The sequence below is a fragment of the Phyllostomus discolor genome, chromosome 1 (genome assembly GCF_004126475.2).
Source record: "Phyllostomus discolor isolate MPI-MPIP mPhyDis1 chromosome 1, mPhyDis1.pri.v3, whole genome shotgun sequence".
Lineage (NCBI taxonomy): Eukaryota > Metazoa > Chordata > Mammalia > Chiroptera > Phyllostomidae > Phyllostomus > Phyllostomus discolor.
In genome coordinates this window covers 38,491,038-38,635,216 of record NC_040903.2, presented here as the reverse complement: position 1 = coordinate 38,635,216, position 144,179 = coordinate 38,491,038, and the positions used below count along the sequence as shown (strand labels likewise).

At 33.8% G+C, this 144,179-nt stretch overlaps 1 pseudogene; it reads right to left on the bottom strand.

Annotated features, from left to right (window-relative positions):
- Positions 1 to 80,974: 80,974 nt before the first annotated feature.
- LOC114493013 lies at positions 80,975 to 81,397 on the bottom strand (annotated as a pseudogene).
- Positions 81,398 to 144,179: the final 62,782 nt, after the last annotated feature.

Here is a 144,179-nt window from a genome sequence, read left to right as displayed (position 1 = left end):
ATGAATAGTTCCCCTCATTATCCAAGTCCCCACCAGATTGGTGTCTTTGTTACAATTGATGAATATACAATGATAGTTTATCATCACCCTGAGTCTGTAGTTTACATTAAGGTTCTCTCTTGGTGTTGTACATTCTAAAGGTAAAAAGGGATGTTTTGTAAATTTCAAAACGTTGATCTATCAGAAGATTGTAGCAATGATTAAGGTATATACATCTAAAAACAAAGTCTCAAAATAAATGATGCAAAAGCTAAAATAGAATGGATAAATAATTAAGCACTGGTAGCTGCAGAGATCAGTGCCACATTTTCAGTAGTGGATAGATAAACTAGGCTCCATGCCAAAAATTATATAAAAGACTTGAACAAAGCTGTAGATTCATTAGAGCTAAAAGACATTTTTCAAACACTGCACCCAACAAAAGCAAAACAAATTTTTCAAAGGCATGTGAAACATTTTCCAGGGAGACCATATGCTAGGCCATAAACAAGTATCAATACATTTAAAATGACTGAAACCATGAAAGTATTTGCTAAAACAGGGTTAGGGAAAGTGTCTTGTAATATATAATGTGTGTTAAACTAAGAAAACTCAATATTTTTGTAACATATATTTGATATATTATTTAAGAGTATTCAATCCTACTATAAAAAATGAGACACTATGAATAGAATTAAGCAGCTTATAAGATATTTTAAAACCAGGTATGAATGAATCATATGAATGCTGAACACAGGGAAGAATACAAGTACAGGGTACACAGCAAACACTCATGAAACGCATGAAGCTCCAAGTATTCACAAAGTGTCAAATTAACCATTCATTTGCAATGCCTATTTTTGTCACGTGGACCTTGTGTGCCAGGTGTGCAGAAAAAAGCAACAGTTGCTTAGCAGATGATGTATGAGTTGTGATTACTAACCAGGAGTATTCTCCCTGCTTGTATCTTCTGCTTTAACACTATTTCTCTTTACTCATGGATTGCACAAGTACAGGTCTTCTATTGCTATCTTGTTGCCTTCTCTTTGTGAATTTTAGCTTCTTTATCCACTACAAATTAAGTAAATGACTAACCTATACCTTGTTTTTCCACTCAAGAGAAGAAAATCTAACTGATTCCATTAATCACAATTATTATTTGAGAAGCTCAGTCTGAATTGGTAACACAAATAAGTCAATAATCTTCCTTTCTTTGTCCAAACCATTGTGAATAGGGCACGAAAACACGCAGACTGGAAAGACCTTTAACTGTCGTACAACCATTGAACAAAGACATCCCATTATAAGGTCCCCAGTGTGTACACTATACCAATATCTTTTATTCCATCTCCTCATTGTAAAGCCTTTCTGATCCCAGGTGATGTACTAACATCAGGGGCAAAATTAGACCACTAAAAAGAGAATATCACACACAAATGTGTGAGAAATAAATGCGTAAAGTTGACCCCCCACATCACCTCATCACAAATAAAAGCATGTTTTATTGTTACTGATATGATATAGCTCTATATATTCAAGAGATAAAGTTATGTTTGACACACTAAATATCTAATACCACTCATTCTAAAGAGTACTCTCCAAATATTCTAAAATCATCTAGCATTAAATTTTTATTTTGTTTTTCATTTATTACGATTGTTGCTCAGTTGCAGTTGTTCTACCTTTCTCCCCATGCTCTCCCTTGCCCACCCTACCCACCCCCACCACTCCCACAGTCAATCCCCACCCCATTGTCCATGAGTCCTTTATTCATGTTCTTTTAGAGTTAAAATTTAAAACCAAATAAAACTGTCTAAAGAAAAGTATCTCCTCTAGTTTTTCTTTGGGTTTAAGAACTGGCAAGATTGACTTGAGAGCACAAAAAGCTTTATTTTTACAATAAAAATTTAGAAAAATTTAATATTTCTGTGTATTTGAATATGAAAAGAAAGAAATAATTTTAATAGAAGTTTTGAAAAAAATTCTTAGAACCTAATTCATGAAAACAAATTTAAATTAAGATACAACATGAGCCAAGATGAATGGTAATGCCTACTAGGCTTATAACCTTAATAGTCAAAAAAAAATAGCTACAAAACTTTCCCGTAATGAGTGTAAATTAAAGAATGGTTGTGGGTATTAAAATAAAGAGACAATTAATAGTTACATTTATTTAATGGCAGAATTTGGTAATGTGACAATTGAATTATACCTTATGATTAAATGGGAACTGTTAATTTTAATGTGATTTTGATATTTAATACTTATAATTACCTAACCAATTTTGTGTTTCATCAACATTGTGTAGTTTCTTGCTCTACAACCTATTAAATTGAGGAAAATAAATACAGCAATACTTACTGTGTCTTTAAGCAAATCATGACTCATAAGCATTATACATTGTCTTTTTAAAAATGTCTATTGCCAAAACGAGGAATGTCCCAGGCTACCATAAGCTGGGAAAGGAAAGGAAAAACTCTCCCCTGGAAGCTTCAGAGGGAACATGGCCCTGCCAACACTTCAATCTCAAACTTGTAGCTTCCATATCTGCAAGGGGGAAAAATCTCTTTTTTTAAGCTATCTAGTCTTGTGGTATTTTGTTACAGCATCCCAGGGTAGTTAATACAGTGCATATGAAGTTATTATTAGCTTGGTAAATGACTAATAGTCAGTAGTCTTAAAGAACATAATCATTTATATTATTTATGCCTATAGTTTTATGATTTAGAAATGATAGGATTATGCCACAATAAAGTAGAATTGAATTCTAGCATGCATCTTAACCTAGTAATGAGCTAAGATGTCCATGCTTAGAAGGTGGGTATTATCAATTACAGTTTGTAACTAAACAAAGAAATTTATGCAGAGAGAAAGAGAGAATGAGAAAGAGAGAATGAGAGAGAGAGAGAGACTAAAATTAAGCACATACATTTTTTATATCAAAGCTTTCTGTTGTTTCATTCTGCTTCTGTATTTCCAAAAACTGTGTCTGAACATATCGTTGGTGTGTATTCAAAGTGTGAATTATTCACAGTCTTTCTATTCTATACATTTCAGAGTTGTTGGTCAGACAAATCACACATACATGAATCAATTGAGAAATAACAAAAGGCAATATATGAATAAGTAGCAAAATGAAATATTTTTTGAGAGTAATTGGACAATGCATCATTATTTTCACACTGGGGCACAGTAATACCTATTATATAATTGAGCCCATTGACTTAGTGAAGGTTTTTATATGAGATATTTACTGTGAAATATTGTATAACTTGAAAATAATGCTGCTTGCTTAATGGCATTTTAATTACAAATAGATACAAATTGCCACTGTGTGACAAAAATGTTGAAAAAATCTAATAAAAATGTCTTGTTTGCTCTATTGCCTGGCATTAACAAGAAGTACCTAAAGAGGGTACACAGCATGAGCATTAGGCATTCCATTCTATCATTTATGCCATTAAGGGCATTTTCTATTTTCTTAACTAAATTGCTTTTTTTCCCCTATGACCTCTACTTTAACACTAACTCTATTCTGATATTTCCCATATAAAATTTAATTTGTTTGTTGTGTGTGTATCATTTTAATTTAAAATCCATTTAGTATTTAAGGCTCTGTATTTCAACAATAAATATATTGAGAGTACTGCTATACTACAAAGTCACCTTAACTACACCTACTTGTGAAGTAATTTTTCTATAAAGCAATTATCCAAAGAAAGTCAGCCTATTAAGTACAAAAATATAATATAGTGACTAGGCTATTCCTAATTAATCATTTTTAATGTCTAAGTAAAGTTTCATTAAAGATTTTTTTGTGTGTGTATTCCCCAGGTACCTGTTAGGCTCGGTTCATTTTGAAAGCGTTCGCCAGCCTTAATAGCTTTCTGTGCCCCTACACCATTCATGTGTGGATCTTGCCTACCTCAGCAGGCAGAATTGTTTTCTTCATTTCTTTCTACCCTAAGGTCTTTCTACATAGAGATGCTATTTATTCTAGTCAATTCAAATCCTTGTATCTCTCAGCCTAAGCAGTCTTCCTCAAAAGAACCCTCCCTGGTAGGTTCTTTAGGACCACTCTGAGCTGCCACATTTACCAGGCAAGCAGGAGCCTGACTGCTCTGCTCCTATTTTTGTTGCCATGCCCCAGAGTGTTCCAGGTACCCACATACACTCTGAATTATCTGATGAGACATGCACAGCTAAATGAAATTCTTGACATAAGCAGTTTCTATTCTACGGAAGCACTCACGTTGAGTCTTATTCTAACCCCTCCACCACACTTATCTCCCTAACATTTCCCCAATACCTGCCAGTGGTAACATCACCCATCCTGCTAATCAAGACAAAGCTCCGAGAGCCACACTTGGTCTCTCATGTTTTCTCACCCTTTCCCCAAGTCCTGTTTTTTCAACAAATAGAATCAATTTTATTTACAAAACATGTCTCAAATCTGCCTACTAATCCAAAACATCATCATCTCTCATGATTTCAGCAGTCTCCTAAATGATCTTGGAACTTAACTACCTATCATTTATTCCCCGTATAAAGCTGTGGTGATTTTGTTTTATCTTTCTCAAAATAGCATTTGAATAGGCAGTTTCATTTAGATAGGTTAAAATGAAAATTTTCAAAGTTGAATTCAGCAAAAATTCTCCCAACATTCACCTGTCTCCTAGTCACCTTGAGGAGACCAACAAAAGCAACAAACCAGAAGTTTTCTTTATATCTGAGACATATTGAATATATATAAGCAAAAAATGTATATGCTTCCATAATATAAATAATCAGCATCATGTCTGGTTTTAGTTTAATACTACATTATAAAGAAAATTTCATATCAGACCTTAACAAAATCTTTAATGTATTTTCAGCAGAATATTCCATTAAATGGATGTAGCATATTTGTTAACTGGGTTCCTCATTAATGAAAATTAAGAATCCTCTAATCTATGATATTACAAACCATGCTGCAATCTTGTATGTGTGTATATTACCACAGGGAGATTGTATTTATAGAAGAGACTCCTGGAAGTTAAAATGTAGGATCAGAGGGTATATGTATTTATAATTTTAATAGATGTTGTCAAATTCAGAAAGCTGTGGCAATTTTCATTAAGAATGTATGAAAAGGTGCATCTCTGACATTCTAAGCATTGGAGGAAGAGTGTAAATGCTGCTAAGTAAAGGATGTGTTATTAACAGACATGCTTAGGCTGCCTTCTATGTTTATTTAATGTTATATGATTCTTAACCATGCCAACAGCTGCTGAATCAACCAGGGATAATACCTTCAACAAGGAACAGGCAATGGAGACATTGCCCCATAAATTATGGTATATCTTGACTCAAAAATATAACCTAAGAAATTTAGTCATAGCTCTCTAATCTGAACTAAGAAGTCCTGAGAATGTGAAGCAGGAAGTGTTGAAAGCAGTATTTAAGAGTTTATGGCTTGGAATGAGACACACTGTGGGAAAAATAAAAAGCAAAGTTACAATGGAAGAAAGAGAACATGAGGAGCAAAAGGAGTTTGTAGAAAAAATGCAACTGAGCAGATTCACAGAAAGACATTAAAAGTGGCTGATATACGGCAGGCTATGCATGCTGGATTGCAGAACAGCCTCAGAGAAGAATTTTGCAATCCCAGATCTACTGTATATGTAATCTCAAAAAAGTATCTTGTTTTAAAATCAAACTAAGTACAGTTAACCCTTGAACAGTGTGGGGGTTAGAGGTGCCAGCCACCTGAGCTCAGTGGAAAATCCTCGTAAACATGTTCCCAACTTCTGTTTGAAAATATTTTATAATGAATTGAGTCATTGCCTTATTTCACTGACAAAACACAGAGTCAAGAATATATGGCTTGCCAAGATCACATAGCTCTTCTGTCGTATTTGTAGAGTCAAGTATATACCAAGATGAATAGAATTTTCATTATTTAACAAGTTGCCATGTTGTGACTGTTTCCTTATTTCTTCCTTTTCCCTTCTTTGTTTTTTGTTACAAAATAGTTTGATGTTTTAATTCTGGCTTAATCTAACACCGTGAACTCTCTCTAATTCATTTGTGGTGCAGTTCCATCCAGCATCCTAATGGTAGTCATTTGCTGGATTTGTCATTTGGAGTTCCATTATTTTTAATTATGCAGGGGTTTAATTTGTTAGGTCCTGTCCTTTGTTGTTTTCAATGATCTATAGGAAGAAAAGCAGAATATGCTGCCTTCATCACTATTTCTAAACCAGAGGTGGAGTTCTCTTTTTAAAATATAGAGCATGCCATCTCTCAGCTTCAAAGCCTCTAAGAGCTTTCCCAAACCCATAAAATAAAGCACACATTTCTAAACATTGCCACTCCCTTGGAATTAGCAAACTCCTGATGGCATCTTCAACTTTATCTTATAAACTAGGGTATAGCAGCATTGAATATTGTGTTCAAGGAACACCATGTCATTCTTTACCTGAGGTCCTAAGGCTTTGTTCTTCCTTTTCCTAAAGCACAGACTCCCAGCTACTTCTCTAACATGCAGAACTTTCAAATGCCGCTTTCTAGAAGAGTTTCTTGATAATGAACTTCTCTGACACCAAAAGCCAACTTGTAAAACATTATGCCCACTCGTTTATTTTCTGGTAATTTTCATTCTCATGTGTTTTCTTGTTTCCAGATTTTCTAGTTATGCAGGATTAGAATGTAATCTCCATAGGTTTGAGTCTTTTTACTGCCTTACTCACCACCTACTGAGAGTGCAGTGAAGGCACTCAATAAACATAGTAAATTGAAGAGCATAATACCTTGAAGAATTTTTAGCTGAAAACAAAAAATTACCAATTGGCATATTAACTTCATTATAAAGTTTTACACTGAAAAGAATCCAATATTCAAAGATTCTATACCTCATCATCCTCTTTTGGAGAACCCATATTCAGACATAGATAAAACCATGTAGTAAAACAAATGAGAAGAAAGTTATTTTTACTACATATATAATTTTTATCTTGGGGGTTATTGACATTAATTAACATTAACTATATTTTTGAAAAGGAAGCAAGGAATCTAGTAAATGCCGTGTGTCAGCAGCAGAACAATGAGGATGGGATGCAAAACATGGGGGAAATAACATTTCTATGATGGCACCCTAGGATGTAGTTGTTGTTACCAGTTGAATTGTGCCCTCCCAAAATGAAATGTTGAAATCCTAACCATCAGTAAGTCAGAATCTGACATTATCTGAAAATAGGTCATTTGCAGATGTAGTCATGTTAATATGAAGACATTAAATTAACCCTAATTCACTATTACTGGTACCGTTCTAAAAAGAAGAAACTTGGACACAGACTCAGATGTTTAGAGAGTGAGGGTTATGCAAAGAGACTTCAGGATGCCATATGAAAATTGAGGTTATGCTGCCTCAAACCAAAGAAAATCTGAGGATACCAGACACTAGGAAGAGACAAGGAAGGATTTACCTACAGGTTTCTGAGAAGGGCATTACTGAAACAGTGATTTTGGAGTTTTAGCCAGATTGCAATGCAATACATTTCTAAGCCACCTAGTCTGTGGCAATCAATTTGTTATGGTCACCCAAGGAAACAAATACAAGTGCTAAGAAAAATCACATTAAAATTAATTTACACATTTCCAAATGGTCATCACAAAATCCTAGCAAATATCAACCACTTGGGACTTTCAAAAAAATCACCAGCAATCAGAAACAAAATTGCTTGCTCAAAAAAAAAAAAAAAAAAAAAAGAGAGAGATACCCTAGAGTTGTCTTCATTAATGTATAGTGAAATGTACTTTCAGAATTTTTCTCATTCTGTAACATAACACACCAGTATAATGCTCACTGCCAAATCCATCTAATATTTAGTATTACCAACGTGCTTAAGAAATGCAGAAGAAATGCAGAGTGTTTTCATATTTTACATTTCTTTTGCTGTCATAAGGATTGGTATATTTCTACATTTCTACATTTCTTAAGAAGTACCGTGCACTCATATCTTTGAATTTCATGAAATACAGCTCAATATTCATATTTATCACTTTATTTCCAGAAATAATATGCTTAGTAATCTGAACAAAGAAGGGATTTGTTTGGTATAAATTATTAGGATTTAGTAAGGACATTGCAAAGAATAGCATTTTGATGTTGAGAATCATAACAAGATACTAACAAAAGAAAAAGTATTAGAAGAATAAAATGAGTGCTTTGATCTTATAATTTGACAGTCAATAGAAATAAGTAATTAAACTGCTTGCCAATCCGGTTGCTAAAAACACAATAATTTATGTAAACCTAATTTGAAAAACATTTTAAAATACTTAATGTAAACTAAACAAAGTGCAGATTTTCTGATGAAGGTGAATATCTCTCCTAACCTCACTTCTCATCGAAAACTCCAAAGTGAATCAGTACTTTTAGAATATATTCAAAAATAATAATGTTGAGTCATTAAATAAAATTCTTTTTGCAAGTTAACTTAATATATTATTGGTGTATAGGAAGGCTAAAACTACACATAATTAGTTTAAAAGCAAAACAAATTTTTCTTAAATATTTACAGGTTGGCTTTTTATCAAACAGTATATTTTGTTTTCATCTTAAAAAGTTTCTTTGAAATGTTCATTATAATGATTTAACCTAATAGTTCAAATGTGTCCAAAACAACAGGAATAAATTTATGTTCCAAGAAAACACATAATTTGCATACTTAACATAAGTCTTAATATTGGGTGGCAATTGAGAATGAAATACCAATGCATTCCAACTCCAAACCCAATTAATTTGAACTTCATTATGTTTTTGCAATATATCTTCCCTTCTTTTCCATCCTTCATTCTAATTTTTGTTATCATCCTGTAGTATATATACCTGGCACAAACCTCAAAATCTATGAATGAAATTACTATAACAATTTTGGTTTTTGTAGAACAAACATGAATACCAGCCACAGAATTAACTGAATTACATGACACTTAGTAAATGTTCTGCATTTACTAAGTGTGTTGGGGTGTGGTTATGAAAGAAATAAATGAATAGAAGCTTTTTTGAAAAAGTGATTGTTTTGCAATGGAGAGAGAATACGGTAATGATAAAAAAAATCTGTTCAACTTTACTAATAACACCACTACCACATAGTAATTAATGTCACTACAATAATTCCCTGCCATTTCACAGGTGCATCTTCCAACCTATCTGCCCAGCCATCTATCCATAAACATACATACCCGTGCAGAACATTGATCACAATCTTGGAAGAGTATAAAGCTAGCATAGCTATCTTTTTGCTTAACATTGAATTTCTCAATCAAAAGTTTACTATACATGTCCTCTTTGGGGGCACAAGAGCATGACCTCACTATTAAAATTCAAAAACATAGATTGGCAAATTTAGCTTAAAATTAACTATTTACCTATTTTAATAAGGCAGATCATTCTATTCAGCATCAGAATATTTATTTCCTATTTCTTACTAAAATATTTTCTTTATTAAGATTGTATTTATTTATTTTTTTATAGAGGGAAGGGAGGGAGACAGAGAGAGAGAGAAACATTAATGTGCGGTTGCTGGGGGTCATGGCCTGCAACCCAGGCATATACCCCGGTTGGGAATCAAACCTCTGACACTTTGGTTCACAGCCTGCACCCAATCCACTGATCTATACCAGCCAGGGCTTAAAATATTTTCAAAATTTCATAAAAGAAACATTTTGACTTGAAAGAGTTTTTTTAAATTAATTTTAGAGAGAGAGATGAAAAATAGAGTTAAATACCAATATGTTACTCCACCTATTTATGAATCCACTGGTTGCTTCTTGTATGTCCCTGACCAGGGATATGAACCCACAACCTTGGCATATTGGAACAATGCTTCAATCAACTGAGCTACCTGTCCAGGGTTTTAAAGAGATTTTTATTTAAAATTTCTGTTAATACTTTTCCATTTTTCTTATTAATTGGTTATTTTTCCTCTCAGATGTTTACATGTTGTTAAGATCTGATACAGTCTCACCCTATCCAGGCCCTAGCAGTAAATATTTATTCAAGAATTAGAAATAATGATGATACATATTAATATGTATATAACATATTGATACATATGAAAATGTTAATATTATTAAATGATTATTAGTCACCAGATATGTGTTTATCAATTAGTACTATGTAAGGAAGACAGTTTTGGAAACTAATTATAAAGAACTAGAATTTAAATAAAGAACAAGGGAAAAAGTCCAACAACAAGTACCAAAAGGAAACTAAATACAATGTGTATCTGTAACTCCTAATTTTTGAACTATTTACTTATATTTTATTCATATATTAATGTGTCACTTTCTAAATCCACTATATACATTTATGATAACAAACATTGGTGTTGCTATACTTCGTACTTCATAAGAAAATCTAATTCTTATATATGTGTGTGAACTAATGTAGCAAAATCAAGTGCAATATTGAATTCCTTAAAAATATCAGTATTAAATGGTATAACTGTATTTACAAAGACTTAATTACTAGTTGATAAGTACTAATAAGGCGAAATGGAATAATGAATATCTACAAAATAATGAAGTGATGTGTGCAAGGTAAAGCCTTCTACTTTGTTAACAGGAAAGTATGGCTATTATTTTAGTTACATTAAAACAACTAAGTCAAAGATTTATCTAAAATAATGATAAGCCTTTTGAGAAGACCTTAAATAGCACTGTTTAAAAACTTTAAAATCTATCATTTTCTTTAACAAACTTTCTCTAAGTATTTTAATAAAACACTATTTGTAATTAGAATTGAAACCTACAATTTGCTAGGGCTAATATTGTTTAATCAATTGTTCATAAACCTAAAGTTTTTTTGTAGTTATTTAGAGAGTTATTGTCTTTCCTCTTGTCTTTGGAATGTCTTATTATTGAAATTTTAATTCCATATTGTGAATGAAGTGTCAAATATCTAAATAATTATTGCCAAAGGAAATCACCAAAGCCCCGTTTATTATTGTAAGTTATATAGACAGTTGTTAAAGTAACAACCTTTGAAATATAAGTCAATTTTTAGCAATCACATCATGAATTGTTGAGAGTAATTTTGGGAAATGACTTAAGAAACATTTTTAAATCTTTTAAACTGATGATGAAAAGCAATGTTGTGTTGTGACTCAAAATTCCTTGGTTCTGATATGTAATATTGACATGATTATGGAAAAATTCCATTTGTATTCTAGCTTTTAGTTTCCTTAAATTTAAAATGTGAATAACAGAATTTATGCTGGTTATGCTAAAACAAATAACCCAGTTCCAAGGACAAGGCCAGAAGCCTGGTGCCTGGTACATTCTAAATATGTCAATAGTATAAGTTAGAAATATCTCTTTAAAAAGGGAAAAATGGTCACCAATTTACCATAAATTAAAGAAGTTTAGTCAATTTTGAGCACATGATATATTCATGGAACGTAGTTGATAAAAGAATACATACTTTAATTAGATAGACTTATATGAAAGAGAAGTATCAACAATGTATACAAAGATAGTATGTGACACTTGAACAGCAGTAAAAAAGATGGTATGTGATATCTAAATAGGGTGTTATTATAAAATATGCATAAAGGCAATTATATAATCTATTCATTTAATTTAATACATTACTGATTTGGGCTGAAAAATATGTATTTTAATTTCAGTATATGTAGAGAATAAGTTAAATAATATTTAACAGGTATCGATGAAAAAATATAAACTAGAAATGAAAGAAAACTTTTTAACTCAAAAGACATATTTATCAACAGTTTACAAATATCAAACATTATACAGCTTAGTGGAACATTTGAGCCTTTACTTTAAGATTAGAAACAGAACTATACTTGCTGTCACCAACTTGATGCCAACAGTGAGCTCCAGTGCTATTTAGATAAATTTTTAAGAAGAACATAATGAAAGAAAATATTAAAATTGAATATGAAGTAAAGATAAAATATTCATAGTCCAAAATGTATGATTGTTGACATAGAAAATACAAAACACAAATCTCCCCAGATAAATGATTAGATTAATGAGAGTCACACTATTTGGATTACTATTAACAAAAAGATATATTTCTATATAACAGAGAGAATTCTAGAAACATAATTTAAATTAAAGAATAATATAGCTATTATTATAATTAATAATAGCAACCAAATTACAAAGTACATAACATGGTTGTAACAAAATATTTGCAATACCCATATATAGATAATCATAAAAAATTTTGAAATATTTTAAAAAGAAGTAAATAGAGAATCTATTCCATTAATCATTAATTAATTTTGGAGTTCATTCATTCAATTATTAAAATGTCATCTCTATGCCAGTTTCTTCCTCAATAGAATTAAAATTGTGAATCAAATGATATAGTGGGTGCTCTCTTGACTTTCAATTGTTTAAAACCCTTTAAACTTTAAAAGGTTATGAAGGGATTAAGTGGTAATAGAAGAAATACAATAAAGATTTTTTTTAAGTTACAGAAAGAAAAACATAATGAATTCAACTTGCTTATAGAGCTGCCTTAAAAAAATAGAGTCAGATAAATACTGCTAACAGAACTCTTTGCAATGTTTCAAAATAAATAAAACCTTAAAAATTAAATTTAAAAATGTACACATTATGCTCTGTTTGGTGTGGCTCAGTGGATCAAGTGCCAGTATGCAAACTGAAAGGTCACAGGTTCAATTCCCAGTCAGGGCACATGCCTGGGATGTGGGTCAGGTCCCCAGTTGGGGTGAGAGGCAACCATACATTGATGTTTCTCTCCCTCACATTCTCTCTCCTTTCCCCTCTCTCTAAAGATAAGTAAATTTTTAAAAATCTGAATAAAAAAGTGCACATTATCATTTAAAAATGTTTTTCATGTGCTTTCACAATTTCAGGTTACATTATTACACTGAGCTATAAAGCAAAAAACATAAAATCATGGACTATTTTAAATTAAATTTACAGATAAATAATCATTGAAATAAAAATAAGGAAGATCATAATTAACATTTAAGACTGTATCTTCAACAAATATGAGTATTTGAAATAATGTAGCACACAAAATAAAATTTAAAGTTTTTGTTTCCATTGAACCATTGGTAGAACTCCATTTATGTATTCATTTTTGAAATTATTATTTTATTATCCTTAATTGTTACTTTAGAGTATTTAGAGTATATTACTTAATTTGCTTCTTACAATCTTATGATGCCAACCTACTAATACTAGGTTAATTTTTAACATAAATGTTATGCTAATATTATATCATATTACATTTTTTAAATTTTTTTATTGTTGTTCACTTGCACTTGCCACTATTTACCCCCATTATTCTCCCCTACATTGCCCACTCCCCACCTTCCAGTTTCAATCCTCCCCCCATCCATTGTCTTTGTCCTTGGGTCCTATATATGTGTTCTTTGACTTGACCCTGCTGCTTCTTTCCCCCATTAAACTCCTTCCCCTTCCCCTCTGCTCTGGTCACTGTAAATTTGTTCTTTATTTCCATGGCTCTTTCTATTTTGCATGCTTATTTGTTTTGTTGATTAGGTTCACTTAGAGGTGAGATAACATGGCATTTGTCTTTTATTACCTGACTTATTTCACTTAGCATAATGCTCTCCAGTTCCATCCATGCTGTTAAGAAGGGTAGGAGCTCCTTCTTCCTTTCTGTTGCATAGAATTCCATTGTGTAAATGTACCACAGATTTTTGTTCCAGTTATTTACTGATGGGAACTTAGGTTGCTTCCAGCACTTGGCTATTGTAAATTGTGTTGCTATGAACATTGGGGTGCATAGGTTCCTTTGAATTGATGTTTCAGGATTCTTGGGGTATAATCCCAGCACTGGAATTGCTGGGTTAAAAGGCAGTTCCATTTTTAGTTTTCTGCATAAATTCCACACTGTTTACCACAGTGGCTACACCAGTCTGCATTCCCACCCACAGTGCACTAGGGTTCCTTTTTCTCTACAACTTTGCCAGCACTTGTTATTTATTGATTTAAATTTAAGGAAACTGTGGTCCCCAAAGAAGGAATGATGAGGCCAGGATCACCTAGCTAGTGAAATAATAATTTACTATTACTTTCCATTAATATATAATATCATCGTCAAGTCTGGACTCTAAAACTATGAAAGGATTTGTCATAGTCAATCAGTAAACATCTTTCTTTTTTAAAAAGATTTTGTTTATCTATTTTTAGACAGAGGGAAAGGAAGAGAGAAAGAGAGGGAGAGAAGCATCAATGTGTGATTGCCTTTCCCACACTCCCTACTGGGCACCTGGCCTGCAACCCAGGCATGTGCCCTGATTGGAAATTGAATGGTGACCCTTTGGTTCTCAGGCTGGAGTTCAATCCACTGAGCCACACCAGCCAGGACCACAGTAAACATATTTCAACAAAAGGAGTTTTGTCTTTGTCTGAAACTCACAGTTTATTCTCTTTTAGTTCATATGGAAGCATTCCAAAGGACCTTTACCAAATTAATTTAATCCATGTTTTCTCTTTTCATGAATATTTTCTTGTCATACTTATGTTTCTACACTTTCACTGCATCGTAATCTCCTTTAGGACAGGTTTTAGGCGATATTCATCTCTGTCTTTCTTCACTGTATTTCTGTCTGTCAAAAATATTTATTATAATTATTTATTAAATTGAATATTTATAATTTACATGAAAGAAAAATGCTTAGTGGATTAGTGATGTTTCTTTTCCTCTCCACTCCCTTCCCTATCGTCCCAGCTTCATTGACATATAATCGGCATAAAACATTGTTTAAAGTTTAAGAAGTAATGATTTGAACAGTTACATATTACACAATGATTAACAAACAAGGTTAGTTAACACCTTCATTACCTAACAAAATTACCTTTAACATTTGAGATTTACTCTCTTAAAAACTTTTAAGTACTTAATACGATATTGTTAATTATAGTAACCACGTTGTACCTCAGATCCTCAGAACATATTCATCTTATACTTGAAAGTTTGTATCCCTTTACCAATGTCTCCAACTGTGAGTTGTTGCTCTGAGTTACTATGGGGCTTACATAAAACATCTTATAGATATAATGGTCTATTTTACACTGATGACAACTCAGTGTTAATTGCATGCATTCTACCCCTTTACTCCATCAACTCTTAGGTTTTTGATGCCAAAATGTACCTCTGTTTATGCTTTATTATTAACATGTTATCATAGCTAAAGGAATTTTAATACTTTTGTCCTTTAACCATTTTTAATGGAGTTGAGTAATTAATACACTAATATATTACATTATTAGTGCAATAGTGTATTAGAGTATTCTGAGTTTGACTCTACTTATCTCTGCAGCATGTTGTAGATTTTCAAGTTACTAGTGTCCTTTGATTTCTGCTGGAAAAACTCTTTTCAGCATTTTGTTTAAGTCAAGTCTAGTGATGCTGAAGTCCCTCAGTTTTGGTTTGTCTGGGATGTCTTTACTGGCCTTCATTTCTAAAGAAAAATGTTGCCAGATAACATGTTCTTGGTTAGCTTTTGTTTTTGTGTGTGTGTGTGTGTGTTTTCCTTTGTGTGTGTGTGTTTGTGTGTTTCCTTTGAGAGAGTTTCTCACTCTCTCTTGGCTTGAATTGTTTCTGCTGAGAAATCTACTGATAGCCTCAAAGGGGCAGGGGGAGGTTCCTTGTAAGTAACTAACTTCTCTTGCTGCTTTTAAGATTATCTCTTTATTTTTGATTTTTGAAAGTTTTATTATAAGGTGACCTGGAGAAGATCTTTTTAAACTGAATTTATTTGAAGACCTTGAATGTCCAAATCTCTCCCAAGATTTGGGAAGTTCTCAGCTATTAATTCTTTAAATAAGCTTTCTGTTTTGTTTTCTCTTGTTCTTCTGTTGCTCCAAAAATTTGTATATTGTTTCTCTTGATGGCTTGTCATTGTTCACATAGGCTTTCTGCATGATTTTTCACTCTTTTGTTTGTCCGTTATCCTTTTATTGAATAATTTCAACAGTCTCTTTACTTCACAGATTCTTCTGCTTGGTCCATCAGATGCTAAGTATTCTATTGCAGTTTTCATTCACTGGATTCTTCGTTTTCAAAATTTATTCTTTTTTAAATATATAGTTCTATCTCTGTTAGACTTCACATTATGTTAAAATATTGTTTTCCTGATTTTGTTAAATTGTCTTTCTGTGTTTTCTCATAGCTCACATGCAGATCTCAGCTGTTTGGGGTTATTTATCAGAAGTGATTTTGATCCTTTGGCAAGTGACATGTTTCTTTGAATTTTCATGTTCCTTGAAGTCTTACATTGCTGTCTTCATCACTGAAGTTATAGTCACCTCCTCAGACTTTGGGACAGAATTACCTTTATCATCTGTACTCAGAATTCTTAGCTTTCACAGACTTTCTGTGGATAAGTGTGTTTCACTCCTTTTGCTCTCTCTGTGGCAAAATTCTTAACATTGTGTGCTTTCTTGATCCTGCCACACAGTCCAAGTGCCGACACTCTGCTTTTTGCTTTCTCAAGGAGAGTGCTAAGTGTTCAAATGGGTCATCTTTTCTTGATCTGGGGATTTGTCTGGCTTTCTTTGTCTGCTCATTAGCCATATGCCAAAGCCTCCTCTAGCAGACATTGGGAGTGGGCACTAGGAATAAGCTATGGTCTTAATAAGAATAGAAAAGCAAATACAAACATATCAGATACCCAAGCAACTTCCCAGAAAAACAAGCATGCTTATCTGTATTTACTTCATTAAAATGTAGAAAAAATAAAGCATTTCAGATAAATTGTGTAGTGTTACTCACTTTTTCTGTCCCATTAATGTATTATTTGACTTAAAATATTTTAAATGTTTTATTTCCTCTCTCTTACCCAGGAGAAGACATTAATCTACTAAATTTTGTTTTGAAATGAATTCCTAAAGTCTACATAACAAAATAAACAATTTTATATGACAAGTATGCAAAATGACAATATTTGTTTTTCCAATTTTAATCAAGAGCTTAGGAAGACAATAAGCAATATTTTAAGTGAATTAAAATGGAATATGCTTTTTACCATGTCTCATAACTGCCAAACAATGAAATGATGCAGTTTTCAAAGTTATTATGTCCCAATTGATCTTCCAGGCAACAGACTTATTATCTAATTATGAAGAAATGCACATTTATCAAAAGTTAGAACCATCTGTCTCAATTCTGTTTAATTTCATTACATATTCATCATTTAGACAGTCAGCTTATGACATAAGCCTCTACCAACGAGTAATTCTATACTGATTACCACTTAAGAATGTGCGCAAGCAGACATCAGTCAACTCTTATTAGCCTAATTTAAAAATAAAATTCTACTAATAATAAGCCGCTGACTAGCCAGTCATCACTGATGTATGCAAGAAAAGTCTCTGGCATTCCTCTAAAGACACCTAAAATTGTAGATTCCTTTTATTCAGGAAGTCATATAAACTTAGAATTCATAAATTCTTCTTGAATTGAGAAGCAAATACATTTATACTATTCATATTTTTCTATTTAAATTACACTACTAAAATATTTTATTTTTAGATAAAAGGATACCAGATGACAATAATTACAATTTAAGATAATTTTGGTTAAATATATTTGTAACAGTTATGTAATTTTATAATTCTGGGAATATATATCTTATAATCCTGGTTAGTGAGTTCAGGTCAGGACACCTGATTAGATATTAAATACAATCTGTTTTCTTATTATTTACAGAGATGAGTGAGAATATGGGGAATTATTTGCTTATAATACTTTGCTTCTTTGTGTATACTTAAAATAAATATTAAAATTATCTAAAATTTTATTGTAGAACTGCTTAATCTCATTAGAAAAATATCTTATATCATCTCATTAGTATAAGAATACTGCAAGTCACTGCCCTGGCTGGTTTGGCTCAGTGGATTGAGTGCTGGCCTATGAACCAAAGGGTCACTGGTTTGATTCCCAGTCAGGGTACATGCTTGGGTTTTGGACCAGGTCCCTGCTGGAGGGCATCTGAGAGGCAACCACATGCCAGTGCTTCTTCCTTCTCTTTCTCCCTTTCCCTCTGTCTAAAATTAAGTAAAAGTCTTTTAAAAAAAGGAATGTAGCAAGTTACTACAAAAAATGTATGTGTCTTATATATGCACATCTCTTGTCATTATGACCACAAGTAACACAAAGAACAGGCTCAAAAATTGTCTAAAAAGTCGATTCCCTCCAATTAAATTATATCCAATAATTTTGTATGCACAACATATGAACATATATTAAAATACATAAATATGCAAATACATTAAAATATGTAAAACATACATAAAAAGTAAAATATATGATAAATTATTTTATCATATTTTCTATCATATTCCTATTTTTATTATATTCCTATTTTATTTCATAGCAATTTACATAAAATGTATACGAGAAACTCCTTGTTTCCCAACAAAGATACATTTTGTATACTAAATGGGAATCTAGTTTTCCCAATTTATATTTATCTGGAAGATTGACTGTCAAAATGATTGCAATTCCTACCAAGAGTTTTGCTGGGTAGACAGAAGCCAGGGCCAGTGAAAGTGGGAGAAACTTAGACCAGGCACACATGGGACTGAAAATAGCTATAGATTTAACCTTTGCAAGCAGGAGCAAGCACTGTGTTAGTTGGCAACCAAAGGGTGTGATGCACTCAGAAATGATGTTAGCTAATTTCAGTATTTGAGAAGTAACAATATGTTGCATAGGATATCACTATAAGCAAAAATGGAATTTGAAAAAAAAAGATTTGTCAGAAGTTTCTTTGAAATCCTTTTTTAGAATAGGTTTCTAGCTAGCAGCTGAACTTATTAGTAACCAGGGCAATTTCTCCAGTGAAAAAAGAGAGATGAAAACAGTATATTAGAACCCCAACCACTTAGACTGTGGCTTCAAATCCATAGTGGTACTGTAATGCTTACCAGGACAACCAAAACAAGAAGTAAAAGGTACATAAAGACTGTAAATCATTTCATGTGATATATATGTATTCAGGATAAACCCCAAACACCATGGATATGAACAGTCAAGTGATATAAGAGCAATTGTACCATCTTGTGTCATAAAAGCTCAACTCTTTGTGTTTTTCAAAATTGATAAAAAGAAAGATCTAGGCTATTGTTAAGTTGAAGTCTTTGGAACAGAATGAGGGAATGTGTTATCTGAGACCAAAGGTACTACAAATTTAGTATACATAAGAATTACTTGGAAAGTTATAATCAATGCATATTTCTACATCTTTCTCCAAAAGAATTTAAACATCCTGATATAGGTGATAAGTGGTGCATGCTTTTTGAGAGTTACAATTCTAGGCAGAAAAAAAGTCATCCTGATTCTTGAAAGATATTATTTTCTCACAGAATTCTGACTCCTTAAATCAGATTTCATGCACAATTGAAGAGGTGGTGTTGTCATTTAGCAAAGTAGAGAGGCTTATGAAGGTAGCAATGAGTGTACTTCATCTCACAGTTTTATTTATCTCTAAAAGAACAGACATTAGAGGAAAGTTTTCTACTTCATCTGTATTTGTGTGAACCATCCTTAGTCAATAAACCAAAAAGACTTATTACCTTAACATCCAGGTAAACTAGCTATCCAGAATCAAAACAACTTTAGAAAAAGAAATGCACAATTAAATTGAAATTCAGATGAAGATATGGGCAATCAAGTTCTTTGATGAGGAATCTTCCCTTTGAAACATTTAATTGTTAGAAAATTATTAATTTGGGGGAAAAATACCCATATTGAAATACACCCTGATAGTTCATCATAAAACTGCCCATTCTCTGCGTAAAAATACCTTGTCAGATCCTTATCACATGTAAGCTAAGGGCATTTCTCTGAATTCAGCATCCTCTATTGTTTTCACCAAAGCTGAAAACAAAACAAACAAACAAACAAAAAAAAGTTATGATGCGTGTGAAGATAACAACCCTAAGATACCAGCCTTAGACAAGCCCAACTAAAACATTGAAGTTTGATCATAAAATTATAAAATATTTTCCTTCCCACATAACTTAGCACTATGCTACCAGGGTTCTACTATAATAACAGTGTTTTACTGATGAAATAGCAGTGAGACACAGAAACTATTTAATAAGGAGTCATTATAGAAGCCAGAACACAACAGAGAAGCTAAAATCCAGGACAGCAAAAGATTTGAAACCTCTGGCACACATGCCTACAATAATCAATAAACATTGTGAAGTCCTAGAAAGATTGATATAAAATATCACACCTTTTTTATTACCTGATAGCTTTCAACAAAAATTACAGAGGAAGCTAAGAGTCAGAATTTGAACAAAGTAGGTATCAGAACCGTACTTTTATATGCATAACAGTTTTTTAATTGTCAAACAAGGAATATAAACTAACTATGGTTAGTATGTTAAGGTCTCTGAAGCAAAAAAATAGTAGCATGTAAGTACAGATGTGTCAGCAGAGAGATGGAATCACTTTGAGAAAATCAAAAGAATGCTTTACTCCAAAATGTCTTTAATGGGCTACACAGAAATAAGGAAAGCATGGTGAGTTTGTAGACCTGTCAACACAAGATGTAACATACAAATATTTGGTATACCAGAAGGAGAAGAAAAAAAGGAGCAAAATATATGAGTAAATAGTTGAAATTCTTCCAAAATTAACTTGTGTGGTAGAGTTGGCCATGACTCATACAAGCACAGCTGGGTAGCTTTTCACTCACTGCCTTCCAGGCCCTATTTCTAACCAGGCAGTTGCACTGAAGGGTGGGGAGCTCGACATCATGTCTTGGGAAGCATGGTTTTTTAGGGGTGTCTTTTTATTCCTTTTATTTTACTACTGATTGTTTCCAAGTGTATAGTTAGGAGGAATAAAGATAATCTGATGTTTTCAGGTGAAACCCAGAGAAGAGGAAGGCAGGGATTTTTCTTAAGGTAGAAATATCTTCAATCAATTGTTTCATTTAGCTTACATCTTAAAACACAAACCCTTTATTTATTTTGGAAATCAAACCCTTGTCCCAGGTATCATTGGAAAATATGCTTTCCCATACAATTAGTTCTCTTTTCATTTTAATGCTGTTTTCTTCAGCCGTGCAGAAGCTTTTTATTTTGATGAGATCCCATTTGTTTTTCTTTCCTTTATGTCCCTTGCTCTAGGGACATATTGGTGAAAATATAGACCTGTTGTAGAGTGTCTGTAGTTAACAGTATGGTATCATGCACTCAAAAAATTGTTAAGAGGGTAGATAAACTGCTAGTACCACAAAAATAAATAACCAAAACAAATCAGGACACACACACAAAACACAAACCCTTTGGTTGCTTTCACTTAATGAACACATCTTTGCCAGTGAAAGGTTGGTACAGTATCCCCGTTGTACATTTCTATTATGTAATACCCACAGCAGAGTGTTTTAGGGTTGTGGGTTTGGTTTTTTCCCCACTTTGTTATTGCCCTATTCAAAACCAAGTGCCCTGTCATTGCAGGGCTCCTCATATTGAACCTGTTTCCTGTCAGTCTTGGAGGATCATTTGTATTTTAATTGTGCAGTCTGTGGGTCTGCAGTAATTTTCCATCCACTGACCTTCTCACCCTGTTCCTTGGCTATAACCAACACCCCCCCATTATTTTTTTTTGTATTTAGAGCTGAATCTGTTTTTCTTCTTATTCTCTTTTCTTGCCATTCTCTTATTGCAATAGAAATTTTTTAAAAACTCTTTCTTAGCATTTTAACAAGAGAATAATTTTTAACAGGTTCACATAACTGAGAGATTCCAAAATGTAATATCATAGGGCAGCCATGTGATTGGTACTTCTATTTATGTGAGTGAGGAGGAGAATGAATTTTGGTGCAGAGATGCCTATTAGTCACATGCTTAATACATGGAATAAAAATTCATACTAGTCTAACTGTCACAATATTGGATGAATATCAAACAATATGTGAATATTTCTGTAACAGTGTCACTGGAGAAGGCAGGGGGCAAGGAAAAAACACCCAAAGCAGAATTGCATATTAAAGGCAGCTCACTCTTTTTGGGAAGGGAGAGGCCTCAAAGGAAGGCAATTGCCCAGGACAGACAACCAGCTCTTTACTCAGCAGAAGGAAGATTTTACAAACATGCATGGTTCCAGACTTTGCCTCCTTGCAAAACATGTTGACTGGAAGAAGGGTAAATATGGCTGACACTGGCCCTCATTGGTTGAAAAGCTGGACATTCCCAGGTTCTGGAGTACATGGGATTCTGGGATCCTGGACTGCTTCCACTCTCTCTCCCTAAAAGCAGCACACATTGAAACATGAGCTGGGAAGTTCCCTGCAAATGCAGCTTCCCCTGCATGGCCATCTGGATTGATCTGGCAGTGTACCACAGACACCTGGAGAGAGAGAGCAGAGATAGAGCTGCTGTGAGGTGATGGTGACTCTGGCACCAGAGGGACATAGAGAGATGGAGACTCATTCAAGTAACAACCTTGGGCTACAGATAAGATATAATGGGGATCTTCTAGAGTTGGATTTGGACTTCAGTCTTTCTAGAGGTGACTGGCTTTCTATGCTTTGAGGGAGAGGTCAACTCAGTCAGTTCAGCAGGTGTGTTCTCAGCTCCCTCATATCAGGAACCTTGTTAATAAAAACTTATTTTCTTTCATACATATCTCTGTGGTATGCCTATGAATGGTGACAAGGGCCCAATCCCATGCTACCCAGCTACATTTCCACTTTAGTACCAGTATTTACTTCCCATTTTAGATAAATTATAAACTGACTACTTATTTAAAATAGTTCACTAGAATTCCCTAGAATACATTTATAACTTTTACTTATAAAATAATTATTATATAAAACAAAGTCTAAGTTTAAATAGTAGGTAAAAATGTAAAGGAAATATAGGAAAAAATAAAGTTATATCCTTTAGGTATTTTAATTTAATGTTCCATTTGCTTCTTAAATGTAGAAAACTTATTTTATAGCACAAATATACAAGGTCTGCCTGGAAAAAAGTTTTCCCCTCGTTAATATGACAAGAATAGTTTGTGTGACATTTATATAACCTGGCAGCCAAGAAGAGTGGACTGGAATGCTTATGCAAGAACAAAAAAACTTCACTGTGCTAGTCAATAGGGGCAGTAGACACTGCTGAGTGAGCACGTGGCCATCACATTCAAAATGACTGAGCGAGTAGAGCAGTGGATCTGCATTATATTTTGCATTAAGCTTGAACATTTTTCTTTGGAAACTATTTAAATGATTCAGAAGGCTGTGGCTATAAGCAACTGATGATTGGCAGGTTCATCATGACAATTCACCATTCATGAATCACATGTGCAGTTTTTGGTGAGGTATCAAGTACCCCAGGTAACCTAGTCTCCTTATAGCCCAGATTTGATACCCTGTGACTCTCAGGGTGATTTATCTCAGTTATGATTTATCATAACTAAAATCACCTTTGAGAGGGAAGAGATTTCAGATCATTGATGATATTCAGGAATACATGACAAGGCAGTTGATAGTGAGCAAGAGAACTTGTGAGGTCCCAATGTGCCTACTTTGAAGGGGACTAAGGTCTCATTGTCTTATGTACAATGTTTCTGGTCTCTTGTCTCTTCTTCAAAAAATGTCCTTTCTTTTTTCATATCCCATGATTGGATATTTTCTGGACAGGCTTTGTATTTAAGTTATTAAGTAGTTCTCAGCTCTATTGATTTTCCACAATTTCCTTTTCCCTTGATTTTTATTAATATTAGCTAACTAATAAATTTTAGTCTACAGTTGTGATCTCTCTCTATATATGTGTGTGTGTGTATATATACATTTATATATACATATATATGCGTATTTATATATACATATATATGTGTATACACACACACACACACACACACAGACATATACACATATGGAGCCAGAGAATGAAAGAGAGAGGGAGAAAGAGAGAGAAGCATTTAAAAATAGGTATCTAAAGGACTTTTGCAGATGAAAAAGCGACCAAAAACAAAACCTGACAAACACAGGGAAAGACTGCATGGTGAGCTTCACAAACTCAGGGACCTAAAGTAACCACAAAGGACGATCTGAAATTAAAACCTTCAAACTAAAAGCAGGTAATGACAAGCAGTCATATCCTGGCCCAGTTTCTTCACCGACAAAGGTCATTCCTTAACTGAGCCTGTCTGTTGTCTTTTCGAATCTTTGATAACAAACCTTTGGAATGTCAGAGTAATTTACTTTTTCCAAACCCCTGAGGGCACAATTTCTCCCAGAGCAGGATATCATAGAGCTCCTTATTGTTATTGTGATTGCATTAATTGTCTGCTGTTAAGTAATCTGTGCCTGCCTATTTAAAAGAATAATGTGTTTATTCATTTTACTTTTTATACAATCCCATAGGTTTTCCTGCTTTGTTTTCTCCCACCTCTCTAAAATCTGTAACCAGTGAATTTCATGTAAACCCCTTAAGCTTCCTCCATTAATTGTAATATATAAAATAAGTAGTAAAACTTCCATCCTCTAGAGCATTTTCTAAATCTTTTGAGATTTTGCTTCCCACAAATTATTGTAACTTTGGCTCAAAAAGACTCATAAAAGTTCTCATAGATTTGGATGTTTCTTATATTAATACTTTAATAATAAATTTAAATAAGAATTCTAAAGTGCAAAGAAATACATATTGATTTTAAAGTGCATATTAAATACATATTGTGAGTATTAATTCATATTCAAATATTTTATCTTTAGTAACTTCGAAACAAACAAAAAGTGATTTGAACAGATGTGATCTTAGTAGGAGTCCACCTTTTAAAAAACATCATGTTGAGCTACTGCAGGCCTAAAACTCAAGGAGAAGAATAGAGAATGAGTTTTATGAAGTCCCAGAGGATGCTGAAAGCTGATTTTTCATGAGGCATGCCTGGGCACCTCAAGCAGAATGATAAAAGGAAATGTTTCATGTGACTGAAAAACACTGAAAAACAAATAATAAAGTGCTCCTTTCACTGAATAAAAATGTGCCTTTCTCTGAATTTAGATCTACAATAAATAAGGGAAACCTATATAATGCTATAAAATAAAACTGAGAACATTAATTATACATTAAGTTGCAATCATGTATTTGTGTTATATTTTTCAAACATATATTTTATTCTTTCTTCCTCATGTATTTTTCTTTCTTTCCTTTTCTCTTTCCTTCCCTTCCCTTCACTTCTTCTCTTTCTTCTTTCTCCTCCTTCGTCTTCTTCCTCCTCCTGTTCTTCTTCTCCTTCTCTTTCTTCTTCTTCTTCTTCTTCTCCTTCTCCTCTTCCTCTTCTTCTTCCTCTTTTTCAATTTACTGTTGGTCTGAGTCACTTTCTTGGTACAAACACCCTTTCTCACATTCTCATAAATAATAAAACCAAAATTAGAAAAGTTGACATTCATGCTGCCTGCCACTACTAGATCCAATAATTAGGACTGAATTTATATGAGCACTTTATTCAGACACTGGTGATAAGGGTTTTATACCTTTAAAAACCCTCTAACGTCTCATCTCAAACTGTCCTTTTTATAAAGAGAAGGAACTGTGGGTAAGGGGTTTGAAAAACAGGTTAATAGTATAAGATTTGCAGTCCGGTGCAGCCACCAGACATTCTTACCCTGGAACACAATGGCTCAGATACCATTTCCATCACTTGCAGACCTCCTGGGGCACAAAGGTTGAATTGCCTGTGAACCTTTGGAGTCATGTAGGTCATGCATTCCAGCCCCTGGAACAACAGCTTTCCACATGCCTGCATGTATCTCTGCATATTTCATAAGCCTATAAATATGATTGAAGCTAAAATCTTTAATTCTTGAGTTCCCCTACCAAAACTACTGAACATACATTGCTCCTTGCATTGGCTGAGAGTTCAGGCCCTGAAGTCAGATTGCCTAGTTCCCATTCAAGCTCTGTCACTTATTGCGTGTGTGATCTTGAGCAAGCCACTTAATTTCTCTCTTCCTCAGTTTCTTCATCTATAAATGGTAATAATAGTAAAAATCACATCTTATAATGGGGTCATAAAATACATATTTGTGATCTATTGACTATCTATCTATCATCTATCTATCATCCATCTATCTATCATCTTTGTAGAATATTCTGCTTCTGGTACATAGTAATATAGTTGGCTAGCTTTATTTATCCAGCACATATATTTTGAACATAAACTCAGATGGCCACTGAGTACACCACAGTGCACGAATACAAAGCCACTTCACTCGTGGATCTTTTGGGTTGGTGGAGAAGTGTAACTTCAAATAAGTAATTGAGTAGTGTAATTGAGAAGTGTAACTTCAAATAAATACTTCAAGTAAGTAACTTCAAATAAGATGAAGCTGTGGTTGGGTATGGTACTGTGTAGTGGGAGGATGCAGAGTACATAGAGCAAATACATTTGTCTTCAGTAAGACAAAAGAAGGCCTCCTTAATCAAAAGGCTTTTTACTGTTGACTTGAAAGATGATAGAGTTGGCCAGGTGAAATTATTTACTTGGAATTGAAACCTAAGTAAAGATGGAGCATGTTTTAGAAAGATTATATATCATATAATTATATATATATATAATTTTTCCTCAGAACAAGTCTGGATGAGAGGCATGCCAGACTGTTTAGCCATCTAAAAAGTGTCTATTTCATGTGCATTTCTCATTTCTAAAGTTCCATAAATTTCCATTTAAACAATTTTTGCTAAGGGTTAGACTAAAAGACAGGTGGGAGGTCATGTAGGATGAAATTCATATAGATCAAACAGACATTATCACTTATAATGACAGATTGTACATATATAATACAATTCAATCTTAAGTACAAATTATATGTGCTCTTCCAGGACTTAAGGTTTCAAAGATGCCCCCAGACTAAAACATTCTGGATGAGACTATAAATTGACAGATCTTTATGGGGAGAAATTGAAAACTATCAAAATTAAAAATGCATATTCACTTTTACCTAATAATTCTATTGTTGGATGTTTATCATAGTTATACACTTAGTGTACAAAATGTGGTTTGTATAACTATATTCATTGCAACCTGACTTATAATAACAAAAGGAGGGAAGCAAACTAACTGTGCACCAATAGAATATTTAGTATGTTAAACACAATACACCCACATAAAGAAAAGGCATGTATCCATTGAAAAGAATGAAGTAGCTCTATGTGTAACAATAGAGAAAAATATTTCATAAATAATATGGCAAAGAAAAGACAAAAGAATATATAAAAATTATATGCATGTATGTAATTTCTCTGTGAAGAAACATAAGAAATAAATAACAGTAGTAACCTCTGACTGTGTAGGAAAAGGGAAGTTTGATAGTTCTTTTCTCCCTTACATACCTTTCAAAAATTTTCACAATTTATAACACAATCGTACATTACCAACTCAAAATAAATAGGTATGTAATTTTAAAACATTCACTAACACATCCCTAATACACACAAAACTTGAAACACTTTTATTCATTCTTAATAAATAACCACTCTTTTCTACTAAGCAAGTATTATCACTATTGGAAAATTATTCAATTTCCTTTCATATCATGCTTCTTTGCTTTTCTTTTTCCCTTTCAGTAATCTGTCATAAATGTAATCTCAATTAACATTTCTGCAGGCCAGAATAATACCTAATTGAGTTATAGAAATATAATCTATTGATAACCATGAACAATTAAATGTTTTTTAAATGTTTTCATTTTCATAAGATAAGGATTTTACTGTCTATCGATATCTGTGAATACTTTTGTGTATACATGCGTTTGTGTATCAAGAATCATCATTAACATTTACAAAGAAACTAAGAAAAAGTTTCAATAGTTTATCAGATAACACAGTATATAATAGTCCAGGGTTTAGAGTATGTATACTACTCTGTCATATCCATTCTCAAACTTCTTAACAATTACAAGTTCTATGTTTACCTCTTAGCTCATTCTCTCATATAGAAAAATAATTATATTTTTACATATCTTTAAAATTTTCTTGGGAATATCTCACTAGTACAGTTTTTATATAGCAGTCTGAATATTTTTATCTTCATTAAACTTTTCATTACTCTTAAAATTTAGGTTAATAAAAAGACATTAGAAATTTGATTTAATCTTTTTAATAATATGAAATAATATAGTTATTGTAGTTAAGCCACGGTAAGCATTAATCTTAAACATGTATCATGCATGGTTAACATAAAAATAAATTTATACATGTGAAATGGAATCTATTGTTGAAGATGAGATTACAGATGAATAAAAACCCTATTTTTAATAAATATGGTTGCTAACCCATATTCTTAAGGGTGAACTATAATTTATTAATTCAACTATTTAATAGATCAGCAGACCTAGACATTATTCTCTGACATTTAGTTTCCAATTATAAATTATGAGATTACTTGTATTTATATGTAGATGTGTTGAAATACAAGAACCCAAATGAGATAGGAATTGTATTAAAGTAGTTACATGTTAGTTGAACTTTTCTGTATCCCTGATGAATTTTTAACACCAACAACAATGCTGGCCAGATGTTAGTAGCTTCATTTCAAAGGGAGAAGAGGGAACCAGAACCTATATTGCTATTGGCTTTCTGAGTTGAAACCACAATTATTTCTGCTTCCTCTACTGCATTATTGTACAGAAGACTGAAGGAATCTAGTTGAAATAGTTTTATCACTATCCTAATAGAGCGATATACACAATAAAAAAATTCCATGCACACCGGGCTTTCCATCTTCAGCTTGTAGCTGTGTGATTTAAGGCAATTCAATTTATCCCTTCCGTTGTCTGTCCCTCTGCTAAATGAGCAGAACAATAATAACAAACCCAAGGAGTTATTCAATGAAGTGAAAGTGAAAAGGCTGAACTACTCCACAGTAATTACAAAAATGTACGTTACTGTCAGAAACCAAAATGCCCTTGGCGGGTAATCAGAGCTCTGTGTGTGTTGAATCTCTTTTGTCTTTGTCCCTCTCTCAAATCTATTTTTAAAAGAAAAAGAAAAAATAAATAAACTATGATCCATCCTTGTAGCTGAACTCACACTTCAATTTGCCTTCTCCTCTTCCTTATATAGTACTGCCAGGCATCAAACCTTTTGTCTGCCTTCCTCTCTGGTATGTGTAGGCATGCAAAGTGCCACTCTGGGAGGGTCTCATAGGGCAGGGGGAGGGGCAGCAAAGGGATCCTGAGAACTTGCAATTATGATCTCATGGGACGAATTCTGGATAACTCATAACTGCCTGGAGGAACAACCACCCTGAGGGTAATTATTTTGCACAATCAATAGTTACAGCCTTGGACTTTGGCATCTGTACAATTTTACCCTCCATCTCTAATGTATGAGGGTTTCAGTTTCTCTATATCCCAGTCCTGTTTTTGACCAACTTTTTAATTAAATTTAACTGGTTGTATATCATTGTTTTTGGTTTTCATTTCTCTAATGACTAATGATGTTGAACATTTCTTCTTCTGCAAAATTCACCATTTTCATATCACTTTGGAACAATATTGAAATTCTATTTTCATGTTCTAATGGTATCATGTATTTGTATTGTTGAATTGCAAGATTTCTTTATATTTTCTAGATATATTTTGATATTTCCTTATCTGATATGTATTTTGTAAATATTTTCTCTCAGGGATTACCTCTTCAAACTATTGATAATGTCTGTTATAGACTCAATGTTTGTCATGCTGAACAGAAGTTTATATGTTGAAATCTAATTCACAGTATGATGGTATTTGGAGGTGGGGCCTTTGGGGGTTAATTAGGTCACAATTAATCTGGATATGTGGAGGATCTGTGAATGGGATTAATGCCTTTATAAGAAGAGATCAAAGAAATAGCTCACTCTTGTTTCACCATGTGAGAACTCACAAAGAAGAGGACTTTTTCATATACTGGGAAAAGGACATTCACCAAAAACTCAACCAAGCTGACACCCTGATCTCAGACTTCCAGCCTCCAGAACTGTGAAGAACTGTGTTTGCTGTTCAAGCCATCTAGTTTATGGAAATTTTTTTACAGTAGAACAAAGTAACTAAAATACTGTCCTTCGAGCCATGTTTAATTTTTATGAAGACTAGTTTACATATTTTTATTTTATTGCTACTGCTTTTGCTGTTGTAATCTAAGAAATCATTACCTCATTTAAATTCATGAAGGTTTATAACTATGTTTTCTTCTAAGAGTTTTATACAATTTAACACTTATATTTAGATTTTTTGATCCATTCTCAGCTGATTTTTTCACAGGATGTAAAATAGATGTCCCACAATTCTTTTGTATCAAAATTCATTTTTCAAAGAATAGTTTTTCAGGGCAATTTACACATAGTTTTTGATATGTGAATATCAATAAAAGAATACTGGTTTTGCTATGCTTCCTTCAGTGGGAAGGAATGTAACCATTTATTTTACATTTATCAAAGCCCAAATATGATATGCATATATTTATATATATAATTTATTTTCTATTGTTTTCATATAATTTAATTTAGAGAAGGAGTATCCATAGAAAAGTTTTAAGCTAAAAATTTTTATCCTGAAAATGAAACTCCATATGGCACTGTTGGTGTTCAGCTAGAAAGGAAGCAAAGGGATTAGAATTGAACTTAATAAAAAGGGAAGCAGGAGCCTATTTGTTTCCCCAGGAAGCTACAGCTTCACACTCCAGGGCATCATAGCATTGCTCTGCCAAGAGAATTAACACCCTGCCTGCCCTCCCCATAAGATTGCCAGGTGGGAAAAGGGGAAGGCAAGCACAGGCAAAACAGAGTCAAAATGGTACAGGGGGTGGTTCTTGACCAAAGAGGCCTGTCAGTCTCCACTGGGGAGAAGGGATTGTATGGGAGGTAAACCCATCGAAAGACTACAAATAGCTAGAAAATTAATTGATCATTTTGAGAAAGCACTTGGTCTGTCCCAGATTCAAGCTGGTATAGTTCCAAGGGATAGAGAAGCAGCTCTCTCTCTAGTTCACCTGGTAACACGCTCACCATGTGCACTCCTACATTCTCTCCCCATAGCCACTGGCCAACAACCATGTGAACTCCACCACCAAAGAGCCAGGAACAAGCTAAGCAACCTGATGAGGACTGAGACCACTTAGCAGCTGCCTTCAAGCTCTAAAAGACTAAACTTTAATATGAAGTAAAAACTCTAGACACTGGCTTTTGTCTTGGCCTTGCTGAGGGCATGACTGGACTTTTTCCATTGCAGGACAGATGGAGATGGGCCATTGGAGACCCAGGGGGTGGTCTCTATTTCCACACAAATAAACCATGCCCCACTTCAACCTTCTATCTGTGGGTCCTTAGAATGATTTCCTCATGACCCTGTGGAAAAGCCTAATTTCCACCAACAAAACATGAAGGTCAATCTCATAAAAAATAAAATCTGAATGAAAAACTTTCTGAGTTTTTATCTAATAAAATATACACTAATAGTTTCTAGGAGCAGGAGGGATAGAAAACATAAGGATAATATGTCAGTGTTGTAATTTAAATTTTTTTTTACAAAAATTATCTAAATTACTTATATTCCAAGAATGACAACAGATGTGACCTTTAAGAACTAAGAGCTCATGATGAAACACATTGTCTCATTTGTTTCCATAATTTCAGTGTCTTCTATATGCTCTATATTATTTTTATTAAATTCATGTATGTAGAATTGATATAACTAAAAACTTTTCATTTCTATAGAAATGTCTCAAATGACAACATTGGAATAGTAACAAAATCTTGTTTACAAATTTGGAATTAGAGTTGAAATGAAAGGAATATCTTTAGGTATATTGATAGCACATTCTAGACTGCAGAGATGAGAGGTAGTATTGTAAGTATAGTGTTTAGGGCAGATAAGCAGAAAATTGGTTGCTGATCTGCCTAATTATTTGATGGTTTATTAAGCTTTAAGCATTCAGTAGCATTTATCTCTGAGCTATCCCATGCATCTTTAAAAAATAAAGATTCCTAATATACCTAGAGCTGTATGTGGTTATCCTGGCTGTCTTTTAATAGCATCAGCATGCTATTTAATATCTACACAATTTGAAAGAGAAAACTAGAAACTGAATTTATAAAATAATTTATGTAATAAAATTTAATGAATTCTAGCTCTTTATCAGATCATTTAAATCCTCAAAATTGCTAAGCTTTAAAAAATGGTATCAGTACAATGTAAATACTAGCAAAATAAAATAATACATTTTAGAAGTTTTTATATAAAGAACATGTATTAAAAACATTGCTCACTTTTCTCCTCCTAACTGATTTCTTATTGTCCTTCAATCATACAAAATACATTACAAATAATGCTTCCAGAATATTGACTTTTACTAAGAAAATCTACAGATTTTATGGTTGTTTTACTTAATCTTTTAACCTATAATCAACTTTGGCATCATCTAATTAATATTATTTCATTCATTTGTCCAGCAAAAAATTAGAGTCTGATCTGGAATGATTATTTTGATGACTGTTGGAGGTGTGTTTGTTAAAGTAGAATATATATCCCAAAAGACACGTTTTTGATATGGGGTGGTGATGTAAGTTTAATACTACAAAGATCGCATCTTGGTGGCTCTATGTCAGTAATTCCCCAAGGAAGAGAAGATTAATACCATTAGTTCATTTAGGAAATTAAAATCCTTTCAAGCTATTTAATATGGTAACCTATTCTTAACTGAAAAGGCATGTATGTCTTCTACATCTATTAGAAATCTTTGTTGGGAACCGCCCTGACTGGTATCAGAAGCTGAAACCACCACCCAGGCTAAGGCTAAGGGAATGCCCTTGGAACCATAAGCCAGCAAGGAGACAAAAGCTTATCTCCCTGGCAGGAATGCTGCTTCTGCTGCTCTATTCATAACTGAACCCCAAAAAGCTTGATCGGTTAGCCAAAGATGGGTAAGATTCCCCACGGGGGGAACGACCTAAGCCAGGCACGATCACTTTGGGAGGCCCCCCAAAAGAAGGACTTGGGGGGCTGCAGCAAAAGAGGGTGATGGACCCTCGCTCCTCAGCTTTGACATAGCCTGAGTTCTCCTCGTCTGGGAGAAAATCTCCTTATCTCTTGGTTGCCTTAGTGCCCTTGCTCCACCTAAGCCTGAAACAATGACAGGGTGGTGCAGCTCTGTGCTGAAAAGAGCGGATTCCCCGGGTGATCAGGCCTAAGAAAGAATATGTAAATTACTGTGAAACCTTCTTTGTTTAGAATGCTCTCAGTTGAATGAGAGGGGTCCAAGGAGGAAGTTAGTTTGTTCCTCAAAGTCTTACAGCTCTTTGACCCCAACTCAAAATAGACTGGCAGAGTTCCTTGTTTTCTATGGTTCCTTACTTCCCCCTAATGAGTCCTGTACTTTACCTGAATTATTATGCAAAATGAGCCCAATAAAAGCAGGTATGGATGGTAAATCGGCGTACTCCCCACTAGGGGGGGTGGCCATTTCGTCCCTACTTCCCCACAGAAACTAGTTTGTCTCTGTGCATGTTTTTTCTCGCGTGTTTTCGGCGAGCCATCCGCAGTGTTTCGTGGTCACTGCTGGCCGGTGACCCACGCAACAAATCTTACCTTTAGTATTTCTAGAAAAAGAGTTGTTCTTATTTATGCTTCTTTACACTTTTTATTTAGTCTTAATATAAGATTATTTTTAAGCTTATTATCTATTTTAAATTTTCAGATAACGGTTTGTGCTCTATACTTTTAACACTATTTTTATTAATATTGTTTTTAAAGTGCCATATACTGTATCATTCTTAATGTATAGTTTACAATTTTTACTGTTACACTTAGTCATTTCAGGCAGCCACAGTAAAAATACCATAGACTGGTGCCTTAAACAATAAATATTCATTTCTGCCTTAAACAATAAACATTCATTTCTGACTGAATTGAAAGCTAGAAAGTCCAAGATCCAGGCATAAGCAGATCTGGTGTCTTGTGAGGACACTATTCCTAATGGGCAGATGTCTATTTTCTTATTGTGTCCTCACAAAGTGGGGAGCAGAGAAAAGAGGCACGCTTTCTGGTGGTACTCTAATTCATGAAGGCTCCACCCTCATAACCTTGGTAAATTATTTATCAAAGGCCCCACCTCCTCATTCCATCATCTTGGGAATTAGAACTTCAGCCTATAAATTCAGGGGAGATACAAACATTCAGTCAATAATAAGTAGAGAAAAAAGAGTTCATTTATAACTTCAGAATCTTTAGTTACTGGGGTCATAGATATGCCAGTATTAATAACCATATAAAACTAATTTTTCTTTAAATTGTAGTTAAAAATGGTGGGGAGGGCTTTAAAATATTCATCAGAATTAAGTGCATCCCAAGACAACTTGTTTAAAATTTTGTCCTGTCTCACAATTTCTGCTGAAAGAACGTTTAACCAATTTGAAGGTCATAGATAATCCCCCTATAAAAGAAGGGAGTTAGTTCTTTATGCAATTGTCAAGTGATGACTTTTTGTCAGAACTAAATTCAAATAAAAAAGCATTACTTTTTCAGTATATGTTTGCATTCTTTGAATAAATATTGGAAATTTATATATCATTCAACCTGCTCCTACACTGTCCAGCTCTCATATTACCACCCCGATTCTTTTGTTTGTTTTGTTTTAGATTAGATACATGACAAATTTGTGCCTTCACCTCAAAAAGCATGCAGTAAATTTCACCAAAAGCTGAATTTTATGTTTTATATTGGTCTTGAGCCTGGTCTGAATGTCTGTGCAGTGGACATGTATATTGGTGTCTTCTGTGTGTCAGAAATACCCTATGCCAAGAAGCTGGCTCTCAAACTCAGAATTTACACTTTTAAATATTCTTAGGTCAAATTTCTTTTTAAAGTGAATAGGTCTATCCATTTCTAGTCCTTTGAAAAAATGTGTATTTTATTATTTCCTAAAAAAACACAGAGATATTTTCTTAAAAAGAAAAAGACAATTCAATTTCAGCTATTTTTGTCAATGCCTATAAAATATGCACAATTGATAATACATTTTATTTCCTATTTTCTGATGTTGTGACATCTGTGGGTCTTGATGACCTTAAAAGGGCTGTCTCTTTATGGGTTAGCTAAGTCTTAGAGATGGTAAACAACTGCCTTTTGGAGTATGCCTTTGGTATGCAAACCAACCAATCCAGACCCATATCTGGGCTACTATCCACCTGACCTACTCAGCCCAAGGCCAAGTCCTAAACAAGTAAGGACAGTCCTAATGCTAATTTGAAACTATTCAAATTAGCAAATTTCTAAACCTACATAGACTTCTTATTCTGTTCTTTACTCCAGAAACCACAGTAAAGTCCCTTGCCCAATGTTTCCCCTGTCTCCCCTGACTGATCATCCTACCTCCTCATTCTGGGCTACCCATGCCAGCTGTTTATAGGAAACCATGAGTAAAAGCTTTCCCTTCATGACATTTTCATGTCTACATGCTTCACCATGCCTTATTGAAACAAATCCAGAAAACTTTAAGACACACGCTGTCTTTCTTTTGTTTCTGTACAGATTTTATGTCTTGTGTTATCTGATTTGGGTATCAGGGTTATACTGGCTTCATACAAAAGTTGGAAAGTATTTTTATTATTTGCTTCTTTTTTTTCCCCTGGTCTCTTCATATATGATTTTTGTTGTTGTCATTGGTGGCGGTAGTGTTGTTTGGAGGGAAAAGGGAAACTATCTTGTTTTTTTAAAATTATAAACTATAAATTAAATTTATTTAACATAAATACAGTTATATGTCATTAATTTCTTCTTGGGTCAGTTTTGTTTGTTTTTTCAAGGTATTTATTCATTAGCATCTAACTGGCTGTATTTATTAGTCAACATTGTTCATAATATTTATTATTATTTTCATCACAGCAGCTATTTTTTATTTTATTATTTTATTAAATCCATTGACTACCACAAACATCTAAGAACCCATAGTACTGGAATGATAAAGTTTCTTCTAGGCACATTTCTTTTTTGCTATCGAACTGTATCAGAACTCTCTTATAATGTCACTTACTATGTCTACCTTCATCTTGTTTCACTATTATACTTAATACTAAAATTATAAGGAAATTGTCTGACAAGAAATACATTTAAGTGATAGCAAGTAATCATTCACATACTTAATTTAGGAGGTGATCCACATAAATGCTGGGGTAGGGCTGTAATAGAGACAGGAAATGAAAAGAAGCCAGCAAGTGCTTACTCCCATTTCCCCTACAAGTAACGGGCTCAGTTCCAGAGCACATTGCTGATCACGTAAAACAAGCAATGGAACCCTGAGAAACCATGGATATTTTGTATATTAATTTCTGCCTACTTTACTTGTGGGCTACCACCAGGGGCATTATTATCCCATCAGTTTTGGACAGCCAGCAAAAATAAGCAGAATGGACATTGACATTCAGAGAAAAACTCCCCAGTGATGAAATTTAGATGCTGCCAGTAAGATGTCAGGTCAGCAAATACAGAAATAATAAGGGCTGAGAGAATATAGTGAGACATTGAAAGGCTCTGTGAAAGCTGAAATCTTTTATTATTTAAACTCCCATTCTCCCATCCCTCCATAACTCACCTCTTTGGTGACAAAGGTGAATGAGGTTAGGAGGGATAAACTTCCAGTTATAAAATAAATCATAGGGATGCAGTGCACAGCCTGGGGAGGATAACCAATGATATTACCATAACTTTGTATAGTAGCTGATGATCACTAGACTTACTGGGTGATTACTTCATAAAGTATATAAATGTTGAGCCACTATGTTGTATACCTAATATTAACATAATATTGCATATAAACTATAATTTTTAAGTAAATCAATTAATTAAAATAAAATCCCATTATCAGGTAAAATTGGGTGCCTACAGTCAGGAGTAGATTAAATAGTCCTCCATTTATATACCATTCCTCTGGAGCAACCAGTTGTGATCTTGCATGCTCTCCTCACCCACACCTACTGGAAGTGTGCTTGCATATATGGAGTTTCATTCTCAGATGCCTACAGTCTGACTTTCTCCTCAAAGCCCCCTTTACAGAAGAAACAATGTGATAGTGGAATAGGAGGATAGGGTGGTCCTATATATGAATACCTGCCTTCATAAGTTAGATAGAAACTATAGTGTTGCTTGAAAAGCGTGGTCCTATCTCCCTAGATCAACCAAAAGATATGTAACTATTCTTTTGTTGGCAGTGGGAAGTGGGAAAGGGAGGGAAACTAGACAAAACCACACTAATTGCACCTCAGCAGAGGATGAAAAGGGTAAGACCACCAGCAAATTTCAAGATCCTGCTGATTGGCAGATTACCATAAACATTCTTGAATATGACTAAAAATGAAGAAAGTTGATTAGAATATGAACATACAACATGTAAAATCATAATTTCTGTGTTTAGTGCCTTTTCCAGTTAGTAAGGCAGCCTTACTTTTTATTAGATGTGAATGGTGCTAATGTCCAAAATACATACCATGTGTATTCTAAAAACATGAAATAAATAAAGGACAGGTTATATATGTATATATATATATATATATATATATATATATGATATGTATCTGTGATCTGTCTCTCTCTATATATATTTATATATATATATATATATATATATCATGATGTATATAAATAGTGTGAATAATGTTTTGATTTTTCAACATGTTTGAATATAAAGAGCTCAGGAGGTTATCTAAAGTTTTCTAACACAAAGCTAATAATTTAGTGCTCTGTTAACTTTAAAGCTAAAACATTGCTCTCTCTTCTATTAATTAGGCCCTTTGAAATGTTTTGCTTGTAAGCAAACAGCTTGTTTACCTCCATCATATCCTGCAAACTAAATGTTTCTTGTTGCAATAAAGCTTTAAAGTTACATGGCTTTAGGCAATATTGTTAAATAAGATTTGGAAAAAAAAAACCCAAACCTGAAGCAAAAATGAAAAATAATTCAGTAAACATTGCTGAAAACAAAACTCTAGTGTTCATAAAAACTAATATGAAATGAATTCATATTATTATATTTTGAGGAAGTTAGCTTTACATTTAATTACAGTATAGGTTATTTTTACCTAAACTCAGAGCTTTAGTCATCTGAAACTTATTTTTTTAATATAGTAGCAATTTCTTGAGCTATTTTCCTGATAAGATGTGATAGTTCATATAACACACCATTTAGAGAAGAAAAAAAAAATGGCACTATTCCTATTGATGTGTTTTCACTAGATTTGTCAATTTTATTGGGGAACTATTACTACAATGTAATGGGGTGCATAGTGTATCCCCCACAACCCTTGACTGGGGGAAGAGGACAGTGAATAATAATGGTGTTTAAGATACAATGCATAACAATGGCAAATTAATAGCTATGCTTCCTGCAGGGAAGAGAGCTACCTGCCACCTTGGGGGAATTGTGTACTTGATTGAGAGAATTCAGGGACTCGAGACAGAGCTAAGATATAGCACCTGTGAGAGAGACGGGGGTGGATGCCCACCCCAGATGTCCAGGCAATGCTGGGAACTTTTACCCTGACTAAAGATGGCAGCCAAACAAAGGTCAAAATATGAAGGAACTGGCAAAAATTGTGGACATTAAAATATCATAGGAAGGGCTGGATATGAGATCACACTGGAAGTTCCCAGCTGAGCATTTAAATGAGGCCAGCCTGAATGAGAAAGGAAGAAGCCATGTGGTCTAGAGTAAGAAAGAGGTCTGAAAGTCAGAAGTCCAATGAGTCACTGGAGCTGGCAGTGTGGCAGTGGGGTGCCCTGCCCAGCCACCTACATTCAAGTCTACATGGAGAAGACAGCAGCAGAGCCAATGGAACTACCGGGGACCAGCCTAGCCACCTGGATTAGTGAGGGGTGCTTGGAGCTGAACCGTGACCAGTAACATTGATCTGCGGACTTCTGTTTTTTCTAAAAGACAGGACCTCTGGCTGCTATATTCTGAAACTGGCCTGGTTTGGCAAAGTGAGGCAGGACTATGATTTGGGGTGGTTTCAAAAGGAGTGGCAATTAATGGCAGAAATCTGCCATTATTCTAGCTCTGTATAACCTGTAAATAAACAATCCCTTTCCTTTTTTCACCAGTCTCTTGCATTGGGAGTCACACTTCTTGGCAGTGAGCAATAGAACCCCACAGCTGTTGCAGAACAGCATTGACGGGGTTCTGTAACAATAACCCTAAAATATATTCAAAGGGCTGTGGATAATACTTATAAACATGCTCACTAAGGAACAGAAATATAGAAAACATATTCTAAAACTAGATAAATGCAAATATATGTTCTAATATTTACACTAACAATGGCTTATCTTAACTTACATAGAGAGGCGGGCAAAAGTAGTTTTATAGTTGTGAGTATGTGAAACAGTTTATTATTGTATTATTATTATTTAACTATTGTTTTATTTTCTATACAAACAACTGTAACTTATGTAATGTAGCATACATCATCTATTAACTTTGAACAATTATTAAATTTGCTGAATTTTATAATTTTAAAAAATTTAATCACCAATATGATGTCAAATAAGTTTTTGGATTTTTTTTTTGGTTGTTTGTTTTGTTCCTTTTGTCTTTCTTATGTGAATTTGTATGCTTTACAAAAGTCATTTGACTTAATACTAAGCATGTTTAAAAAACAAAATCCAGGCCCAGGCTGGCGTAGCTCAGTGGATTGAGCGCGGGCTGGGAACCAAAGTGTCCCAGGTTCGATTCCCAGCCAGGGTACATTCCTGGGTTGCAGGCCATAACCCCCAGCAACCGCACATTGATGTTTCTCTCTCTCTCCCTCTCTCTCTCACTCTCTCTCTCCCCCTCCCTCCCTTCCCTCTAAAAAAAAAAAAAAAAAATCCAGTAAGTCACCTTTCATTGTACAGCTGGCAAAGGTGCACTGTTGTATAAAAGAAAAAAAAATCTAATCCTGTGTATATTAAATAAATATACACCATAAATTCTAATATTTCAAATAATAATATGCCTAAAATAATGTTACAATTAACAAATATCCTCAATATGGCACCAAAATTGCAAAATACAATATATATGTCTAGGTCTTCCAAAATAATATGAAAAAATTCAATAAAATATGAAATGATTCTGAAGGAAGTGTGGATAAAGTAATTGATAGGACAAACATAACTGGGGTGAAATCAAGAAATTGTATTTTTTATCCACCCTGTTCAGTAAAGGAATTAGAAACATTAAATCTTCCTTTATATTTAGACAACAAATGCAGAAAATGGATTTTTTTTCCTTAGTTAGGATAACTACTCTAGAAAAGGAAATTCTGTTATTAATTATATTGATTAATTATAATTGTCAAGTTGGCTGGGCTACAGTGCCCGGATGTGTGGTCAGACATTATTGTGAATGTTTCTGTGAGGGTGGTATTTAGATGTGATTAATAGTTAAGTGGGTAGACTTCCAGTAAACAGATGACCCTCTGTTAAGTCATTGGGCTGCATGCAAGCAGTGAAGGGCCTTAAAAGAACCGAAACAGCCCTCTTCCTGAACAAGAAGTCCTGCCTGCAGTTTGCCCCTGGAATTGAAGTGTGGCATCACCTTTCCCCTGCGTCTCCTGCCTGCCTGCCTAACCTGCAGATGACGGACTTGCCAGCCTCCATAACCGTTTGAGCAAATTTCTTAAAAAACATTCCTATATATTCACATACATATCCTATTTGTTCTGTTTCTCTAGAATACTCTTACATGTTAATATTTTAATGACATAGCAAGAATTGATCACAGAATATGTGCCACCCAATTTTTAAAGAGCTTTAACTATGTTAACCTAATAAATTACCTCATTTATTCTATGAAATTGGCAGTTATTACATCCCTTTTTACTAATGAAGAAAAGAGTGCTCATAACAATTAGTAACTTGCCCATATTTCCAGCAAATGATAGAAATGAGATTCAAATATAGGCCTTTTGTTTCCAGAGTAGATGCACATAACCAATATGCAAATCTGAATTATCTACAATAAAATCTGCATTTTAATCTACATTAAAATGTAATCTGACTTTAGACCCATATGAGAATTTTTTGCAATATTTGGAGAACATTAAAAGGTAAAAATAGAATTGATATTTTGAGTGTACTTTTAAACTTCTGTCTGGTGATTCCCTCTTCATATAATTGTAAATTAAATTAAAATATAATTATCATAACTAATCATAACAGTAATATTAACTGCACCTATTTCTATACCAAAATTATACTTTTATATGTATAATACAAAATTCAAAACTTTAAAGAATTTTAAAGAAAATAATTTCAAGAACCCTATTATTTCAAGAAATAATAATAATAACCTTATTATTTCAAGAATATATAGAAAGTATTTGATAAATCATTATTTGTCCTAATAAAATAAAAATAAAGTGATTATATAAATTATAAAAATAAAATGATAATCAGCTGAAATATTGGATCAAAACAATATATGTAGAACTGGATCTATTGCAATTGACTCCAAATTATTACTACAATATTTATAAAGTTATAACACAGAAAAATATAAAAATTCTAAATACGATTGACATTCTAAGACAAGTAAAGGCCATGTGGGAAGAGCATGGGGTGTGTGTGAAAAAGATAAAAGGATTAGGAAGTACAGATTGGTACTTGAACAATGATTAAAATTAAAATAAAAAAAAAAGTACAGATTGGTTACAGAACAGCCACAAGGATGTAAAGTATAGCATAGGAAATATAGTTATTACAATAATAACTTATTGTAATATCTAAGTGTTGGGAGCCAACCTGCCTAGTTTCAGGAGCTGTAACCATGCCCCCCCCCTGCCCCCCATGGCTAAGACTGAGTGAGCGACATTCAGACCAGAAGCCACTAAGGAGACAAAGCTTATCTCCCTAGCAGGAGCACTGCTTCTGCTCCTTTTTCCATAACTGGCCCCAATGCTTGATTAGTTAGCCAATGACAGGTAAGATTCCCCAAGCGGGGGACAATCTAAGACAGGCATGATCACGTGGAGGCCCCAGAGAAGGACTTGGGGGGCTGTGGAGAAAGGGGGTGATGGACCCTTGCCCCTAGGCTTTGACAAAGCCTGAGTTCTCATTCTGCCTGTGAGAAGTCTGTTATCTCTTGGCTGCTTGACTTCCCCTGCCTGACTGAATCCTAAAACAATGACAGAGGGTGGTGCAGCCCCGTGCTGTAAAGGGCAGGTGTTCCGGGTAATCAGGCCAGAGAAAGAATACATAATCTCCTATGAAACCTGCTTTGCTAAGAATGCTCTTAATTAAATGATAAAGGCCCAAGCAGGAAATGAGTTTGTTCCCGTAAGTTTTGTAGCCTTTTAGGTGATAGACCTTGATCCAAAATGAGCCCTAATAGTTCTTTGTATGCTATCTATCCTTTGATCCTTACTGCCAGACACAGATTAATGAGCTTTACCTGTATTCCTGTTCAAATTGATTCCAATAAAAACCTGTCAAAGGAAGGATTGGGACACTCTCCCCTAGAGAGAGTGGCCAGGCCACTCTGAGGCCGTGCCATCCCTCTTCCTCCACTGGACTCGGTAATCTGTGTGAATTTCTCTCATGCCTCATCCATCCAGAACGCTGCAGACACTGCAGGCTGGTGTCTGTGTCATCTAAGTACTGTGCCAGGGTGCTAGATTTATCAGGCGTATCATTTTATAAATTACATAAATGTCTAATCACTATGCTGTACACTTGAAAATAATATAAAATAATGCTGAATGTCAACTGTAATTAAAAAATAAAGTAACTGATTTGATTCCCAGTCTGGTTCATGCCTGGGTTATGTCCTGGGTCCCCAGTAGTGAGCATGAGAGAGGCAACCACACATTGATGTTTCTGTCCTTCTTTTTCTCCTTCCCTTCACCTCTCTAAAAATAAATAAAATCTTTTTAAAAAGAAAAATAAAAAAAGAGAAAAAAGTATTTTTGAGGTTAAAAAATTATAAAATAAAATCTCTAAGTGTCTACCAATGCTAATGTCCATGGCATGGCGCACACATAGTAATAAAAGTGAAAAGACATGTTGGTCAAAATTGAAACCTGACATAGATTTTATACCAGACAGAGTTGATAAAGTATCTTTCCCCAACATAGATTCTGTATTTTCATTTGGAAACTGTAGTCCATTTGAAACTAATGTAATTATTGTTTTCAGTGGTTTTAGGATTATCATTTTGCCTATGTTTACCATTTTTCTATTATTTTGTCCCTTTTTCCTTATTGATAGAAAAATAGTATTGCATTTTAACTACTATTGAAAGCTGTAACTGTTTGATTTTCAGAGCATGATTTAGGAATTATAGTATGCATCATCAACTTGTCAAGTTTTCTTAGAGTTAATATTTTACTACCTCACATTGAGGTAAAACCTTTTAATAGTATAATTCATTTTATAATCCTGTTATTTGTGTAGTTATTATCACATATATAATATTCACATATATAATATTCACATATATTTAAAAATACAAAATAGTATAATGATATTTTCAATTCTCATGTTCATTGCTCTTCATTTTTTCCAAAGATCTGAGTTTGAACATGGTTTTATTTTATTTTATTTTATTTTATCTTTTTCATCTTGAAAAACTTCATTAGGCTTATCTCACAATGTACAGATCTGCTGGTCCTGATTCTTACAGTTAAGAATTATATAAAAATGTTTTAATTTTGGTTTATTCTTAAAGAATAATTTTTCTAAAAATAAAATGCAGTCTTGAATATTTCTTTCTTTTAATTCATTTGAATATTTTATTCACTTTACTTCTAGTTTTAATTATTTTTTAAGCTTTTTAATTATATATTTTTATTACCATTTAGTCCCCTCACACACCTCTCTCCCTCCAGCAGTCACTACATTGCTGTCCATGTCAATGAGTACTTTTTCCATTTTGCTCAGTCCCTCCAACCGCTTCCCCTTGCCCCACATTAGCTGTCATGCTGCTCTCTATTTATGAACCCGTCTCATTTTTTGGTTATTAGTTCAGTTTGTTCATTAAATTCCATGTATAAGTGAAATCATATGATATTTCCCTTTCTGTCACTGGATTATTTCACTTAGCATAATGTTCTCCAGGCCCATCCACACTGACATGAAAGATAACATTTTCTTTATTTTTACAGCTTGATAGTATTTCTTTATGTAGAAGTCAGTTTCATAAGTACAGTTGTTTTCTATAGGTAATATATTTCCCTGCTTTTCAATATTACATAAATATTAAATAATACTTTAATTCTTTTTTTCTTTGTTTTATTTTCAACATTTTTCAACATGATAAATTTAAGTGTGCTTTAGTTTGGTTGGTTTACTTCCACTTGAAGTGGGCTAAAATTCCTGGATCTTTATTGCTTTTAAAAAGACCTTGGAAAAGATTCAGCCAATGTTTCTTAAAATACTATTTTGCCCCAATCACTCCCTCTTACCCTTCTGGGACCCTAATTACATGTATAGATTAGATGACTTGATATTATCTCACACATAACTGTACTATCTTTATAATGTTTTCATTTTTTTTTTCTCTGAGGAAAACCAGTATCTTCAAGTTCACCAGCCCAGCCATCTGCCACATTCAAATTTCTGGTAAACCCAATGAATAAATTTGTCATTTTAGCAAGGGTATTTATCAGTTTTAGAATTCTATCTGTTTATATATCTATTTATATTTGTATTTTTATCTGGTAATGTTCTACATATATTCATTAATTATAAACATATTTACTGTTAAGTAATTGAATTTGTTCGATAGTTATTCTACTGTTCTTGTCTGTTAATTCCAAAACCTGACTCATCTCTAGTTGTTTTCTATTAACTGTGTTGCCTTTTCCTATTTTTACATGCTAATCTTTTTTAAAACTAGCCATAATATCATGAATAATAATATATTTTTAATATTCCCCTGCGGTGTGTTAATTTTGTCTTAGGAAGGTACCGTCCTTGCTCGACTGAAATTGCACACTCAGTTTCCGCAGCTTCAGACAGCCTGAGAATGTTGAACCTGTGTAGGTTGCAATCAACAAAGATCTGCCACTGTCAGTGCGACAACTAGAAGGTGATCTGGGGATTACAAAAACTACTGTGTCCAAGATTTTTGTCACAGGATCTTGGTGTGAAGAGTGTCCTGGCAAAATTCATTCCACAGCTTCTGCTGCCATAGTGGAAGGAACACTGCACCACATTTGCTAATGATGCTAGGAGAATTGTGTGAGGTCCCAGTGTGCCTATGTTGAAGGGAAATGAGGCAACATTGTCCTATGTGCAATGTTTCTTGTATCTTGTATCTTCTTCAATAAATGTCTTTATTTTTCACATGGTGTGGCTGGATACTTTCTGGACAGATATTGTATATTGTTGCAGAATGATTATCAGTCCATGTAACTTGAGTTGTAAGCTATGGATAGCAGTTTAATTACTAATAAAAACTATGGGGAAACAATTCACCCCATGTGAAAAGGGGGAGTACTCTTTTTGCCCATGTGATCTCCCTTATGCCCAATAACTAAAATCATAGAGTCTTAGAACTGTTACATTTTTTTCCATAGCGATTTATACTAACTTAATATGATGGCATTTTAGCTTAGTAAATTCAAACCTAGGCATCTGAAAAACAACATATCTAAAACTTAGCATATTATCGTATTCCAAAACTTCTTACCCATAAGTCAATAATTTATTTTTGTATCAATTGCAACACACTCATGAAATACACTATCGTATTTTACCTGGCTTATTCAAATAATTTCATCACTAGTTTTTCTGTTTCCAGATTTGCTTTTAATCTTTAATCTATATCATAATAAGAGTTATATTTTTGTACCATGACTTTAATATATTACTTTCCTTAAAACAACAAACCATACAGCAATATCTTTCTACTTTGTAAAAAAAGAAAATGTCCCAAGGTTGATTTTGAATTATTACTATTATTTCTGATTTATACTTTTATACTTTCATTTAATATGAAAATACATGAATGTTATATGAACATTGATAAAAAATTGAATAAATCTGCCTCACCAATAATAACTTAGAAAAATAAAGAATAATAACAATAGCATAAAAATCCAAAACTAATTATTTTACTGAAATCACATGTAGACACTTAGCTAGAATTCAGTCCTATTTGAATGAGTGCGCATCTTGAATACAACATCCCATAGACCATTTATCATTTGCCATATGTTACATAATTACATAAATGTTGGTATATGTTATGAATATGCTGCAAATTTACAACATTTGTTTTTTCTGGAGAGAAAATGAGAAAATAATTTGGCAAATGTCAAGTTCAGTTCATATCAAGATGCTTTTTGTGTCATGATCCATCGTGAAAGATTAAACAGATATGTTATACTAAACAGATCAATTTCAGGGCAGCAGCTGTGGCTGAGATTCTTTCATTTGGCAGATTCATTCCACCTGACTTCAGAGAAATTGGTAAAATGATGTTTTCAAAGTATGGGTATGTTTTTTCTTGTTTGTTTGTTTTCTTGGACCAGTTCAGTTAGAATTGGTGAAGGAAAAGAATAGTTTGTTACATTATATATCATTTGTTGAAAACAGCTACTATAGTAGCCTTGTTCTTATACCAATAATTACAAAGTAAATATAAAATAAAACTTCATACCTCTAAAATTTATTTTAGTATAAAGTGAAATATCTATAAATGTCAATTGTCATGAATGCAATAAAACTTATGATTTTGAAAAGTCACAATGATCATGGCTATTAGCAGTGTGCATTGTCGCTCATGGTATCTATATTTATTAGTCCTGGCCAAGTAGCTCAGTGGGTTAGAGTTTCGTCTCAGTATGCCGAGGTTGAGGGTTTGATTCCTGGTCAGGGCACAGAAAAAAAAATCACCCATCAATCAATGAATGCATCAGTGAGTGGAACAACAAATCAATGTCTGTCTTTCCTTTCCTTTCATTTCCTTTCCTTTCCTTTCCTTCCCTTCTTTCTCTAAAATCACTACATAAAAAATTTAAAAAACTAGATACATTATTAACATTGATGTGGGGAATATTCCACAACCAAGAGGCATCTTACATGTTTTGCTTCCGATTCCCTGTTGAACAAAAATGTAACATTAGTTCATCATTTTCACTGAATTTCCATAGTTACATATTTGTCACAGTTCTTAACTATAAAATAAATTCTGATGAAAAGAACATAAATGTTTACCAAAAGCTTATCTTGAATAATAAGTACAATTTATGTCTTAGAATAATATAAATATGGACTTAAGTGTTTTGAATTATCCTGAATTCTTTTCTTACTTAAATATTTACATAACTTTTATAAGCATAGCAATCATCGAAGCTTTCAACAACTTAGTTATCCCTCCTGTGAGATACTGTGTAACAGTCTGAGAAAGAAAATTTAAAAGTGGTTTCAATATCTTCATGCTTGCCATACAATGTTATAGTCATTTTACATAGATTATCACTTTTAACTTTCATAATAGATTATGCATATTATCCCTAATATGCATATTAAAATAGAGGTTATAAGATCCAGATACATATTCAGCAAGTAGTACCTGGAATGCAGGGCAAGCCATTCCGTTCAATAATTTATACCCTTAATCTCTGTGAGGAAATCGGCGTCACAGCTATCACCTACTTGCAACCAGTTTGAGGGATTTACAATGGTCTTCTGATATCCAGAACAACATGAGTCATTCTTTGTTCTGAGTACAGACAATTATTCTTTTGTTATCTACCATGGAGTCATTTAGTTTACATATGAACTTCGACATCTAAAACCACATATATAATTATCTCTAGTTGTTTATTTGAAGGTTATAATGTGGAAGTTTTATCCAAAGTTAATTTTTATTTAAAAGTTAAAGCAATATTGTTATTAATGTGAATCATCATATATTCAGAGAATATTTACACTAACTCCTTATTACAAGTCATTTTGAAAACACCAGGGACCAATAATCCCTGCAAGAGATTAGCCTACAGTTTCAAGCTCTAGTGATCCAGATAATCTCTTCAGGGAATTCATCTCACAGTCCCATGTACCAAAGAGAACACAGCATTTTCCCTCAAAGAACAATATATTTATAATAAAATTTTAAAAATAGAGAAATGCTATATCCATTCACAAAATAATTTCAAAACTGTATTTTAATAATCTCAGAAAAAATACTATCCTTGTTCCAAATGTCTATTGTTTTATTTGTATGTTTAAATATATAAACTAATGTATTTGCTGTTTATATGCAAATGTGACAATAGGATATGACATTGTATGCTACTTTCTGTAAAGTCCCCAAGACAACTGTCCAATAAAGTCAGGAAAAGGAATACAAATATTGACAGTGAGTTGTTCTCTAGGAACAAAAAACAACAGGGATGAAACATACAAAATATTAAGCCAAAAGAGAATATCTGAGTTTATTTTATTCTCCTTACACACAAACCTAAAGAATTTATTTCTTAAAATATTTTAATATTTTTAATACCTCAGCTGAGAATATACCATGTGTCTGTATGGCTTACACATTCTGCTCATTGGAGAACTTGTGTATATTTAAAAATAGGACCACAAAGGAGTATGGCCCCTTTATATTAAGTGCCAAAAAGTGAAGTAAAAAAAATTAAATGAACAAGAATTTGACAATATAAAACATATTGTGGCATAAATAATGTCTACATATTTTTCTTTTCTCTTACAAACTTTTAAATTACATAAAGTTGTATTAACAAATTGTGACTTACCTGATGGTCTTGGTTCTACATGTATTAGTTTAAATAAATAATAGTAAAGGTAAGTAATGGAAATCTGAAACTTAAGTCTTCTGCTGGGTTTGTTAAAGAGCAAAATCACAGACCCAAAATGGTGTCATCACTTGTGCTAGCCAAACCCTTATTTAATACCTGACCTTTTCCTGTTTCAATTTTTCCTAGAACTATAATCTTGATCAGCCAGTCTGGAATTTTCTAGCCATGCACATGTAGAGTAAAATAATCTGGCACTTGGGTTCTCTCCATCCTCCATAGAAAGAAGAGGCACTCTGCATAATAAAAACCCTTGCTGTGACCTTCCTGCTGAAAGAAGATATCCTGATCTAAAAATAATCCTTTTCTTTTGTTGATGGTTTTTTTGCCCCACCTTTCTTATATAAAAACGTTTCATGTTGTACAACCCTTCTGAACACAAATCTAGTTGCTAGAAAGTTTGCTCCTGGATTCATAAATTACTTAATAAAGACAATTATATTCCAAATTTACTTGGCTGATTTTTTTTTTAACAGGTTGGATTCCCTGGGAAACAGAAGGATGGACATAAACATGTGTGAATGTACTGGTGGGTATTCTTAGAATCAACATGATTGAGGGTATAAAAAAAATAATTGGGCATAATGGAAGGGTAAACTGTGATGCAGACACTGTCTCATGGAGAGTTCTGGATCTGAAATGACTTCTCAGAGTTGTCTTACCTTGAGCTAAGAATCTGAGCCTTGATACCACACATGGACCCAACACTGTGTGTATCTGCACCTTGAGAAGATAGCAACTATCCGGGTTAGATGTATCTTTTCAACCAAAAATACTGCTCAGAGAGGTCTCAGTGTATAGCACAAAACCCAGTTGTACTGCCTGCAGATGGAGAAATGAGCAGCATCTCAGTGAAGAAGGGGATGTGGGTTAGGCACTACAGTATCCATTGTGATCCTCCTCTTGCAGTGCTCAAGTTGGTTTTCTCAAGTTGTGGGAGCTGTGTTCCTAGGAAACTGGTTGGATTCTTTCTGGAGAAGCATTGTAAACAATGATATAAGTGGAGCTGGAGCTGCTGAGCCCAAGGAACTGCCTGCATGTCTTATGCCTCTGTGAAATTTAACAAAATAATATAACTTCGTGACCATTCAAACATTTTTGCAATTTAGACTCTGATTTTGCCTGCATGACAGAGGACACATTCTCTATTAGTTAATTACAACAACGTATTTTTGCAAGATCCGAGGGAACTAGGACCTTCACCATATCTTATTTTTGGCAAGCCTTAAAGAAACTAGGATGTTTGCCGTAGCTGGTAATGCCACCAGCTGATACTGCTCTGCTATTTTAGCTGAGACTAGAAAATGCCCTGTTGTCCCAATCCATCAGAAAATGTATAATGTATCCTTAAGATTTCTCCTTTTTTGTCAAGCACCCCCCTTAAAAATCAGCTTCTTGCTTTTTTTTTTTTGCCTTTAAAAACTTTGATGTGAGTTCCCTGTGGTGCAATGTACTTTTAATTTGTGTTGGGGGCTACACTTCCTGATTTGTTCACCATATAAGAATAAAACACTTTTTTGACCCTCAGATAGGTCTTCCGGAGTTTTTGTTGACAAGTCCAAAGAATAAGATATGTATGAAAAACTACAGTCCTCATTCCGGTTCTCCAATCAGTAATGAATACCTACCACCTCTTTGCTTCCCCTTTGGAGATTCCTCTAAGCCTTAACTAGCACTTCAGTGCATCAACCTGAGTTAAACAGGACGCCAGGAACAAATTACCAAAACTCGAAATAACCGGAATTTATTCTTCACAGTTGTAGAGGCTGCAAGTCTGAAATCAAGGTGTTGGCATGGCCAGGCTCCCCACAAAAGTTCCAGGGGAAAATCTTCCCTTGCTTCTTTTAGATTCTGGTGACTCCTTGCATTCTGGAGCAAACACTGTACAAGCCTCAGAATGGTGCTAGGTACCTTGTAGACAGAAAAGTAAACCCATATGCCAAATGTGTCTCATTCACAGTCAAGAGGAATCATTATCTCTTACACAGAAAAAAATCCGTATAAGCAATTTGTCATCAAGTGGCTCCTAGAACCTTTTGAGGGATGATGTCATACTAAAGGCTCACTCTTTTTCCCTGTTGATGGAATGTAGGACACTATGCAATCTCAGTAACTAGATTGCTAGTTTTTTTTAACCTAAGGATATGTTTATTGATTTTAGAGAGAGGAAGAGAAGGAGACAGAGAGAGAGATGGAGAAAGAGAGAGAGATCTATGAATGAGAGAGAGAAAGGTTGATTTGTTGCCCCTCAATGCTAATTGGATTACTCTTGAATGAGAATCCATGACGTTGGGCCCATAAACACTTTTCATCCTTTCTACCATATCTACTCTATTTATGAGGTGTACCCTGTCATTCATGTAGGGAGCTGATAATTGAAGCTGCCTGATGTCATTTGGCCTAGAAATTATGTTTATTTAGATTTCTTCTCTGTGGGATGTTCAAGTGTAGATGTTATTGTGCCATAGAAAGATCATATTTTGTGCACTTTTTTCTATGCTCATCTGCATGATTACTCCCTGAACCTCCTAGTCACCAAACTTTCCATCTTTTTCTCTTCAGGCCATGCATCAACTTTCAAATCCATTCACCAATGACCATGAATCAAGGTAGAGTCTTACCATAGGTCACTTCTCTTTCCACACAAATGGGATTGTTTTCCTCATCAGTCTTTCAGACATACGCATTAATTAAGCTGTGGTGAAATAGCAGTCCATTTTGTAAAACTGTAGCCATAAAATCCACTAAGCAGTGTGAATCAAAACCATGCTTTTCCGTCCTCTGTGATCTAGTTACAAAAAGTAGCTCATGTGGCCATAAGCTTAAGCTGAGGAATACCCACTGGTAAAACTCTGGTGATGATACAGTGTACTGCAAGACCATCTATTGGAGGATATAACCATCCATGGATTTCTCGTGTTTCCACATGTCTTCCTGCATATATCAAGAACACAAGGTCATGACCACTCCTTACTAGGGCCACTTCTGAGGTTTGTGTTTGCAGTGAGAAACCTTGAAGTTTGAAGTAATGTATCTTAGAAGAAGGACCAGACTTGCTTTCAAAAAGGTGCATTTTCCGAAGTCAGTATTTCTCACCCGTGATACTGTCCAATGTGCACAATACTTACCTAATCTCTCTGTCTCACCCCTCTGGGATTTGGGGGATAAGTGTTGACAAGAATCTCATGCTGCCTGCTGTGCCGTGAATACAAATGTCGTTTGTCTCTGTGTCATGAGTTTCATGTCTTCTGTCTGTTTAAATAAAAAGTAACAAGATAACTTATTAGGTTCCAAAATAGTGTAAAATCCTAGCCTTTGTCACTTGGTTATGAAGCTATTTCTCCCTTTTCCTCGATTATGATAAACCCTGATGTACTATTTACACCATGTGTTAGATTACCGGTGGGCCCAACTAACCGTACATTGCTGGTTTGCATTACAATATTTGGATAGGCACTCTGGCTACAGGGTCATTTCATTTCCCACAGTTAGGTGCTCTGTCTTAATCGGAAGCCAGTTACATACCAGGTGTTAATCAAATAGTGTTTGTATGTTTGTCTTAAACAATTTGGACTTGTCTAAATGGATAATGGATATATGGTGTGTGTGCACACACATGTGCAAGTGCACTGTAGAATCTTCATTTTAAAGGTTTATGAATTTGTTTATGAAGGGCACACACTAAGGAATTTAAGATGGTAAAGTCTTAAGTGTTTGTTGATCAGCGTTCCAGAAATCTCCCAAGGTATTCCTGATTCATTAAGATGTATAGAAACTAGCAAGTAGTGAAGTCAGTGAATTTTTAACATCAGCAATTTCAATAAATACTCTTCAGGGGTTTCCTGATTAGTATGTATATCTTACCTCAAGCTTATTAGAAAGCAGAAACGTATGTGAATTCATTTTATTTTGAAGAAATAAAATTTTCCTTCAGTACAAATGTTACTAAACAGAAAGTGGGATTTAGCTGCCTGCCGCCACCCATAGGCAAAATCCAGGAGCAGAGGCTTGGTGAAAAAGGAAAGGGGACTCTTATTCAAAAACTGCACAATTTGGAAGAATGACAAGCTTCTACCTCAGAGTCCATCACTCCAAAACCCCCAGATGAAAACTCCATCAGACCAGTCCAAGGGTTCCCAGAGTTCCTTCCTTCATTTATAAATAATGTCCTTTGGGAACTGCAGGCAGCTGAGCACAGCCATCCAGGTGGCTCAGCTTCTTTCCCTGCCCCTGCTGGGCCTCGGGCTCCTTCCTGAAGTCTGCGTGTAGGGCTGGTGTGGCCATGCTGCCACTGCCCCTTCCTATGCTGGGGACCTGGTGGCACTGCCAACCACTGTGGTCAGCCGTGCTGGGGCTCTGTCATGGTGGCCGTGGGGCCTGCCACCCGCCACAGTCACATGGCTTCCAGGGCTTGCCAGTCCATGAAAGCAGTGGCTCACTCATCCACGCCAGTGGGTCCCAGGTAAAGAAGCCCACACTTCTCCCTTCCCCTGGATTTAAACCTCCTCGCCCAAACTTCCTCTCACTCCAAAAGGATCCAGCTCCCCCAGCCAGTCCTGTCCTTTTCCCTGGCTGGACTGACAGGGCAGCACTCCCCCCTGCGGCCCTGTTGACCTTTACGGTACACTTGTGGCTGTGTCTTCTGGACCAGAAAGGGGTAGGAGGGCTTCTCCTTTTGTCAATTACTTGTGCTAACCTTGCGCATACTCTGTGCAAGGCCTCCTGTCCATCTATGCTTGGGGAAGGGGAATCGGTTGAGACCTGCCATGCTGGCAGCTGTGTTTCACCTAGGTGGCCTCAGGAACTTCCTGTGCCCCTCCCTCTCTCCCAGCACCGAACCGCCACACCCGTGTCACAAACTCTACAGTTTCATCACCATAATGAAGTTTGGTGACTATCTCTATAGTGGAGATGGTTTCTGCAACTTATGCTGCCTGTACATTCTCTAAGAAGTTCTATACATTTCTTAACTAATTTTCCTTCACAATTTTAAATAAAGATGACAGGGTAAAGTTTAGTCCAAACAGGATAAAAAAAATCAGTATAAGAAGAAGCAAATTACAACAATAAGACACTAAGAGAAGACATCAAGTAGTAAATGAATAAAGAAAGCAACATGCTGTATGTTTTCATTATATACAATTCTATAAATACTGCAAACTAATATATAGCAAAAGAAAGCAAATCAATGGGTGCTTGAATGGGGGATGGAGCAGGTATAAATAAGAGGAGAAAGAAAATTCTGGGGGATGAGAGATACGTTTCTCATTGTGATTGTATTGACGGTTTTATTTCAAAGATATATGTACATCTACAACTGTAAATTACTATTCATATGAACAGTTTATTTTGGATACTTCATTTCAACACATATTTAAAAATAAAAATGTTAAAAATGTGACTTGAAATATCAAATTAGTACTAGCTGAACACTTCACTTTTAAAAAAATCTGTTCTGCACTAACCATGAATCAAGTGATGATGAGAATGTCAAGGACAATTGATATCTCAACACCAAAGCTGAAGAAGCACAAATAACCAGGAAGATAGGTCAGCTTCATGCCAGAGGTTTAATGAAAACTAATGGGACTACATCTCAAGATAGTATGTAGTTATAGAACACAGTGCAAACTCTGATAAATACAGCTACGAACTGAAATGTAAAACCTGCAGTTTAACTGAAATTCTTAATGAATGAATCAGTAATATTAACTTGATCTACCTAAAATAAGTTTTGATTAAGTTTTTACTGGTAAGATAGATTTGCAAAATGATGAAAAAATGCTTCTATATTAAAGACTGATAATTTATTTTTTTCAAAACTTAGTGTTTACTCCATGCCAGGAAATGTTTCAGGCATTGAGACAGAAGTGAAGAAAAACAACTATCATTGTTTTATGGAACTGAAGACCATTTGATTGTATTTCATCCAAGAAGAAAGATATATTTTATTAAGTGCACTTATTATATTTTAAATACTTTTTTCTGTTTCTCCTGTGTATGTAATTTATAAATTAGAAATGAATAGGTATATGTAAAGCTTATTTCATCCTTGTTGGCCAATTGTTAATATCACTGTGGTTGCCGTACAACTGAGTGCATCAAGAAAACACACAGTGGTGACACTGTGCTATTCAAGGCAATCTCACGAGAGCCCTACAGTTCTGTTGATTACCAAATGTACCGATTTTGAAATTGTTTGTAAGATCCCATTTGATTGACCTTCGTGTTAGGGTAGTGTCTTTTGTATTACTGGAAAGGCCATTCCAGATCGTCTGATTTTCTCTTTTACTCTCATGATGTTTGCACTCTGTTAATTTACCTTAAGTAGCTGATTATCCTACCTTAGATTTGTATTTCATGGTTTTTAGCAAATACGTTCTAAAATAAAATGACAAAGCAAAAAGTAATAATAATAACATCCTAACATGGACATATTGAATTTTATAAATACAAAATTACTTCTGTGCTTGTATGACATATTTCATTTACTACAACTTTGTGATAAATGAGTGTAACATTTTTATCTGTTTAGTCTCACAGATACATCTTCACCCTGTAGATGGGTTCTTCTTGATCATTTTCACATGTATTTTGAAAATACTGTAATTACAGGGCATATTATTTCCTTTTATTGCTGTATACTATTTTCACAAATACTTAAAAAGATGAAGTAGAACATATAACCAATGAGGAAAGTTATTACCTGCTTTGTTGTAACTCACTAGCTCTTCATACCTCACCTTTTGTTTTTCAAGCAATAGAGTAAATGAATTTGTTCTGCAGGTGTGAACTTCATTTGCATTAAAAAAGTAGTGAGAAACAGCTTCCATGGTCAATTTTCAGATTTTTCTGTGAATAAATGTTTCTTTATGTTTTCATTCAATACAAATTAATTGTAATGCAAATGTTCATCCTTTAAAAATTAAATATAATGTCTTTGTATAAAAGTAATCCTATATAGGTATGGTGGTTATGAATACTATTTAGTGGTCCTTTATCCTTGAATTAGTCACTTGTAATTGGCTGTGGTCTACAATGAGTAACTGATATTAATATCATCACATTATAAAGATTTCCACATGAAAAATATTAACAAATTAGGCATGGTTACCATGAAATAAATATTGAGAAAATATTATTATTTCTATTTTAAAGATTATTCAATAACAATGTATTTTTTCCTTAGAAAATGTGCATTCATGTGGTAAATTGCAAAAGTTATCACCAATTTATGTATTCCACTTTTGCCATATGATTTTGCAGCATCTTACATAAAGCAGTGGAGTCTAATTTCTAACCTTTCAGTCAGTCCAGGCTTGACCGTGGAGCCGGAGGATAGTTGAGTGGAGCCCAGACCAGGAAAGTATCCAGTCAAACCAAGACAAAATTACACAACTACAGATTTGTAGGCTAAAACAGTAACCGTTATTTTAAAGTGCTTAGTTTTTGGTGTTTTCTTAGGAAGTAAATGTTAACTCTATCAATAAATTATTTAAAGATTTTATCAATTTGACCCCAAGTGCAAGGGAAGTAAAAGCAAAATTAAACAAATGGGACTATATCAAACTAAAGTGCTTCTGCGCAGCAAGTGAAACTGCCAAAAAAACAAAAGCAAATAACCAAATAGGAGAAGATATTTGCAAAAACATCTTGGACAAGGGGTTGATACCCAAAATGTATAAAAAACTCATACAACTCAATACCAAACAAACAAACACATTTAAAAAATGGGTGGAGGATCTAAACAGACACTTCTCCTGAGAAGACAAATGGCCAGCAGATGCTCAACTTCACTACTAGGGAAATGCAAATCAAAACTACAATGAAATACCACCTTGCACCTGACAGAGTGTCTATCATCAACAAGACAGGTTGTAACAAGTGTTGGGGAAGTTGTGGAGAAAAAAGAATCCTTACTCACTGCTGGTGGGAATGTAAACTGGTACAGCTACTTTGGAAAATTGTATGGAGGTTCATAAAAAATTAAGAATAGAGTTATCACATGACCCAGCAAGCCTATTCTGGGTTTCTACCTAAAAATTTGAAAATACTTATTTGCAAAGATATATGCACCCCTGTGTTCATTATAGCACTATTCTCGGTGGCCAAGATATGGAAACCACTGAAGTGCCCTTTATAGATGATTAGATAAATAAGATGTGGTACATTTATACAATGGACTTTACTACTCAGCTATAAAAAAGATGAAATCTGGCCATTTAAAAATATTTTATTTATTTATTTTTAGATTGAAGGGAAGGGAGGGAGAAAGAGAGGGAAAGAAACATCAGTGTGTGGTTGCCTCCTATGCACCCCTCATTGGGAACCTGGCCTGCAACCCAGGCATGTGCCCTGACTGGGAATCAAACCGTCAACCCCTTGGTTCTCAGGCGCAGGCTCAGTCCACCAAGCTACACCAGCCAGGGCAAAATACTGTCATTTGTGACAACATGGATGGATCAGGAGAATATCATGCTAAGTGAAATAGGTTACACAGAAAAAATCAAGAACTTTATGGTTTTGATTCTATGAGATATAAAACCAAAAGCAACAAATGAACAAACAAGAAAAACTAACAAAAAATTTTGTAAACAGACAACAGTATGAGGGTTACCCAATGGAAGCGTTTTGGTGATTAGTTAAAGGTAAAGGGGGTAAAATATATGGTGACGAGATGATCTGATTCTAGATGGAGGGATTCAATGTAATATATAGATCATGTGTCATAGAAATGTACACTTAAAACCTACATAATCTTCTTTACCAATTTTATCCCAATAAATTTAATGAAAATACTGTACCCGAATTCTGTAAACCTTGTCAATAGTGACTTTCCCTAGATTCCTTCCTTGCTATTGATTGTAATGCTACACGTTGCAATCACATAAATATTTAGAATATACAGAAACATTTCAAGATTGGGAAATCAAGTAAAACTCAGGACTATAAGTAAGAAAGATGCCATTAACTTCCAGTTGAAAAAAGTGAGTAGAATCTTTGGTTCAATATATTTATCTTTGTTTCCTTATTTAACTTGACTTAAAATATGAATAGAGAAATAGAAAGTACAATAAGTCCTCACTTAACATCATTATTAGGTTCTGTAAAACCGTGACTTTAAGTGAAACAGCAAATGAAGATACTATTTTACCATAGGCTAATTGATACAAGTAAGAATTAAGTTCCTAGGGGTATTTCTGGTCACAAAAATATCATTGAACTTCTAAATAAAGGTATGGACCATTTTCAATATTAAACATTGAAATTAACTAAGCTACACACACATTTTAAATTACTAAAAACAAGAGAATTATGTTACAACCCCCTTATTCAAGTTTAGGGTGACAGTGGCTAGATCCTCTCCCAGCAGCTAAAGGCACCAGGTGGGACCCACTCTCGACAGGATGACCTCCTATTGCAGGGCACATCACAGCCACACCCACACTGACTCCGCCTGAGACAGTTCAGATGTGATGATTCACCTGCCATACATGTCTCTGGAATGTAGGAGGAACCCAGGGCACACAGAGAAAACCCACACGGACATGGGTAGAGCAGGCAGACTCCACGCAGACAGTAGCCCCAGCCAGGAATGGATTTTTTTCCTCATCAACATAATAAAGAATTGATGTTGAATTAAATAATATTATTCAAGGACATGCTGTATAAATCTAAATGACAAATACTTGAAGAGAAAAGTCTTTAAGATACTTGATTTACAGACAGCCTTCAGAGAAAATAGGAAATATAAAAGAAGTAAATACCAAGTACCTAAGAATGGGGTATCAGTGAATGGTAGTCCAATCAATATCTCCAAACCAAGAGCAGGTGCAGGTAACAAAGCATAATGTCATGTAATGTGAACGGTTAAAGTGAAGCATAAGAAAGAACAGAAGGATTGTTCCAAATTCTGTAAAAGAAAATTTGTGTCCCCAACTGCATTTCCTTGTTCAGTTTATCTGTATAAACTTGTTCATGTGACAGAGCTTTATTCTATGTAGAATATTCCCATGTTGTTTGTCTTTCTAACTGAAGATTTCAGTTTCTGATCAACCCTCATTCATGATTTTTTTGTACTAATAGAGTAGTCTATTAACTTACTTCCACTATTTTAGACTTTCCTTCTCATGAAATATCTGGCTTGTTTTCAGAGTTTTGTTTTTAAAACTTAATGCTACCTGTGGAGGATACCGGCCAGCAGTATCCATCTTGGCTGTGGAGGTTGGTCGAAACATGCTAAAAAACATACACAGAGACAACCAGGTCCTGTGGGAGAATCGGGACAGAATGGCCACTCCTCACATGAGGAGTGCCTCCCGTCCACACCCAAGCAGATTTTTATTGAGAAAACAGACTTAGTTTGTGGATTCACAGTCTGGCAGAAAAGATCAAAAGATGTAAACAAGTTACAAAGGTGGGGGCAGTACTTCTGCTGAGAATCCAGGGAAGGTTTGGGGTTTTTAACATATGAAAGAGGTACAGGTGCCAAAAGTTTCCTGCCTGTGTTTTTAGATTCCAAGATAATAACATCCTCCAGCAAACAGATCCCACAGGATCTTGCATATTCTATATCCCAGGCCTGATCCGCTGTTTCTGGTCTGGGCTGTTTTGCCCCTGCAAGTCTCAAAAGACAAAGGCAGCCAGGAGACTTGGATTTCTCACATCCAAGAGCAAAGACTCAGGCTTTGACAAAGCCAAAGCGGGCAGGGGTTGATGTCTGATCACCCCTTCATTTCCACAGCCCCGTGAATTTTGTCCCTGTCATTCCTTCGTGAACGCATCTGTCTTAGGTTTATTCTCTATCCAAGAGAATTGTTACCCGTCATTGACTGCCGTTCATGCCAGGGAAATAAGTTTTGTCTCCTTAGTGGCTCCTGGTCGGGGGTCTTTCACTCAACCTACGTCACCGGGTGGGGGGGGGGGGGGTTACAGCTTCCTGAGACCAGGGAGGGTGGCCCCAAACATCTATCCATGTCATTTTCTGACTTAAAACTTGTAAATTTCCCCATTGACTGCTGAGTATCTTAACTTATTTGTTACTTAATCATATTCATGATATCGATCATATTTTTAGATTTATTTTCTAACCACTATTCCCTTGATATATTAAAATATAAATATATTTATGCTATAATATTCTGTTTAGCTATTTAAAATTAAATATTAAAATTATTTAATAATTTTGTTATAATATTAAACTAACAAAAAATTGTTAGTTTCTGTGCTCCTCTGTTTCTGATTAAAAAATGTTTAATTGAATATTTTATATTTTGCTAAGTACAGATACATTTAAAAAACACAGGGAAGTATTAGAAATAGAGCATGATAAAAGTGGTTATTTTGATAGCAGAAAGTCTTTTCAAACATGTATTTAAATATCTTACATAGTTGAGTTTGAGAAACCACTACATGGTTGAGAGGTTTTGCCATTTCACAAAATTACCAGAGAACAGAGTCCCTTAATTGGTCTAAATCAAAATACTTTGTAACCATGTGTTTTAACATGAGCTTTGCAAATAAAAACTGAATTCCCCTTTTATTCAGTCAGTTATTATAATGCTTTTACAATCAGTATTCCTTTCTACTTGTTAGAGGCAGTTGCCCTATATAGTTACAAAAAAAAAAAGAAAAGAAATATCAATTAAAGCATCAAGATGATACTAATTGATGTAGAAAAAATTGGGTGAAGAGATAGTAAAAGTAGAAGAATGACATATAGGGGACTTAAAAATAAAGCTATCCAATAAAAAGCATTTTAGATTAAAGATCAACACAGAATCATGTGGGAAATTCTGCATCATTTCAGGAAAGTCCTAAAATGCACCTATGTAGGGAAATATGGAGAATAAATGAAAAGTACTAAATAGCTATACTGGTTATTCAGTTTAAAGGTATCATACTTAATAAGCCAGGCAAAGCCTGAAAAAAACAGACTTTGAATGAATTCTAACAATTATGATAATAAATAGTGTTGCTTGAAAGTCTGGCATATACAGAAGATATCATAAATCACATACAGCTTTTAAGAAATACAACTCACATGTTTTCAATTAAGACTAATAAATTGGAAATAAAAATATAAAAATAACTTTGAAATTAGTTAATAAAAAAAGGAAAAATAAAAAAAGATGTGCTTAGCTTCTCAGACCTTTTACCAATTAAGTATACATTCTTGGCCATTTAAGTTTTCCAGTCACATAAAATTCACCACAAAGTAATTTCCCTGTGTTGAAAAACAATTAATTTTAATGTACAATAACCAAGATATCTTAAGGGTTTTTTTTAATATCAGCAAATTTCAAGTAATTTTCAAGGTGATTAGAATGGGAAGCAAGTGATTAGACAATTTTAACTTTTATAGATTTTGATAAATTGTCATATAAATGATAGACAACTTTTATAGATTTTTATTAATTACCTTATATATCTAAATGATAGCTTTTGGTTTTACATGAGCAATTGACACTATTCAAATTGGACTTCTTTGTAATGCCTCAAAACAAAAAGATTGCAAGTATGCAAAAATTACCTATTTTCATCAAAGTAAGTGTTGTGTCTTACCTAGCAGCATTTTAATAGCACTAAAAAAAGGAAAATTGATTTTCATGGAACAGTTTGATTAAGCATGAGGTTATATTTAATACATGAGGGCCTTTCATGCCTTCTGTACCTTAATCCCTACCTCCCTACTGGCAGTGCCTGGTTGATGAAACCTGGAATCTGTAGTTTACCCATTTCTCAGATTATTCTTATGCACATTCAAGTCTGAGATAGCTTTAGCCAGATAGTCTAAATTGTCCACTAAACTATTTAAATTTCATTGCAGATACTTGTTTTTTAAATGCTCATAAAATTATATTAGTCTGAAATTCTTAAATTTTAGAATATTTGCTGCAAATAAATATGGCATTTAAAAAGTATTCTTGAATCCATTGTGTAGCAAGCATACAGGAACTTGCCCATTGAGGCTCATTCCCATTGTATATTAACAACACTAAAACATCGTCTCTCTTTTTCTCAAAACTTCATCTTAGAGAAATCAATCTGGGGTAAACATAATGATTCCAACTGCAGGACTACTTGAAATTCAAAAGTGAGAAAGACTTTAACCATGAAAATAAAAATTCGTAATTTAAGCCATGCCACATTCAGATGATGGAATAGGGTATTAATTAGACATCTAAATAATGTTTTATAAGCATATACTATATAAAGAAATATTTAAAACATATTGAAAAAGAGAGAAAATGGACAAGACTCAAATACACAGACCTGTGCCATCCGCTATGGTGTTCACTATTTGTATGTGGTTATTAATCACCTGAAGTGTGGCCTCTTCCAGTTAGATATATTATAAGTCTTAAGTATATATAAATATTTGATAAATTAGTATTAAAATGAATGTGAAATGACTCATTAATATATTAATGGTTATATGTTTTATTAGGGATGTCCAGTAAAACAAACAAGAGGATGTGATTGTGCGTGTGTGTGTGTGTGTGTGTGTGCTGAGAGAACGTGATTTTCAGAAATTGGCTGTAGTTATGGAGGTTGGGAAATACAGAACCTGAAGGGCTGGCCATTAGGCTGCAGGTCTGGGGAAGAGCTTATATTGCAATTCAAACCCAAAGGCCAAGAGCTGGCAGATTTCCTTCTTGCTCAGAAATGGCATTTATTCTATTCAGGCTTCATTGTGATTGGATGATGCCTAAATTATGGAGAACAATCTGTTTATTCAAAATCTACAAAAATAAATGTTAATCTCATCTAAAACACCCTTGCAGAAACATCCAGAGTAATGTCTGGACAAAAATGTGGGCAATGTGGCCCAGCTAACTAAACATAAACCTAACAATCAAACATATTATATACTCTGTAAAAATTTGGTTAAAATATATAAATAGTTAAATTTTACTTCACTCATCTTCTTGTGCAACTTTTAATATATCAAAAAATTGAAAATTACATGTGGTTCAGCATTAATATTAAACAATTCCTTTGTAGACATTAGAATCAGATACAGAATATTCACAGGAAAGTATAAGAAATTATGCAAGCAATAATTGTACTTATTTTTGAGTGATTATAGAGGACTTAAAATTTTATTCTATAAAATCTTGTTGGTAAATAGCATACAATGAACAGGTATCATGTTAAAATGGAAAAAACAATGCATTTACTATTTCATGTAATTTAAATAATGATATTTTGATAATAAGCTTTAGAAATTTACAAAAAGATAGTCCTTAAGTTTGCATTTTTTCATTCAATGTAGAGCAAAAATTCAGTTGAGTAAATCAATGTTATTTTAAAACCTCAGAAATTTTCCTTAGGCATTGTACACTAAAATTTTTTTTAAATTTTATTTTGAGATTTATTTCCCTTTTGGATTTGTGTATTTTCCAAGGGTCTTACCCTCCCCTTGCCCCCAGAGACTGATGATGGTGGCGTTGGAGCGCTGCGGTTGGCACAGCATTTTGTTTGCAAGATTTTACTTCAGAGTAAAATTAATTTTAAATGCAGAATAAAGCCTTCATCTCATTACAATTAAAATTAAACAGTCTAAAAATAAAGGAAAACTAGATTAATTAAATCAATTTTCAAGACTAAATTAAAAATGATACCTTTGAGAAAGAGAAATGAAACATATGCACTGAATTAGATTCTACCTTTGTGAAAATTAGGTAAATGAAGTTTTGAGTAATAAATATATCAGTTACTTGAAAGTTTCAAATCTACTTTACTAACTACTCTTTAAAATGCACTAATAATTAAGTAGAAACAATATCAAAGCTAGAAACAAGGAAAGATCACTTTAAATAACTGAGTATTAAATGGTTTACTATTATGTTTTATATGAAACAGCATAGGTAGAATGTTCTACTATAAATTCTAACTTTCTGGAACTAAGAAGATGTTTTCTTTTTTACACATTTCAAATAATTTTGATAACTATTCTTAACTTCCTACTATTTTAAGTTACATTAATATATAATATTAATTATATAAATGCATTAATTAAATGTAATATAAATTTATAGATAATGTATATAGATGAACTTTCTTTTCAATCCGAGAGAAGTATGGTCATTATCAGTGCCACTATATGATAATTTTAGGGAAGAAAGTTTTAAAAGTTTTTAGAGACTTCATTATTGTAATCATTACATGGATCTCTTCAGGTGGTGAAGAGCAATTATCAGTCTTTTGAAGAATAAATAAATTTTACACATTAAAAAGTCAAATTTATAAAATTATTAAGTCTAGTTTAGGAATATGTAAGAACTTGGGTTTTTAACCTGTGGGGGAGAGATTCTAGTGTGCCCCTGTTAAGACCCTCCCTGTCCTGGTGTTCAGACCCATGTATGGATGGGTCTGTTAAGACCCTCCCCGTCCTGGTGCTCAGACCCTTTCTCTGAGTGTAAGTGGGACCCATGACTTGCTTCTACCCAACAGACATGATGGTAAATAAATATCATTTCTTTCATCTTGTTATATAAGACCCTATATTCTTAACAGGAAGACTCTAGAGAATTTTCTCCCTACTTGGCTTTCAGTAAGTAAACGATCAGTTTGGGAGGTCCATTAGGCAAGGCAGCTTCTAGGAGCTGAGATTGAACTCCAGCCACCACTTATCAAGAAGCTGGCACATTAGTCATACAGATATAAGGAAATGAGTTCTGCCAAGGACCAGAGTGAGTCTGGAAATGGGCTCTTCCCCACTTGAGTGTCCAGACGAGAACACATCCCAGCTGACACTGTAATTGTGATTTTATAAGGCTTTACCCAAAGGAGACAGTTAAGTAAGGCTCAGACTTCTGAAACTTAAACTGTGAGATTATAAATGTGCACTGCTTAAGACCACTAAGTTTGTGGTTATTTGTTAAGAGGCGATAGATAACTAGCAGAGATTTTGGTACCCAGAAATGGGATGCTGCTGTAACAAATACTAAAAATATGGGAGTAGGAAGTGGGTAGAGGTTGAAGAAATTTTGAAGAGCATGATAGAGAAATCTTAAATTGCTTTGAAAAGACAAATAGCATAATCTGGACTTTAAGGATTCTAATAACAGGAGCTCAAAACCCTGTGAGAACTCTGTTCATAAAACTGGAGAAAGTAAAATCCTTGTTATGTAGTGGCAGCAACTTTAGCAAAATTATCTCATGAAATATATGGATAGTAGAATTTTAGATAATGAATTTCGATATAGAGCTAAGGAGATTTCTAGGCAAAATACTGAATGGCTACTTGTTTCTTTCCACTGGTTATTATAAAACATTAGGTGAGAGGTAAATTGAGCAAAGAGCTGTTAAAAAGGAAGCAGAACTTAATAATTTTGAAAATTTCCTACATTTTGGATGCTAAAATTGAGAAACAACTTCTCAGGAGTTTAAAAATTGGAATCTAGAGGAAAAAAAGTATTAACTATACAAGCTTTTGCTAAAACTTCCAAAAATTCATAAAGTCAGGGTATTCCGTTATGAAAAGATTCCTTTGAAAAGATTAAGGACTCTTAATCTTGAGCCTCTCACACATTTTCTAGAGAAACCATGGAGGCTCTAAGCAGCTTAAAGGTATTGTCCCCCCAGTCACCTCAGCAGGGTCCTCTGGCAGGGAAGGGCTTATTTCAAAAATATCTGTGGGTATGTTCCCTTTTCATCTTTCTGGTGGTTTCTTTAGCTGTTAAGAAACTTTTTAATTTGATGTAGTTCCATTTTTTTTCCTTTATTTTCCTTGCCATAGGAATACATCAGCAAAAATATTGCTACATGAGATATCTGAGATTTTACTGCACAAGTTTTCTTCTAGAATTTTCATGGTTTCACAACATTGAAGTCTCTTAACCAGTTTATTCTTGTGTGTGGTGTAAGTTGGTGGTCTAGTTTCATTCTTTTGCATTTACCAGTCCAGTTTTCCCAACACCATTTTTGAAGAGACTGTCTTTGCTCCACTGTATGTTCTTACCTCCACTGTATGGGAGGACATATTCATTAATGATACATCTGATGAGGATTTAATTTCCAACACATGCAAAGAACTAATACAACTAACACCAGGAAGACAAACAATCCAATTTAAAAAGGGCAAAAGGCTTGAATAGACACTTCTCCAAAGAGGACACACAGATGGTCCATAGGTGTATGAAAAAAATGCTCAATGTCACTAATCATCAGAGAGATTCAAGTTAAAGCCACAATGAGATATCACCTCACACCTGTCAGAATGGCTACCATCAATAAGTCAACAAACAACAGGTTCAGCAAGGATGTAGAAGAAAGGGAACTCTTTTGCACTATTAGTGGGAATGCAGATTGATGCAAACACCGTGGAAAGCAGTATGGAGTTTCCTCAAAAAATTAAAAGTCAGAATCCCTTTTAACTCAACAGTTCCACTTCTGGGAGTATATCTTAAGAATCCTAAAACACTAATTATATATATATAATTGTATATATATATATATATATATATATATATATACACACACACACATCCCTATGTTCATAACAGCATTAATTACAATAGTCAAGATGTGGAACCAGCCTAAGTGCCCATTAGTAGATGAGTGGATAAATAAGCTGTGGTACATTTATACAATGGAATGCTACACAGCAGTAAAAAAGAAGAAACTCCCACCATTTGTGACAACATGAATGGACCTGGAGAATATTATGCTAAGTGAAATAAGCCAGTTAATAAAAGGAAAATACAATATGATCTCACTTAATATGTGGAATCTAATGAACAAAATAGGTACAGATGCATAAATACATGGGACAGACTGACATCTGTCAGAGGGGAGGGCAGACACTATACGAAAAAAGGAGAAGGAATTAACCAGAGAACATATTGCATGACTCATGGACATGGACAATAATATGGGGGTTGTGTGAAAGACAGGGAGGCTGGCAAAGAGAAAAAAAAAAAAAAGCAGGGACATCTCTAGTAGTGTAAGCAGTAAAATACAATACAAAAATTACACCTAAAAAAAGATTTGTGGGAATGGTCAGTACAGTGAACTCTGTGTAATCTACTAATGGCAGACAAAATATTTAGAGAAACTCATTTCTTCAAAAACACTGACAGCTTAGACTAAGAGAAGTAGAAAATTCAAAACAATGGAGGCTACTAGACTGCCAAGAGTTCACTGCAGAGGTAGCAAGATGACAAAATATGTTCTAGCTCTCACGAAAAAGAAAGGATAACTTGGAGAACAAAACCAAGGACCCAGAGAGAGACCTGATGTTCAAGGGCAATTCTTCCCAGGCATTGAAAACTACCAAAGGAAAGAGCCAACATTTGCTTAGCTGTATTCCAAAACTGCTCTAGATTATCAACTTCTTCACCTACCATTTATGGATGAGAATGTTTCTATCTGTTATCCTATGCCTATATAAACCTAATTTAGACCCAGTGCTTTGAGCAGATGCTATGATCAAAGTATGATGAGACTTTTGGAGATGTGGAATGTTGTTTGGCGAAAGTGTTTTTTATTTGTGAGGGACAAGACTCATTAGGAGCTCCAGGGTAAATTGTGTTCGAAGGACTGCAGATTTGCCTTCTGTGATTACTGCCTGCTGGTGTTGACATTCTTTCATAATCACACCCCTCGCCTCCCAGCCCTTGGCTGTGGGTGTAACACAGGACTTACTGCTAAAGAATAAAATATGTCAAAGTTGGTAAATAGATATTCTACAATTATGTAACATTATATGAGGCTCCATTTTCTAGCTGACTGGTTCTAGAAATTGGATGCCTAGCTGTCCTGGAGGAATTAAGCAACAAGGTTGCTTGACCCACCTGATAAAGATGTAAGGGCAGGTTTCTGCCAATATCAAACAAAAAACTGAAACCCTCAGTATTACAAGGAAATAAATTCTACCAACACCCCACTGAAACTGGAGGTGGGCTTTTCCTTAATCTGGTTGCCAGAGAAGAATGAGTTTCAGCAGATAACTTGATTGCAGCCATAAGAGACTCTCAGCAGAATACCCACCTAAATTTACCACTCCTGTCCCACAGGACTTCTGAGATAATGAAGATGTGTTGTTTTAAGCCACCAAGTTTTGTGGAATTTGTTACAGAGCAATAGATAGCCATCACAGGACCAAAAAAAGAGTTTGCTGAAAATCAAGGCCTGCTAGGTCTTACTGTTTACTGGGCTCTGACTTTGTCCAGGGTATTTCATTTTCTTCTGTGGATGTTTTCTCACAAAGAAAATCAAGCTATTAACAAGCTGTTCCTCATAATTTTTTGAGGATTAGGCATTTTAAGTGCTTAGCATAACTTATTTAGTTTTTTAGTTATTAAAACAATGCAGTGCTAAGTATAGTGGCATTATTGCTTAACACTATAAGTGTAGGGGTACTAAGTGCTGGATGTGTTAAAAGTAAAGTTTTCTGCATTATGCTAAGTGAAACAAGCCAGGCAGTGAAAGACAAATACCACATGTTATCACCTTTAACAGGAATCTAAACAACAAAACAAAAAAAAAACTAGCAAAATATAACCAAAGACACTGAAATAGGGGATATTCTGACAGTGACCAGAGGGGAGAGAAGAGGGAATTTCAGGGGCGAATGGGTAGGGTTTATAGGAACAAATTTGGAGGACACATGGACAAAAACTAGGGGTGGGGGGTAATGTGAGGGAAGGGGGGAGGGTTGGGTGGGTGGGCTGGAATGGGAGTAGGGAGGAGAAAACTGTACTTGAACAATGATTAAAATAAAAAATAAAATAAAAAAGTAAAGTTTTCCCATACAGGATATTTCAATTAAAAAATAACCTTTAAAAATACCCTTTATGTTCCTCTTTCATCTGAGGCATAAACATTGTAAATTAAGGCCAGTCACATGGAGCAAAATGTCAATTTCCTCACTATTTAGAATAAATAAAAGAGTGCATGCTTAATTAGCTAAGCTTCTTCTTAACAAAACCAAGATATAGGAAACTATAGAATAATAGCCAAAGATAGTCTTTAATTCTTAAGTTCCAGATATTTTTAATACTCAAATTATATACAAGATTAAGGTTTTCAGCATACTTTTTTAAAAAATGGATAAATTAGAGTGACAAGAAAAAAAAATGTTGAGAGGAGATTATTGAATTAGAGCCAAGAATTTGTATTTTCATTAATGTGTATAATACAAGTGCTGTGTGAATGCTAATGACTACAGCGATGCTTGAACGTTTAGATTTTAAACAAAAATCGTTTCAGACTATTGCGTGAAGGCATAAAAGCTGAAAGAAGTAATTTAAAGATATCTGTGTGACAGATACTGTAGAGTGGTTTACCCTTGTGTTCCTTGCTGTGCCTAGGAGACTGTCATGCTAAACCATGGGCTTTCCAAACATCCACACAATTCAGATCTTACACAGAATGTATCTTCTGCCAAGAAGCTGCATGTGGACCAGGTTATGAATGTATATGGATATTTGGGTATGAGGGCCATTCTTCTGTAGCTGTGTTGCAAGAAATGCAGAAGCTGAGCTGTAAATGATTTCTCAGAGTTTTTTAAGCTAGGTTTGTGGATATCACAGTTGGGTCAAACGATTTGACTGCATGGACTTTGAAAAGGTAGTGAGCAGTGTGGTCTAGGAAGACATGGCTTCCTGATGGCTCAGCTTTGATATCTGTAATACACCACTGTTTCCTTGAGAAAGCACACGTGCCCCGTTGTTCCGAAAAGACCCCGCTTTACTCAGGAAGCTCTTCTGGTAAATGTGAGTCTCCTGGTTTTCTGGATTAAATAACTTTCTGCTCAGATTAGAATGGGTTTTTGTTATTAGAAAGTAATGGAAAACATAATTTCATTATTCAGAAGTAGTTTTTAAAATAACATTTAAAATTTCTTTCTACTTTTTCAACACTAAGTTATGAAAATTACTCAGTATATGTATGCAGATATCTAAAAACAGGTTATATACTCTATTTATTTAATATACGTAACAAAATTATGTCACTACAATATCTTTAATCATTGTGTTAATAGCTACCACCATACACATAACATGGAGACTTAGTAATTAATGCAGTCTTTCCATCTTCGCTGGGTATTTGTTAAGGGTTCCTTTCCTTATAAAAACAGTCACACAGGACAACTGGTGACATAAATTAGAATTTTTTTCTGATTACTGAATAAATAATATTAATTTAATTTTTGAATAAATGTATTTGAATATTTAATTAATATTTTCAAATGATATTCAAAACCAATTGATACTCTTACAATATCCTTGACATTAAAAAATGTCTTTAACAGACAATGAACAATTACAGTCAATTATTCTTTACTTTGTTTTGGCGAGTATTCCTAAATAATTAGTAAGACTAATCAATTTAAATATAATTAATGGTGAATTTTGTCACATTCTCTGTTTTTCACATAATTAACTTCAGACAAATGATTGCTTTAATATTTAAACTTAACTTTTCAAAAGAAAAAAATGTTCTAGAAGTAAAAAAAAAAACAGAGTGGAAAGTCTATAGAATTATGATTCATACTTTAAGAAACTATCAACAAAAGGTTGATAGAGCTGACTATACATAAAAAGTTTCATGGAAAAAAACACATTTCAGGACAACAATAACAAAACATATCAAATGTCTGGGACACAATGTTTTGAAATGGTGTATTTTCATGGTACTGCTGTTATCCTTCTGTTACCTCCAGTGAATTCTTGAGTCACACAACAGCCCCAAGTCAATTTCTAAATATAAACTTTATTTAATAGCTCTTTTAATTTTATGCTGAGTAATGGGAGTCATGCTCATCTTGACCTCAGATATGATATCAAACAATATTTAGATTGTTCACACCTAATTAACCTCATTTGTCTGTGCAGAGGGTTGGAACTTACTTTCTGACTTTGCCTCCCCCACACTGTCTACTTTTAAAGTACTATTGCCAGCCCTGGCTGGCATAGCTCAGTGGATTGAGCACAGGCTGGGAACCAAAGTGTCCCAGGTTCGATTCCCAGCCAGGGTACATTCCTGGGTTGCAGGCCATAACCCCCAGCAACCGCACATTGATGTCTCTCTCTCTCTCTCTCTCTCTCTCTCTCTCTCTCTCTCTCCCTCCCTCCCTCCATAAAAATAAATAAATAAATAAATATTTAAAAAACAAACAAACAAACAAACCAAAAAAAGTACTATTGCCTAATTCTAGCTCTCAGAGATAACGCAGATCCAAGTGTGAATGTAACAATTCAATCCGTTGATTATCCAAATGAGATAATTAGTGAAAAGGCCAGTTTTCAGATATGTCGCTTTTACTCTTTATTTTGTTAGCAGACAAACAAACACTATAATTTTTTAATGACATAAAGTGTCCCCCTGCTGCTATTGGGTCAGAATTGATGCATTTGTGTATGAAACAATAGTTAACTAAAATACTATAATGGTAAAATACAGTAATTTCATTATACATTTATTTTTATTGTTAGAATGAATTAGTATAGAAAATTGTAAACAAAGAAAGTGAAAAACAAATAAGGTGAAGTTCAAGTTACTAAAAAATATAGATACAACTATTAATTCAAATTATTGTAGAATAAGTTAAATTCTTAGAGATTTCACCCACATCAAATTAGCATACAAAGATAAATATTGGAACCCATAATAAGATTTATTATATTGCAAAATGTTTGAGTTCTTTTTATCAGCTTTATTCATCATTTTTGTGTATCCATAAAATTTCATGGCTAGCCATTGTTTATTTTCAAAATAGCACTTTATTAATATTTTTCTTTATTATAAAGTCAAACACAATGGTTTTAATTTTATTGTTTTTAATTTGTGGGAATAAAATTAGTGGCAAAGAATTGGAAAATGGCTATAGTATTTAAAGAAATTCATTTTCAAGTCATGAAAACTTTGAATATGCATTTAAATTATTATACAACCAATTGAGTCAATTTAATTAAAGACAGTGATGACTGTACTTTGAATAATTATTTAGTCTACTTTACACCAGAAAGGTAAAATGCACTTTTTGTTCATTTGTTCACTTTAAAATAACCTTTTCAGCTTAAAAAATAATTTTAAACTTTTTTTAATGACCATCTAATATAAGTGATGAAAATGTCAATTTTCACTATCCCAATATTTAATAACATTACAAGAGAATATGTGTGTGTATATTTGTGTAATTCTATCTTCTATATCTATTTTTTTAGAAAAAAAGTTATCTTTTACCCTGCATGTTAAAATTTTATATTTACAATTTACAAAATATGAAACTAATGTGAATATATGAAATTATCATCATATTCCATAAATCTTAATCATATTAAGAAATATGTTTTAGATTCTCAATGCTGAACAGCAGTTAAAGAATTCTATTAAGTGTACTTGAATTTCATCTATAGAGTAAAATAAATTAACATCAAAAACATATTAAATAAAAACATTCCAAAAACTTGATTATCAATTATTTTTAAAACTATGTAATCTAAAGTCAAGACTTAGTGTTCATACTACTATTAAGAGCCCCTGGAATTTTCTTTAATGCCAAATATCCCTATAATGTATTAATCATCCAGAAAGGAAAAGGTCTTTGAAAATAAAATTTAATTTATTATTTTAATGGAAATTAGTGTAATTTTATCCCCTTAAGTTCTATTTGTTATTTATAAATAGCTTTCAAATTTATACTGCATGTGAACAATATATTCACACAGGCATTTATAATTAAGACAAACATCAAACATTAGACTGAAGCACATAAAGTTGCTTACATCACCATTTTAACCTATGACAATGACAATGACTTACAGTTGAATTTACCACAGTAACCAAATTATGAAATAGAAACACTAAGTTTCAAGTACTAATAAGAGTCAGCTTACCAAAGAACAGCAAAAGTGGTTCTTCTTCTTTTCTTCTAAAATAAACTTAAAGAGAAATGTTGCGCATTATCAAGAGTCTTTAGTTTGATATGTCTCATGTGGTGAAGTAAATAAAGTTGATATCAAAGTGAATTCTGAGAACTGGTGACTGTTTAGCCTCTTCCTCAGACTCCACCCTAACAGCCTCTCCCATCAGAAGCCATCTCCATCAGCTAACTGTTTCTTACATTGTATAAGTTTACAGGCCAGGAACATTATAATATGTGCAGTGTAAAGTAAAATATGATGTCCAAACTATTGACAATTTAAACTCCCTGTGATAGAGTTATGTTTGTAATCTTGATTTTCATAGCTACTTGCTGAACAACTTGCTTAAAGCTGTGTTCTCAAATAATGATAATATATAGCCATTAAATCCACATTCATTCTGTTTCATTCAGTTTTTTTCACAATAATGTTGGACACATGGAAGGCTTAGTTTACTCTCTAATTACTTGTGCAGTTATTATGCTACTTTGTATAATTATTTTAGTTTAATAATAACTGCCATCTAAAAATTTGACATGATGGAAATTACCATCTTTTTAGAACAGATGATGAAAATTAACTTAGGAATTACTTATTCACTGGCTGTCATAGTTCATAGACACAAAATTTTCCCATTGCTATTGTGGAAAAGGGTATCATAACCAAGACAATTCAGATTCATATGTTTAATTGAAGTTATGCAAATATTCGTAAGAGGGAGTATTGAAAGTAAGAAATGTTTTACCTTATGGGAAAACAAGATGGTGAGAGCAATGTCAAAATGTTTCTGGATTCAGTAAAATAAAACAATAAAGAAACATTGTATGAAGACTGTCTCAGTGATAGGTTGCATACCTTCACTTTGTCACACTGGCTATGATTGTAGTTTACACTTGAAACTTATTCTCTGTATGGTGGGTATATTGGAAGGTGCAGTGGCAATAGGGAATAAATAAAGGGACCCATCTTTCTCAAATTTCCTTTCTCTAAACCCTCATAGACAAATAAACTAATTCATAAATTTCTTTTTTGTCTTTCTTTTCTCATGACATTATTAGAACTGTAATAATTCAGATTGCTTTAAGATAATTTTAAATTGATTTTAAGCATTAGTTTAATTATTTATAAGATTATAACAATTTAAAACTTGCTCAAATACATGTTTTTACAAGTTCTGAGTTGATTTGTTCAAAATCACAGTTTCAAGTGTTACCTTTACTAATTTATTTCTATGACAGTCTTAGATCTCCTTTGACATGCATTATGCATTGCTAGTTTAATCTGTTCTTGGTTCAAAAATACGTTGGATGATAGTTTTACAATTTCTTTAACTTAAGCAGCGTATTGGTAGTTTTGTTAAGAGACTGTATCAGCCTAGTGACTTTCTGCATTCTGTGGTTTAGGAATAAATGATGGTTACTTTCAAACCTTCTTGTATAAATAATTTTAATTTGGTGCTAAAATATGACTGAATGGTAAGAATTTTAACACAAAGACCAAGGTACTATAGTGTTAAGAAAGGAGTGAGTATAAGAAATTGCACAATGGAATACTATTCAGCCATAAAAAATAAGAAAATTTTACCCTTTGTGACAGTATGAATGGACCTGGACAACATTATTCTAAGTGAAGTAAGCCAGTCAGAGAAAGACAACTATCATATGATTTCACTCATGTGTGGCATCTAATGAACAAACTGAACTAACAAGCAAAATAGAGGCAGACTCATAGATACACAGTAGGATGACAGCTAAGGCTGGGAGCAGGGCAGTGGAGGTGAGGGGTGGAGAGACAGCAAAAAGAAAAAAGGGCTTATGGACATGGACAACAGTGTGGTGGTTGCTTGGTGGGGGGAGTGTGAGGGGACTAAGCAGTAATGGAAAAATACAATTAAAAAGGAAAGAAAGAAAGCCAGTACTGGAAAGGCAGACACTATTTATTTTTATATTGTGTATAATTTGTCAGGGTCTGCTGATTCTGTTTCACTGGAAATGACAGTTACCTCAAGAGTTAAATGCAATATTGTGTGCTGGATAATTTTTTGATAGAACTTTTTAAAAAGTTTTTTTGATCCTTGGAGTTCTGTAGATTTGTATCCACATGAGCTGGTTGTTTTGTATAAACTACATTCTTAAAATTTAAACAGCAATTCAAATGTATCTCATAAAAAAACAAAAGTTAAAAGAAGTCTGGTGGGAAGTGATGGGCCTAAAGTCACTTAGAAGAAGAAGAATTACTTAGATTTATCTTGAAATCCATTATTATATATTAAATCAATTAGCATATGATCAGATTTTTCTAAAGCTTGTTTTAGAAAAAAGAATGCAGCAGTGAACAAAACACAGAAAAACCACTGCTCTTCATGCAGTGCTTACATATTATAAAGTACTTATAATTAAGTACTTTATTATATGTAAATAACTCAGTGCTTATTATTATAAAGACATTAGCAAAATCTGTAAGTAGGTAGCATGGTAGATTTTAGAAATACTGTAAAAGAGCGTAAGTCAGGGCAGTGGAGGAAGTTTGCAGGAAAGAAAATATTGCAGCTTAGACACGGTGATCAGAGAAGGCCTCACTGAGGAAGTGTCAGTGAAGGAAATACTATGAAGGAAGTCAGGGGTGAGGGACATAGCATTCTTAAAAAAGGGAATTGCAAATACAAATGCTCTGGGGTAGGAGAATGGCCTGGTATTTAAAGCCCTCTCACGATACAAAGCCAAGTAAACAGGAGAAACACCATGAATGATGGAAAATAATGAACAAATAAAAGAAACATAGGAAAAGGAGATTTGAAAATGTATTTAGTCCACCTTAGAAAACTGTAGAATTATATACATTATAATCTCATCAAACTGTGGAAAATTTTGTGTCAAAATTGTATACGCTATAAGATTGTATTTATTTTTATTTTTACAGAGAGGAGAAGGGAGGGGGAAAGAGAGGGAGAGAAACATCATTTCATTGTTCCTCATATGCACACCCACCAAGGACTGAACCTTCACTCCAGTCATGCGCCCTGATGAGAATTGAACTGGTGATCTTTTGCTTTGTGGGATGATGCCCAAACAAAGGAGCCACACTAGTCAGGGAAAAATCATGTATGCTATAAAATATGTGATCAAACAGCAAATGTAATGTGTTCTAAGACCAAAAAGAGCTAATTGGGAAAGCATAAATATACTGCTTGCAGTAAACTACTGTTCTACATGTTATATCCATCACTGGAAGTACTCTCAGTAGCTCAACTTTTGAGAGATCCCTTCCATGGCCCATAAACTGGAGTCAATTTCTTTAGAAAACCTTCTAGATATTTACATTTTCCTATCAGAAACATTTTGCTTCCTTTTTTTCTCTTTTGGTTCAACTATTTTAGCTTTTGTATCTTTGTTTTTAATCATACTGTTTTTAAATGTATTAAGTTTATGAAATCAAATTATATCATCCCTTTTATTGATACCTTTTTAGAAATATAAGCAAAAAAATGACACAGTATTGAAAGATTAAATGCCTTTACCAATCCAGTTTTTCCTGCAAATACCATATGTTATGTGTCAAAATAATAAATTATCCATAATTATTATAAAGAGAAAAATACACTAGAGACTTGAAAAGCTCTGCTAGTAACTTTCTCTGTAACTTGTTGTAAGTAGGCTAATTAATATTTCTAGTCATAAATTATTCCCATTATAAAATAATGACATAAACTAGATTACCTGAGTGTTCCATGCCAATGGTATGATTTTGTATAAATTTTCTTCTCACTGAATAGGTTCAGTTTCTGAAAATTTTTTAACTTCTTTGAATATATTAGATTATTCCAAAATTAGTAAGATGTAGCTTTTTTAGCAAGGAGGGCATAGTGAAGTACTGGTGATAAATATAGAAATTAAGAAAGTAGTAATCATGATTCAGTAAGACTTTAAATTACTACATTAAGGGGAGTCAATATTTTTCCCAACACTAGTGCAAGCCCACACCTGAAGTTTACATATTCTTTTTTCTCTGAAAGTCCAAAGCTATAATTCATTGCAGTAATATAGCACCTGTAAAAAATACATTAGAATTATAAAACAAAATCATGCTTAATTATTGCTCTACAGTTTGTCACTGGCAACTTGATCTTATGTGACAAAGAGAGAATATATTGAAATGCATATATATTTTGGAGTAAAAAACACACATATTAGTATGTTACAAACATGAATCAATATCTGATTAATCTATTAGGTACACTATGTAGTGAACATAAGAAAGCAAAGCAGTGTCAATAAATGCAAGTTCACATTATAGTTAGAGATACAAGCAAATCAACTTTAGTTTCTTTTACTAATTTTGCTATAGGTTTGGTGTTTTAGATTTTCACACATGCTTAAAATTGACCTCTCTGTTGTATTTAACTCAATGAGATTTTCAAAAATAAAATTTAAAGAGACAAAGATGTCAATATTAATACAAATGATATCAGCTTTCATTTATTTAATATTTGTGATAGCACAAAAAGCTCAGTTGTTTCCATACCTGTATTATTTACTTTTTATAACAAATGTATGACCCCTATATTAATAAATGAGAAAACAGAATAAGAAAAATGTTCAACGTCTAAGGATACTCTAAAAGTACATTGCACTCAGAATTGACTTTCAATCTTTTCTGCCATTAAAGTTGTTGACATTTTATTATAGCACCTGTCCATATAATCTTTGTGTTTTATTAATAAAAATTATACATGATACATAATTTTAATATGATTCACAATATATTAATTGTCAATATACCGTGAAACAAGTTGTCTTAAGGTAGCAGGAGTTACACAACTAAATAGAAAATCTTTATAAATAGTTGATAAAAATGCATTGATTCATGTATTATGCTCATTAATTATAGCATCTCCTAATGAGTTAAGAAAATATACCTTTTGTATTTAACACAAAATTGAATTTGAGGTTAATGATAGTAAAGCCTATATAAAAAGTTTTTAGAAAACTTGAATAAGAGTCAATCACCACATATTCTTAAGGAAATGTAGAGAGTGGCTGAGAATTCTGGGAAAAATAGTCTTTTTAATTAATCCTAATTACAAAGGCAATTGACTTTTTCTTACCTTTACCGAAGGACATTTTTGCATTGCTTTTTAGAGAGAGGGGAAGGGGTGGAGAGAGAGAGAGAGATTAATGTGAGAGAAAAGCAACAACTGGCTGCCTTCTCACACCCGTCACAACCAAGGTACGTGCCCTGACCGGGGACCAAACACCTCGGGAATCAAACTTGTAAGTCAAGCATGTGCCTTGACCAGGAATGTAACCCACAACTTTTCAGTCCATGAGATGATGGTCCGACCAACCAGTCCACAATGGCCAGGGCACAAAGGTAACTGACTTTTGAGAACAAATTTATGAACAGGTAGAAAAAGAATGAAATAGATAAAAATAACAGTACAAGCCTATATATTACATTGGCCAAAAAGTCCGTTTAGTATTTTCCATAAAATAAAAGACTTTTTAAAAAAATTTCACCAATAACCTTAATGCTTTGGATATCTCTAATATGTTGGCTATCTCCTGCATGATATGCCATTGATTGTTCTCAATTAATGTCTTGATTTGGTCACTATCAACATCAACTGGTCTGTGTGACCGTAAAGCATCGTCTAGAGAGAAATCTCTAGGGGGAAACTTTGCAAAGCACTTTGACATGTTCTATCAGTCACAGCACCTATTCTGTACACTGCACAAATCTTCTTCTTTCTTTTTCTTTTTTTTTCATTTCAGCTGGGTTTTTACCTTTCTTGAAATAATAAAGTGTAATATGCTCAAAATGGTGCATATTTTTTCATGTTCCATATTAAAATGGCTATAAAAATTCACCAATTTCAGTAATATTTTAAGTGCACACTGAAATGACAGCTGTCACAATACAATCTAACAAAATTGTTCTGAGTGAAGTTAATGACTATTAAGCATGCTAGAGCCATCTAACAGAAACAAACAAACTTTTTGACAACCCAATAAAGAGGCTTTTAAAAAATCAAATACAGAAAGAATTAGTTGGGGGGTGGGCAGTGAGGGGATGGAGGGATTGAGATAAAAGGAAAATGACTTATGGACATGGACAACAGGGTGGTGATTGCTAAGGGTGAGGGGGTCTAAGGAGACTAAATGGTAATGGAAAGAAAGTACAATAGAGATTAAATATTAAAAAAGAATGAAAAAAGAAAAAAAACAGAAGGTTTCTAGTAAACAAGTTTCAACTTAACCACAAATTTTATTTATTTTATTATTATTTTTTTAATTTTATCTATTTCATTTTTAGCCAGAGGGGAAGGGATGGAGAAAGATTGGGAGAGAACCATCAATGTACAGTTGCCTCTAATGCTGCCCCTACTAGAGACCTGGTCCATATCCTTGGAATGTGCCCTAACTGGGAAATGAACCAGTGACCCTGCGGTTTGGAAGCCAGAGCTCAATCCACTAAGGCACAACAGCCAGGGTAAAAATTTTCAAATTGCATAAATTATATTGTATATTATTATACTGAAAACTGTACACAAAAATAGTCATTTAAAAAAAAAAGCAAGTATTGCCAGGCTAAATTAAAAATTCAAAAATCATGAAAACTCAGTCCAAAATACTTAGCCACTTTTATTAACTAAAGGTTCAGGTTATTAATTATTTACATAGCATGATGGTAAAATAACTTAAAACAATGGGCTAGATATATTTTGATGATGTTATGTATCATAATAGCATATGAAGCTATTCTGCCATAAAGTAAAAGGATCATAAAATGTTTCACTTTTTCTTATATGCATACCTACATAACCTGTGACTTGTAACAGTATCATTTTGGTAAGTAAAATTAATCTGTCATGAACCTAAGTGTGTAATATGTCAAGAGCTCAGCTGAGTGGGAAGGATAGAACAGTTAAGTATTGGAGCTGCTGATTAAAGCAACAAGCAAAAAAGGAAAGAGTTAAACCTTCACTCACTGAAATGGTATAAGCTAGAGTCTAAAACCAGAGAAGGCACTGACTCCTCCTGTTTTATTTCCCTCATGAAATGGTACAGCCTGGCTCAGGGTCTACTGGATCAGCACAGACATGGGGGTCATCTCATTGTTGAGGGGAGCCCCAAACAGAAGGCTCTGGCAGTTTTATGAGCTCTGGGGGCATAGGGAGGGCAAGGGGGAAGGGCTAGGAATGGAAAAGTATGAGTACTGAGTCTGAGTGAAGAAAATTTGCATTCAAGTTTGTCCCCTTCTCCCCCACAAGGAACTATCAGCAGAGGCTCTGAAAGAGGAACTTGGTCAAGTCCTCAGGTAAAGAGACCTGGGAGTGAGGCCCCATGAGGCCCGTCAGGTAAAGCCTTTATAACTGCCTATGGTCAGACATGAAACAACACACAAATGTTTTCAGCCAGGAGCTGGACTCCTCAATAAGCATATATCTGCTATTTAAGTTATTAACCAATGATTGATAACAAATGTCTTGATGAGAAAATGGTGTTCAATGTTTCCATTCTAAAAAAAAAAAGACAACAAAGGAGCAGGAGATTGTGGAAGTATTCAACTGCCATATTTTTATAGAAAATAAAAAATACAAAACAAAACCAAGACATTCCATGAATAAAAGTCAAAGAATATGACAAATGCCTTTCCTTAGACTGTTCTTACCTTCAACCAGGATCCAAGCAATGAAGTAATCAATTACATTGATTAAGTAATCAAGCAAAGTTCCCTGATGTAAGGAATCAGTGATACAAAGCACAGAGCCTAGCTCAAAACAAGCTAGCAGCACTATTGTGAGCGGGAGCCTTTGACTCACCAAGCAAGTCTCATAAAGCACTGACTTCTGCTCTTAATATCTTCTCCAGATGTTCAACCATGGCACCAACTGAATTCCATCCCACCTTTGTGAACCACTGTGCATGAGTGACCTCCCATCAAACAGAAAAGAAAAAAATGGTGGCATGTATTTACATTTTAACTCTTGCATGTAAATAAGTGAGCCCCTATTTTGAGATTTGATGTTATCAATATTGAATTTAAACAACTGCATTCAGGATATAAATAATATTTGGAAACTGTGGTATGTATTGAATACTACCAGTCTCCACCTGTAACTTCAGACAAATATCCCTCTAAGAAATTATTACTTTCTAATAATTTGAAAAAAGTTATTAAGTTATTAAAATTGAAAATAACATGAGAAAGATTTCCGGGAATTTCAAATTTTAACATTCCTTTATTCTAGCTATGTATTTTTTTATTTAAGTTTCCAATGAAAGTTCTATATAAGATCACGTTATTCCAGCACCTTTTCAGTTGTTTTTTTCTTGCATTTGCCCTATTTTTTCCCACTTATGAGACTTTACTTTCAAGGACGTTTTTGTGGTGCTCATCCAGCTTTAGTCTAGTGATCACCACCTTGCTGGGGCGAACACCCACATGAACAGTTTTGACATTAGCTTTCTCCTGCTGCGCTCCTTCAGTGTAGCTGACATAGTCCTTCACGTGAACCTGGGCCACTTTGCTGCTCTCTGTAGTGGACTTGCACAACCCAAATTTCATCATCCTTTTGGATGGGCATGGACAGAACACTGTATTTCTGTCTTAGTTTGTTAGAAATAGGAGAAGACATCATCTTCCTGCAAATGCAGGAAGGTACATTAAAATGCCTTTTATGGTTCTTGCTGTGGTCAGAAGTCACAAAAGCACTGAACTTCATTTTAACTTCTGGTTCTTCTGTGATGGCCATGAAACAGAAAATCATTGTCTTTTATATCATATTAACCTCAGGGTTTAATCAGTAATTGTAACAATATTACATCAAGCTTAATAAATAAAGAGCTTTCCAATTTATAATTTGGGTAATTTCTAAAAATGGGTTAACAATATGAATATAAAATTCACAAACTGTTAAATTTGGAAAATAAGCATATGATAGTATTTGACTCACTAATAACAATACAACAGATTATATATTTTAATAATTATTGTTAAATGTACATAGAATAAAGTCATCTCACAAATTATTGACAGGCATATAAATTGATAGTAATGTCGTAAGAAAAATATGTCAATATATATCTACATAAAAATTAGTCATGATATAGAAGTGAACAAATGAAATTTGAAATTAAAATCACAGTACCATTTATATGGGCATAAAAATACTAAGTTATAAATATGACAAAATATGTATAAAATGTACAAGAGGAAAACTATAAAACTGTGAAGAATAAAATCAAATAACTAAATAAATGAAGAAATATTCCATGTTCATGGATATTAAGACTCAATATTGTCATGATTCAGGTCTTTCAAAGATGATCTATAGATTAAATATAATCTCAATGAAAATTCCAGCAAGTTATTTTGTGGATATTGACAAACTGATTTTAAAGTTTATGTGGAGAGGCAAAAGACCCGCAGTAACCTACTAAGAATTCAAGAAAACCAAAGTTGGAGAGCTGACACTACTTGACAAATAGATTAATGAAACATAATAGCAAGTCTAGAAATGTACTTACACCAATGTAGTCAACCAGTCATTGACAAAAAAACAAAGGTAATCACAATGGAGTGGAGAAGGAATTTCTTTTCTTTTTGTTTTAAATTTTTGATCTTACCTAAGGAAATTATTTATTGTTTTTTAGAAAGAGTGGAAGGGAAAGAGAGAAGCATCAATTGGTTGTTTCTCATATGCTCTGGGATCAGGGACTGCATGCACTCTGACCGGGGATCATACCCACCCTGAGATGAATCCAACCTGCAAATTAAGTATGTGCCCTGATGGGTAATTGAAGCCACACCTTTCAGTTACAGGAGGATGCTCCCACCAACTGAACCACACCAGCCAGGGCAAGATGTTCTTTTCAATAAATGGTGCTGGGCCAACCAGACATCCACATGTAAACATGAATCTAGACACAGATCATATGTACTTCATAAAAATCAACTTCAAATCAATCAGATACCATATGGTCTCGCCTATATGCAGAACCTAATAAACAAACCAAACAAGTGAGCAACATAGAACCAGAGACATGGAAATAAAGAACAAACTGTCAGTAACCAGAGGGAAGGGGGAGGGGAAAGAGGAGGAAGGGACAAGTCAAAGAACATGAATAGAGGACTCATGTGCATGGACAATTGGGAGGATTGACAGTGGGAGTTACAGAGGATGAGGCGGGGGAGAGCAACAGGGAAAAAGGTGGGACAACTGTAAGTGAACAGCAATAAAAAAAGAGAGAGAGAAAAAGGGAAGAAATGGATCAAGACTCGGTGTTATTTTGCTTGTTAGTTCACATGCACTGTTTATATGATTCCACATATAAGTGAAATCACATGGTATTTGTCTTTCTCTTTCTTTTATTTCACTTAGCATAATATTCTCCAAGTCTTCTTTACTGCCTAGTAAAATAGTGACAGACTCATAGAGTGCAGGTTGACAGCTCAAGGTGAGGGTGAAGCGATCAGGCTAAAAAGAAAAGAACTCATGGACACAGACAACAATGTGATGATTGTGGGGTGGGGAATAGAGGTGGAAGATCATGTAGGGGGAGGGATGGTAATGGAAAATAAAATGCAATAAAAATGAGGAGGTTTTTCTCTCCTAATCTCGGAGCTCTAGGTCCAGGTAAAACAACACTACCCCTTCAGGGCTTTTTGGTGTGAATAACTTACGTCCAATAGGTACAGTTAGCTGAATTATGCTTTTCTATTAAAAGTGTTCATCCTATTCAAAGACAGACTAATCAAGAAAGCAAAACATAACATTAACACTAGCATAAAATATTTTAAAAATAAAATTCACTGTAGATCAGTTCAGAGAAATATAAGCAGGCTCAGAGGTGAGAAACAGCACAGTGTGGGAGATAGCATGAAGAAGGTTGATGGTTAGGTACTTGTATCACCAGCCTCTAAAGGGCATGAATCTCTTTTGACCTTGCCTGAAAATACCAAGCCTAAGTACCAGATCTAATCTCTTACTTGCAAAGTCATGATGTTAAATGGGCCTCAGTTTATGTAAAATAAAGAAAAAGAGAAGGAAAAAAAATAACCTAATGTTAAATACAAAACTAAAACTCCTGGAAAATAACATAGGAAAAAATCTAGATGACTGTGGCCATGATGATCATTTCTTAGACTTTTGATAAAGTCTTTAAAAAATGAACAAATAATATTAACAGATAGCTTATATAAAAGTAAATATTAGTCAATCTTAAACAAATTACAATATTCTCAGCCTCAGATATGAAATGAAAAATCTAAATCAAATCACACTGAAATCATACATTATTTTTTCTCCTATTGGATTGACATTGATAAATGTGTGAGAAAACTCTTTTGCAACCTGGTCAAACTTCTTATGAGAGTAATTGGGTTATGTATGTAAAAGTTATAAATTATCTCAATTCCATGTTTCTAGTAGTGATTTTCTGCAGATATACTTGCATATATGCAAACTTCTATATAAGAAATCATGACTCTACTTTAAAAGAATGAAAAATCCCTTAATCTATGTACCTATAGATTTAAATGTGATTTATATGTCATAATTTCCTATGGTATGATCTATAAGACTTAATAAAAATAATAACAGGATTCAGAATGTTGCTTTTGTGTGCATATGTTATCTCTGAGAACACAAATACTACTAATAATAATCAGTTTCTTTCAGATTGAGGATTTGGGTAATTTTGTTGTTTTTGTTGAGGGAAATTCTTATTTAATACTGTACTTAACTTGATTTTTAAAATATAGAAATGATTCAACATAACTGAGTAAAATAAAAATTAAGCAAACTTTCCAGCATTTATTTCTCTGTGATATAAAAATGGTTACCACTGAGATCGCTCTCAGATGAAATAAAATTTTATATGAGGAAGAACATTTTATTGCTTGTTATTAACATTTTCATGTAGACAAAAGAAAATAAGACTTGAAATATATGGCAATTAAGCTTTAGTTATAGTAGTTTTTTCATAAATTTAAGCTTTCAATGAATTATGTGATATTTCTATAAAACAAATGATGAAGCACAGAGTAGTAGTTAAATGTCTAGATTCTATACTCAACTTAGTCATTGAATTACTTAGTAGTCTTAGTTTATCTGAGATGTATTTTTCTCACCATTAAAGTACAGATAATAATGTATCAAAGGCTGATGTAAAAATTAAAATATGTGGTTTACATAAAATGGGTGTCATGCTGCTGTGCAGAATTATGCACTCAGTCAGCTTAAGTTGATTTATACTGTGAAAACAAAGGACCCACAGTCTTAGTAGCTTACAACCATGCTCATGTCCATCATAGTTTCTCATTTGCAAACCACGGCTGTAGGAGCAGTCCTTCTCTGGGACATTTAGGTCTCAGAGCAGAGCTACAAGGCAAATATGAAAAGCACACAGTGGCTCCTCTAGTGTGTTCATGAAGGTTTCTGCACATTTCATTGGTGGAAGAAACTAGCAAATAGCAGGGCAGTAGGGAATATTTTGACAATAATGCAATTTATCATGCATAATCAACAGATAACAATTATTGTATCACTCGGCTTTCTTTTTTAATATATTATATTATACATTAATAATCTCTATATATAGTGGTCTAAACTATTTTAGTTCACTATCTCAATTCTCACTAGAGGAAATAGGAAATATATAATAAAAAGCAAATACAATGGTGAAGTTTTTGAAAATTTATCTTCTAAATTCACATGCAGCAACATCAGAAAAGTGAATAACTCATCCTGACTCAAGCCTTGAAAATGTGCCTATTGCCTTAGAAGTGCAGATTTATTAAGACTTGTAAGGCCCTGGCTGGTGTAGCTCAGTGGATTGAGCACGGGCTGGGAACCAAAGTGTCCCAGGTTCGATTCCCAGCCAGGGTACATTCCTGGGTTGCAGGCCATAACCCTCAGCAACCGCACATTGATGTTTCTATCTCTCTCTATCTCCCTCCCTTCCCTCTCTAAAAATAAATAAATAAAATTAAAAAAAAAGAAAGTCTGGTTGTAAAAACAGAAAAATAAAAATATTTTAAAAAAGATTTGTAAGTATAAAAATACTTACCTGTTAAATTCACAAATCTGAAGTGAAAATACAGTTATAGGTCACACCTGTAGTGTTTTGTAGAGTGTTTTGTAAAGTGTCTACTATTCAATAAGCATGAAACAATCAGAAGCAGAAATAGTTAACTGACACATCTACAGTAGTTAAGCACAATGTTAATTGTTGAGAATCTCAGGATTTTTTTAAATGAATTGAGTGAAAGAGAGAAAGACTTGGAAATTTCAAAGTTTCTGAGTATCTTCCTTTTGTATAAGCCTGTGACTAAAGGCACATGGTTCCAACTTTTTTGCGCTTAAGAATGCATGCGACACTCTCTCCTTCTTACTCCCTAGTGTACAGGTTTGTGTAAGGATGCCCCAAGGCACTTGAAGTGTGGAAAATATATATTTTGAGTATGTTTAGGGAGAGGGATAAATTGACCTCTGACACTATTTTCATCTGCTTATGTTTATTTCCCATTCTGTCTCCTTGACTTCTCTCAGGGCTTCTAATTTTATTTCCTTTAATTAGGCCAAATAGCATATTGATATACCTTATGCTTAGTGTTTAAATATCCCAAAAGATGCAACTTATTTTATTATCCTATAATGAAAGTTCATATTTTTATGCAATTTTAAAATGAATAAATTACATGTAATGTCACTGATTGGAAGCAAATCATAGCAGAACAAAAGATCTATTGCAAAATACTTCTATATATAACTTGTTTTTTTGGTTTTGTCTCTCTTCATTTGTTTTGCATTTGAATATAATCAGCTTCAAATACTGTTGTAACCTTATTCAAACTGCCCCAGAATTTATTGAATAGTAAGATGACAGGCAATTTTGCTCTTTATTTCCACATACATTACTCATTTTCTGAACCATATCTAGGATAACAAAGGTTTGCCAAAAATTTCTTAGTAAATTTTGTACACAGCTTTGTACCCATCGGTTTGGATCTCATGACTATTATAAACCTATCCTTGCCAAGATGGTTGGAATTACAAGATGGACGGAGTTAAATGTATACCAATCAGAGCCACCTCAGAGGCTGAACACGGAGTCACCTTTAACTGAATACAGGGGCTACATACTGAGGAATCATAAAGTTGAAAAATATTAGTTTTTGTAGAAAATGAGGATGGGAGAAGACATGCAGGGCAGACAACCAGCAATGTGCACTCTATTACTTTAACAATAGTTTCCCTTGCTCTGGATGGTGTGGCTGAACGGATTGAGTGTTGACCTACAAACCAAAGGGTCATTGGCACAATTCCCAGTCAGGGCACATGCCTGGGTGGTGGGCCAGGTCCCCAGTTGGGGGCACATGAGAGGCAACCACACATCGGTGTTTCTCTCCCTCTGTTCCTCCGTTGCTTCCTCTCTCTCCAAAAATAAATAAATAAAACCTTTAAAAACACCCAGTATGTTTAAAAAATACAAAATTAAAATATTTCCCCTCTTTACTCACCACTTTAGTATGATTTTTGTTTTAATTGATTCTATATTAAGGGAAAGTTATGCAATACAAAATGTATTAATCCAGATATTCTGCAGTGTAAAAGGCTATTACCAGTAGTTACATTTTAATAAGTCCATGGTTTGCTGTTTGAAGAAACATCTCATATTCTCCCTTCATTCACACATACCACACATACATAGTTCCCCCCATTATCAACATCCCTGATCAGAGTGCTAGATTTATTACAATTGATGAACCCACATTGGTTCATTATAATCACTTAAAGTTCATAGTTTATATTATGGTTCACTCTTGGTGTTGTACGTTCCATAGATTTGGACAAATGTGTAATAACATGTATTCACTGTTTTAATATCATATGGAATAGTTTAACTGCCTTGAAAATTCCCTGTTCTCTGCCTATTCATTCTTTCCCCCACCCCCAACCCCTGGTTTACTCTAGTCGAAATCCATGTTAAATAATCTCCTTTTATTTCCATAGGAAAACTGTCAGTGTGCTGAAAAAAAAAATAGCATGGAAAAATGAAGTCAAATAAAGGTATATAGCTCACTACAATGATCAGTGAATATTGCTGATTAAATATTGCTAGGAATATTTTGATAATAGAGTTTGTAGATAAAATGAATAATCACCAGAATACATTTCACTCATCCTCAGTAAAAGGCCCTGCCAGGTATGGATAGATTTTTGTGGGCTAGATTAAAATTTTAATTAGAAATATAAAAAAGTAAAATAAAGTAATCTTATCAGACATTTTATCTAGAGGAAACCTTACATAGAAAAAGTAATCCTAGTACCTGGGTGTAGAAGGCTTGATGTACTCTGTCAAATGCGCACACAGTGCCATCCCAGTCGACTCATTTAGGCTGTTTTGATCTAGGTCGTCACATTTTTAAAATATCAAAGTGGTTTTCTTCAGGGTTATGTTAGGACCAATTTTATGAAAATAATTGTTATTGGCATGATATTTTTAAAATTTACTATAAATAATGTGTGAAAAATGGAAGACTAAGCAGACAGGGTGAAACTTTTGTAGTTGGATTATTCCCTATAGACACAAATAGGAAATGGAACTTTGGCAAAAATTGAAATTCGGTATAATGTATTTGAGACTATTTTTGTGGGTTTTAATTTTCAAAAAAGATACACAAGGGTCATTCAATATTTTAGGCAATAAGAAAAACATGAAATGAATCATAATAAATTTTAACTCTCTTTTATTTTTACATCCACAACTCATAGATAACCATAAAACCTTAATTAATGCCTTGGTTGGATATTGTTTTCTTTTGAATGTAATGTTAACTGTCAATGCATGAAATGTGACAACCACAGTCATAACAAATAATCAAGAGACACACTAAGTGCGTTCATTTTGGAAACAAGTTATTTCAGTCACTCTTCACTTGTCCCAACTGGCACTAATTTATCAAAAAAGATATCATATTGCACTGGTATAATAAATATTAATAAAAATTCAAAAAAATATTTGATAATTTGAATGGATTTTCTACACAAGGAAAGAAAGCAAGCTTGTAAAAATTTTAAAGAAGAAATAAGTAGGTCCTTGTGGGTTTTATAACAATAATTATTTTATTGAGTTTTGAAAATGTCTGTGTCAAAAGTTCAGACATGTACTTTGTAGCTTTAAATGGAAATGGCTTTTAAGAATAAGATCTGCCATTTAGGTGTAAAACAATAATATTGAGATATCAGAGTAAGTAATTATCTGTTCAAAAGCTTTAGAAACACTTTCCAGTCATTCTGTCAGCCTGTGGCAACAACACAAGGCCACCAGGGAGAAGTCGAAACTCTAAATCCCACCCTTCCACTGTTTAGGAATTACTTTTGTCAAGGTTATATATTTGTGGATTTTTTTTAAAACCAGTACATTAGAGATAACATTTTTTTCCCCTACAATCTGTGTTGATGAAATTTTATCACCTTCAGCCTTTTCTTCCAAAGCAGCCCTCCCCTTGCAACAGAGAGAACAGAATCACACAAACGCCTTAGGGGAAGGGTCTCCTGCTACCTCTCGCTTTGAATGGGGGAGAAAATCTGGGGTCAGGTGATGGAGAGGATAAGTGGAAGTAAAAATTTTATATAAGTTAGCCTAGTGGTAATTTTCTAAAACTGATAGATAACGAGTACCCTCACTTACAGGCATTATGAAATTATGTCTAGTGGGGATTCACTTCACACTGTAAAATCTAAGTGTATTTCAAGATCCATAATCTGTATATTAAAATTGATGTGCTATGGAAGCCCCTTGCAGACAAAATGTTAAATTTTTTTGTTCAGTGTATTATATGTGGATCTTTAAAAAAAACAATTTTAATTAATAAGCTAAAAACCTTCATCCCATCACTATATGGTTTTGGTTCTCTCTCTTAATTTTAGCAATTTTCTGTTCCTTCCTTGGCAAATTGAAATTAATAGCAACAGCATACTCATCAGGGGTGCTATAAGGATTAATTTAATAATTCATGTAAAATTGTGTAATTGCATAATGCAAAATATGCTTCATGAACATTACTCTATTGTGCAAATTATAAAGTACTATAAGAATGTCTTGCACATTGACCCAAATAATTTGCATAGTGAAATTATTTTCATGGCATTATAATGTTGCATCATTCTGGTCTGTTCAGTTTCCATACAACAATTTATCGTTCAATTATTTCTGTGCTATTTCACAAAAATTCTACTCTATTATTTTAATTGTTGAAGAATATGGTGAAAACATATTTTAACAACTATCTTACTATTACATGTAACCCTAAAATAAACATCTCATCATTAAATAATAGGTAATAATAAGCTTTGAATTTAATAAATTACCTAAATTAGCATTAAAATGTAACCACACTAATTTAGAGAAACTCCAACAGCACACGAATATTTATTTTCCACAGTTTTGCCAAAAATTGAGACTTTCAAAATTTGAAATTTTTAATAATCTGATGGGTGAAAATACAGTGGTACCTCAGTACTCATCGTTACTTTGTTCTGAAACTGTGATGAGTGCTGAAACCCCACGAGTACTGACTAAGCGACAAGTGATGAAGCATTTTCTCTTATAGGGCGGGTCATGACTCATACAAGTTCTAGCAAGTGAAACAAGTAACAGACAAGCACCGAGTGCTGCAACATTTTTTTTTTCTCATCAAAATGTCACGAGTACAGGGTTTGATGAGTTCTGAAACCAACAAGTACTAAGATATACCTGTAGTTCCATTTTAAAAATATTTGATTGATGTATAAAGTATCTGCAAAAAATTACACATATCATAAGGATGCAATAAATTACTACAAAGTAAATAAATCTAGGTCAGGAAATAACATATTACTAGCAACTCAGTGGGGCCCCTAACACCACACTTCCTTCATTACTAAAATTAAATTCTGTCCTGAACCTTGCACCACATTTTAGTGTAGATTGTTCGTGAATTTATTTAAATGAAGTGCAGAGTACTTATTCTTTATTTCTGGGCCCTTTTTATTCCATGATATGCTAGTGAGATTTATTGAAATTGCAATTTAATATCACCACTGATTATCATTTCTATATAATATTCTATTGTATGACTAATCTACAATTTATGTTTTTATAGCAAAAATGTATTTGAATTTATAGGAATGCAATTGATTTTTTTTTGTATATTGATCTTGTAACCAGCATGCTTAAATAAATAACCTAGTAATTCTAAATATTTAACTACTGGTTATTTGGTGTTACCCCATTAAATTAACTTTGCATCTTTGTTGAAAGTCTATTGAACATATAAATGTAAGCATACTCTTTATTTGATTAATCTATATGTCTATCTTCACACCAGTACAATATTGCTTGATTATTGCAGCTTTGCGTTAAACCTTATAATAATGTGGTACATACCAACTACATTCTTCTGTTTTAAGATCATTTGGGTTACGCTATGTCCTCTGCTTTTCCATGGAAAATTTATTTTCCAAATAAAATTGTCATTTTTTTCCAAAAAGGCTGATAGGATTTTTAAAATAACTTTATATGACTTGTCTAGGAAGTTTATAGTTGCATTAGTTTGCATACATCGATTTGGAGGTAACTTCCTCTATAAAATACTGTCTCTCAATCCATGAGAATGACGCTGTTTGTGTAGTTAAGTCTTCTGCATTTCCATCTGTAATATTATTTCAGTTTGTCAACCAACGTCTTGCATAATTTTAATTATATTTATTTTCAAATATGCACAGAGAATGACAATTTTTACCCAAGAACTATTTTTCAAAGAATGATGGAGAAATTTTAAATGTTCACATATTAGTCCTTAATTTTAGTTCCAATGAATTCCTAATGTAGAAATCATTCAGACCATGGCCTAATTGAAGAGGCACTGTTCATATTATGAGAAGGAAAAGATTATTAACCAAAAGGCTACAAGATCCTGACAGTAGGCATCAGCTACAATTAGTATAACATGCTAAATTTTGCAAGCAATGGAATAGGTGGGGTGTCAGAGTACATGTAAAACTGCATATGAAAGTTTGTTTGCTTAAGGGACACTCTCAGAAATTAGGATTTAATAACCTGGATTTGGTCACCTTATGTCAATGTTAATCTGAATTTGCCACTGGAATTAAAAAGCCAGGGGAGGTGGACATGTTAAGCTACCTCGTATCGTTCCCAGGGAAGCTGGAGATGACACCGCTTTTAGTCCAGTGTTAAGGGCTTTGCTAAGAAGGGGCAGCTACCACATTATTAAAAACCTTGGTGGTGACTGTCCTCTTTGGGTCAGGATTTATTGTAGAAGATGCTTCTATAATACTTGACTCCTAAGTACCAGGGAGGCAGAGATCTGGTGGTCTCACTTGACATGGTGATTTGTGCCAGTAGTTAAACAGGCCATGGTCTGTAGGAATGAGATAGATGAAAAGCTACTGTGTAGGGCTTAAATTTTATAGCCAAAATATGAAGACTGAGCAAGCAGAAACTGATATCGTTTGGAGCAGTAGAAAATTATCTGTTACTTAGTTTCCAGAAAAGAGCAAGTTCTCAGAGTTATTATCCATTGACATTAAAAAAATAATAATAATAGCCCTGGCTGGTGTGGCTCAGTAGATTGAGCACCAACCTGAGAACTGAAAGGTGATTGGTTTGATTCCCAGTCAGAGTACATGCCTGGGTTGCAGGCCAGGTCCCCAGCTGGGGATATGCTAGAGGCAACCAATTAATGTTTCTCTTGAACACCGATGTTTCTTTGATTTCTTTCTCCCTCCCTTCCCTTCTCTCTAAATGTAAATAAAAATTTTTTAATCTTTTAAAAATTATATATATACACATACATATATATAAATAAAATAGCAATAAAGTAGTCCCCACATTCCCAGGAATGACTGACAAATTATTATACCAGTGATATCAGAAATGCTTTGCAAACTATTTAATCAGGCAGTGACAACTTTATGTCAGTATCAAGTACGCACCAGGATGAGTGCAAACTGGTGTGATCAATCAATGACAGTTTGCTTCAGTAAACATACTGCCTGTCGGTGCAGTGTCACACTCTGAACATCAGCCAGAGTGGTAGAAACTACAGTGAACACACTTCAAAGATTGCATATCAACACCCACTTGGTGTAAACCAATACCAATCATTCTTCTCTAGACAACACAAATCATGAGATTTAGATTGATGTGAACTACTCTTGTTTGGGACCAATACAAAGAACCTTTTTCCCTAACCCTTACACAGAGTAGCAGTTTGCTTTGCTCAGGGATTTCACATCCGACCAGCTCTCCTTTATTTAAGTAAGCTGTAAATAAAACTTCATGAGTTTTTTTTATATTGAGAGATGAGCTTATGCTTTAAAAATTCTGAATGTTCCCTGAATATCCTACTGGGTATTCTTCAACCTTCAGATAAATAGAGACTAGTTAAGTTATCTGAGCTACCACCTACTCTTAAAATCCTTTTTTCCCTTATAATTTGCTTCCTGGTGAAATGATCTCAAACATAATGTAAGCTCTGATTCGATGCACTCAGTTATTAGTGTTGAATTTATTTTCTTCTGCTAGACATTGCCACTAACTGGCAGATTTTAAAACTTGGTTTTCATTAAAGTAATTTGACTTTTTGTTGGGTGGTGCACATAGTCAAATATAAGACCTGGGCCTTTGTATAGAACTTTATGTTCGTAGCTATATGTTTGCCATTACCTGCTTAATCTAACATTGTTTGTCTTAGTTTTGCTTTTGTCTGACTATGTGTACAAAATCATACCTCCTGTGCTTTACTTTTGTCTTGAATTTTTTGAATACTTTTTTTCTTGTATTTTACTGCCCCGCTGGGAACAGATAAGGTCTTAAAAGTGTTAAATTCACAGTCCAAACTGGCCTTGAGAACTAACAGTTGAAGGTCATCTATACTGGCAAACAATTCATGCAGAAGTAATTGGTTAGGACCCCTCAAGTACTGTTATGAATACATTTGTATTTGACAAATTTTGAAAGAATTTGGCTTTATTTAATTAAGTTTCCAGAATCAACAACGTCTAGGTCAATGGTTATATTATCCATTTCAAGCTTTTGTTTGGTGAGAGATTCCAAAAAAATATTGTAAGCATCAATTTTTGACATATTCCAATGGCTTCTTTCATTGTTGTTATGAATTCATCTACATTAAATGTGCAATCCACTTCTGACAGAAGTATTTCTCTGTAAATTTCTACTGTAATCAAAAGTGTCATACCTATCTTGGAAATCAGCAGTTATATCTTATTTTAGGGAAGGGTTAATATGTCAAAACCAATGCATTTAAGGATTATTCTAAAACATGGGCAAATAATATTAAAAATTAAGTAGTGTCTAAATCTTCTAGTGCTCTGTTACATGGGAGTGGTGGAGGTACACAGCTTTACCTACTTTCTAATTTTATGAGGAAAACATTGAATCTTGTATTATTAGATATGCATTTAACTGTAGGTTTCCACTGTAGGTACTCATCATAAGGTTAAAGAAGTTGCCCTATCTTTCTAGTTTTCCAAGAATGGTATTGTATTTTGTCAGTTTTTATTATTTTTTTAAATTATTTTATTTTTTTAAGATTTTATTAATTTTTATTTTTAGAGAGGGAAGGGAGGGAGATAGAGAGAGAGAGAGAGAAACATCAATGTGTGGTTGCTGGGGGTTCTGGCCTGCAACCCAGGAATGTACCCTGGCTGGGAATCGAACCTGGGACACTTTGGTTCCCAGCCCGTGCTCAATCCACTGAGCTATGCCAGCCAGGGCGTCAGTTTTTATTCTTGTCATATAATTTATTTTTATCCTTTCAATCTGTTGGGTTACATTAATTGACTCAAATGTTGAACCATCCTTACATTTCTCCTGATAAGTATGTATTTTTTTATAGTTTGTTGGATTTTTATTTGCTAATATGTGGTTCAGGATTTGAATATAAATGTGTGAGAAATATTGATCTGTATTTTTTTTCATTTTTTGGTATTATCTTTGATTTAGTCCCTGTAAAACAGGTTGCTGATCTATTTTTCTGAAAAAGAATATGTAATACTCTTTAAATGTTTGCTAGAAAATCATTTGACCAACAAATATCTTTTCTCAGAGCTCTCCAGTTACTTATTCGATTTTTTAAATAGTTATCTCTTGAGATTATCTATTTTGTCTTGATTTAGTTCTATTAGTGCATTAGCTTTCTGTTGATACTGACAGAAATTATCACAGACTTAGTGACTTAAAAAACACAAGAAATTGTAAGGGCTGTATTTCTTCTGGTAACTCTGAAAGGACAATAATTTTTCTTCAATTTTCCAGCAGTTAGAGGCTGCCAGCATTTCTTGACTCAAGACCCTCTTCCTTTCAAAACTTGCTATATAGTGTCTTCAAATCTCTCTCTTGCTCTCTCTTTCCCTCTCCTCCTTCTCTCTCTCCCCTCTTCCTCTCTCATTCTTTCTCTAACTGGGACCTCTGATTCAAATGTCACATCTCTGTTTTCCTCTTAAGAGGATCCAGTGACTCATTGTGCCCACGAGGATAATCCAGGGTTACCTTCCCATCTCGAGTCCTTAAACTTATCACATTTTCAAGTTCCCTCTTACCAAGTAAGTTGACATATTTATACACTTAAGGATTAAGAGGTAAGTATATTTGGAGAAGGATATTAATTTACCCACCACTGGTAGTTTATGGTTTTCAAGGAATTCACATACTTCCTAAATTGTTGATTTTGTGAACATAAATTTTTTTATAGTATTTAATTATCTTTAAATGGCTGTGAGATCTGCAACAGTGTCCCTTCTTTTATTCCTGATATTGGTGAATTGTGTCTTATCATTTAAATTTTGTCAATCTAGCTCAGCTTTATCAATTTTAATATTTTTAAAAGAAACATCTTTCTGTTTTACTGATGTTTCTCTATTATTTTTCTGATTGAATTTCTTTGATTTTTGCTCCAAAGAGGACATACAGATGGCCAACAGAGATATGAAAAGATGCTCAATGTCACTAATCATCAGAGAAATACAAATTAAAATGACAGTGAACTATGACCTCACACCTGTCAAAATGACTATCATTAATAAATCAACAAACAAGTGCTGGTGAGGATGTGGAGAAAGGGAAACCTTTATGCACTGTTGGTGGGAATACAGACTGGTGCAACCAGTGTATGGAGTTAACTCAAAAAATTGCATTATCAACCCAGGAATTCCATTTCTGGGAATATGTATGAAGAAACCTGAAACACTAACTTGAAAGAATATATACACTTCTATTTTAATTGCAGTGTTATTTACAATAGTCAAGATTTGGGAGCAACCTAAGTGTTCATCAGTAGATAAGTGAGTGAAAAATTGGTGGTACATACACACATTGGAATATTACTTGGTCATAAAAAAGAGAAAATACCACTATTGGTGACATGTGGATGAATCAGAGTATTGTGCTAGGTGAAATAAGTCAGTCGGAGTTAAATACCATATGGTTTCACTGATTTGTGGAATGTAAAGAACACTATAAACAAACACACAAAATGACAGCAGACCCATAGATGCAAAGAAGAGACTGAGGGTTGCCGGAGGGGAGGGTGGTTGAGGGATTGGCTGAAAAAGGTAAAGTACAGATTGGTAGATACAAAATAGTCATGGGGATACAAATTACAGCTTAGGAAATATAATCAATAATATTATAATGACTTTGTATAGTGCCTGTTGGGTACTGAAAATATCAGGGGAAACACATTGTATGGTATATGATTGTCTAACCACTATGCTATACACCTGAAACTAATACAAAGTAATATTGAATGTAAACTGTATTTGAAAAAATTAAAAATAAAAAATACCACCCTGGAAAAATATGATTCCATTAAGATAAAATCACACAGCCACTTAAACTGGTTAATATTTCAAAAGTAGAAAATACCAAAAATGCCTTGAACATTCTCTGTGTTGTTTGCTACTCTGAGTCTACTTTTCATATCTTAGCTACTGTTATTTTAGTCCTTCCTATCTTTGTATTTTTCTTAGTAAAGGATGAAAGACCTGAATATAAACAGAGCTTTGCTCTGGCTGGTGTGGCTCAGTTGGATGGAGCACCATCTCATAAACCTAAAGGTCAGGGGTTTGATTTCCAGTGAGGGCACATGCCTGGGTCACAGATTGAGTCTCCAGTTGGGTCAGAGGCAGCTGATCAATGTTTCTCTCTCACATGCATGCTTCTCACCCCCTCTCTTACCCACCCTGCTCTCTAAAACCAATAAGAATGTCCTCAGGTGAGGATAAAAAAATTAAACAGACCTTTTTTATTTTCATGTCTTTCCCTAAGTATAATTAATTTATTCACAAGAATGAACTGTAGTACATGAGGAGTATGGATGTTTTAATATTCATCATTCATATCTCTATTGAAAACCCAAAAGCATCTACTTTCTGCCTAGAGCAATTATCCGGTTTCAAGAAAGTCATAATTAGGCAATAAAAGACAAGGGATGTGTTACTTTTAGTACATATTTTGAATATATGTGTATAATCTTTGTAAATCATTTCTATCAAGTAATTTTAGGCAAATTAATTTGTCTAGCTAACATCTTTGAAATCATCCTTGAAGCCTGCTTTCTTTCACACTCTAATTGCAGCCCGCCGGAAAATTCCACTGTGCCCACATTCAGAGTGTATACTGATGTGAGACTCTCCCAAGCACCACCACCGCTCCCACCGCCTACCTCACTCGCCTAGTGCAGCGGTCCTTCTCTTCACAGACATCCTCCAGAGCCTATTATCAAGGACAAGCCAAGAACACACTTTAAAATAGGATTTATTTACACTTTTCCATCTTTAATAGATGTATTGTACATTTTAACTCCACATAATGCCATAAAACATGTACTTTAGTTATTATTAAAGTATTTAGAGAGCCTTGAGACCTTCATCTGCCTTGAGGCTGCCAATGGTAATTAAACTTTGCACAAGATTAAAGAATATTGTAAAAAAAAGGTAAAGCCTTACCTTCTTTTTTAAGTATATTTTATTGATTATGCTATTACAGTTGTCCCATTTTTTCCTCCCCTTTCTTCTCTTCTGCCTGGTACCCCTGTTCCCTCTAATACTCCCCCCCCCCTTAATTCATGTCAGTTGGTCATACATATATGTTCTTTGGCTTCTCTGTTTCCTAAACTGTTCTTAACCTCCCCCTGCCTATTTGATACCTACCATTTATTCTTCTTATTCCCTGTGCCTTTTCCCCCTTTTCCCCCCTTTTCCCCTCTCCCCACTGATAACCCTCCATGTGATCCCCATTTCTCTGACTGTTTTACTGTTCTTTGTATTTACTTTGTTTCTGTTTTTTTTTTTTTTAGGTTCACTTGCTGATTGTTGTGAGTTTTTTGTCATTTTACTGTTCATAGTTTTGATCTTCATTTTCTTAGATTAGTTCCTTTAACATTTTATATAATAAGGGTTTGGTAATGATGAACTCCTTTAACTTGACCTTATCTGGGAATCACTTTATCTGTTCTTCAATCCTAAATGATAGCTTTGCTGGATAGAGCAATCTAGGTTATAGGTCCTTGCTTTCCATCACTTTGAATACTTCTTGCCAGCCCCTTATAAACTACAAAGTTTCTTTCCAGAAATTAGCTGATAGTCTTATGGGAACTCCTTCATAGGTTACTCTCTTTTTTTTTTTTTTCTGTTGCTGCTTTTAAGGTTAAAGATAAAGATAAAATTGTAATGTTTTACTTTATTTAGTGAATCATAATGGGGGAAACTGGACAGTGATAAAAAATGATGAGAAGCTTATAAATTGATACTTTTTACATTCTGTTTTAAAAGGGAAAGAAAGCTAGCTGGAGAATCGGTGTTATGAATCTAGTTAGAAGAAGTGAGAAGGTAAAAGAAACATATTTGTTGATAAGATAAATAACTGTGACAATGATCAATTCATTGTATCTCAACATTGCAATTTTGTCTTTGCTACCTGAACTGACAGTAACTTTGTCAATAGCCCCTCTTCTAGATTCTGATGTGCTTCTCTCACCCTGTAGCTTCTACAGCTCCTGACTGCAGTTCAAGGCAGCCGGCAGCATGCAGCAACAAGCAGCTTTCCTTGGCATTCTTTTGCTTTGGTTCACAACAAATTCCTCAGAGGGGCACCTCCCTATAAGTGGTTTCTCTAGGAATACCAGGGAACAATTTTACAACAAGTTCCAGAGGGAAGATTTCCAGAAAGTTCTTCCAACACAACACTGGCACAACTTCACTCTCATTTACTGGGCCATGGCTATTCCTTCACCGAAGAGTTCTGGAGCTCAGCCCTAGGCTAGAGGTGAGAGCAAGTTAGGAGAAAACACTGTATTCAGTACTCCCTCCCAGCAGTTGGGGTAGTGGCTGTCTTAATCAGTTCTGGATGCTACAACAGAATGTCATAGACTGGGTGGCTTAAACAATAAAAATTTATGTCTCTCATGGATGAAGTTTGGAAGTCAGAGATCAGTGTGTCAGACTAGTTCAGTTCTGATGAGGGCACTCTTCTGGATTTCAGATTAGCAACTTCTTGTATCAGCACATGGCAGAGAACAGAGAGGAGGAGCGAGCTCTTTTGTGACCCTTAAAAGGGCAGTAGTCTCATTCATTAAGGCTCTACCTTCATGACTTCATCAATGCTATCTCCCAGAGGCCCCACCTCCTAATATCGTCATATCGGGGGGTAGGGATTCAATATATAAATTTTAAAGGAAAAACAAATATTCATCCATAAGAAGGATAAGGGTCATTATGAATATGAGAGTCATGTTCATAAGGTATGATAATATATTAAGCTTATTTTAAATAGGAAAAATGAGAAACATTATAATAGCATGTTTCCCTGCATCTATACACAGTGCTCCTGTTAGAACATTGATTATTTATCAACTCCTAGTTCTATACATAGTTTGCCTTGATGTGGCACTTTCTGTTTAAACACAGCACATACCCTTGGGGTTCACCTTGTGTTCAGTGTTTTGTCTGAATGGCTGAGATGATAGTAAGACATTCAACTGTTTTCTGATAAGCTGTGTGTCTTCTGTATTTACCCTCTGTGAACCTCATTCATCAACAAACAGATAGATCTAAAGCACTGCAGGATTCTATGCTACAGAGTTGGAGCTGAAGAAGCATTATTCCCAAACATGAGGACACTTTAGTAAAGAGTGCTGCAGGGAAAGAAAAAGCACAGCCCAAACCACCAAGACAGAATTGTGCAGGAAAACCACATAATAAAAATAATCATTTAATATGATGGTATCCTTTGTTTTCACACAAAACTATATTCTTTAAAAATGAAGAGCTTAATTGTATTTACTGAGTACTTGCAAAGAGTTATATATGCTGTATAACTTTTGACCTTACATTGAATTTGCTTAAAAACTGTAATAGTAGTTCTTGCATATTTCTGATATTGCAATATCAGCTATCTAAGAATTGTCAAACACAATTGATATATATAGGTTGATTTTTATATTTTGTAACTTTAGACACATTTTATTAATATAAAATGATTACTTATTTCTTACACTAGATATCTTGCCATAACTACATTATTTACTAGTTGGAAAAAATAAATATTTAGATTATGTGGTCATTTTAATTTAGTCAACAACTATTAGCTAAAAATTTAAGATGTAGATGCTATGCTGGTTGTATCTCACTACTAAAGTCTCTATGTAATTTTTTCTATGTAATTTAATACTCTCCTGGGTGGTTCTTTGTGGTTCCATCAATTTCTTAAATATAAGTCTGAAATAATCTCTTCCTATACTTTTAGCTACTCTTGTATCATCACTGAGCATCTTGCAACTCATTTGCTTTCTAGTTATACTAATTAATCCATTCGGAGGCAAGCATTGCCAGAAGTATCACAAGTATAGGATCATGATACAGATTTTCCTGTAAGTCAGCTGAGCAACTGCTAGGCTAGCTCCCTACTGAGCAGTCCGGCACCAAGGAATAACTAGGAGTAACGCACAGTAACTATGCTATTCACTCAGCTTTTACTGAATGCAGATTCACTCAAAGTAGAACATCAACATACATTAATATCCTCCTCACACTCTAACAATCTAAGAGAAATATAACACGCACACGTATCAATCAAGGGGGAATAATGAACCCAAGTCCCAGAGTCTCAGTCTGTAGGCCCCGGGAGACAGAACAATGGGCAAGGGAGTTGTCAGTGACTTGCAAGGAAAGATCTCCGGAGCCATGTGGACAGTAGGACAGGCAAAATCCTCAGTCCAGCAGGGCAGAGCCACTGGCAGTCGATGCCAAGGGAGATCAGCATGGCATGGAGCAGCCCTCTGGTGTATGTGGAGCTCAGCCTCTCAGCAGCCGTCTGGAGCCTGACTCAGTTAGACCTTAAAAGTGGTGTGCTCTGCTCTTCTGGGACTTTTGATGAGTATCTTGGCACCCCTGATGGCAAGTAGGGTATTTCCCCAGGAGCCTGTCTATGGGTGGTCCTGCTCTGCAAACACAGCTGTTCTGACCACATGTGCAGATATCTTAGGTGTGTCTCCTTTCCAGATGTGTCCAGTATGACTTAGTTTCCCTCTTGAACCAAAGTGTTATAGCTAACTGGCAGCCATCTTGGTTGACATGAGTGACTCCACCTTGTTTTAAATACTTTATGCCATCTTGACTGAACCAATGCCATTTTATTGGTCTTGCTCTGCACAGCAAACTGATGATTATATATCTTGAATGTGACTATGTGAGGATTAGCATGGTGTATTAGAGACATCATATTACTTGGAGTTAAATGACTCAGGTTTATAACTTTAATAACTTATTGTGATGTTCTAGCTACATCATTTGGGCATGTCATTTAAGTGTTCTAAGTGCCAGATATGTCAACTGATAATAACACCTAACTCAGTGGGTTACTGTGAATATTATAACTGTCAACATATATCTAAGGGCTTAGCTTATAAGTGTTTGATTCATTGACGTTTTTACTCATTCACTAACTGCATAAATTACTGTGAGTTACACCGGGAAGTATTATTTATTGAAGCACCTTCCTATGATACAAAGTTTTGGATGCAAATAACAGAATTATCGTCTTCTTCTAACATAAGAAAAGTATGAAAACTATCTAATTGAGATACATAGACTTTACTTTTAAAGAAGGTTCTCTTTCACACTTCAAAAAATCTATTTATCATAGTCACATTTTATAGAAATCAAACCAGTGCATAGGTCAAAGATATTTTTTAAAGATTTTTAGTGTTTCAAAACAGCAAACTCTTTCCTCTTTAGAAAGGATGGGCTTGACACCAAGTGATGCATTCCTACAGAATACTATTCTATGGCATTATAAAACAATTTTCCTGCCTGCTGGAAAAATAAATATTTTCAAAAACCATCAGGCATAAAGAGGATGCAATGCTACATAGTTATTCTATTAGAAATTATCATTTAAACAATAGAAATAAATCTATAAATGTGAAAAAACAAAATGTATTAAAGACCAATTTACCAAACCAAATTATTTAAAATGTCATATCAAGTATTTAAACTGCTTTTAGCTTGAATGCTATGTCTATCCACTTAAAATAAACATAGATGAGTTCTTTTTAAAAAGTTGAAAACAGATGTTAAAGAAATCTCACTTAATCCATTGAAGTTGAAAAAAAAATTGAATTAATTTGTTTATGATTGCAAACACATAAGAAGGTATTGATTTACATATAATTTATAAGAGATCCACTCAGTTGAAGAATTAACTTAGGCTAGACATAAACATATTTAATTTATTTAGAGAAACATGATAAAACTGATTATTACACTAGATTTAAATTTACAAGTCTACCTTTTATAAAGTGACCAATTAAAACATCAATACCTTGAGAAAGAATGAATTCTATATCCTCTAAACATCATTTCTTGGCATTATTCTTGACCTAGTCATATGCAAAGTAAAACTCTTTCCTTATACCTTAATCTAAAATAGATTTAAAAATAAAAGTGTGGCTTTCATTAATTTTAGGAGAAATACAAACTGCAGATGCAGATTTTATTGAAAATTTATGCCACCAATTCAGAGTAAAAATCTGCATTATGATGCTAAATAGTAAATATGCTTTATTTGATCTTAGATACTTATATGATGAATATCTTACTCATATACAAAAATTATAGAATAATCATAATATAAAGTTACTTGGGTTCTAAAGAATTTCCAAAATCAATTAAATAACCTAAAGATTATTGTTCAAGTCTGCAGACAGAAACATTTGAGGACTCTGCCCTTTAATACTGGGCTGCTTGAGAAAGATCTCTATTTCCTTATCTGTAAAATAAGAATTTTGTTAGCATCTCTGTCAAATCTGTCTCTTAAGTGAATTATCATACACAATAACAGAGTACAAAATAACTTCCCCTAGTTATTTTATCAAAAAAGTTTTTAAAATAAATTTGTTATTTTTTCAAGTCAAAATTAAACTACAAAATTATCATTTAATAAGAACACTAACAAGATTTTTTTTCAAAATTGGTGTCTGCCTCCATTATTTTTTCCTTTGGTGTCTTCTCTATTCCAAAAATAATCTTAAACACTTTTTATTCTGGATAATGTTTTATCAAAAACTTGATGAATTAGATAGATTTCACTATTATATTGAAAGTTTAGCAATTAAGGCCGGGGAGGTTTCTATAGCTTTTCAGACTATCTTTTGCTGTGGGAACATGTAATATGCCTAATCTTGATACTAATCGGCCATAAAAAAAGAAGAAAAATTTATCTTTTGTGACAGCATGGATGGACATAGAGAACGTTATGCTACGTGAAATAAGATAGTCAGAGAAAGACAAATATTGTATGGCTTTACTCAGGTGTGGAACGTAATGGACAAACTGAACTAACAAGGCAAGTGGGTACAGACTCATAGATGTGGAGCATGATGACAGCTGGGTGAGGGAGGAACTCAGTGGGTGGAGGGATTGAGCAAAAGAAAAAAGGACTCATGGGCAAGGACAACAGTGTGGGCAAGCAGGGGGGTGGGAGGGTATAAGGGCACTAAAAGGCAGTGTAAGAAAATACAACAAAGATTCAATAAAATATAAATATAAAAAAGGAACGAACAAGCAAGACTGGCTTTTAAATGTAAAAACAATGATGAAGGACAAATTAAAGTGACTAGGTAAATAAGTCCAAAATAATTCCTGTCCAAAAATAAATAATAAAAGAGAACTAAAATTCTTCAGCATTATTCAGTAAGTGTATAAAATTAAGGAATTGTTTTTTATTCCAATATTTTAAGTTCTAACTACGAATGTGCCTTGGTGATCCCAATATGACATACTCAAGTATTAAACTTTCACAAAAACAAGTTAAATTTCAATAGATACTCAAAATGAAATTATTTTCTGAATTTTAAGAATACAAATGGGATTCAGTTTATTCTCTCATATTAACATTTGCTAAACTGCTTTTTGTATTCTGTTAACTTTGGAGATGACACAGCACCCTCCATAACCAGATCTACCTTCCTTACACCTCAGTAGACAAGACCGATGCTACCCCAACCTTCTGTTAGGCTTTTGTTCTATAAATTGATAGTTTCTCCTCCAGTAAGCAAGACTTTTTCTTCCTTAAAAAATATACAAACTATGAAGAAATACAACATTTTAATTAAAATTCATTTTATGTAGTGAACAGACAGAAAGCAGGATATCTGTCCAAGGTAGGCATGTAACAAATATGTTTTTGTTGCCCCAGGTGGTGTGGCTCAGGGGATTGAGTGCCAGCCTGTGAACCAAAGGGTCACTGGTTCGATTCCCAGTCAGGGCATATGCCTGGGTTGTAGGCCAGGTCCCCAATAGTGGGAGCATGAGAGGCAACCACACATTGGTGTTTCCCTTTTTTCTCCCTTCCCCACTTTCTAAAATTAAGTAAATAAAATCTTTAAAATTTTTTTGATGGGATGTTTTGGACATTTTGGAGATGATATTCTTATGCAGTAATCACATATGAGAAAAGTTAACCAAGAAAGATTACTGAAAACTATGGCCCTTTCAAAATACAGTTATAATTCTTATATTCTCCAAATGTAACATAAAAATTGACAAGTTTCATGAGACAAACCTTCCCACACTAAAGACATAACTATAAATTAATGCAAGAACTCTGTTTATACATAATGTGTATGAAGTTTACACAATGTGAATAGTAAAAGAATCTCTATAATTCCCTCCTTAAAAGAAATAATTAGAAATTATTAGAAATAATTGGGGTAATTCAAAAAGAAATTCAGATAAAGATATTCATTAGAGCACTATTTAAAACAGAAAATAAAAAATCCTGTGAAATCATGGAATACTAAGTAACTGTGACACTTAAAATGGGATTACACACAAACTTTAAAAATTGTTCTCTAAGGCTCTCCTGAAATAGGTTGTGATATCTATTGTGAAGATATATTCAATCTCCTTTATTATCAGAAAACATGAGATCTAAGCTCATCTACAGGTTAAAAAGAAAAAGAGAATGTCGGAAACCTGGAAAATCCCCAGTGATGTAGAAATGGTCTAGAAAAGTGGAAACAAGGTGCACAGTTGATGGGGGTATAAACTGGTGCAAACATTTTAACAGGTAGAGACAGCAAACAAAATTAAATATATTAAAATGCCATATATTGGTACCTTGTAACCCTACTTGTGGTTTGTCAGTGTAGCTCTCTTGTAAGCAACAAAGAAAACTGCATAAAGTTGCTTTCAAAACTATTATTATGAAACTGGAGGTAACATAGGTGGTTAATCCTAGGTATATAAAATTAGCAATGGACGTCAACTAAAAACTGTTATGAAGCTATTAGATATAGTAAGTTAGTTTTATAATTTACTATAATAGGTAGAAGCTAGAAATATAGTTTTGAGAGTAAAAGTAATAAATACAATTACATCTATAAAACACTAACATTTTTGTAAATTAAAAACACATCTCATAAAGCATTTTATATGTTCAACTAAACACATTTTGAATGGCACTTAACATGGATAGCTCTTAAAAGACTATATAAAGAACTCTACTTTTAGTTACATGTATTAATTTTAAAGAAATAAATTATACTTGCTGAAAAATCACAGATACAAAAGATAAATATCGTACCTTTACTTATAAATCCTTGCTTTCAGGTTCACTTAAAAGTCCAAATGCAGCATATCTTCCTGTACTATCCATTTATACATGTAACTTTATAATTATTTTAACAGCATTTCATTTAAGCTTCAACATGTGAATTGAATTTATGTTGCCATACACTGGTAACCCACATCTAATTGTTTGTAGATGTTGGGATTCTTGCCAAAGCTGAAAACAATTAAATTACTTAAACTAAGTGATGGTTTTCTAATTAATTCAATTAAATACTCATTGAAGTGTATTTGGCTTGAGGAAGGATAATGTTAAAAATCTATACCTGAACCTGCAATCTGGCTGTGTGCCTGGAAACACTGAACCATGATATTAAGTAGTCACCTGAGAGACTGGGCACAAATGTTAAGAAAAACTAAGCCATTATGTCCAAGAGCAAAAGGGTTACATTGAGTAGGAGAGTATAAATTTGCCTTTAACTCACAGTTTAAAATTGTAACATACCTGTGAATATTAAGATGCACAAATTGAGATCTGGAGCTTTTCTTGCAGAGTAGCATTTGATTTAGATCAGGTTTGCTGGGTGTCAAACTTGGAGTTAGAGACTTGCATACAGAAGCTTATTGATGCAGTGCCTTGGCCTTGTCACCCATGAGGTAATGAAGGTAGCTGAGGAAGCTCTGGAGCTAGCATAACCCTATATAACTGTTCTGCATGGTACAGAGGAGGCTAGACATTTCTATCCCACACCAGGCAGTCATTGGTGTGTGTCATTTAGCTCAGGGCATTTCCTGGAGAGGGTCTCTCTGAGGACCTTAGCGGCAGCCAACATTTCCAGCAGCTGGAGAAACAATAGCTGGAAATCAATCAAGGAGGTGTACAGTCTCTAAATACAAGTTTAGAAAAGCCTCAGCCCTGGCTGGCGTAGCTCAGTGGATTGAGTGTGGGCTGCGAACCAAAGTGTCGCAGGTTCGATTCCCAGTCAGGGCACATGCCTGGGTTGCAGGCCACGACCCCCAGAAACCACACATTGATGTTTCTCTCTCTCTCTTTCTCCCTCCCTTCCCTCTATAAAAATAAATAAATAAAATCTTAAAAAAAAAGCCTCTAGGAAACTTTGAACACGATAATAACTGTTAACAGTTGCTTGTGCATCCAATCAAAATCTACTGTCAATTTTCAAATTCAAAACCTAGCTTTTCTCAAGCATTATCCTGTTTACCTTTACTTATTTTATTTCAGTATAAACAGGTACATAAAGATGGGCATTTTTCTTTAAAGAAAAATATGATCTAATAAACTCAAAAGGAAAAATAGAATATTCACATTTTGCAAATTACAATTGAACAATGGATTTAATTAAGCAAAGATCAAAATGACACTAAATGATTAAGTGAAAACTTGGTGAAGAATTTTATGGTGGAGTGATCAGGCTGACTGCACTCTATCCGCTGACTAATGTTCGCATTAGTAAAGTGGAACAGCCGACAATCTATAATTTATAATTTAATGTAATAAGAAGTACACAGAATCTTTCTTTTTCTTGACCCCCAAAGTAGACTGTCTCTTTACTCATGCCTATAGTTACAATTTCCATTTTATAGGAAATATATTGACTAAAGAAACCAGGTAAACAACAGCATGAAAAGGCAATTTGCCACACCAAATTTTAGTAAACCTGTAAAATGAGTAACTCGCTATTTCCAACAAGTGAGTGGTACTTAATAAAAACATGATTAAAAGAGTTTTCTGTAATTTTTTGTGATATATTTAAAATCTTCATGAAAGTCTTGGTTGTTTAAACCTCCTTATCTAACAAGTTTTCACGTAGCAACCACAGCCATGAATAGAGAGATGAATAGAGGAGTCACTCACAAATCAGGAAAAATTATAACTATATAGACTATTTTTACAGATATAATTTATAAACTTCTATAAAATATTCTTCCTTATGTGTAGAAGACCATTCTGCATGGTGTGGGCCCAGTGCTCAGTGGAAAGCAAGGTCTGATACATAAGAGCCACGCCCATGGATAGGTTCTCCTTTGGGAAATCTGGCCTGCATTGTACCTAGGACTCTTTGAGACTTGCTTTTGCTAAAACTACCTCACCCTGAATTGAGGCAGCAAATGTACTTCAAAGTAACTTCCTAAAATCCATGCTAAACCTTCCAAGGATGAATGTAACTGGTTCAACCACTTTTGCTTTTTCATTTGCAAATATCCTTCTGTGATGTGATTAGCAGCATTGGCTCCTTTGTTTTCTGTAAAAAATAACCACCTAAAGCCAACCAGTGCATAGTACATGAGGACCATCATGTAATGTGCCCAGAAAAGAAATAAAGGCCTGTCATTGCAGAAGCCATGTTTTTTTCTTCCCATGAGAGAGTGGCCATGCTGTCCCTTTTCCTCCCCAGGATGGGTAGTCCATGTGAATTTGTCTCATGTCTCATCCACAATGTGGTGGATCCCACGAGCTGGGGTCCACATCACTTACGAATTTAATACTACAGTCTTATAAAAACTGAGTTCATAAATCTTCAAGACAGTGCTGGAATATAACATGTTCTGTGGTAGACTTTAAAATCATCAAAAATATATGTTTCTATTTCCTATTTACCTGGAGATTGTCCTCATCTGTAAACTAATTTTGGCCCATTATATAATGGATTCAAAATGAGGAATTTGAAATCAGATTTGGAATGAATAAAAATACCTTGTTTGAATTCTCAGAAACATACATAAAGTATAAAATATTTTTCCATGACAATTTCTGTTCAAACACTAATATCTATTGTTTTACATAGGTTGCTAAAATCAGCTTAAGTCCTACAAGATCAATGTCAATAACAGCGCAGAAGAAAGTATGCTATTTACTGGTGATAGAGAAATACAGAGAATAGAAGTCCTATGTTAGTTGCTAAAAGTCAAATCCTGCTGTTTATACTAACTTTAGGGTACACAGAAAAAAGTTTGCTAAGAAATCCATAGGCTAATCAGCATGTATTTACAGTGACTGCTATGTATAACTCTATACACAAATAAAATGAATCAAAAGAGATCATGATTTGATTAAGTTCACAAATTATATTACTATATTTGATACGTGTAATTATGATGTGAAATACATTAATGACATTTAAAATATTTCAGGAAATGTTTAATGTCAATTTATGAGAAAAATTATCTTTTCAGGTAAGGTGTGGTAAAGGAGAATAAATGTGGAACTCTGAATTGTGCTGCAAATGTATGATAGTACTGAACAATCAGAAATTAAAGCCATGCAATAGAGATGCTGAGTCACAGCTAAAAAGTGATATATGAAACTATTAATGGCCCTCAGCAAGACGATCACTTTTTCCTTTTGCCAATAACCTGAAAGATGAAATGTATCTCACTGTGAAGGACAAAAATAAATGTGTCAGATATGATATGTTAGTCCTGAGAATGAGGAAAAAGTTCACTTTTTTGAATATCATATTAATAAAAATGATTAATTTCTCTCATTCCTTCCCTACCACATCTCAAACAGTAATTTCAATGCATACAAATTCAGAGGTTTCGGCTGGTGTCAGTCATTTTTCTTCACATAATGAATTCATTGTAACCGAGTTATTCAGTTTTGGAGGCACTGATGATTCACTGAATTGTGTTTTATTTGCAAAATGGTAGTTTTATCACTGAAAGAACAGTGGCAACCTAAATTCTTGTTCATCATAAGCACTACAAAGAGTAAAATAACAAAGAAATATCAACTCATTGGGTGACCTTGGAGAAAGTGTACTTTTTTCATAAAGTACACCTGATTTTCATAGTTTATAGATCTAAAGGAAACATAGTTATATAATTTCCAAATTTAAAGGAACTATAGTTATATAAAATTTATCAGATGTCTTATATAGGTAAACAAGATATACTAATTATACTAATGCTTCTCAGGTTGAAGAAGCTTTAACAATGTGTGTGAACAAGTTAGGGTGGCTAAGGGTTGAGTTTCTAGATAGATTAGAAAGCATGAAAGAAAGCAAAGTGCAATGTGGAGTTCTTTCAAGAAAATGAAAAGATTCAAATGCTCTTTTGATAACAATTTATATAACTTAACACTAATACTAAATGTTGAAATATGAAGTCTGTCTGGAAAAAGTCCAGTCATTGTTAATATGACTGGAATGGTGTGCCTGACATTGATGTAAGCTGGTATCCAAGGAAAATGGACTGGAGTGGCTGTGTGTGAACAATGATGACTTCACTATACTAGTCAGGAGGGTCTGTTCATGTTGTTGAATGAGCATGTATACTGCCTAGCTATCACATTTGAAATGACTGCATGAGTAGAGCAACAAATCTAAATCAAAAGTTGTGTTAAGTTTGAGCATTCCTCCATGGAAAATATTTGGATGATTCAGACGTCTTTCAGGCACAATTCAATGAGTGCATCACAAATAAATGTGCAGCACAAATGCTTCAAAGATCATTAAGAATCTGTTGAAAGTGATCCATGTTCTGGAAAGCCTGAAACAAGCAGAACACCTGAGAATGCAAGCAACAAAGATAGGCACCTGTCAGTGGGAGAACTAGAAGGTAATCTAGGGATTCTAAAACTGTCCAAGATTTTGATGTAGGGTCTTGGCATGAAACATGTTGTGGCAAAATTTGTTCTGTGGTTTCTGCTACCAGAGCAGAAGGAACATTGTGCTGCAGTTGCTAATGAATTGTTTCAAACTGCTACCAATGAATCAGATTTCCTCAAGAAGGTCATAACCAGAGATGAATGGTGGGTCTACTGTTATGATACAGAAACAAAGGCCCAATTGTATTTTGTATTTTATATCTTCATCAATAAATAAATGCCTTTATTTTTCATATTACATGGCTGAATACTTTCTGAACAAAACCTGTGTATTTAGTGCTTACAAGCAAGGCATTATGTTAAGTCATGTATTTATATTAACTTATTTCATCATTCAATTGCGAGAGCCAACCCAGCTCTGCTGTCTGACACAGTCACAGAGGGAGCCGTACGTTCGCACAGCAGACACTGCGGGGGAAAGTACTTGGCACTCCTCTGCTTAATCATTGTATTACTGCCCATGCTTAGGGTCTATGTGATTTACCATGGGACTGGGACAAATGGCAATTCCACAGAAGAAATACAGTTCTTTGAAAGTAAATAAGAAAATGGCAGCTCATTGGAGAGTGACTCCCCACCAGAGTGTCCTCCTAGGCGGGTTAGAGAGTTCAAAGAGTGGGTATTGGAAAGATTATTATACACTCCTTTTCTATGAATGCTTAAGTGATCAGGACCCTCATGGTGTTTATTGCGTAAAAAGTCAGACATCAAAGATAGAAACAAATAATAAAAATACATCAACATCAAGGCAGATGGCAGGCAGCCGAATGGACTGAGCAAAACAAAGATTATTACTTGCACAGGATGACAGGGTTCTGGTGCTGAAGTGAGAAGTGAGAGACAGGTACTAACCACATTGACCACGAAAGTCTTCTGCATGGCCTTTGCCAGTGAGCTAAAACAGTCCTATGCCCAGCTACACGCCCAGCTTGCAACTTTAGAATATATAGATTAAAATTAAGTTAAGCTTTAAAAAATTAAGGTGCTATATAATGTAGTAAAATGTGTTACTGATTAATTGCAAAGATTAGGAGCTAAAAGCTTGCACAATAATATACAATAGGTAGCTGTTTCCTATTTTCTGCAGAATAAGGATAAAGCAAATATGACTTAAAAGCCTCATTTTTATTACTTTCACATATGCCACATGTACACACCCAACTGTATAAAAATAAAAAAAACTCAAAAGCCCTGGCAGAGATGCCTGGCCGCTGAGCTTGAAACTGCACCTCTCGTGTCATTCCTTCGCCAACGCCGTCCATTCATTGGGAATCCCTGGACCTGCTGGAGTTGGACCCCAGCAATTCAATACCTTTATAAAGTAGTTACTATAATTGTCCATATTTTGTAGACAAGAAAATTGAAGCACAGATAAATGGCTTGGTCAAAATTATATATCTAATAATCAATGGAGTTAGAATTTGAACCTAAACAAAGTGGTTCAAAATTCTGTTCTCTTCATTATCACACTGAATTATATCTGCTATGAAAGCAAAATTGATTAAAAAGATAAACTGTATTTAGAGAAGAAGTTATATACACATGACAAGAGAAATACAGGGAAAATCCTTTTTGTGACCAGGATACTTAATAGGGAGAAGATAAGTGGAGTTAGAGGGGAGAGATCATATCAGCTGGCCCTAGTTTTCTCACTTGAAATTCTAAAAAAGATATATAAGAAACTACAATATAGTAATAGAATTTATGCACTTAGAACAAGGAACTCTTATGTGCATAGCTTCTGGCTTGTTATCTTGTGAGTCTGCAAAGCTTTCTGGAGACTGCTGAGGGAAACAATCAGCCTAAGGGAGTGAGACCTGTGTCACAGTGTTGGAGGGAGGGAGGTGTATAGAACAGAAAGAGGTAGCAATTCTGTTTCCATAAAGAACTGTGTGAAACAACAGGATTCAGAATTCCTGGAGCCCTGGTGAGAGAGGGTATAATGGGGTGGTGTCAGTGTCAGGGTCCAGTAAAACCCTTTAATGCATAATGAATACCTCACGTGTAGGGAAACTGAGAGGAACACAAATTTCAAAGTCAGGGATTCAGTGATAGGGGTTCCACTCAACACTCCATAGACTGTCACAATTCAGAGATCATCAGTCCAAAGGATGGTCCTAATAACCATTTTGTAACAAAGGCTGAACCACTTAGATGGTACCACAGGGATTCACAGTCTTTGTCTCCCTTCACTGCCAGATGCTTGACCTCTCCATTTTATTTTTTTTTTAAAGCAGAGGAAAATGATTAAATCTTAAGTGACAGGTCTTTTACTTAAAAGATGAATCCATCAATAAAAAATGATTTAAACTAGGAGGCACTACGATCTTGTTGTTGCAGAGTTTAAAAGATTTTATTTATTTTTTCATGTTCTGAATAGCCACCTGTTGCTTCATAAGATTAGCATAGCTATGGGCATAGAGAAGCTGTATCTATTTTACACAGCTGAGTGTAATGTAAGCAACAGTTGCAGCCTTGCTCTATATATCTTAGTAAGCTTAAATATTTAAGTAAATAAATAATTTGGGGCCGTTATGCTTAAAACCATTGTTTTCCTCATCTGCCCAAAGTTAATCTAAACAAACAATCTTACCCTAAGACTTCACATTTTGACATTTCAAATTCTTTATTCTAGAAAGTTATTGAAAATAATCTCTGTATTTTCATACCAGAATTACCAGCAACCATGAGAAATAACACAGTCTTAAAAGTGCTTATCTCTCTTCTAAGTATAATTGCAAAACAAGTGTATTTCTCATATTTAGAGAAAGCAAAAACAAAGCACTTTTGGAACTTTGTGTATAAACATGTTCAGTTCAGCATATAACAAGTAGAAAAGGATGTACATAGAACATAATATGTAAATAAGGCATAATATCTCAGGAAACTTGCTCTATCATGTCTGTATCTCAGTATATGCCATGCATCCATTAAAGTATTATGTTTAGTCATGGAGTAGGCTTTATACTAAAGCAGTGCTGAGGTAATATGAGGCATGCAGATACGTGACGTCTCACTATCTCACAGACAGGCATTCATAAATAAGCCAGGGAACATTTGGACTCGTTATGGGTTTTATTCCAAGAGAAAAACATTGTTTCACATTTCTAATTAATTAAGGGACAAACTTAAATGCAGCAATTCAGGGGAGTTACGTTTTTGCACAGGATGCCTGAAGAATCCTGTGAGCATTTGGAGTGCGTGCAGCCCCTCCCTACCGAGGGAGAGAGAATCACCTATGGGCCTCCTCTCCCAGAGAGATCCCTCAGCTTCATTTGGTGGAAATCCCTCTACACAAGTCCCAGTCTTATTCTTCTCACCTGTGCCAAAACTTTATGATAACTCTGTGTTTCTTACCCTAAATATAGACAGGAAAAAATCACCTGAATTGCAGCAATGATTAGAAATAAGATTAGTAAATGCTACTCAGATAATGGGCAAAGTTGCTCTATCAGTTTTCCTAATTAACACAAAATGATTTACCTCAGATTGCATTGCAGTTGAGTATTAAGAATCTGTACTCCTAGAAACTTACCTTGAGGGAAAAATACGATTTCTGTATTTCACTTATGGACTTTGAAATCAGACCCAGGAAGAGGCAATTTCACTTAGTAATTATTAGTTATGTTTGCTAAAGCATGATTTTGATCATCTACAAATAATGGACAGTGATGCTCTTTTGGCATTGTGCTGTTAAATATGAGAGGCAATTTACAGGAAGTTTTTAACACTTAACATTATTGATGCATTCAATACATGTTGCCTATGGATATAAATACTTACTCTTCATCTCTCTGTATCATTGAACTATTTTTGCCCAGTAGATTTTGAGAAACTGTGAATTCACAATCTCACATTGTCTTAGATTTCATAAAGTATTTACTTTTAGCTCCATGATATCAGAATACCATTTTTACTCATAATGTTTTGGAAAACAATATAAAAGTTATTTCATTCTGTATTTTTCATTGATAACCACCCCTTTCCCAGGCTCACTTAATGAGAAGAGAAAAAAATAAATATTTCACATTATGAAAAATAATTTAAAGATGTTTTACTTATTAATACATTTGTGTATTCCTTCAGTCAATAATTACATATTAACCAAAGTGTGTCAAAAGCAGAGCTAGATTCCACAATTAGAGTAGAGGGTAGGTAGAAGAATTCCTTCTTCAATGTTACTCAAATTTTGGGTTCAAAAACAACATAAAAATTAAATAGTTAAAATAATGAGTATTACAAAATGCTGTGAGAATATTAAGTGGTTTTGAATCTAAATTCTCCCTAAAAATTAAAAGACCTTCACAGTGTTACTTGAAGTATGGATGAAAGGAGACTGCATGAAAGAAGAATGAGAATGAAAAAGAGTTTCTTTGTATGTGGAGGAAGGACCCATGGGCTAGGAAGAGATGTTATTCATTGGTATTTCAGAGCTCTAAAAGAGTCCCAGAATTTATGAAATAGAAGTGAAGAGGTGGTATGGGGTGTTAAAGATGGACTTGCAAAAGTATGCAGAGTTTTAAAGACTTTTTAAGGAATATGAATTTGTAGTGAGGAAAATATTAAAGTTTTGAGGAAGTATGACATGAAGATAATTATACTAAAAAGTTATTCTCAAAGTGGAGAAAAACTTGAATGACAGATGAATTACCATGTATATTGTTATGGATGAGGTTAGAATTAATCATGCATTGAAAACAACTGTACAGAAAATTGCATATTTTCAACTGATATGTAAAAGGTAGTAGTAATAAGATCAACTGTTTGTGGAGTTTGTGTGAGAGAGGAATTTCTCAAATTTGAAATAACAAATGAATGAACAATTATTTAACAATTATAAGTACTAAGATGAGAAAATATGAAATGACTACTGATAAGATCGCAAGACTGCATTAGCCACTACTGTATAGAATTTATCTACTTATGGAATATAAGCAACTGAGGGAAAGAGAAATAAGTCTTTACCTCCCAGGAAAGTTACTTTACAGTGACCAAGCCTGTAGGAAACAAGACTGCTTTTGATGTAACATTCTACAGAGGAACTAAGCCAATGAGGATAAAAGCCAACTCCTGATTACAAAAGGAGGTGTAAGATTCAATAAACATTAATTCTGGAGGAGGATAGAGTATTAGGATGACTTATGAAACCAAGACTGAGTTAACATCTTCCATTTGAATAAACAATTAAAGATGAGGACACAGAAGTCAGGCTTAGTTCAACAGTAGAACTGACATCACTAACTACAAGGAACAGCCCCACAAAATAATTAACGAAAAAAAATAGCAGCTATTACCTAGACAATAAGGGTATGTGGATTGGGGATACAGAAATGAAATATAAATAAGGGAATTAAGGGAATAGCAGTTGGTACAATCATCTACATTTGTCCCCTGTACCAAAATAAAAGTCAGAATTTGAGTGTTAAGATTTTTTTAGTGTAAATCAACTTTTGTGGTTCAGTTGGGGCAATGGGAATAAGCTATGTTCCCTTTGCCTACTTTCCTTCTAGCCACCTACCCTCTTAAGAAGCAAAACAAACCTCAAGTGTCCTTTGATTCTATATCACCCTTCAATTATCACTCTATTTCCTACTAAACTTTTACAAAAAGTTTACAAATATTTCTCTATCTTTTTGTTAACAATTTATATCAACATCTTCTGTCTTATATACCCTTGAAGCTGTATTTTATCCATCTCTCTTCAAAAATCTGAAGTCTCATCATTTGGTTCAGTCAGCAATGGCACCGATGATCCTCCTCATCAATCTCCTAGGTTAGATCCCTATATTCTTTAGCCTTCTGTTTATCCAGGTGCCCTAGATGTTTGTTGCAAAGTAGATGTTATCTATTTTTTATGATTTCATGAATAAAACATTAAAAGATGAATGCATTCATAAATGAGCAAACAAACTCAGTGGTAAATTAGAATAGTCCAGCACACAGTGCTCTTTGTCAGATATATAATTTAATTGCTAACATAAACCTGTAAAACAAGTGTTAGTATTACTCATCTTTAAGCTCTACCACTATAATTTTGTACTTGAGTCAGACACATTAGACTGCCTAAATTCTGCCTTGGTGTCCATTTACACCCATTTTTTACATTCTCTGTTAAGACACATCTGCAAATAGCAATGCCGGTTTTAAGCAAGATACCTTTTTTAAAAAACAAGATTTTTTTTTATAAATCTGGAATTACACTGGTAGTGCAAAATTAAGTTGGAGACTCTGTCATAGGTTATAACATGGTTGATGGACCAAGTGGAAACCAAAATATGTGAGGCAGGATCACGTGATATAAAAATGAGATGAACAAAATAAGTATGATGAGCTGGCCTTTGCCTTCCCTTGAAGAAGGTTGTGTGTTAAGGAAAGTCATATGTGAGCTTAGTGATCCAACTCACACATAGTTATGGTATTGTCTTAGAATTGGACCAAATGCAGACTATTAGTTTTCCCTAAAAGAAAGAAGTAAGTCTTTCTTTCACAGTAACAACTCTTTCCCCTCTCTCTCTTAGGAGGAGGTTAAGTCAACTCACATACTTAGTAACCCAGAAATTGTACTCAAAACTTGCTGATTCCAGATCCTGGCTCTCTAAATCATTATGTGAGGAAAAAAGGGCTCATAAAATAAATATTTAAACATTTGAGAGTAGATAATATTTACCATAGAGACATCATTAATCCAGTGAACAAGGGGATCTAGAATAGAATTCTAAAAAGCACAAAAAATGTAAAACCAGGTAGAAAAAGTAGAGGCAAAAAGGAGACTCAGAATAGAGTAGGTGGTCTGAGGAGTGGGAGTTATACCAAGAGTGAGTGGTTCTCAGGAGAGTGGGAAAAGGAGTGTTTTAAAAGAGTCACTAACCATGGCAAACAGCAGAAATCAAGTAACATGAATATTTTTAAATGTTCCATGGCTTTAAACTATCTAATTTTTGTTGTGTTTGGTTACTTGGTTGTTGTTGTTGTTGTTTTGAAAAAATAGGAAATATAGAAAACAATATTTGTTCTAGTAACTATTGGTTAGACAAAACCTCATTAAGTTTAAATCCCTGCCTGCACATACTTTAAAATCCAAGTTAACAGTATTATTTTGTCTAAGACAATACCAACATCTGATGTCATTAAAGTTCTTTAATAACTCAACACATTTATATTAATATTCTTGTCAACATTTTAACATGTTTTGTAGAAAAAATTTGAGAATCTATTGATTAAAAAAATAACAACCAACTACTCTTTTTACACTGCTACCATAAAACTTGCTTTATCGTTTAGCTCTCTTTGAAATTGTGGCCCAGAACAATCTGTTGGCGCACTGCATTGCAGTCTTAACCATGACAGCATGGCATTATCACCTCTCCCACTGATTCTCTCTTATGTGTTCTGGCTAAAAGCATCACCCTATTATTCTAGAGCTTATCTTAATCTTTTAAGACAATTTGCTTGCTTTTATAATTCTCAGGTGTGTTGGTATATCCCCATATGTTTATTTTTCAAAATCTATTCTCTTTAACAAAGATGCAGAGAAAGAGAGAGAGAGAGAGAGAGAGAGAGAGATTTACTGCCCCAGATACATTTGTTCCAAAATAGAGTGTTGGGAGATGGTACAAAGGTGCAATGATCAGCAATTATGGTGGGCGATATTAAAAATTTCCATGGGAGCTATAGGTTATGTTCCTTTCTAATTATGTTATTTTATTAATTTCTTTTTACGTCATCTATAGTAAATGTGTTCTGCAAAAATTCTTTACTGCTAGAGTTCATATCCACAGTTTTAATAAGTTAAATATTAAAAATTCATCCCTGGCTGGTGTGGTTCAGTGGATTGAGTGCCAGCCTGTGAACCAAAGGGTCACAGTTTAATTCCTAGCCAGGGTACGTACTTGGGTTGTGGTCCAGGCCCTCGGTTGGGGTTGCATAAGATGCAACTACACATTGATGTTCTCTCCCTCTCTTTCTCCTTCCCTTCCTTTCTCTAAAATCTTTAAAAATAAATAAATAACCCTGGATGGCGTAGCTCAGTGGATTGAGCGTGGGCTGGGAACCAAAGTGTCCCAGGTTCGATTCCCAGCCAGGGTACATTCCTGGGTTGCAGGCCATAACCCCCAGGAACCGCACATTGATGTTTCTCTCTCTCTCTATCTCCGTCCCTTCCCTCTCTAAAAATAAATAAATAAATAAAATCTTTAAATAAATAAATAAATAAATAAATAAAACCTTTAAAAAATAAAATTCAAAAACACTTTAACCCCTACCTCTTTAAATTAAATAACAAAATGTATTCATATTTGAAAAGTAAAAATTAATTAGCATGTCCATAAATTTAGTTCCTATTTATATTTTTGTCACCACAGTTTTCTATTTTAACTTACCTCTTAGAAGCATTGCTGTACAGTGTAGTGACTGTACAGTGCTCTACAGTGCTGTACAGTGTAGTGTGGAGATTAGGGATATAGCTGCCACTAGTTCTACCTGTGTCATTTTCAGGAAATTTCATGACCTCTCTGTACCTAAAAGTTAACAGTTGTAAAATAAAAGTAATATTTTTAATATAATGTAGTTAAAAGTTTACACAAGGTTATTTATATAGAAATGGATTCTCAAAATATTTGATGAATCTTAATGTTACCATTGGTATTAAGTTAATTATTAATAATGATAGGAGAGCAAAGAGAACTAGACATTGAGTTATTAACTGGGGAGTATAAGCCTGTTTGCATCACCAGGAAGCTAGAGTTTCACTGCACAGAGGATTATAACATTGCTCTGTCAATTGGGTTAACACCCCTCCTTTCTGCCCTCCCATATGGGATTGTTGCAGGGTTTGGAGGGAACAGAGTTACTTGACCAAAGATGTCTAACTAAAAGGTGGAGCTAGCAAAAGCCTACAAAAATTTGGGAAGTTCATTGGCCAATTTTAAAACACTTTTAGTTCTCCCAAGAAGAACCTAATATAATCTGAAGGGAAAAAAGCTCTCTCTCTCTCTGTCTCTCCCTATCTCACCTGGTAACACACTCACCCCATGTATTCTAACAGCCTCTTTCCATGGCCATGTGGCCTAGTAGGCCCATGGCTATGAAGACTCCACATAGAGGTTCCAGAAGGGAGCCTGAATACCACAGCACAGCAATAGACTACAGCTGGAAATACACACTAAGCCAGCTAGATATTATATTGGATTGTACTTTATGAGGAACAGAAACCCTGTACACTGACTTTTGCTTTGGCCTTGATAAGGACATGATTAGACCTTTTCCCTGGTGAGACGTACAGAGGTGGGACACTGGGAAGTCAAGAGGGGAATCCCCTTAATTTAATATCATCGATAAAATTTACCACAGAACCCCATCCTCCAGTTTAGGTTTTAGGAAATTCTTTTCCTCAAGCTGCCACAAGGACTCCACTTCTACCAGTAACAATACAGAAAGAGTGACCAAAAAACTAGGCAGAGAGTTTCATTTAATAGAGAAACCAGTGGAACATTTGGAATCATGGAGCTTAACAGAAGAAGGAGGAGGAAGAAGAGGAGGAGGAGGAAGTGGAGGAGGAAGAGAAGAAGAGGAAGAGGAACAGGAAGAGGGAAGAAGGAAGAAAGAAGAAAGAGGAAAGAAGAAGGAAAAAATCAGTTTGAGGGGGCTAAGGTAGTCAGAGACCGTTTGGCCAAATCCCTCGGGGAAGAACATAAATGTAAATGAGAGTGAAGCCTTCAGTGGTATCTTTGTCCTGAGGGGTTTCAGACTGTCAAAGATGGAGGAGCATAGTGAACACCCTCAAGCTCTCAACTGAAGAGCTGGAGTTACCCTTGGGAAACCGCATGTAGACTGAGTCTTACAAAAACTAACAGTGTGCCTCATTAATTCATCTTAATAACTAAAATTATTGTAAAGATTAAATAACTGCAAAGCACTTAGTATTGGATTGGCTAACAAAAGCTTGAATAACTTTCTTGTTTTGTTTTAACATTATCTTACCTTTTTGTGCCTTTTAAGTAAACTACTTAAAAATTAAAGGATCTTCCATTGAACATTATTAATAAAGCAGTTGGGAGAGTTTACCTTTCCTTTTACAAATTACCACTTTAGTAGAAAAACAAGTTTATTAATAAAAGAGTTAGCCATGTAAATCAGTAGCTTAAATGTGTAAAGTGACTTTTTAAACTTGACGACTTAGGGAATATTTTAGGAAAGTTAAATAAAACAGTTTATAGTAACAGATAACACTGATTTAACACAACATGAAAAAGGACTCATCTAAATGTTTTATATGTGTTAGATAATTGTATCCTCAGCATAAGCCTATGCAGTCCATACTACGACTACACTCATGTTATAAGAAAACAAGGTACACTGGTGTGAACCTTGACCATGGTCATTTAGCTAATGAATGGCAGAGCTGGGATTATAGTCCAAGTCTCCAGGCTTCACTGTTTGTGCTCTTAATTGCTTTCAATAATGTTGTATATGAAATCCTGAATATATAAATAAGATACTATCTTATATGACCTTTGTTACTTTCTCTAATATATGAGAAGCCATGTCATTGAAAAGATAGTCAAATAAACAATATTTAACACTGTAGGACTTACAAAATAACTTTGAGTAGAATTCTTAGCCTCTGGATGAGATGGTTTAGATGTTATGGTAAATCAGATGACTACTCGTTTTCCATCTTCAGTACAAAGCTGTCTATCATCTTTACTTGACAAACTCACTAATATTAACTCTCATTTCTTGAGAAATCCCAAGCAAGAGCAATCCCAGGAAAGTCATAGTCCAAGCATGTTGCCAAAAGCACAAAGAATAAGTACAAAAAGGAAAGATATCTGAATGACATATTCATAACTGCAAGGGGACTAAATGGTAACAGGAAAATACAATAACAAAATTTTAAAAAGAAACTTTTAAGCATTTTAAAGAAATGGTTGCACACGGATAATTTAACATTCTTTATGTGGAATGAAAAATTATTACATCTATTACTACAAACAGATTGGGATCTTGCCTTTATCTTCCATCCTTAAATGTTCCAACTCCTTGAGGATTCAGAGCAAAATCTAGAAGAATTTTACTCTAGAATCTCTATTTTTCTTTTTATATGTTCCTTCAAATGTTTTTTTCAGGGTTCAGAGATTAGCTTTTTACCTTATTCAGTATCCTGCATTGCTTTCAGAGATCCTTTTTTTGAGATGCATGTCCCTTTAAATATCTGTAATGTCTTACTTCTCATTTGCCATTCACGTAAGTACCTGATAAATATGTGGGGTACTTTTGGGACTAGAGTAAGTATACGTTCTTACATGTACTCTGTGTTCTGTAACATTGAAGTTATCTCCTATGTAATTACCAGATAACTGATATGTTTAACTAACCATTTTAATATCCCTAAAATTTTTAATTTTTAATATTTAATAACATCTAACCAGTAGCTAATTCTACTAGAAATCCTAAAGTTGATTTGCTTTTGAACTTTCAGTCCCTGTGGTTTACTAAACTTCTAATGATTTTCAAGAGTCCCAGTATTTTCACTATTTAGTTACTATGTTTGCATTGCAAATCATATACGTGTAATTAAAAGGAAAGTGACCTTGCTATATTTCTCTCTGCTCACTTGCAATTTAAAACATTATTCTGGGAACTATTTACATTCATGAAACTACCTCTCAAAGTTCACTCTACAAGAGGCCATTTGATGAATACAAAGTAAATTGATCATTTTTTGTTATTTGGATATATGAAAAACACTTTATTTAAATAAAATAAGATGTTGCTCTTCAGAAAATTCAAAGTACAATATGTCACAGCTTATGTTTATGTTTATAAATATAACATTTGGAAATTTGATTTTATTATTAGCAACATTGTTCTTGTTAACTTTAGTTCTAAGCTGGTTAAACACAAATATCCTTTTTAAAAAGGTATTTTATGGGAAAGTACTCAAGAGTCACAGTTTTTGGGAAATTGCAACTAATATTCTTTCCTCTTCTCCTTTATTAATTACTCTAACTTTCCCTGCATTATTACATAAGTTGTGTTTATAAATATCAATTTGTCTCTGAACCCAATTTTAACAAGGTCGAGGGCTGTGCCACACCAACAGCAATGTTCAGACACCAGATAGCTGTCCTGTAATTCACTCAGTTCTGATGGTGTGTGCTCAGAGATGACATCAGATTCCACAGGTTAAGGGCTTAGTCCTAGAAGACTGCAAACACCATCATATAAACACTGCCACCTTGAATGACCAACCTGCTAGAGAGTGGGGGTTCCAATAGCCTCTTCTTCCTTGGACTTCTGACGCCAGTTACAAGTTCAAGCTGTTACTTGCACATCTGACTGATAGGCTATAAATTAGAAATTCCAACAATCCCCTCCTCAGGTTTAATTTGTTAGAGTGACTTACAGAACTCAGAAGTATTTTATGGAAGAATTGCATAGGGCAAGGCAAGGGAAAAGGGTGTGGAACTACCATGCTCTGAGGTTTCCACCTTCTCCAAATATCCCTGTATTCACCAACCTGAAGCTCTCTGAGCTCGTCCTTTTTGTTTTGTTTTTCGTTTGTTTGTTTGTTCTTGAAGCTTTTTATAGAGCTTTTTATGGAGACTTCATTACATAGGCATAATTGATTAGATCATTGGCCATTGTCATTTGAACTCAATACCTCTCCTCTTCCTGGAGGTACATATTGCAGGGGGTGAGGGTTAGAAATTGCAATTCCAACTCTCTAATTACATGGCTCCACTGGCAACTTCTCTCCCATCCTTAGCTTACCTAAGGGCTATCTAAAAATCACCTCATTAACATAACTAAGAACAATTTCATTGCTCACATCAAAGGAAATCCCACGGGTTTCAGTACCTATGAGCCAGGAACCCCTGGCAAAAGCAAATATATATATATATATATATATATATATATATATATATATATATATCATAGAAATATATATGAGAGATATATTTCTTACAAATCACAATGTCACAGGTACATAAAGTCCCAGTAGATATGTAAAGCTGGCACAGTTTCCATGAGAAAACATACTCCTATGAGTTAAGTGTAAACCTATACTCAATAACCTAACACCTATATTTTTGAAATTTTATATGGTATTATCATGTAACAATCAATCACTCATATACAACAGAACAATTTTAATTATGTCAGTTTGCCACTAGGCAGGTGCAGTGCTCTTTCGTAACCACAGGATCAGCTCAAAATGATCCTATCCTGTTTAACAAGATACTAAGTTACTTTTCAGAAACATCAGATCAAAACCACAAGTCACACAGGGAAAGCTTGCTCAGAGGAGAGAACTTTGACCTCCAGCTGCACATGAAACAAAAGTCGCAGCCCCTCCACACACACACAGACACAAGAAACCAAAGAACTAGGACGTAATAGGAACTTGAACATGAGGAACAGTTTCAGAAGCCAAGGGTCTGTTGTCCAGCAAGATCCAGTGTAGACTCCCTTTTACCATAAATGTTCAAGTTCCAAGATCCTCCAAACAAAACTTGCCCCACCAACATTTCCATATATCTGTCCCCCATAAACCCTTAAAGATGTTTAACATAGCGCAGCAAGCAAGATGGATTTGAGGCACCTTTTCTAATATGGGAATCACAGAAGAGATATTACACTTTATTTACCCTTTTGACTTTCCGTAAGATTAAATCTGTGAATTCCTAGAAGTATGTCCAGTTTTGTTTATTTTAATTCTCTTTATTTACCTTCTGGTTGTGAATTTATTACTTGTTATATATAAAAAAATGTGATGTGAAATATACCTTTAAGCATGCTTTAAAAATTGTAAATTTTGTCAGGTGATTTAAATTTATACTTCTTTTAGTTGCTTTAAATTATCAGTCCACACGAGCAAAAGCATTTGGTAATCTGACACAATCTGTTAATGCTTTCCCAAAGGGTGCCTGGTTTCATCCTTAACTGCTATTTGTAAAGAAGGTATAATTGTGTTTCTTTGCATAAAAGAATCATTAAAGAGAAGATCAAAAACTCAATAATAAAATATATAAAAATCAAGTTAAAGTATATTGATTTCAACAAAGCTTTTACTTATAAAAATCTTTTTTCTTTAAAGTCAACTAACAACTATTTAAATATTTATCATATTCACCACAAGTTACAATACTATGCAGATAACAGATGTAGTTATTGACCTTACTGATGTTATGCCATTAATATAAACAAAGTAAATTTAATGCAACAGATATAAATGGATTTTTTCCTATAACATGTTATATGCATATTGGAAAATCTCATTCTGCAGAGTTTTGTACTAAAAATATGAGGCGAGTAGTGCTGGAACACACCTCTTAAAACCTTCGCAAATAATTACAAAAGCATTAACAACCTCAACAAAATAACTTACAGGTGTTAAAAATATGTGTATCAAATTCTTAGCAAAGAAATTCCACAAAATAGAAGTACATCTTCTTACAAATGTAAAGGAAGCTTGAAAAAAGGGAATGTAAGACACGCTTATATATATTGAGAAAGATACAAAGGCATAAATTGAAAAGAACCACCTAGTAAACTCGCTAAGACAGTGACTAACCTGAGGCCTAAGGGGAAGCATATGGTGTAGAGCTTTTATATACCCCCCTGACATCCTTCACAGCACTCACGTGCACTATGTGTTCACTTGCCATTGCCTAGGGGTGCAAATGTTAACAATGCATAAATCAACGTGACTTTCATGTTATACTGGCATCATGTCCATCTTTACTTAAAACATGTGAACTATATTTTTTATGATTTAGAAATTCACATCATGCTAGAACAGACTACAGAGTCCAACCTAGGTAAAAGACAGTTAAATTGTAATTAAGAATGGAAATATAAAATATAGAATAATAAAACCAATATGGCTTCAATGAACTTTATAATCAGATGAGGAAATATGTGATATTAAATCTATATAATTTATCTTTATAGATAAGTACAATTTCCTGTATTATCTATATATATTTAAATGTATTATATCTATATCTGTTCATAATTATAACTATTTCTAGAAAATGCCTTAAGTGACTTAAAATTGTTGTATACAAAGCAATTTATGTCTACAAGTAAATTCTGTTTCTCTATACTACCCTAATCTAGTCTGGCAGGTAACAGAAGGGTGCAAATGCTTTCACATTCCTCCTGTAAGAAGTGCCAATCACCTGTCCTTTTGAACATGAGTGGGCTCTGTAGCTGCTTTGAGTAATAGAGCACTGTGGAAATTCTGTTGCACTTACATCCATTCAGGCATTATGAAACTAGCAACCTCTGCTTCCTCTTTTTCTACTACTGTATTCTGTCTAGGAAGCTTGTAAACACCTGACTATCTTGCTAAAGGGACTAGAGAGGTTCTGAGATGAAATAAAAGGGAGTGGGTCCAGCTGAGCCCAACTCTCACTTCAGTCACCCAAGTGCCAGGTGTGTAAGTGACGTTATGTTGCCACTTCAGCTGCTGGCTGAACACTAGTGAAACCAGTCATAACCATGAAAGCCCTAGCCCAGTTTCTCGCCACATACAATGACATCTAATGAAATGGCTTTTGTTAAGACATTAAAATTTAAAATTGTTAGTTATGCATGAGTAATTAATTGGAAAACATAATTCAGGAAATGTTAAGGATGCCAAAAGCAGCCTTGAGTGGACTGATGTATTAGAATAGCATAGCTATTAAAATAAAATTAGTTACAGCTATGTTTTTTGTTTTGTTTTCTTTGTTTGTACACAGAATTGACTATATAATTTTCAGGTCAGACAAAGTGAAAACATGAGTCAGTTTACTCAAAAATAATTAAAAATTTCAGGATGACGATAGTATGGCATTAAACTAAGTACAGGATTCTTAAGAGTGTGGAACCCTTGTAACTATACATGTCACGTGTGCACACAGCCTGATTGTTTATAAGTGTTCAGATAAGACATCTGTCTAGAAAGTACCCAGCCACTCAGCCATATCATATGAAAATAGATACATTTATTGAAGAAGATACAAGATATAAGAAACATTGTACATAGGACAATGATACCTCAGTCTCCTTCAAAATAGGCACCTTGGGACCTCACACAGTTCTCCCAATTGCCATCTGCTGCCCTGTTGTATTTTTCTGAATCTCCTTGACAGTCTGAAATCTCTTCCCTTTCAAAGGTGGTTTTAGTTTTGAGCAAAACCACAAGTCACCGGGCACCAAAACTGGGCTGTAGTGGTCTGAGTCACCTGACTCATTTTGGTAATGTTCTACCAAAAACCCCTGCATGCGACGTGATGCATGAGCAGTTATGTTGTCATGATAGAGTGGGTAATAACTAGTTGTACATAGCTGTGGTCTTCTGATTAATCTGAATAGTTTCCATGGAGGAATACCATGCTTAACACAAAATGTGATGTAGACCTGTTGCTCTTCTTGTTCAGTCATTTTGAATGCAACAGCCACACAGTACACATGCTTACTAAACATGTCTATTGTCCTCACTGACTAATACAATGAAGTTGCCATTGTTCCCACACACATTCCAGTCCACCCTCCTTGGCTGCCAGGTTACACTGATGTCCTGCAAACCATTCCCCTTATATTAACAATGGCTGGACTTTTTCTGGACAAAACTTGTATGTCAACTTAAAATTATACAGTGATGTAATCATACATTATGTGATACACTAGAAGGAGTTTAATGATATGTAATTAATGTTAAAATCACTGTTTAGTAGCCAGACGATAAGTATATCATTGAATAATTTACTTTTGACTATCATCATTATCTCACTTAATGCCCATTACAGAGGTATGGAAAGAGCCTCCTCTTATAGCTAAGAAAACAGGATAGGACTCAACTAAAATTCAGAGCATGGCAGAAGTCATATTGACCAAACAAGCATTCATTGAAAATGTAAATTGTGTTTTCTAGGAGAAAAATACATAGTTTAAATTGTAGCTCAAAATATTACCTTTGATCAGCAGCAATCCTATTGACTTTGAAATATAACTTCCTAAATTTAAACTCTGTAGCCGTGAAGATGTTTAAAGGTGTTTTGCCCTTTAAATACTTTATTTTCTTATTTGTTACTCAGTATTTCATGATGAATTCAGTGTGACATATTGTAGAAATAAAGGTCATAAGGTCTTAAAACTTCGCCCACATTAAATGCCTTTCTGACCCCACCCACTCGCACCGCTGTGTGGGTTTCATGTTCAGCACTAGCTGTGGCGTCAGTCCCCTGCGCTCCTCCGCCACGCTGTTCTACCTCCAGCATTACAGTCTGCAAGGTGTGAGCTGCAAAGCAAACAGAACATCAACAAAGACATTTTACAGTTATCTGTTTCTTCAGAAACCTCTCTATGGAACATCTTAGAATACTATCTATGAAATTCTGATGGATGAAAAAGAGAAATATTAGTTTAAAATAAACCTTTCTTGTTAGGAGACTTGGGAAAAATCCAAAAAAAAAAAAAAACACAACACTGTTTATTCCACTAAAAGGATATACACTATCAGCCAAGTAGTGAGAATGTTCTAGCACAGATGATCCTCCTGAAAATGTTTCCTGATAATTTAGTCCAAATAGGCAGATAAGAAGGAACCCATATAAGTGATTTTATATTTTATTGTCTCCTAGTTAGCGAATTGCTATTTAAATATATTTTTTCAGTTTAAAACCTTTAATTTCTTAAAATGAAATCAAAATTAATGTAGAAAACCTATGTACATTGTGGAAATATTGGAAAACTAAAACAGTAAAATAAAGAGAAACACCTATTATTTCATTAATGATATGTTTCATCAATTACCTGATCTATAGTCTATCAGAACTGCTCTGTGCATATAGAAGTAAATGAATATACTGCTTGAAAACCAAGGTTAAAGTGTGCATCTAGGATATAATTTAATGGTTACATATTTAAATGCATCATATTTATTTAACCATGCTAATAATTTGATTTTTACTATTTCTATTTTATGAATATTTTCATTAATCTTATTGCAGCTAATCCTTTGCTAAGAAATGCAAGTGTATCTTTAGAGGATTGTCTTTAGAGTATACAAATCCAGGGCAAAGGTACACTTCCTGTTTCCATTTTTAAAACATATTATCAAATTGACCTCCAACAGATTTAAATTTTTTCTTTGTTTAAATTTTAAGCAAAGCCATTAAAATTAAATACTTGGCATGCAATTTATATCAATATTGTATATAATAATCAGTTTATATAAATGCCCTTATTAAACTTTAAAAAACCTTTATGAGTTAGGTATCATCCTTATTCCAATTTTATAACACTTTAAGACAAAATGTATGAACAATTTGCTATCAATACATTACAATTGGAAAGTAAAGAGTCTGTGATTTAAATCTATGTAAGTTTAATCTAGAATCTATATTCATACACTTAGGCATATTTTAAAATGTAAAAATATATTTATATATAAAATGAACTTATGACACAAGCAAGTTGACCTCACAGCTACCAGAATTCATTGCACATTACTTCCAGTGACTCACTGCTCTTCTACTCTAGTTCAGCTTCTCTGGGGAAGTAAATATGTTGCTACTAGCTAGTCATTATGGTGCGATCACATGTCTTTTAGAAGTTTTGCAACACAAAGCTTAGGAAAATGTACTTTGATGAAAGATAGGTGGTGGAACATTATTTCTAAAAGAATAGAATGTTTATTAAGGTCAAGTTTAAGTAAGCATTTTTTTCTTCTTCAATAGCATTTATCTCACTAGATTTTCATGATACTGTTTGTTAACTGTGACCAGGTATTTCTTCTTCACTACACTGGATGCTACCTAGTGCTTGGAACAATTTGTGCTGACCATTGGGTCTCCGGTAATTGACAGACTCTCTGTTACTTATTTGTGTTTTTATTTAAAGATTCAATAAAATTTATTTAGCATCTATTATTTGACTACAATATGCACAGTATTAAAATTTACATGAGAATAATACATATATAATGTTAAAAGAATATAAAAAGAACACCAAACTTAAAAATTACAAAAGCTATAAAAAGTGTTAACTAAGAAGATGCACAATTTGTTAGCTGACATATAAAAACAAATGCTAGATTTCACTAGTTATCAAAGCATCTTAAAATAAAAATAAGAAAATATGTTTTTTGCTTTGAAGGTTATAAATGACTATACCACAGGCCATGTTTGGTTGGTTCAGGGTTGAAAACTGACCTACAGTGGGAAAATAAATCCCTGCTTAAAAGTTTTGCGATATTAGACACTTGATACTCTTTTTGGTTTTACAGATTTCTAAATCTTTAAGATGAAAAGTATAAAGCTTTTAGCAGTTATTAGGCAGCCTTATGGAGAAAGTGAGACTATATTATGAAATATATGCACATACATATGTGCATGTATACATACACACACACACGTGTATGTGTGTGTGTGTTTACTACCAAGAAAAGAGAAAGTGAAAGAAGAACTGGAAGTCCCCGTATTTGATTTGTTGGTTCTGGACATTTCAGATCCTATAGTAAAGCTTGCTTTTCTTAACCTACATTGGATGCTGCATTTCAGTCTTGTTTTTTAAGCTATATTATTAGTTGAGTTTCCCTTCTCACCATTTTGTTCTAAAAGTTAATGGAAGGAAACAGTTTTATTATATCTCTGAAAAAATATGAACTTCTACTCTTCTATATTTTTGATGGAAAGCAAATTTCTTTGAGACTAGAGACAAAATACATTATTGTGGCTTTTAAAGAAAAGTTTTTAAATTGATATTTAATGAGAGATGAGCTTGCACCAAAAGTTCATGGGTAATATCAGGAAAAATAAATTTTTCCCAGGATACTTTTGAGTATTTTTCTCTGGCAATAAATAAATATCAAAGTGACTATTGCATACTGTCTCTTTTTACAAGGTATTAGAGTTATTTATATTTGTATTTTCAGAATCTTATATGTAGGAAAGTTGTTTGGCTATTTTTTTGCATCCTACAATTCATAGAAATGAATTCTGCTTTAAAGAAAAGGAAATAAACATGGCGGAAGCAGGAGGGAGTGGAGAGGGCCAGACATGTGTTTGTTTTGTTTTGTTTATTTATTTTCAGATGGCTGACATACGTGCTTTTCTGTGTGCAGATGGGATGAATGTGTAAAAGGGGAAGGATTACAGATATATGCAAAGAGAGGAGAATTGTTTGGGCCATTGCCAGGAGTAGTAAAAAAGGAGGAGCTGTAGTGGACAAAAGGATATCTACTGAATAAGATAATAGCATAAATGATCCATCCATAAGAGTAAGAAAAAAGATAGAATTTTGGGCACGGGTACTGATTGGATATATGTGGGGATGGAGAATTAAGATGTTCTCAGTAAAGCAAGAACTGAAGTCATTATCAAAAACTAAAAATAGGAGCACCTCTCTATTTACTATTAGATAGGATGATTCTCAATTCATGGTTATTCAAGAAAGCCAATTAGATCTTTAAATTTATAAATTTATAAATAAATAAATAAATATTAAAAAGTTTGTTTTAGTGTAAAATAGATGTGTATAATATAGTTTTAATTATATTAAAGTTTTAATTAATAGGATGGTAAGTGTAATTATCATTAAAAATTAAAATTTAATTCACTTTTTAAAGCAAACAACATATTTCTATTGTTTGATACAGAATAAAGATACAACTATAAATAACACTGTAACTACTATACTTTAATACCAAATAATGTATCATGTAAAAATATTTTTCCTAAGAAAGTTCTTTTTAAAACCATAAGGAAAAAAGAAATACAACTATAAATATCTGCATATCACATAAATAATGTTAATGAAAAACTGCAAAGGAATGTAAAACAGAATATTTAATAATACTAATAAACAAAATATTTTAAATTAAATAGAATGTTCACATTTTTAATTGGCAATAATCTTTTAACAAATCACTTCAGTCATAGGATGCAAACACAAGGGAAACTCACAAATTGTTGATTGGCAGTTAAACTTAAGAGAAAAATTCTGCAATTTCAGTATTAACATTCAAATTTTTAGATTTAGTAAGTTCACTTCTAGGATTTGAGCCTAAGGAAGTAATTTGAGATATAAACTACTACTTCTTCTTAAAGAAATCTATAGCACTTTTTACATTTGTCTAAAAGAGATATAAATGTTTAACAATAGAATTTTTGTTCAACAATTATGTATCAATATATCAGAATATTCTAGAGTAAAACAATGTTAATGATATGGGAAAATACAGAAGGTTATGGACTGATTTGTATCCCTGTAATCCCCTGTTTATGTCAGAATGTGACTACATTTGCAGATTGGGCCTTCAAAGAGGTATTAAGATTAAATGAGTTCATGTGGGAAGGCTCTGATCTAATACAACTGGTGTCCTTACAAAAGAGGGAGTGACATGTATCAACACAAAAGGAAAATCACGTGCGGACACCATGAGAAGGTAGCCCCTTTCAAGCAAGAGAGAGGCCTTAAGAGAAAGCAAATCCAGGTCTTCATCTTGGGCTTCAAGCTCCTAGAGCTGTAAGAAAATAAATTCTACTGTTTGAGCTACCCAGTCTGTGATATTCCATTATAGTAGCCTGAACAACTAATACATAGTTTACTGTGAAATTTAAAACTGTTAACCAGATCAATACTATGATCACAATTTTCACCATACATTAGTTAGCATTTTCAACTGTTTATCTGGTGTATAGATTGATGTATAGACTGAGTGGAAAAAAAGAGGGAAGAAAAGAAGGGAGGGAGGAAAGAAGTGAGAAAAGGAAAAAAAGGATAGGTAATTAGATTTATAAACTGTATATCAAGACAAGGAGAATTAGAGATGAGTTAGAAATTAGTCTTTATTTTAATATATTTCAAGTATAGCGTCAATACTATGTATACATAATATATAAAATCACTTTAAAAACAAAATATCTCTTTCCTGTGACATAATTCATTTTGTTTCATTAACATCAGTTTCCACTCTGCCTTGCTTCTGCCTGTGTGTGTGAAGCGTTTAAGGACAGATCACCACAATGGCAAAATACACCAAGGCAATGTTTCAGCTGAGATCATCTGATATCTGAAAACACCAAAACATTTACTATTGCGATGATAATAATAGGTGAGAATGCTATCATAATATGACACCTAAATACACCTCCTTACCTTGCATTTTGGTTGGAGTGAAATATTCTAATCGAGTTTCTACCCCATTTCATATTCTTCACTCAACTCAGATTTTTTATAATGTCATTTAGCTGTAAAACATTTGCCTAAGAAAGTGTGAGTTTCTGTGTGTTCATGCATTACACTATTTTTTTCATCAGAGCAAGTAGAACAGTTTCTATGTCCACTTGGTAACTTAATAGAGGTGTGTTGCTCCTGAAGCATTCAGTGAAAATAAGCAATGTACAAAGAATTTATAGGCTGTATGTCTTTTGCAACCTCTATTCTGACATTTATATTAGATTTTTCAGGCAGCTTTGACATATAGTAGCAGGCACATATTAAAGCACTGAAACTGCTAGAAAACATCAAAGAAAAAATGTCATTTTAGAAGTTAAAAGTCATGTCTGGAATTGTTCATGATTCCTTTAAGGGAAAAATTGAGTGAAAAACCAAGGAAATCAAGTGAGGATCAGCAGATCATTAGATTTACACGTGAGTCTTAGAAAGTTATTATTGCATAAACATCATTGCCTTCTAGGAGAGCATTTCAGTGATTAAATCAGGTCTAAGGCACTGGCCAGAGACAGGTCATGATTAGAGAATTACCAATAAAGACAAGGTTTAGTACTCATATAAAAATATCTAGCAGTATCCTCCATGAAAGTGATACTAATAGTCTGGTAAGTGTATGAAAATGCTTTCAGGAATATATGTTATTGATGATCATGTTTTTCTCTGTGAGAAAATAATTAGGAAAACTTTTTAGATTTTACTGACATTTCCTTCATTTTAAATGAAGGAAATTTTTTAAAAATTTATTTTTAAAAAATGTAAGAAAATGTTCATCCTTTCCTATATTTTGAGGAATCCCTGTTATTAACTTGAAGTTGCCTATTTTATTTTTCATCCTAATTTATTTAGAAAAAAAGTAAATATATGGGGAAAGCAGTCACTGAAATCACCAAATTGTATTTAATGGGAAATTGAAAAACATTTCTCCAACTATAATAAAGTAAGCTCTATAGCTCAATCTAAAATTCCTTTAGCTAAAGTAGAAGAACCAGCTTCAAAAATATAGATTGAAAATGTGGCACCTAACAGTCCCATTACTCTAAAGCATTGTTTTACGATGTGTCTATATTTAATAATAGTTCTTTGGAGGTTTATAACCCTTTTTGTGATTTACTGTGGTTATCCCTTGCACCACCTGTGCATGATATTAATTAAGAACTGGAGAGACAGTGTTATAAAAATGAAAAATTTGCTTTGTCATTGGAAAAAGTAAGCACTGGGTAAGTTCTTTGTTCATCAAAATTTGATGATGTTTCAAATATGTGTCCCAAGCTATCACTTTATATCTCCACAGCTTGAAGGAGTAGAGCAGATAAAGTTTGCAAGTTCAATAGTCAGCTTGGATATATAATCATGTGTTTCTGTCCATTTGAATTAAGTGTGCTTAGAAACTGTAATGTGATTTGTGCGTCCTTTTAAGCCCAGGATTGAAAGAAACCGCATGGAACTAGCATAACATCTCATGAGATGTTAATCTACTAAATAGTCCATTAGTACCTGTCATTTAGAATTAACTGAATGTTTTTATGTTCTTCATATTTTTAAGCACACTGACTTATAGATGGATTTATAGATGGATTAAATACTTCTTCTTAAACTAAATCCCAGAAAGCATCTATCTAGAGAATTTTATATATTAAAAGTATTTTTTCCCCATTAAGCCCCATAAAGTGGGCTTTTCCATGACAGTCATTACCTAGAATGAAGTAGCAGGTTTAAAGTTTTTAGATTTCTACCACTTAAGAAATGGAAAAGCTAAACTAGGAAGTCATGTAGAACAAATTTTATCAATTAACTGTTATTACTTATTAACACTGCTTTTTATATGCTTCTGAGCATTTAAACTTATGAATCCCCCAACTGAAACACTGTTCATTGTATTCTATATTGCTTTTAAAATTTTCAAAAGTAAAACAGGGTTTTTATAACAGTTCATATTAAGCCAATGTATCTTTCTCTTCTCCTTTTTAATTTCCTACCCTCGAGGTGATCAGTGTCAACAATTGGGGTATAAATTTCTACTTTTTCTATGCGTTTACAAGTCAGACATACATAGAACACATATATTGGATTTCTTTTATTTACAACTTTAAAAATGGAATCAAACTATATATAATATCATAAAAATTTATGGTTAATATATTTATTTATTTTTAAGAGTGTAGATTAATCATAATTTATTATGAATACATTTTCATTTTTCTAGTCTTATATTTATAACAATGCTATAATATAAACCATATGTGCTTTTATATATATGTATTTATACTTCTATTTATTTCTGTAGGTTATATTAACCAGGTAGCAATTATTTGGTCAAAAGTATATACATTTTTAATAGATACTTTCAAAATTTTCAAATTTTCTGAGGTAATTTGCATTTCTACCAAAATTGTATGGGAAACTTCATTTCTTCATGTATACTGTGGTACAGGTAATATTTTTAAAAAATCATGTTCTTTAAAAAGCTGAAATTGGTATGGCATCATGGAATTTATTTTGATTATAAGTTTAGAAAGGGTTTGAGAAAAATATCACAGCTAAGTAATTCTGCATTTTACAAAGAATTTTGTCATACAATTTAAAATTCACCTAAATTTTATGAATTTTAATCTATATTAAAATTTAGGAAAATTGATGGGGCAAAAATAGAGTAATTTTAGTCACTTTTTAGTGTGTTCTCTGGGGAAAAAAAGGATGGGAATTATTATCTATCAAATATGAGGGCAGACCCCTGAAAATGGAATTATCTTCTTGAGGGAGAGCCGCTTGTAGTACATCTTCCCCTGCTAGGTGAGTGATCTAGGAACCCATCGGTAGCAATGTATCAGCTGGCATTGTTGTGAGAGGCTGCATTCAGTTTCACTGAATTTTTTTGCAGATTCTTTCAGCATTTGCCCATTTCATGATGGGTGATTTACTATTGCACCTGCCTACACTGCACTGAGTGTTCAGCAATTTTTGACCAAAAACAGCCCTACCCTCCCTATTTATCCAATCTCTCCCTGAGCAACATTGTTTGTTTTCCCAGGTGAACAAAAGTCCTCAAAGGGAAATGTTCTGCTGATGTGGAAGTGGTGAAATGAAAAATGGCAGAAGAACTAAAATGCATCAAAGCTGATGAGTTCAAAAACTGTTTTGAGCAGTGGAAAAAAGTCTCAATAGGTATACTGTGTCAAATGGAGAGTACTTTGAAGGTGACTGAGTTAAAACATGCAAGAATATATACACATTTTTAATAAGTAAATTTCAGATTTGGGGGATCCCTCCTCATAAGGCTCACATAAAGTAAAAATTTGAAACAAAAGTGTTGATCTGTGTATTCTTACCATCTAACAAAATACACACGTAACAGGAGAGATGGCATTTAAAACAAGTACGCAAAAAGTTATGTATGTTAGAATGCAAACCTGTTGGTGAATGTTAATAGGATAATTTTAGCAGCAGCTTTGTTGATGCCAACTACTTTATTGAATAATACTTCCTGTGAAATAACTTTTATAATTTTTCTTCAAATTTCTACTATATAGTTTGACTATAGAGCAGTTTAATTATAATTATAGAACTTTGGACAGAAAAGTTCAGACAAATGTCAAAATTACAATTGGAAGATAATTGTATTTGACATTGCATTGAAATCAATAAAGATGATTATTGCCTTCCAATGGACATCAAAACCATTAAATCCTTGCAATTTTAAAGGCACCATTTTCAAATTTGAATATTCTGAGCATTTTTTCTGGTTTTGAAAGAAAAAAATCTTTACCCAAAGATATGCTTAGGGAGAGAGGAAGGGAAAGAGAGTGGGAGAGAAATATCAACCAGTTACCTCCCATACACATTCTGGCCAGGGATCGAGTCTGCAACCTAGGTCTGTACTCTGATCAGGAATCAAACTCACAAACTTTTGGTGTATGGGACAATGCTCTAAAAAACTGAGCCACCCGGCAAGGGCAAAACTATTTTTTTTTAATTAACATGCATAGTAGTACAGCGACATATTTGCTTGTTTCAGGATAGTAAAACTATGACCACCATTTTACAAAATTTCAATTTAATAAAAATTTAATAGCTGCTGGGACACCAACATGCATTTCTCTACTACAACTTACATAAATTTAACAGATTTTTGTCTTGTTAATAATCTTACATGCTATATTATATTTACTCTAGAAAAATTAGATGTTTTGATCATTTTAAGAAAATTAAACATATTTTCATATGTTGGCAATCAATATGAAACTTTACATTTTCTTAGAATGAGATCTTTAAAATAATAATTAAAATGAACTTAAATGATATTAATAGGATATTATGACATTTCTGGATATGCAAGTAGTAAGGGTGTTTATCCAGATCCAGTTTGAAGTAATAAACATACCATAAAAATATGAGAGAAGGGAGAATTCTGTGTCACTTTTAGAAATTTCAGATAGATGTCATTCAGAGGCCTACATACTCAGAGAAGTTCCTATTTAAAAAAAAAAATGAGAGAAAGAGAGAGATGGAACCATAAAGAAGGAAATACTGAAAAATAAATCATTCCTTTTTCATTCTATGAAAGCAATTCAATATCAGATGAAATAAATTTAGATTAGTAAACAACTTCTCAAAATAATTCAGAAGGACCACCAGTAGATCCCAGGACAAACTCTATAAAGGCTTTTGAACATGTTAGAATAATTTTCAACAAAGTGTAGCAATGTATTTAAAAAGATTTGTGCTCAAAGCTGTAAAAGCCAAGCAAAGATCACCAACACACAGCACTCACACAGTAGGGTTGTTCCTAGACATGATAAAGCTTGTTCTTTTATATAGGAAGCCAAACTGCAAAGCAAGCCAAGTAAACCTGACCCAATACTTGCATGACTCGCATGAGGTAAAATGAGTATTCGTGTATATGTTGTTCCTACTGAGCTATTGTAACAACCTCAGTATTCAGGGCCTAGGCTCAGCCTCTATAAAAGACCACTTCAGACTTAATAAATATTTGATTCCTTCACTTAGGTTCTAGGTAAGCAATCAACAAACATCAGGTTGCTGGATTATTTATGTTTTATGGCTTGTTTATCTTCAGCATGGGATGTGGTATTCATCAAATTATCTGTAATAAATATTCCTATCACACCATCAGTCCAGCAAACAGAAAGAAGCAAGCACATCAAGACAAGGTAAGACCCAGAAATTATACATATCACTTTTTAAAATTTTATTGTGGTAAGAACATTTAACATCAGATCCACCCTTTTAACAAATGTTTTAGCAACTCATTATTGTTGAGTACATGCATGATGTCGTATAGCTGCTCTCCAGGCTCATTCATCATATTTACCTGAAATTGTATGAATGTGCCCATGTCACTTTTGCTCACATCCCATTGGCCAAAATTTAATCCCATGGTCACAATAGCTGCAAAAGACACTGAATGAATTTCGGGGGTAGGAGCATAGGAAGAGGATGGTGATGGACCCACGTGACAAACATTATGGAGTAAGCCACCAGCAATCATGACTTAACAGCTGTTTGATTTGGGGGAAATACACTTGACCTCTCTACATTTCAGTTTCATGATATGCAAAATGGGAGTTATAATAGCCCCTACCTTATAGGAGTGTTATAAGAATTATATGGAGTTCTCTGACATAGTGCCATTAGGAAAGAGAAATAAAAAGGAAACTATATTTAGTTTAAGTGATAGAGTTTTTCTTGATGTTTAAAATATATCAGAAATCACACACAACTTGATGCTCATGCTAAAATGTAGTGATTCAGATGCTACAACCCACATACAGTTTATACACACACAGACACTCATCATTCTTCTGATCTAATCTTAGTAAAAACCAGCCAAATGATGTAATAGCCTTATTATTTAAGATTTCTTATATTTGTCTCCAGGAAACAAATGATAGGCATAGGGAAACAATGCACAATAAGAAAAACAAGTTTGGACTATGTGGTACATGTTTTGGACATTTAGATCACACTTTGAAATCTAAATCAGTGCCTCTTCTATTCCCTAATAAAAAACAGCAAATTAAAAGAGAAACAAGAGAGCCAAAGATATTTAATCCACACTCAGAGAGAAGTTATTAACGTAGCAACCATGGTCTGTCATAGCATCCTAAAAAGAAATGTCTGGACTACAGAGGTATCTTACATTGTGTGGAGGAGAGGATATTAAGTGGATGTTTAGTTGGCTTAGGTTATATCTTTGTTTAATCAGTGTCACCTAATAAATAAACATTTTTTTATTTATTTATATGAGCCTAATGTTAAAAGGTTCCATTTATTAAAACCAAAGAGATGGGTTAATATGTTGATATATAAGCTAGTCTCAAGTTTTTAAAATTTAACCACAATTCATTCTGAAATAAAGTGTTAAATAAAGGAATTTTACTTTTGCAATTATTTTCTAACAAACACATAGCACTTAATATGCACCAAACACTCTTTTGAATAATTTACAAATAATAATTAAATTTATCATCATAAGAGTTCTGTAAGCTAGGTGTTATCATTATCTCCATTTTACCCATGATGAAATTAAGGCTCAAAGAGATTAAGTAGATTGCCCAAGATCATCTAATTGGTTTGCTCTGTAGCTAATACTTAATTCCCTGCAGCTTTGTTCCCGTGCTGCACTCATCACAGTGTGATGCCATCCAGGAGCCTATTTCATTAGGGCACTAATCCCATTCATGAGAGCTCCACCCCATGAGCTCATCATCTCCCAAAACTCTCACCTCCTAATGCTATCACATTGGGGGGCAGAATTTGAACACATGGATTTTGGAGGGACACACATTCAATCTATAGCACCTCTTTCTTCCACACTTCTCTTCCTCCCCTCTCTAACCTCTCTCATTCAACTCTGTCTCTCACTCTCCCTTTCTCTGGTGCTTGGGTCCTCTCTTCCTTTGTGTAATCAAACTTCATGAATCATATGCCTAATAATCACAGTCTTCATTTTCCTTGTGAGGTTTGTGATTCTGAATTATAGACTCATGTTAACTAGAGTTTAATCCTAAGAATTCTGACAGGCTTACTTTAAGGATATATCTTTTCAGTATGGGTTTGCTTTTCCTTTAGTTAGCTATTAATTCAATCTCCATAATTCTTAATTTAATTCTATGGATGAGTCCTGATAGTATAGTTAGTATACATTCAAACCTTATATCTATTTCTATAATGTCTGTGATTAAAACTCTTTGAGATAGCATCTGTTTTACGCTTTCTGACCTAAAAAAAGATGTATACATATTTCACATATATCGCTGTTCAGTTAAGATTGAATTATATTATTTTATAAAAACATACGAATATGCACTGAAAAGGCATGACTATAATCTTTCTGTATATATGTGTGTATGTGTGTATATATATGATTAAAATATAGTGGTGAGGGAAGGATGAAGGGTTTTCAGGAACAACTATAAAAGACACATGGACAAAATCAAGGGGGGCAGAATTAGGGAAAGGGTTTGGGGAGGGCTGGGGTAGCAGGGAGAGGTGGGGAAAAAGGCAGAAAACTGTACTTGAACAACAATCAAATTAAAATATATATAATTACCATATTATAGAAAAGAACATACAATTATGTGGAAAAATTTAACACTGTGATAAATAACATATAAATGATTTTATAAATAAAAGTCTTAATATATTTTTGTTCCATAAAGCAATCTTTAATTGAAGTATAAAAGCAATTAATTAAAAACAAATTAATAAAATCATTTTTACATCAATTTGAGTTTTCATTTCTATAATACACGGGCAGTTCCTAAATTCTAAATTTCAGTTGCACTGGATCAGAACTAGAAGTTTCAAATACTTCATATAATTTCAGGAGAAAAATTAAGAATTTATGGAACTAAAGATACAATATTCAGGAAGCACGATTGCCTTATCAGGTACCAAGTGCCTTTCTTGTGTCATAATTTGACTTTCAGAACATTTGTCACAGAAAAATTGTCAGATAGTGCTAGCATTAAACTGTGATAGATGAAGACTGCCTGTCCCCTTTAAACTCGAAATTTTAGTGTAATAGAGTTTTTGTGAGATTGCTAGTATATTTCAAAAAAATTGAAACAAAAGTTTCAGAAATAACAAATGTCCCTATGTTCTTAAAAGGTTGTTATTTGATGAGTAATACATATGTGAATCAGATTTCTCTCAGCCTTTTCAGTCTGGGGTACAAACAAGGTCACGATAATATTATCAATACACAGCTGAGGGTATGTATAGTAATGGAGTTCTATCAACCTGGACAGTGAAAAAATTAAGCCTTGCAGCTTCAGATTTGGAGAAAGTGTCAGATCACATTTCCCTTAAAAAAGAGCTACAACCAGAAGGTGAAAACTGCAGAGCTACAGTAGACTTGATTGAGGCAAGATGTTTTTAGTTGAAGTGAATTGACAATTTCACAGAAATGGCCATATCAGCTTTTGCTGGAATTATAGGTAAACCTGACTGAATGTGAGACAGAACACAGGTGACCAATCAAAAGGCACCAGCAGATTATCAGAACAGGATCTCGGGTGTTCTATCTGTGCGAGACATAAATGCTTAATTATTGTACGAAGGGGTGGTGGAGTATACCAGGGCTTGGAAGGAGAGGTTGGTGAAAGTGGGTCAGCTACTGGAAAAACCGAAGACATGCACTATATTTAAGCTGGGGTGGTGGGAAGTGTTCCAATATTTTAACCCATTATATAGCCTTTCTAGGGCTTACCAACTAAATATATGTGATGATAAAAGCTTAACTGTCTATGAAAGAACATGTAAGAAACAGGTAAATGGTTTCTTCTGGGAAAAAGTAGATGGACTGGATTAGAAAAGAATATTAGTTTCGCAGTCTGGACATTTTTAGAGGCATTTTATATACCTACTAAAAACTACTAAAGTTATTTAAATAAATAACTTTAAAATAAAATAAAGTAAAATGCCTGACCCTTTACGAATTAATGTAGAACAGGATCTCCCAGATTTTGCAAATAGATATCATCTCAAAGTCAAAATATTTCCTCTCTTCCCAAATTGATATATTTTTTCTTTTCTTTTTTTATTATTGTTCAGTTACAACTGTTGTCTCAATTTTCCCACCCCACTCCCCCAATTGCTTCCCCTGCCCCACCCACCATCCTTGCTCCCACAGTCAGTCCCCACCCAGTTGTCCATGGCCATAGGTCCTTTATACATGTTCCTTGACCTGACCCTTCCCCATCTTGCCCCCATTATCATCACCTCCCCTCTAGCTGGTGTCAGTCTGTTCTTAATTTCCATGACTCTGGTTCTATGTTGCTCATTTGTTTGTTTTCTTGATTTGGTTCCACTTATAGGTGAAATCATATGGTATTTGTCTTTCAGTGCCTGGCTTATTTCACTTAGCATAATACTCTCTATATTTTATTCTGCCTTCATTGATAGAAAATATTGTAGATTTAGACTATTTTGAAATATATTAAAATTAACATATATATTATTATATGTTGTATCATTAATTTAGTCTTTTAAAAACACTACTCTATCCTTTCCACTTCCAGGCCCTCATAATAAATGTTATAGCAATGCTAAAACGAATATTACTGCTTGACTTTGCCTTATTCTCACTTGTATAATGTCACACTAATTTTTATTCTGTAAACTTTAACATTTACATTTCACTTTGAGAGAAAAATTAAATAATCTTAAAACATTCATAAAATCCTATTATGAGAGATGATGCTTAACATTTGATTTATTTAAAATAATTTTTTTATTTTGTATGTGATTTGATCTTACAATTTGGCTGCCCTATCTGTAAAATAGAATTAATGTATTTGATTACTCACTTTTTTCTTATAACGGGCAGTAAATATAAATCCAAGTGTATACTTCTGTTTTTAAGCATGCACCTCCAAGTGCAATGCCAATGCTAAAGAACATGAATATGATACACCTGAGGAAGGATCACTCCCCAACAATGATGTCCCCATTAAAAACCATGGTCACCATAGACACATAACTATAATTACCTTTTAATGTAGCCAGAAGTGTAAAATATCCTGTTGTTGTCAGGCTCAAAACTAGCAATAGAGGGAAAATGCAATAGAAGCAGGGGACAATGACATGCACTTTGCCAGAAATGTATTATATAGTACTTCCATATGCTCAATCATCAACAAAAGCTCACATTTGCCTAAAGTATGATAGCCCAGAAAATGCTTCATTATAATGTACTTTCCCAAATATGCAAACATCAGACAAACACAAATAGAGGGACCTTTTTTTTTTAAAAAAAAAAAAGCCTCAACTCTTAAAAAAATTGGCATGCTATAATTTCTTTAACATGCAGGAGAAAAGTCCTACACTAAAGAAGACCAAAGGCACATAATGCATTGCTCTTGCTCTTAATTAAATGGTATGGTTCATCCATATACATGTGTATTCATCCCTTGAAATCATCTGTACACAAATTTAACAGACATTCACATCTCTACTTTTTTGTACAAAACTCCAAAAAGCTTAATAAATAAAATAATCACAGGTGTTGTTTTATATACACTCTGTTCAGTTTTTATTTATGTAGCTAGCCTATTAGCCTAGACTTCAGTTGGCAACAAAAGTTGGTTAGAAGGATGTATGCCTTCAAAGTTAAGTAGTATTTAATGATATCTAAAATCTTCTCCATTATCTTCTCAACAGGTATTAAAAGAGTGGTCAGATGAGGTTTAAATGAAATAATCTATCATGGTTAACTCAGAGTAAGTTGAAGATAATCTTTTATTTGCTCATTTTATCTTTCACATATTTGGAGTAAACATAAATATTAAGACTTTGAGATAAGAGCAAACGATAATATGCAGACATTGCAAATCTATGATAAATAGTGCTCCTGTAATTTCCATACCAGAATCCTAACCAACCTACCACAGTGATGAAATATTTGCCTAGCAAATATGGTTTGTGGACATAGTTTCACTTTACCCTCTCACACTTATGTCTCAGCATCCAGTTTAACTAATGTTTTCTAATTACTAAAATAAACAGAAGACTGAAAAATACTTCTACTTATTTTTCAAAAATTTTTGAGTAACTGAGGTACATTAGTAAAGTTTTAGAATAGACTATAACACTAAGCTGATTATAAAAATAATGCTACTTATGCTTATTTTTACTTGACTAGATTTGTTGTTATATTTCAGATTTTGTAATTACTTTATCTACTTTGGAAGCTAAGCTGGGTTAATAATCTTTTTAACTTTTCATTCACAATTCATAATGGCTTTTGTTCTGCTTTGCATATTTAGGGGTAATTCAAATTCACTATAAACAGAAAATGCAGATAACCTGTTCAGACAAAGGGCTATAATATTACTAAACAAGAACATATCCAAAAAATTATCTCACTGCTCCAAACAATATAAAATAAATGTTAATATTCATAGAAAAAGAAACACAAACCTAGAAATCAGAACTGGAATGATTATAATTCAACAGTGAAAA